The sequence below is a fragment of the Psittacula echo genome, assembly GCF_963264785.1.
Source record: "Psittacula echo genome assembly, chromosome: 4".
Classification (NCBI taxonomy): domain Eukaryota; kingdom Metazoa; phylum Chordata; class Aves; order Psittaciformes; family Psittacidae; genus Psittacula; species Psittacula echo.
The window spans coordinates 83,412,676-83,556,774 of NC_137738.1; the positions used below are offsets into that span (position 1 = coordinate 83,412,676).

Here is a 144,099-nt window from a genome sequence, read left to right on the forward strand (position 1 = left end):
GTGCTTCACAACCTAAAATCCCATGATATAAACAAAAGTTCTCTGCTGCAAAAATCCCAACAAATTACAGTCTGAAAAACATATCTAAAACAGAAGACCAACTTTAAATCTACTCACTTTCCTTGAGAATTGCTGTATTTGAGACTAATATGACATACCAGACACAATAAGGCACAATGGGTGGTCCACATGAATGAATACAGTTGTCCGTGAAACTTCTCTTCCACAAATACTAAAATATGTACCGCTCAAGATAAATTTTCTCTTAAAAATGAAATACATCATCTTGTTATGAAAGTCCTATACAAAAATTTAAAATTTACACCATCTGAGCTGCCAAAAAAAATAAAAAAGTGTATAAATTTTCCACAAAACTATATTTCTCACCAGCACATCCAGCCACTGGAAAAAAGATATCCCAGCACTCTGGAAAAGAAAAGCACTATTTCTCCTGTGTTTAAGACAAAAATATTGTATTCTGCATACAATAGTGTATTATACTTTAAAAAGCCTAGCACTATTAAAATTACAATATTGATTTGGAAATTATTGGTTCACTGCCTGGATGAAATAAGGCACTTTCTTCCAGAGGGCAGCACTTTTCACGTATATGGAGACGATGAATCAGATTCTGGTTAAAAACAAAAAGGGGCTCAGTGAGGTCCCAGAAGGCGACAGGAACATTTCAACAGCAGGGGAAGACACAGGAGGTAAAACCTGGAGATGAAACTCTACACAGAAGTGGTCACTCTGTCAATGGCATTATTGACCTCGTTTTTGTTTGAATCCAGTCCTTTAGCAGCATTCATATCATTCCGTAAATTTTCCACTGTCTTTTTCATGTTCTTTAATTCTCCAGGGTGTGGAGTGGCTCGCCTTAGAAGTGTTCTCTAAAAATAAACAGCGCAATAAGTGGTTTTGCCTTCGTCTCTTTGAAAAACAACATACACTTTCAAGGCTTTAGCATTCATGTAGCAAATACTAGGTATCGATTTTTTTTCTCTTTTTTCCCCCCTTTTCTTTTTCAAACTACCATGCTCTCTGCTGAACATTATTTTTGTAGCTGCTTGTTTACGAAGACAGCGAAAGAGGGTTTCAGAACTGTCTACAACAATTTTTTTCCTCTCTTGACCTACTAATCTGAAAGCCACTCGAGTGAACTACAATTACAAGTTATGAAGTGAAGATTCTTTCATAAATATAGTTGGGATTTTTATTTATCTTTTCCCCCAAAACCCATCCAAGTGATGTAAGATCACATTTCAATCAAAAACCATTCAGCTGGTTTTCAAAGAATCCCACAAGATCTCTTTACAGTGTCAAATACACGTTTGTGTGGAGCTCTGTATGCCTTCCAGCCCCACCACACAATTTGGTTCTCTTGTCAATTGAAAACAAATATCTTGAAAGGAAGAACATGGGGCATTTCTCTCCAATCTTAGACACAAGAACATCTAACATCATTGTGCTGAAGCCTTTACAAGGAAAACAAAATTTATGAAAACCCAAGTTAGCATCCAGATTAGAGACCAACAGAACACCAAGAATAATTGCACAAGTATGTATTAGTATAATACATATATACATGCAATTAACTTTTCAGTTAATTAATCTAAACTGTGCATATTACAGCAGAACTGGTGACCCATGAATGTATTGGTCAAGAATACTTTGGAAATCGGCCATTCCTCCTCCCCAGTAGGATCATAGACTTCTTTTTCCCCTAAAAAGGTTCTTGCCTGAAATCAGGCTGTAACACCATGACTTAAAGCAGTTATTATTAACACCTGAGCCCTCGTTACTCTGTGCACATTCTCAAATTGTCATAGTTGTTAAGAAGCCTCATTCTGAAGTCCCTTAACAGTCTACGAACAATGCTTGCCACAAACATTTAGTTTCTGCAACCACCTTACTTGAAAACTTAAATGTTTGTTTCCCTACAAACTAAGAATTTTTATAGTCACTTTTTAATGTAAGACCATGCTTCTAGTGTGCTACAACCCACATAGTAGCATGAAGTATCTCAAGCTGAGCTCTAGCAAGGATCACAAGCAAGTTTTTAGAGCATTAGAGAAGCTCACTGAAAATCTATCTGACAGAAGCAGTTTTAACCTTTATAAAGAGTTTTAATTGTTATTGAAAGTTAGTAAAGCATTTTGATCTTCAGGACATGCAGAGCCCAATATAACAGAGAGGTCTTATAAGTACAGTGACAGATGTTCCCACATCCTTTGTTTAAGTGGGATACTAATGAGCAGTGTTCTTGCTGTTTATGGACACTATGGTTGTTTCAATGCAAATGATGGAGGAGATAAAAAAAAGAAGAAGAAATAAAGAGAAAGTATGAGATTGTAAATAGAAATTATAGAGACAAACAATGGAAAAATTAATGGAGACACATGCCAGAGTGCTGGAATCCTAAATTAAACCCTATATACTTTCAGGCAGTAAAGCTTCACAGATGCAAAGAAAGATCCTATCTTGTTTCTGGAAAGAAAACATCCTGAGCACACACAGGAAAACAAAGCAAAACAAAGACTGTCCTGCATCAGAACACAAAAGTTATATTCAAAGCAGACAGGAAAAAAAATTTAAAAAGAACAAGAAAAAAAGCATTTTAAGTCAATACGAAAAGTTTGGTAGTCAACATCTGCTACAAACATCCGCAAAACCATGCAGTCACAGCTGAAATATGGCATGAGAGCTCAGATACTTTTACAACTTTGCATTACAGTCACAATGTCTGCAGGTATCCAAAGATGTGGAAAACATACCATTTCATTGTCCTCTTCGTCTTTTTCATCTTCTAAAAAGCGAATTGCACTGACTCTATTCACTGCCCGCTCATTCCATGTTTCATCTGACATTTCATTTACCAAACTCTCCAGTGCACCACATCGTGGTAGGTTATCTGTCAGAACAGTAAAATGTAACTAAAGATTCACAGCAAGTCCGAAACATCAACATGCTATATTTTTAATAACTGCAATATCCAACCAATCACTCATCTGAGATTTACAATTGCCTATTTGTATTTTTTTTTTCCACATAAAACAGAACTTGCATTGATTTTCTGTTATCAAATACACACAATAAATAGTTTTTGTATAAATGAGAAATTTCTGTACTTGGGCTGTTCCAGGTTTGTAGTAGTTTTAGAGTACTGATTATATAATTTAATATACTTGGCATTATATATGCCTTTTTCTGCATCACGGCTGCCATCTGACATTAGCCAACTCTTCAAGTGGATGATTGCTTTTACTGATCTAATCCTTTTAGAATTGCGAGGCATACACATTCTACAGTCTTAATTCCAAGCCTTTTACCCTTGAAGCCATGAGATTCATCTGGAGAGCAGGAAATCTAATTTCTAGTAGTGAGGCCTTTAGAGAAAGTCAGTCTACCGCAGTTACTCTTCTTGAACTAGATTAATCTCTAAATCTAAAGGGGTTAATTTGTTTTTTAATGCAATTTGTATTCTTAAAATCCAGAAGTGGACACAAACCAGCCATTTCTACAATTCTACTGCTTTACTGGTTTCTATTTGCTCCAGATGCATAGTACTGGAAGAGTAGAATTAATCTAGGTAAGCTTGGGCACCTATAATACAGATCTCTACAGCTGCGCTTTTCTCCTCAGGCTCCCTTTGTACTCAGTGCAGAAGAATCCACATGATTTCTTTTAAGGCTATTCTCGGATGGGATAAATTACTCTCCAGTGGTTACAGCCAAAGTTTAAATATTAGCACACATGAATCCCCTTGAATGTTCATACACAGCTATAAAAGCTTAAGGACAAAAAACATCTACAAGTTATTGAAGCAGCAACCCAGCCAACAGTGAAAAAGAGTCTATGGTTCCATCTGAGAGAGGCAAGTTTTAGCACAAAAGGTAAAAGCAACTTATACCGCTATTTTACACTTGTTGAAGACTATAACAAAGTTACTGTAAAAAATCTTTGCTTGAAAGAAAACTGGTTTTCTAAAAAGTAAAATGTCTCTTACTTAGTGTGTTCAAGGCCAGGCTAGATGCAGCTTTGAGCAACCTGATCTAATGGAAGGTGTCCCTGTCTATGTCAGGGGGGTTGGAACTAAATGATCTTTAAAGTCCCTTCCAACCCAAATCATTTTATGAAACTATGATTATTACTACAAAAATAATTGCATAGCTAGTAAAGAGACTGTAGTTGGAAAGCCATCAATTTTCACTACATATCTATGTATTTAAGATGTATAATCAATATACATAAACATGGACAACACTATTTGGCCCACTGGCAAGCCGCAGAATACTATGATTACGTGTTCTTCTTCCAGGTCTGTATTTTATTTATTGTAGCTGGTGTCACTGTATTTTCAATAATACTCACAGACATGTTTTTCAAGCCTTCTGAAAACTAGTATGATCATTTAAAAAGAACTTTGAATTTTCACTTTCAATCAAAACTTTGTTACTTTGCTCATGTGAGCTTACTCATGTTTTGCAAACCTTTATGGAACAGATAACTCAGTAAACAAAGAAGTTGTACTTCTATATGTAATGAAAAACTGACTGCAGGCACTCACCTTGGCAACCAGGCTCAGAAGGCATTTGAGGAAGTAATACACAAGTTAAAATCTTCTCTCCTGTTTCAGGGTCTGTGTCAGTCTGAAACGTCAGCAAAGGTTGGGACTGGTTATCAGACAACCACAAAGCCTTCAGCTTTAAGGTAGTCAGTGAGATGGGAAGATACGTTAGCCTAGTTCAAAAAAAGAAAAGTAAAAGAGTCAGAGAAATCTCTAGGAGATGTAATAAAAGTCAACTTTGTGACCATCTAAGTATATAACCCTGAGTTGGAATAAACAGGATTGAGATCAATGACTCTAATAGAAGACATTGCAGTAGCCAAACTGCAATTACTCTCTTCTTTCAAAAAGAATCTGCAACTTAATTTTATACCATACTTCTCTGTAGCTGTGAATAACAGATAAAACAATGCTGAGGTTTTACTACTGCGTAAAATACCCTGGAAGGCAGACAGCTGCTTCTTCTCTGAAGCCTTATATATAAACAATTGCCAGAATAGAAATATGTAAATGCCTATGAGACAATTACATTGCACAGATGAGATGCTATTTGCTTTTTCCCACCCTCCTGTTAACTTCCTACTAAGCAATGAACTAATTTGCTGGTTTATGCTTAAATCTACTCCTTTTTTGCATTTTGATGTGTGAAGCATATCATCTAAGATTTATGAGAAGCCACAAGGTCAAAGTGGCATTATTTGTTACTTGCACTGTAGTTGTAAGACAAGACACTCAGTATTAGTGTTCCTTAACATTAAGGCTGGTAGTTTCAGCTGAAACTCTACCAAATGGCCTAGATTCTCAGTTTTAATTCAAAACCACACAAATCCAAAGGTTGTTTTAATCCTACCTTTTTCCTCAGGGTCAAAGCAATCCAGAAAATGCCCTCATGACAACACACTATACTACTTTGGGCCAAGGAGGAAGACTACTTTGACATTTTCAACAGTAACACTAACACAAAAGTTATAACTGGTTTTTTATTGCAGCATTCTTAGATGTAATCTATTTTGTGGCCAGAAAGAATTAAGTAAATCCAGCAAAGGAGCATGACAATACAAAAATCTCTTACCTATTTCCTGCAACATCCAGGACATGAAGTTCAGTGGCTTGTGAAATTTCAGAGGGAATTCGAGATAATCTGTTGTCACGTACAGAAAAGACATTAAGACTGCAGCACCCCCCAATCTATATCAGAGAAGACAAGGGAAAAAAAAAAAAAAGAAAGAAATGTCTGGTTTTGTGGCAGCACGACAGTATAAACATAGGCATGCAGTACGGGTCACGTAATATGTCATAGCGCATTCAAGAGACAATGCCTGCCAGACACTTTACCCAGAGGTACAGACTGCAAACAAGCGTTAGCTTAAAATAAGTCTGACCTGAAGCAAGTCTATTGGTGAAGTTTCTTGAACATCTGTGACAAACCTTTACAAACAGTTCAGGTACTGCCTACCTTTTAGAGCCTTCCACACCAGGAAGAGATCAGTGACCACACAAGTGCCACTTTGTAGTCAACTCTCACAAACAATACTAGCTTTAACTTTCAACTTCTTCTAGCTTTATGCTTTACATACGAATTCTAGTTCCTTGTCATAACTTCAGATACAAGCAAGTGCTATGGGGCTTTAGGGCAAAATGCTTAATACACCAATCAACTCCCAACATTCATAAAGTCCATACAAAGTAATGAAGAGTTCACAAAAAGTAGACTTTATGAGTAATATCTTTGATGCCCTGTTTTATTAGAAGCATCTAATTTCAAGATGATTCCCATACGAACCAGCAAATTTAATCTAATATCCTCTGTCTCTACCAATTAATACAAAGATAAGCATCTGCTTCCCAAGCTAGTTTTTGGTGTAAAAGATGCGAGTATTCACTTTTAGCCTCGAAATACCTATATTTTACATCAGAAGTATATGTTTTCAGAAAAATAAACCATCTACATTTGACTAAAACCAACCAACATTCCACTTTTTGCTCCAGATAGCAATACTACTCCTATAAACACCAAGATTATTAGTTTTAGCAACTTGAAAGCTGCTTCAAGTAACTTTGCTCCTATTCATGAAGGAAACTTACCTTTGTTTGATTATCATATGCAACTTCAAAAAGCACTGCTGTTTGTTTGCCAGTTCCAAAACTCACCATGAGAAGGAAAACGAAAATATGTTTCTTCTCTTACTCCAAGTATTAGAGGCAAAACATCCCAATGCCTTTTGAAGCTTGCAAGTTAAGCAGACTTAAAACCTAACTATAGACAGCAAATCTACTGAAAGATCTTAGATCAAACATTAGATGACTTCTGTAGTCAAACACATGTAAGCAGGTTCTGTCACAATATAGCCAACTACATCTTGGTCAGGAGTTCTCAAATCTGAGCTGAAATTATTTATGTGTTCTGTCACTTCTGTCTACAGAATCCACAGTTCAGTCCAAACCCAAGTTTGAAATTACAGACAAATAACACAAAAGCTTTTCTACTAGTCAAAGTAAAAATCTAGTTGATTTAACCTGCACTATTTACCTAGGAAACAGCCATTTTTTAAAGGCTGCAACTATGACTTAGAAAATCAAACAAAAACTAATGGAGCATTTATATCCAACTCACCTTCCCTTGTATCATAAATACATTTTAATGGCAGAAAGCAGCAATCAGCCCCCAATCAAGGCTTCTGATTCACAAGCTATTTACAGCACAAAGTTACAGCACAACATGCTCTTGACAAAACAAAATCTGGGATGGTTTCCCTTAAATCACGGCACCCTTAAGACGCAGCTTTTCCACAAGAGCATCAGCTTTCCCAGGCCTGTGGATATGATAGGAGCTACAACCTTGTCAGACATTTTAGCTCATGAATCAAAGCCCCTAAAAAACAGCACTCAAATTGTGAGCAAACGATTCTACTCTTCACTTTAAAGCATGTATCAATTCTTAGATTATGTGCTTTGACACATTCACAGAACATAGTGCCATATAGAAAATAATAATACACACACACACACACACACACACTGTCTCATTGGTGTATCTAACATGAGGAGCTGTGAAAAGCAAGAGATAAATTAGTGAATGTTGATGAGCTAGCAAGTGATGCCCTAACTGCACACAAAGTGTTCAATTTTCCATGAATGAAGTTTGCGCTATTCAGTCTTGGAGCATGGAGATCCAAACAGTTTAGCAGAACAAAGTAAAGCCATGCAGCCCTGATGAGACTCAAACTTCTGTACTTTTGACAATGGAAAAATGCAGCAGTGGAACCAGCCGGCCTGAGTCGTCATGCATTTAAAGCAGTTTAATGAAAGGTAACAGTAGAACCATGGACTGAATAATACTTACAGGGTTATCAATTTACCTGACCCATAATTTTCCAAGCGGCTAACAATTAAGAAAATATAAGAGATGTTCAATTTATTTTTTTTTCCATACTGGACAACAGCATGCCAACAAATGGAGACAAAACATACATTCTTCTACTGCCAAAGAGGGTTAGAACTCCAAAGTTAGGGTTAGAACTCCAAAGTTATTTTCACTTCAGTTATTTTAACTTTGCTTTATCAGTCAATAGGCAATTGTTCAAAGGTTTTGTATCATTCGGGGGTAGTGAAGACCTTTTTTTAAAAAAACAAGGTGGCAGGGGGAGATAACAGATGCATACTGAAATATTTTTAGTGAAACTTTTTAGAAATGCAGGCAGCATCTAAAAAGCAGCATTGGGTGAGATATCACAGAGAAAAAAGACAAGCTGACAGTTAAAATAAAAAATACAATCTTTGTCACTTTGAAAAGACATGGTACCCATTCAGCAGTACAGAAAGACATCAGGTCCAACATCTGAAAACCTAAACACGAAGCAGTACCACTGAGGCAAAGTGCACACATTGAACGGCATGCTGCAAGGAAAACATCATTGTGACCACCATGAAGTAATACAGTATCAGAGCATCACTGGTTTGGCTGAGGGTCATTAACTGACACAGAGTCATGCTTTCCAAGGGTCTGATCACATGCTTACAGCAGACTTTGCCAAACCACTGCATAGGCATCAAGTACACAGTCAAGACCAGAGGCCCATTTAACAGTTAAGCACAGAGTTCATCTTGAGCACAGACTTCAGTTAACAGGGACAAGCATGTGCTTAGTTCCAGGCACATGAGTAACCACTCCAAAGACTGGAGGCTTAAAGAAGTCCTCCTGTTCTTCTGTAGTAAGCTAGACATCAGGAAAAGTTCTCAAATGAGTTGCGCACATCTAAGTCATACTCCTGAGATTTATTTCATTCTAGCAACGTCAATGTAAGGGTTATTCACTTGCCCCATCACATCACTTCCAAAGATCAGTCAGGCTAGATAAACGACAAAAACAAAACCCACTCATCAGTCAGGCACAAAACAATCGTTACTATGTAGTGCTGGTGTTGAGATCACTGATTTTACAGCACTGTTAAGTCTGAACAAAACTGTTTATTTGGATTCAGATGGACTTGCTTCAGAGCATGAGTGACATTAGGCCCCCTCTCAGTTCTACACAAAACTCCACCCCTGTGGAGGATTTTTTGACTCTCTTCTTCTATCTCTGTCTGAGGCACATCTTTCTAACAGCTTCCTGTTCTGAAGAAGCAGTAAGAACTTGGGAATACATAGTGAGGATGTCAGCTTGGCTGACAAAACTCCTCTCTACATTCTGATCACGAACATTTACCACTTCAGCCTCTTGCTTTTTTGACATCCACATACCCACTGCCAGTCCATCTTTCATAGTCATCCAGAACTGCAATTTTTATCACATCACTGCTGATGTGTCTGATGACTCCCTTACTGCAGACAGATAATTGTTTTGACACCTGCATCAGCTGTCTATTTTTGATCTCCTGACTTCTATTCCACTTCTCTGTTACAATAACCTTGTGGTTGCCATTTGATTTTTCCTGCTAATGACACCTTTGCAGCTTTTTGGACGTAAACCCAAGTGTGCAGATTCACCCTCTCTTCCTGTTTAGATCCTTCCCAAAAACTCCGATTTGCTTCCTCTCAAGCCCAGCTGTCAGTTACAGTCATTCATCACCACAGACAAAATATTACTGATTACGCATCCTCACACTCTTACTGCTCTAAAGCCAATGTTAGTTGAATAACATCTTTTGATTTCTGCATCTGTTAACTGCTCAAGAGCTATGAATCAGTTCTGCTGTCCTTTACCAGTTGGCATCTTTCACAATGCAAAAAAGTAATAAAAAAAAAGACATTATGACAACTACTATAATGATTATTCTTTACCATGTGACTACTTAAAGTGCAGTGATATCTCTTTGATTCAGCTCTCAATACAACTGTCAGCATAGCAAACTCTCGCTGGGTTTACACAACTGATAAATATACTGGGAATTTAAACATAGTTCCTATTGTGTTGTAAAATCTTTTCCAGACTGTCAGAACCTAAATTTTGTTTGGATTCGAAGTAAATAAAGTCAGAATTTTCCTTGGTCCCACTAACACTTTAATTAGAAGTATAGAATACATTTAGAGGTGGAAGAAAATGCCCAGTTTACTATTAGTAACTATTATCATTAACTTTAAATTGCCTAGGAAAATCTTTGGCAAACTCACTTCAACACCCCCTGTGACACTGGTGAATAGTACGGGAGGAGCAGAGCAAGAAAATTTCTATGCCATCTGATTCAAGACAAGTTTTCCTGCATTCCTCCTTAGTGCTTTTTTTTTCCCTTTAAGACACACACACACTTTTACACAAATGAGGGAAGGGACAAGACATCGGAAGTTAAAACTAGGAACAACAAATTAGCCCAAACTTGTTAAAAAAAAAAAAAAGAGAGGCAGATAGATAGATAGATGATAGATAGATGATAGATAGATAGATAGATAGATAGATAGATAGATAGATAGATAGATTGTAAAAACCACAATTATTACCAAAAAAATCCCTGCCATTTTACCTATTATAGTATAATTCTCACAATATACCTCAGAGCCAGGAAGGACTCATTACCAGACCTCTGCAGGTTGTAGAGACTCATTAACAAAAGCACATGAACTGGAAAACATTCCAAGGAGGTTATTTATGCAAGAGCCAAAATCAACACACCAGTTTCACCAGCATTCCAGTGCCAGGGTGGGATTTCAATACCAAAGAGTCACCAGGCAGGTCTTTCAAGTTTAGAGGGAAAAACATTTGTGACTATGAACAGGTTTAGACATTCTCCATTCTTGCTGAAGTCTGTTTCACCACTCAGTTCAGTGAGAGGGATTGAGATGTGAGATTCTGAAGATGAAATTTGTAAGTGATGCAGGTCTTGGTCATACATTCTGCTGTTCCATGTTCTACCTTATATATCACACCAGATACAGAAGAACCTTTGAACCAAGAAACTTTGAAGGTGTATTTGCACACAAACTGCTCAATAATCCCAAGTCAAGAAATTACACTGAGAAGGTAGATACTGTTTTTGCAAGTATGCCCTGAAACACCCCAGCAATGCAATGGTTTGACAGGTTGACCAAAAGTCCAATACTAGTAAACTGCTAACAAAAGAAAACAATCGAAACAAAAAAACCAAACAAAACCAAAAAAAGAAAAAAACCCACACCCACCACCACCACAACACAACAACAACAAAAAAAATCAAGTAAAAAGAAAAACCCAAGCCACCAAAACCACCCCACACCACCACAAAAAAGCTAGACCTCATAGATTATCCATCAGGTTATATTAAAGCAGGCACATCATTTCAGCTATCCTATCTATAAATCTCTCTTTGCTACAGGAATAATTCTGGAGGGAAGGAGAGACACCAGCAGGTAGATATGCTGGATACAGCTACTCTTCTTCCTAGTGAGAGTTCCAGTTTTTCTATACGCGTTACCAGACTTTGTTCTTCTCTAACAGAAACCAGCAAAGGCCTGTCCCACACCCATCTCATGTAAAGATGAAGAGCACAAATGCACAGCTATTCTAGTACTCTGTAAGGCAAAGAAACAAAGAGGAAAGAAAAAGCAGAAAAAAAAGAGTGAAGACACCAAGCAAGAATATCTGCATTGCATACTCCTGCATCTGCCTCTGTCTGTGAAGAGGGAACCAGTGTGCAAGTCCTAATTGATTTGTGTAGGTTTGAGACCCCTATCTCTGCCATACTATCTCAGGAGACATCTTAAGCAACACACAGCAGACAGGGGTGTTGAAAATGACTGCTGTCAGAAGCTTGTGCCTGGCTTTAAATACTAATTAGTCAGTTTGAGATGAAAACAAATGGAAAAGATGGATGCTTTCTCACTGTCAAGCAGAATCCTCCAGACAGAAAAACAGTGACACATTTTTCAGTTTTCCTTCAGTGCTCTACCAATGCATTTTGTATTATTATTTTCTCCAGGTCAGTAATGATGAGAAGGAAAATGACAATTTGCCGAGACACCAAATTGTGCCTCCCAGCCATCCAAAGGGAAACTCAGAATTGGGATCTTCGCCATTATCAGCATCCCCAAAGCTGCTGCTGCGGATGCTTTGCGTAACAGCAAACAGTACTCATTATAGCTGTGCTCTCTGTTTACGCAGAATATTTGTCTTCTAGAACTATGAAATGTGACTCTTCACTGAATTCCTCTGAATTTCAACCAGAAAACTTGTACTACAGAAATGTTTATGTTCACTTCAAAAAGCTAATGGTTAAGAAAATACTACACAAAGGAACAGATGAAAGATGAGCAGAGAGCAATAGTTTTCTTTCTGTTTTTGAAACTAGCATTTCAGCACTGTTAGAAGGCAATCTAAAGACTTCAAGAGAAAAGTGGTTTATAGCACAGCCTAACCACACGGAATTAAAACTGAAACTTGAAAAAATGAAACTGAAAAGTCTCTTTAGCTAGATGGTAGCTTTTGCAATACGTGCATATTAACAGTATTTTTGAGACAAACCATTCCATCAGTTGTTTATGCTTTCTATTTGTTACCATTACCATCTTGGAATTCAAATCCATTGATCTAGAGGGTGGAAATGACCCTTCAGTTAGAGGGGGGCTGACTTCCTTGAAAACTAAAAACCAAAAGAATTTTAAAAATCCACAGAGCAAAACATAATTTAATGAATCATTCTGGAAATCTTACGTTAAAAATCATCCAAATGCTTGCTCTAATGAGAAAGATACACAGGTGTGGAGACATTTACAGGAAAAAAAAAACCAACCTATTCCAAAGAAGTGGATGCCAAGATCTGCTTCCTCTGTTTCTCTGCCAAACTCCCCAGGCACCGCCCTCTCCCATCTTTATTTCCTGGACTCTCTGCAACTCTCAGCTCACCTCATTCCAGATCCCACCCTTCCATTTCCTCATCATCTTCCTTCTCCAGCTACAGACTCATCCCTGACTTTATCTCACCCCTTGTGCAGGTGTTCCCTCCTCTTTCTCTCTCTCTCATGTGCACAAATATTGTCCACACCCGTTCTTGTTCTTCACTTCCCCCTTGGATATCCCCAGCGCCTTCACCAACTGTGGAATGCTTTCCATCTCTGAAACCCATTTCCAGTTCCAAGTCTCCAGGTTTTTGTTAGCATGAACTGCTTTACTGTTCTGCACCAAGCCCTTGACTCTGTTAACCCCCCAAAACATATATACTCCATATTCGCCCTGCTTTACCTGCTTCTGAAGCCAAGCCTTCTCCTCTCACCTGCTCCTAACCCTGCTCCTTCTAAGCCACACTGCTCACCTTCACACACTGCCTCCAATACCATGAACATCATTAACTTAGAAGAAGTGCTTATACACTACATAAGCTATTAATGGCCAATCTGGAAACAAAGAGTATCAGTAAAACCTTACATGCTATAATAAGCTCAGAGTGATTCTGCTTAGAAGTGGACTAGATGCAAAATTGTATGAGTCTCAAGTACAGATAGTTTAGGACACCTATGTAATGTATTAAATTAAGCTCTTTGTAAAGACATGGAAAATTTTCTGCTGAATGAGCACAAGATCAAAATTATCATCACATCCCAACCCAGAAACACGGTTTCCCCAAGGTCCTGCCTCTTGTTAGCATTTATGCAACCCATCTGGGAACGCCCTCTGCAATTTTCTGCTCAGAACCAGCAGCAACTCTGCAGAGGAGACGCTGTTCTACTAGAGGAGCTGCAGTACTTACATCTTCTCTTCGCTCCCCCAATCTTATCAAATGTATATTTACAAGCCGATCTGTAAAAGGAGCAAGATGGGCTATCATGGAGCCCTGATTAGGTGACCAACCAGATACAGCTCAGAGCTGGGTCATTGGAATTGTTGCTGCCCATGACACAGCAGCACCCTCTGCCCCTGCTCAAACCCTCCTGTTTAGACTAGCATCTCTCCCTTAACACCTGGTTCCCAGACACTTTGCTTCCCCCTCACACCTCCTCCTCAAGCTGTCTGAGCTCAGTAAGTGGGCCTGAGCAGAAGTGTTGTAATCACTAGTCAGAGCTGATGCTCTTCTCAGTTCCCATCCATTGGCTGCCATCTGAGTATGTACATTCCTGCTCTTGAAGTGACTGAGAAAGGTGGACCTCAAAGCCACATGTTAGAAACAGACAGGAAAATTAAGAGGCAGAACTACTGGGACAAAAATTACAGAGAAATAGTAGTGCAATCAGAACCATCTCGCAGTCCAATCACAGGATGCAGCTTCCCCTATGATCTTTAACATTCCTTCCAACCCAAACCATTCTGTGATTTACTGCTGAATTAAACTTGTAAGGTTTTCATTATATTTAGTTTCACAACAGAAATTATAGCCTCCTTTCATTCCATATATTGTTAAGATAGACAAGAAGTCCTAGCGATCACAGCTGTAAGATTTGAGGCATCAGTGGTCATGTCAGGTCCTCGTATTTAAAAGCAAAAGTAGTCCAGACATCTCCAAACCCAAAGAGACTGTCAAAACAGTCTGTGAATAATTTTTCAGAACATGAAACCTTTCATTTCCTCACAAGAGTGAAGTGAGGAAGACTCCAGCAATATTTTTATACTACATGCAGAAGACGCAGATTGGTGTTTAAATGCATTCACTCTACCACAACTCCCAGAGTCTTCAAATAGTGCTGGACCTGACACCCACACTGGGAATTCGTAGTTACAAACTAATTAGATCCAAGCCTTCTTGTTCAACAGCAAGGACATCTTGCACCTCCAAGCCACCAAATCACCACAGCTGCTGTTGAGATTTATGCTGTTCAGATCTAATGGACAAGTTTGTGGTCGTGATCGGTCTGGAAGGATTATACAGTGGATCTAAGCTGCCTGTTACGTCCAGTAGGCATTTGAAATCATGAGTTTTCTGTTTGTATAATCACACCTATGAGAGTTAACAGAACAAAAAATTTACCTCTTTGGGTAAAGATGTTAATTTGTTTCTATCGGCATTCAAATTGTTCAGCTTCTTTAGTTTTCCAATGCTCTTCGGCAATGACTGTGCAAAGAAAACAAAAAAAATATGCAAACAGAATTTACAAATTCAGGGTCAGAAGCAAACTTTTCTCATTTAAAATGAACAGACCAATCCATTTTCAAAACTGGAATGTAGTTAACCCTTGTTACTACCAGGCCTTCCAAAGGAAGGGTTTATCTTGCAGAAGAAATGTCCAAGGAACATCAGTTTCTAATACAAATTCACTGATGAGTTAGTTATCTCTGCACTGAGATGACAGACGTGTAATAGCTGTGAACAGAAGTACGTATGCAGAATGCCCACACTATCTAACTTTAGGCTCCCTAAATAGCTAACTGATAGGCAAGCTTCTAACTTGGGTGCTACGAATTGACCTCCAGAGAGGCATCTTTCCAACAGGCTTAAGCTCCTAACTCAACTAAGCATCAACCTAACCTAAGAAATGCTCTAACCTAGACCTTTATAAACAGTTCTACTCTCCAAGTGTAAATGTCATGTGAAAGCAGTTTCAAAATAATGGAAGGAAACACCTAAAGGAAGGAAGTCTGAGATTTTACTTTAGTTGACCACTTATCACATTGAATACCTGGTTGGAGATCAGCAGAGCAAAGAACAGTATAACAGCAGCTGTGCAGTGCTTGGGGCTTCTACACAGTTCCAGCAAGTCTGATCCATGTAACGCACAGCAAAAACTGGCACCACCACCATACAGCACGAACTCAGCATTAAAAACACAACAAAGTAAGTGATACTTGCATTCCACATGCTTCAATTCCCTTACTGGCCATGAAAGATTCAAGAGTGAATATGTAATTGCTTAAGCCTTTGGAAGGACGGATTGTTACTACGTACAACTTGATCTTCAGCATTCATTTAACAGGTAAGAAATAAGAGGCGTTTATAGGAAACTTGCTACTTAGCAGTAGCAAGGGTAACTAATCTTACAAGCTAAGTGATTCAGCACTAAGCAGCAAGTCTTATTACTGCCAGCAATTTGAGCAGCCATGATCGCGCATACCTGCAGCTGGTTTTCTGTTAGAACCAGTTCAGTAAGGCTTTCGCATTCTCCAATTGAATCTGTTAGTTGAATAAGCTTGTTCTGATCAACCTTCAGAATGGAGAGCCTCCTCAATTTTCCTGGAGAGAAAGAATACATTTGTTTAGTCTAGTAACCTCTGATACCTGCTTGAATTGCAGAGAATTTTACTGCTGCAAAGCTTTGTGAAATCCTCTAACACAATTATCTTTTTTTTTTTTCAGGTAAAAAAAAAAAATATTCAAGCTCTGCTTCACTTGGTGCTTGAACTATTTCTGCACGTTTCTAGCATCACTGAATTAATATTTAATATTAATATTCCTATCCAATTTTTAAGCATATTGAATTGTATTAACGTTGCAATCTGAATGATAGCCCATGCAAATTTCAGGGAGGTATCTACCCAAAGACCTATAAAGAGGAGAAAGTTATCATTATCAATTACACAATGTTTATTAATAAAGAAGTATTCAGAGAGCACCTACATCTACTTATCCAAAGTAGCCAAATGGAACCAAAGTGACAGCCCAAATCCAAACAGGACCAAAGTCTCCCTGTCCTAATACAGAACCCAGTTAGTCAGACATGAAACCCAAGTTTATTTTTTGGACTAGAAATCAAACTTCTTTGAAGGCCTTCTCCTCAGGAAGGACAAAATACTGTTTCAGAGCAGAAAGCTTGCATTGTTCTGCTCCTTTGTACCAGAATGGTCTTTAGTGCACAGCAGAGCTGCCCCAAGCAGAGCCCGAACAGAGAATTCAAGTGACATCACCAGCTGCTGACACCTCCCTGCCCATCCCTACATGGTACAAAATAGCCTAATAGGCTGGCACATCAAATTTGCTGATGCCAAATCACGAAGAGACAGCTGATACACAGAAAGACAGCAACCTAAACAGAAACCTGAGGTTCAGCAAGAAGCACAGAGCTCTGCACCTGGACAGAAGAGATCTGTGCACTGGGTACAGGCTGGGGAGGGACAAGCTGCACAAGAGCCCTGCTGGAAAGGGTCTGGGGACTATGCTGGGCACCAGGTTGAACATGAACTAGTAGTGAGCTCTCACCAAAAATAAGTAAACGCTGGCTGGACCACGTTAGGAGAACTATGGGCAGCAAATCAATGGAAGTTACTATATCCCATCTATCCAGCACCCATTAGGCCACATCTGTAAAATCATACTGCAGCCTTTCAGGAGGTAGACACAACTCAATTTCTGACGTACAACTGTACTGGCCAGCTCAGATCATCAGAGAGGGCTGCTACAACTCTCTACCAAACACACGCTAGCCAACTATAGGACCCATAGTAGTCACCCCACTCCCCCAGGTTTAACTTCTAGAAAAATATTTTGCTTTCCTTAGGCTTATATAGCATATGGAAGGAAGGGAAATGTTTGTTTATTCTTTTCCACAATCCCAGTTAAACCACATTCACAAGTCCTCCTTGAAGAAGACAGACTCCTGCAAAATAAAACTCTCCAGAAAAAGTTGATGAGAAACCATCTCTTGCTGACTGCTTGTCACAGCTACTGCAGGGTTAACATTTACCTTAAAAAAGGCTCTGGTAATGCTTCAGAAAACACTCTTCAGTTATTAAACCTGTTTTAAGTGGTCACACAGTGCAAGGTTGTAGTTTGGATCCCCTCTCAAGGGTGAGGTGTAATGGGTTGAAGCTGGAACAGCCTTCCACTGGGTTCAGTATAGGATTAATCATGTGCAACTGAAGATAATTACACATCCCCACTAAAAAGGACATATTTTTTTTGTAGTGATACCGTCAGTCAGTCTTATCAAGACCTACAGCAAGTTACAAGCTAGAATTTTACAATGTTATGATGGTGACACGGACATGGTGGGAACAGAGAGGACATAGTAACTTTCATTTTGTTCAGGTAGGTATCAAGTAAAGACCAAAAAAGGATTACAAGGTAGTCATTATGCAGACAATTAAAATGTGAAATTAATAGAGCTACGTATTTCATACTAAGCAAAAAAAAAAAAAAAAAAAGGAAAAAGAAAGAAAGACAAAATGCTGAGGCAAGCTCATCTTTTGCACAAAAGGACTTCAAAAGACTTGGAAACAAATTACTTCCAATTTAGAGTGGATTAAATGGTTCTGTGTGATAGCATGCACCTTGTACTTACCAATGCCATCAGGTAAGACCTGAAGTAAATTTTGAGAAACAAGCAAGTCTGTTAAAGAAGTCAGACCACTAATTTCTTCAGGAAGGCATTCCAATTTATTTTCAGAAACATCCAGACAAAGCAGGTTTTTCAGGTTTCCTACTTCCTGTCATACAAGGAAAAAAATTTAAGTCATGCCCAAACATGTAACAAAGCAATTTGAAAAATGTACCATGGCAATGAAATTCCAGAAAGAAAAACAATTCTCTGAATGACCTCTAAATTGGCCATTCTTTGTATGACCTTAAAATGCAGAATAAAGTAAATAACTACATTTTACATATGACAAAACAAGTGATCCAGACACAGTTTCTTATTCTAACTATTAAGACTGGCTTCAGTAGCCAGGCAAGGTATGCTAAGCACACCCAGGCAAGCACCAGCCAAAACTGGAGTTTTCCTCAAGTAAAGACTGCAAAGTTGTTTTTTCAGAACTAGAGATTATCAACCTCCATGTAATTAAGTCTGCCCCTCCCAATTAACCCTAGGCAAATCAGGATTAGTTTCTCCTGGCTGATACAGCAACATGCCATGACATCTAGGGATTTCATATCTTCAGATCTCCCAACTGCAACAAATGTAGAAATAGGAATAGGGAGTGTTGCTCTAGCAAGCATATTTGAACTGTCAAATTACACTGCCATCATCTGCAATTATTAATGATTACTTAATTTTTCTTTACAATGGTAATCTAACAATTAGCTTAAAATTCTGACAGAGAAATGCTTTTGTCCCCATTAGCCATCAGAGCACACTCCCATTCCTCATATATACAGATACCCCTATATACGCTCCAGGATAGTTCTCATTTTAGTCATCCAAATCATATTCCAGAGAACAGAATGGCTGGGGCAAAAGTGTCCTTTACTTTTACATATATAAAGTTTTCATACAGTGACAGCCTTGATACTGACAAGATCAGTCCCTTTATTTTGGAAATGTTTGCTTCTCAAGAGAATCTTCCACTAAACATACACGCACACCCCCCTTTATTCTACAAGTTCATCTTTTGGACATTAAACAAAATACACAATAATGGCCGGTTTCAAGAAAAACAGCTGCTGAAGTCACACTCAACCTTTTATGAGTGAGTATCAGTGTTTAACTACATCTACTTAAAAAATTATTAGGCCAAGCCAACAACAACAAAGCCAACAAAACGCACTAAACAGTAGCTCATTTCCAGGTAACACTGTTGACAATGAGATCAACACAGCAAATAAAAGCAAACTGCACAAGGAATGGAGGAAAACAGGTTTTGGCTCTAAAGAAAAACTTTATCACAGTTCTTAAGAAAGAGAATTTAGAGCACTGTAAGCTTTAAATGCTAAGGCCCCTCATCCCATGACTTATGTCAGATGGGGGATTTGCTTGCAGAGATCAAAATTTCTATTTATGGCAACAGTTCTGTTATTGTACTTCTCCAAAACACTGTATTTGAATGGATGAAGGTGACTGAAAAGAGAAACAACAAACAAACAAACAAACAACAAAAAACAAACAACCCCAATGATTCATCCACAAAACTGTCAAAACTACAATTCAGATAGATACAAAAGCGAGGGTTAGCTCAGCCAACGAGTGGCTCCCTGATAATTGAGAGTATTAATGGCAGATGTGTCATCCTTTAAATTGAACAGCTCCTTTGTCAAAATGTTTAAAAGAAAATGTCTGACAACATACAATACCATGTACAATCCCTTGCAGAAGAACTTAGAAAAAGAAAACTCTTACACATCCAAAACCAAACCCAGGCAAAGTGAACTGAGAAAACTATTTGATTTTAAATCACCTCCCTGTAGGAGTGAACAAAAAGGTTTTGTTTTAAAAGCATCTTCAAAACAGCATCAGTAGAACTCATCTTTACCTGAGGTATTTCAGCTAATTGGTTTCCATCCAACCAGAGATCTTTAAGATTGAAAAGTGCACCAATTGTTTCTGGCTATAACATAGAAAGTAATAATGTTAAGTAGTATAAGAGCTTCCAGTAAAAACCAAATGACCACCCCGTAATTACAGTTTGAGCAAACCAATCCTTACTCCAAGCACTACTTAGAGGTACCATGGTTAAATGCAGCAAGGGTGACTGTAAGCATTTGGGAACTCCATCATACAAATTAATTGCTATAGCTTAACAAGGTATCACACTTTTCCTGACATGCACTAACAAATTACATGCACCCTCTTAATCTACTGCAAATCCAACATTTAATTGAGTCCCCTTAAGGGAGATGATGGGTACCTTTCGGTAGAGCTATCTGCCACAACATTGAGACACTGCGATCCTCAATAGTTTGCCTCAGCCCCTTCTCAGAGATTCCTACTCCCACTGTGAAAATAGCTGAGCTTTCATCCGTGCTAAGCCTGTCCAGCTCCCTACAGAAGCCCACGCTATCATTGTAACTGCAAATACAGACATGAGTTTGTGCCATTCCGCTCCTTTTTCTTTCTGCAGGAAAAGTCTGTGCAGTGCTCTTATTTTCTAGAGATCAGCTGCAGCTGTATAGGGTAAAGAAATATTATACTGAACAAGACTAAGCAGATATGGGAAGTACCATCTCACTGCCAAAATTCATCTGTACGTATAAAGCTGCTCCCTCCATAAATTTTTCCTTCTTCAATTTTGAAAATTTTTCGCCTATTTAATCTAAATGATGCATAAAACAAGAGCAGTGTGCACTTTCAATGGCATGCTCTCTTACCAAGTGATAAAGTTCATTGTTTCCTAAATCAAGTTCTTCTAGTCGCTGCAGCTGGGCAAGTGATCTGAAAGATAAGATTAAGTCAATACAAAACCACATCAGTCTAAACCAACAGAAACCCCATATATTTGAATGAGCTCATTTTACTGAGACTTGTATTTCAAATTACAATGTATTATAGACAGACAGTTATTTTACTGGGCATAGACTATTTTCAGTAATATTTTACTGAAAAAAAATAATTTGGTTTGTCAGTGTAACTGCATGCCCTTTAAACATAAAACTTAGTATAGGCAATCAAATAATAATCCTCTATTTTAACCATCAGTCCCTCAGGGTGGACAATGCCACAGAGTTTAGTATTGTTGGTTAGATTTATTTTTAAGGGAAATCTACAGTTGCGCAACCAGATAAAAATTCCCTATAGTGATCGTATGTAACAGCGTGATTCAAGAGTCAATAAATCCACCATTTACTTCTTCAACATGATCTATCCGTTTCTGAAGTATTTCAGGTTGGATTTGAGGATGCAAACAGAGGAAAGCCCATAAGGATGCAAAACAAGTTCTTTGAACATGAGCATACATAGAGGGCCACTGTTCTACTTTAAAAGCAGTCTGCTGTACAGCTCTTGCTTACCTTCCCCAAAGCCACAGCAGCACAAAAGCCAGCAAGACTCGCCAGCTACATTACTGACAGCGAGAATTTTCCAGAAGCAATAAAATGGTCAAGATTTATGATAGCTTCATTTTGACACTGCATCGCAAAACCTAGCTAGCAATTCATATCTTCTGACCACTGACATTTAAAGTGCTGTGTTAAAATAATAACAGCTGCAACCGAGGTACTGGGTAGACTGACAGAAAAAAAGGACCCCTAAGAAACTGGGGAAGAGATTCTGATTAAAATAGGTTAAATCCATTACAGTATTTACTAGATTATGCAAACAAGCACAACAGGAGTCACCAAATCTATTGCAAGAAGCAGCCAGGTCATACAGGAAGAAAAATACTGCAATAGATAAAGAAGAGGCTTCTTCCAGGCAGCCAAAAAGGATCTCCAAAATATAAGATATCTGATTAACCTTACAGAAGACCACCAATTCCTCCGTCGTAATACAGACTTCACAGAAATATCTAGGTATCTTTCTTCCCCAAAAATCACGGTGGGAGGTGTCAGACTTCAGACATCAGTAGGCCTAGCTTGTCACCAAGGCTTTGATCTCTTGGTTTTGGAAGCTTCTGGTTACTTAGCCCCTAACACAAACGCTTATTTAAATGCTGTGAAGGCCTAGAGTGGAAATCTCTCAGATCCTATTACCCTACTTTCATAGTTACGAAATTTCAGCATGAAAACAACCCAAACCACCATTCCCACTGCTGACGCGTTCATTCAAGGTGTGCAGGAAGAAACATTTAGCGCTGCTGTGTTTTATACAGAGTATTTTTATACAGCAAAACCAACTGACACAGACTGCAGGGTCCTGCTACTAACCAAATACAACTCCATGTATGAAAACAGCTTTGTTTTAGTGGCATGTAGTTACATCCATTACATGCTAATTCCCACAATTTTTTTCGCTGCCATTCACTTTCATCTGTTACCAGATTTTAAGACTAAGAACATTTTATGTTAATATAATTAAACACATGAAATGTCACTTACTCAGGTAAATATGTCAGCAAATTTTCTCTAAGTTCCAGTGAGGCCAGGTTATAAAGACTAAAAAAGAGAAAAAGAACAAATCACATTTTGATGCAATCCTACTTTTTACATTCCACACTTTCAGAAGAAAAGTGTGTGTTTACACAGTTTAAAACAAAATTGCTGTGAACCGATTTTCTTGTTTTAGTTCAACCAGACCATCATGTGAAAGGCAGTATACAAAGACTGGAAGATTTTGTTTGTTTCTTTGTGTTACTTCAACACATTAAAGCTAGAAAGTAAACAGAAAAAAACACAAGTTTCCATTTGTTAGAAGGTCCATAGCTGCAAGTTACTGAATAGAGCATATTCAATATGAATTGCATTTACTTACTCGCTTTCAGAATCTGGCATGGGCTACCAAAGTTAGAAAGCCTCAGGTAAAGCCATCACTGCTCTAATGACGGTGTGCTCGTTACTCTAAGTGACATTACACTTCTAAGCGGCTCACTTACTCCATATCCCAGGCTTTTACTCACATCACCATAGCAACATTCAGATTTTTCAAGGGCTTATTTATGGCTAAATGGGACACAAGGAGTCAGACATTATCCCAACACTATAATCTGCTCTAATCCTCCAGCAACCCAGGGAAAAATAAAAATCAGATATGGTGACTGCAAATACATAGTTTCCTACAATAGAACATTGCAGGGAAGGGGGAACAGTGTGCTGGGGCTTAAATAAAATCTAGATTAAAAAAGAAATTCCACTAAATTTGAAACACATGTTAAGGCTAAACCCAAAAAGTTTTTGTTTGTACACCTTAGGAAAAAAAAACCAAAACAAAAAACCACCACATACTCAGACCACATAAAATTGAACTATTTGTTTTCACTTCAGACAATACAAACATACAGAATTACAGGATCATTAGCTAGCCTCAGTAAAACAACCAGCTCATAACCTGACTAAAACCGAAGAATTAGTTTTTAAAGTGGAAAGACGATTTTTCACAGATTGACTTTGGACAGTGTCTGAAAAATACATCCTTATTTCAAGCACCTATTTCATACTGCATTCAGAAAACCGTGAACAAAATCTCACAGAAGCTTTTATTACAGCACTTCCCTCCCACTTTTAAAATAAGCGCATTCTACCCAGCGCATTCTGTATTCCTCCAGAAGAAATACAATTAAAACATACCATATAAGTGAAGATATTTTAGTAGAAGTCTATTACAAATTCAATTAAAAATAAGAGAGAATAATGCTGCTTCTGCCACTAAAAATCATTTGACAGAAACAAGGGAATAATGAAGCCAACCACACAAGAGAAAATTCTCTCACAAAAATTTTAACACTATAAAACACAAGCCAAGGTGAGACATGGTATCTAATAGCCTCACAGAAACCAAACCAGTGGAGTGGGAGTGGGAAAGGTTGACGGAAAACAATTTCTCTCCAAGAGGAACACGGGTCTGCTTTTACATTGGCGCCCACAGACTCACAGACTGCCATTACATTTTTGTTTACAGGTATTCTAGAACCCTATTCCAATCTTACTTTGCCTTTTGCACTTTCTCTTCAAGCTCATATTAGATGATTCACTTTTATCAAGAGAACACAAAGAGGACGCACAAACTGCCAAGCTGACTTGTAATCTTGTGTTTTACAGATCACCCTGCATCTACTTATCTCCCTCCCCATCATGTTGAAGTGCCAATGAGTAAAATGGTGCAATCTTCTAATTTCTCTTCTTACATCAGACACCACTTTGGCTGTGGTTAAACAGAAATCTTTGTCAGCAAAACCACATTCAACAGCAAGAACTTGGGAACCACCATCTTAACCAGCTCCATCGTATCATTAAACTGGGGCAAGCCAGTGAATCAGCTCATGAAATTGATCCAGCTTAAAAATAACCCAGCAAGAGTAACACAGATCCCTAATCCAACATGGAATAAATCTTCTTAAACACCTGGGCCAGTACAACAGAAGGCGCAAGGCAGGCATCCATACTGCCCAAGCCAACAATGCGATAAGGATCCCCTGGGTAGCTGTGCCCATGTGGATACCCACCAACAGCTCTCTTTGCATCCAACCATGTACCATGCATTTTGGTGGCCAACTGCAGTCCCAGGCTAGGTTCTCTTCTTATGGGAGTCAGCTGCCTACAAGATTATGCTTTCATGTCTAATGACACAGCTTTCTGGAAGAGAAATGTTTTAGTCTATGCTATTCTCACCCACTGCAGGCTTGCTATTGTAACTCTACCCTGAACAAAACAAAGACACTGCCCTTAGTCTATCCTTTCTACTTCTTCCAAGGTCTTGAGTCCAAACCCAATGTAAGCAGACCCCAAGAGGCAAAATGGAGCTTCCCACCAAGTAATGTAAAATAGCGACCAAGTCTATGAAGCCTATACCAGCAAAGTTGCCTCATCAGACTGAAGGATTATGTTCAAGGGCGGATCCATCTGAAACAGAGGCTACAAAATAAGAATAAATTTTTGACTCATTATTAGTCTTAAATTTCAACTAGTTCCAGGAGCAGCTTCCAGCAAGCCAATGTGTGGTATTAAAACACTAATCTTCAATACATTACAGACCAGAGGTATAGGTCTTCCCTAAATCTACCAAAAGGTTCTTAACACATTTTATGTTCACTAACATTTTTCTGGTTTCAAGGTATTTCAAGAAACAGGATTTCTACTCATTTGCAGGAAAAATCCTATGTTACGTGCTATTTTTCAAATGTTTTTTGATTTAATAACACTTTTTCCCCAGAAAGTGTAATTCTTCCTCTTCTCAACTACAAACAGAGATTTTTCATAATATACTAAATGAAATAGTTTATTCTTTTCCCTAATCCTGATCTTCACCTAGGACAGAAAAATAGCCATGGGGGGTTACTTGCTTCGATCCATAAACATCAAGGCAACAGTAATCTAGTCTACTCAGACAGGAGACACAGTTCCATCAGTGACTGTTCACCTAGTGCATTCAGAAACACAAATGCACCATAGAGCATTGCAGGCTACTCTCCAACACAAACAGTCCTCGTTCCCCTCCCATAATCAACAGAAAATGTACAAGCAAAATGTCATTTATACTCTAAAGAAGAAAAAAAAATAAAGCCCTAAGTACTTTTCCATGACTACTGTTGTAAGGACCTACTTCACCAAAGCTTGTAAAAAGCCTTAATATTGCAACAAGTCTCACTGCAAAACCTACCACACACACCTCAAACACTGAGCATTGTGTGAGATGAACACAAGGCAGCAATCAAATTAGGTGAAGGATGCAGCAGCTGAAACAATTACAAAGTTTTCCAACTCAGCATTCCAGATAATTTCTGATGCAAGGGTGTAACCAAGTCAAATGTAAATGTACAATACAGCTGAAAATGTCACTTTCAGTACAAAACAGATACACTTCTTCAGTGCTGTACCTCAAGTCATGGTAGGCACTGGTATTCATCTTAAATGAAAAGAATGCAAAATCAGTAACTGAGAACAAAACTAATAGAGACAAAGTAGTCCCTAAATGCTGAAAGTGCGTTTTCTGATAATTCCTGCCAGGCTTTGAGACAGAAACTCGCAATCCAACATGGTCTACAGATAGGAAACATTGCAAATAATACTTTGTGTCAACTGCAGTGGTCTCCTCCAAAATAAAGGTAAGACTAGAACCAGCCATTAGGATCAGAACCAAAGCACCATCATCGTCATCTTCTTCAAAGCAAGTCGGTTTTCCTTTGGATGAATTACAAAGAGATTATGAGTGTCAACATGCTCTACTAACCACCCATTTCAAAAGCAGCTGGCTCTGGACAAAAGCAATGCACTGCAATAGGTAAAACAACATCTACTGCAGTTAGAAAAAAAATTTAAAAGAAACATAAAAAGAGAAGAGACAGAGACACATGTTCCCTCGTTACCTTGGATGAAATTACATTTTCAGTGTGCCACATACACATTAAATACACTCTGTCTTGTAAAGTTATAAAATACAAAACTGAGATGAGTTACCTTAGTACTTTAACTTTACCAGGAACAGCTCCATCAATCCTCTATTCAAGGGGACAAAACACCAGTCTTGGAGTAACAATAGACAACACTATATATCCCAGTCCCGCAAACACAACTGGGAGCACCCAAGCCCTTGAGGTACACCAGCAAAGGATTCTGAGGAAAGTACCAGAAATAAAGTAAGACCCATGCTATCTTCTTGTAAAAACAAAGTTAAAAATACAAAGGTGAAAATAGAAATGTGGAAAAAACTAGGAGAAAATGAAAACACATAATAAAAGGACTAATGTAAAAGCTAAAGGTGCTTAGTCAAAAAAAGCTGGACAACAGCCTTCTCTTATTTGAGCAATAAAAGCCACACACTTCAACTTCATGTCAAGAGCACCACACAGCTGAGCATGCAAGACAAGAAGTCAGGCTTTGGGAAACAAGGAAGCAAATTTGGAAGAGATGAAGATCTAAAGCACCCACAGAAATTCGTGGCCCCATCTGAACCCTTTCCAGCAAGTTTCAGCTGGTTAGGGGAATGTCAAATCCCAAATGTAGTTTTCCCTGACATTTGTAGGACTGCAAAAAGAAGGGAAATACAGGAGAACAGGCATGGTCCGCACATTTATACAGAACAAGGAAAGATGCTATACAATAAAGATGGCTAAGGTGAAAACACAGTACAGATTCTGAACTTGGTCTGCTACTAGCTTTTTTTTATGTAGCAGTCGCAATGGCTACAGAACAAGTCCAAGGATGAAGCATATAAAATCCACATTCCGGCTATATCCACCAGTTCCAAAGGAGTTTAGTTCACTACGCCAGCATCTGAAGATTATTGTTACTTTGATAATGCCTTCCCTGCATCTGTCTACACACAGCACATACACATTCATTGTGACACTGGGAAGAAAGGGAGTTTAAACTAGGCAATTCATTTTCTTTTTAGTGCAGAAAAGGAACATTCAGGTTTTTCTATCTATTAAAGGTCTTCCAAGAGATAAGTTAATTGTGGTACTCTGACAAGAGCATACAAAATGCATGAAACTAGCCGTATTTAAATATATTACAGCCTGTCCCCACTGCCCAACTAATACCAATAACACGTATGACCCTGCCCCAGGGCACATGCATTAGTGGATGACAGGATGCAGTTAAGCTACTCCCATCCCCCAGTGCTTCCAGCTGCAGACCAACAATTCCTTGAGAACCTGATATTTAGCAACTCTTTTTCCGCCCCAGTAAAGTGACAGGATCATGGAATGCAACACTCCCCTTCTACTCCACGCTGGTGAGATCCCACCTGGAGTACTTCATCCAGCTCTGGGGCTCCGTAAGAAGGATGTGGACCTGTTAGAGCAAGTCCAGAAGAGGGCCACAAAGATGATCAGAGGACTGGAGCTCCTCTCCTATGAAGACAGGCTGAGAGAGTTGGACTTGTTCAGCCAGAAGAAGAGAAGGCTCCAGGGAGACCTCATTGCAGCCTTTCAGTAATTAAAAGGAACTTATAAGAAAGATGGTGACAAACTTTTTAGCAGGGCTAGAACAAGGGACAATGGTTTTAAACTGAAAGAGGGTAGGTTTAGATTGGATATAAGGAAGAAATGTTCTTTTCTCCGGAAGACTACTTCTCAAAAAAGCCTAACTTCAGCTTAAAGCTTCCCCGCCTCACGCCTCCTGCTTTTTTGTTTGGGTACCCTTTGGTTATGGAAGCCTGTTTTACAGTGTGAATGATAAAGAAGAGCACTAATGAATTTTTTACAAGACTAATCTGACAGAATTTAAAGAGAGAGACCTTATCCCCACACTGTGCAATAGGGGAGAGCAATTTTCACAAATTCTTCGCTACAGAATCCCAGAAATTCTTTCATGAGCCAGAAATTACAGGAAGCATAAATTTCTTACATAAAGGCACTCATTCATTTCAAAACAAACTATCTTCATACATGTGAAGCCCTACGGTTCTACCTCAGAATATAAAGAATGCTGTAAAAAAATACAGCAAATCAATGTTAGCTAGGCTTAATTTTGATGAAATTGTCACTGTGTCTTACCACTATTGTTAAAGACAGAAGTAATCTTTGAGAGCATTCCCCTTCCTTTTTAGAGGCAAAATAACTTAAAGTAATTTGTTATTAATTAAACACTATTCTTTCAAGTTTAGGTGTATAATGGGCAAGGAAAAGGCACATGAGTCCTTCCTTAGCAGTCTGCTTCTGGAGTTTAACAAGCAGGACAAGTATTCTAGTGAGAACAATTCTAGGAATAAAATTTGAAAGTAAGAATTATGTTCCTAAAACTTGCCATTTTCTATAGAGCTGAGAAAAGCGGACACAAATTATGGGAGGAAAAAAGCCCAGAGAAGTTGTAGATTCCCCTTCTCTGGAAGTGTTCAAGGCCAGGTTTGTTGGGGCCTCAGCAACCTGGTCTAGTGGAAGGTGTCCTGCCCATGGCAGGGAAGTTGAAACTAGATGATCTTTAAAGTCTTTTCCAACCCAAACCATTCTATGATTCTATGAAAATGCTCTTTCCCTGGAAGACTGATTTTAAATAGGCACAAAAGAAAGTAAAGTCAGTTAATTTTGTCATCGCACCCTTAAACAGCAAAGACACTGAATGCCAGAGGAAGAGTACATGCACAGCAAGTTACTTGAATTGAACTGTCACTACCATTAATTGGCTTGTAAAAAGCTACAGATCTTTCACAAGTGAAAACAGAAGGATAAAAAACTTCAGTATCTTATCAGCCACTAACTGGAGGAAAGACTAAACACACAGCCAGTAGCACAAGTCACGTCCAAATTTTAAAAACCAGAGGAAAGTTCTACAGGTTATGGCCAAAGAATTTCTTAAATATGTAACAGAGGCAGTCTAAGCTTCTAATTAAGACTAGTTTTTTACATAAACCTGGGTTTCAAGTCGCTGAGATCAGTTCTACTATTTCTGTCCCACTCACATGCAGCAACAAGCATGATCCAAAGAAGAGACAGGAACACTGAACTCCCTATGACCTTCAAAAGGCATCATTAAAAAGAAGACAGCAATTCATAATTATGGCTCAGCCTGTTCCCTTTTGAATGTTTTAACTTAACGTTCTCCAATTTGCTTATCAAGATTACTGGAACAGGTTGGGGATGTTAAGCCAATTCATTATTACTGCAAGATTTCATTTTTAAAATATCTTCCGTTCCATTCATGCAACATCAATCTTCAACAACTTAGTTTAAAAAAAAATTGCTAAATATACGCCAAATAGTTCTTCCTTGTGCAACACACAAGATGCAACATCTCTTATTTAAAGGCCGGATGGCACTGCATTCAGTATTATATTGTTAAACAGTGTTCCTGAAATAAACTTTGGAGTTCCTTAACATTCAGGTTTCATAGAATCATAGAATAGTTAGGGTTGGAAAGGACCTTAAGATCATCTGGTTCCAATCCCCCTGCCATGGGCAGGAATACCTCACACTAAACTGTGTCACCCAAGGCTCTATCCATTTAACAAACAGCTGTGATTAACACTGAATGCTCTACCTACTCAAACTCCATAAATACTACTTGTCATGTTAAATTCAGATAAGCCAGAGTGAGAGCTTCTCATACTACTTATACCAGCCTAGCCAGACCACCTATAAACAGTCTTTCTTCTACGTATTTGCAAGAAAAGCCTCTCCATCACTCTTTTTGTACCATATAAGACCATATTTTAATCAGCCATTATTATGCTAAACTTTAGAACAGAATTACATTGTCTTTTTCCACACAATTTTAAAAGTATTTTCCATTATGTGTGATGCTACCAAATGCGTAATCTAGACTTGAGGTATCCTAGCATGCACTAAGAAAAACACACAGTCAAGGACTGGACCAGGAATTCACCATCAGAATAAGCATGCCATTCTGATCTGCTTCTGGATCACCTGCATCACGCACATCACCCTTGCCTATGAAGGCCTCTTTTCTCCAGCTACTCCTATTCAGATCAACATCAAAGATTCTGAGTTCAGAAGTGGCTGCAAACTTCCAAACCTCTAGAATTAAACACATATATATACCAAAAAGCAACCACACTCCATGACTTTGTTTCTCCAGCACAAGAACTCTGGATATTTGTCATTCCACTGCTTCTGAAAAGCATGCCTATAACAAATCTTTCTGCAAAACAATGCTCTTACGTGCAGTAACATATGTTCTATTCTTTTCAGTATGTTCACTGTCATAATGAAATGCCTATTTCAGCATTCTACCTGCTAGCTGCAGATGTTAAGAGGAAAATTTCTCTGCTTACCTGGTACTTCCCTTTCAGTAGTAAGGTCCACAGATCCATTCAGCCTGCTTGCAGCTTGGGGGTAAACCAGACTCATCAGTCATCAGCATCAGAAGAATATCCTTCCCATCTAAATAAATTCACCCCTCCCCACATCAAAAGTTTCTAAAGCTAAAACAAAGCTAGTCTACTGCATCACAGACTATGCAGTTCTCTGAAAAACAAGAACGGAGGCTGTGAATGATGAGGATACTATGGATCATGATATTAATTACTATGATCTTCAGCTGAATCCTCAGGATTTGGAGATCATGTCCAAGCAGGTGACCATCTGTATATTTTAGAATGGGGGGAGATGAAGATTGTATATGGCAGAGGAAAGCTTTTTCTAGTTGCCATGCTAGAGATCAGGCAGGGAATTTCCAACACACTCCTACTTTAGCCCTTAGCATTCAAAGAAAAAGAGTTGATCCTTATCTTTTCCAGGCACAGAAGAGACTGCTGAAAAAAAGGTGAAAGCTAAAAATTGGATATGAATTAGATGTTTGGTATGCTGACAGACAGCAGGCCTTAAATCATAATTTAAAGCACCATAGTGAAGTTCTGCACCTCACTTCAGCCATTAACAAAACTTGATGATTTTGTTGTCCCCACAGAGCCTAACAGGTAACTGTCTTTTTCAAATACACATTTCATGCTGGAAGGACTGGTTTTTTTGGCCTTGTGAATCACCCATTTGAGAGTCCAACGCTAGATTAAACATCAGAGACACACAATAAAACGCTCTCCAAAGAAGGTACCTGGGCTTCGTTCAAGCCTATGAACCACAAATAAATAAGCAAACATACAAAACTGACACAATCTCTCTTCCCTTTCTGGACGTCAAGCCGTGAGAGCACTGTATAGATTTCTTAAGTTCCCAAATCTTTGCTGATAAAAAGCCAACACCACAGAGGGCTGGTGGTGGTAGGGAACTAACCCTTAAGCCAACACTAAAGAATGAACACATATGGACAAAGAAAGTGCTGGGGACAGACAGACATTAGACTATTCATACTACTGTACAGTATGTGCTAGGAAAATTTACAAACACCCTGATTTACCCAAATATCCTTACATAAAAATACTCTGGTTTTTTAATTGCAGGTAAAAGTCATGCCCTGTGTTTTGGATGTAACACGAATAAGGAAGTATTGAAGAAAAATCCGGGAAGCAAGTGGAAACTCCTAAACGCTACCCATGCTGGGAAGAACAGGTTATGCTTGCTTGTTGGGCAGCTGTATAGACATACATGGTTCTGCAGAATAGGCAAGGAAATCAGACTTGCTCTCATTAGACTGGGAAACATTGTAAAAGGCACTCCCACTCTCAGCTTAAATTGTGTAACTTTTTTCTCTGAATGGTTCACCCAGCCAACAGGACAATTCCTGCTCCAAGCTGCACCCACCTAATTATTAGCTAAAATATCTTGCACGCATTAGCATTCACTGTTCTACTCCAGATAGCAACCACACCAGGAATTAAGAGAACACAAATCACAGGGAAACACAAAAATTAGCCCTCTTAATATTAAGACACCCAGCCTGTTATCAAGTCCTAAAGCAGTATGTCACACATCATTCTAGTATGCCCTAAAACAGTATATAAGCTTAAAAGAGGAATGCTTTATCTGACCAGGGAAAACTGTCAGCACATATACCAGCACTGGATAAGCAGACTGAAGTGGTCACACAGAAGAAAGAGAAGTTGGCATACACTGAGCATGGCTATGCATAAGCAAGAGAAAGGACAAAAAGTTCAAAGCAGGCCTTGCTTATGTTCTTAAAATGTCAAGTTGGGACCCTTAAAAATACTCCTTTTGGCAATGAAAAGGAAAAGTATAAAAAGTCTATACAGAAGAATTCTTAACAGCACAGTAAAAGTATTCACAGCAACTCTACGTATCAACGGCTTGATCAAGCTCAGACACTGGCCTGAGACAGTGAAGCTGAACACTGGAATTCATCTTGTACATTAGACCATGAAAATAAGAGATTAGATATCTGAACTCATGAGGAAGACACACTTCCACTAATGGTTCACTGCAAGGCAATTCAAGTCTATTATGTGCCATTATGAAAAACTTCCTACCTAACCTTCCAAGCATTCCCATTCGGAAAAATACTTGCCATTATTTTTCTTACTTTGCCCATTTAGACAGTAAGGCAAATTTGCAATGCCACAAGATTTTAAATAGGTAGCTTAAAAAAAACAAAAGTACATACTGTATTACATGAAGATGAATTAGAGACTTCACTGTCTGTATTAGACAGTTTCTAGACAAGAGTATAAGACTGTAAGAATTTAGGATGCATTTGCCTAAGTATCAGATACTGTAGTGGCCAGAAGACTGGCAGCAAGCACAGGGACTTCAAGTTCTTCCCCGAAACAAGCCCAGCTGCAGGAGAATAAATCACGAACAGCATCTGCTCACTATCTGACAGATCTCACACAAAGCACATAGGTCCAGCCTATTCCATCAAGTAATACCATTATTATCCAATGCACACTGAAACTTCAGTAATACATTTGCAAACATAACCAAACAGCTTTAAGAGCCTTACTTGGTCTCTCCAGCCAGAAGGACACAGTTAGCATTATTTTCTTTCTATTTTCTAGCATTTCTTGCGTCCCAGCAAGTGCAGAGGGAAAAGAACAGAGAAAGGAACAGAAGAGCAAAAGCAGGCAATCTCTGGAGAAGCCGTAGGGCATTTCACTGCTTTTACCAAACACAAGATGGTCAGCTGCACTATGAAATTCACTTGCAATAAATGATGAAAACTTTGTAAACTGAAAACGGAAAGCTGCACTAGTTGGTAGCCAGACTGGAAAACATAAATCTATTATTTATAGATCTAATGCTAAAAATTTGACAAAATTCACTCATGCAGGTAAATGACCCATAATGACTTCAGGTTACAGTTCTCATTGGATACAAACAAGACCTTCCAGGCACTTTCAGCTGGATCCCTTTCTCTCTGTCGACAAGACATTCTCCAACAGACTTCAGGAACAGTTACATTGTGGGTGGACACCTTATAAACTCTTTTGTGTAATGTTAATGTTGGAAAGCATGCATCTTTAGCCCAAGGCTTACCACTGAATTCTCAATTGCTTTATTCCCACTTAGAGTGAACACCTGATAAGCCAATGACGACAATCCCACACATTTCTTTGCTTCTTTAAGAACAAATCTGATAGCAGAAATTTCTGCTAATGAGATTGAAGTGTTTTTATAAAAGTACCAAATTCATATTCTAGATAGCTAACGTGGGAGCACCTCCCAGATTAAAGCAGGCCTGTCAGACTAGCCCTCCATGAGAACTCAACAACACTACCACAACAAGCATACAACTCTTCCTGAAGCAAATGAGAATCCCGTCTCATGTTAGCTTCAATATCAGGAATCACATACAGACTTCAAGAGAGGACAGGTTACATTGCTGTGCCCTGCAACAGCTCTGTAGGGTTGAAATGATACCACAGCATTTCCCTGGACTGCTTAGGATCAATAGGCAAATTTTTACCTGTGTTCTTGCACAGCTCCACATACTGACATACCCGCAAATGTCTGGTATTCTTATTTTAACTGAAGTGCTTTCTAGTCATTTGCTCCAAACCAGAGGCTATCGCCATTCACACTGCCCAATGACAGGCAGGACAAGAAAGAAGCCAGAGCCGCCGCAGTCAGTGACCTCTCAGGGAAGCCAGCAACCTTTCTCTAACTACTGTCTACAGGAGCAGCCCAGCTCATGCTCTGGGAGTCGTTTCAGCTTGTCATGTTTCTTGTATTCATTTTCATCATCAGGCAGAATTCCAAATGTTTGGCCCTGGTTTTCAGCAGCCACAAAGCCTGAACAAGCTTGTTCTTAGCTGCCAGTGCTGAGAAAAGCTGCATGAAAAGTTTCGTGAACTTTTACAGAATAGGAAGAATGTCACAAAAGCCGTGGCCCATGCAATTTTTAGGTTAAGACTTGGCCATAGTCACTGGGCACACATTAGCAGAACCTGTTAGTGCTTGCGGGAGGTTTCAAAAGACATTTTCCACTTCTGTTGCTGCTGGACTGATGCCAGCTGACAGCTTTCATACCCATGGGATGTGGCTCAAGCAATGCCGGCCTGAACTTGACTACATTGCAGGAGCTCCTAATAATAAGATCTTTTCTGGACTCCTCTGTTTAGAAACAGTTGGGGTTTACTATGTTGTCTCATGAAAGAACCCATGTTAGAAATATTCCACTTTATGAAAGGCTGTCTGAAGTTAACAAGCCTCTACTGATACTCATGACTCAATGTCTGAGTTACAGCACCCTTCCAAAGAAAGGTGGAAATGGTTCAGTACACAGTAACTTAAAACAACAACATAGGTAAGGTAACCAAACATAAAGGCAGGTGCAGATACAAAAGGGGAAGATAAAGAACAATCTCGGGTGCTGCAAGAAATTTCAAATTCTCTAAAATGCTATGTTTCCCAGCAAAAGTAACAAATTGCTTTTCTGAGTTAAAGCACAGGTATCTTAAGTTCCATGAAGCTGGAATAGCAAGCTAGACTCTTCAGCCAGGAAAAATCTCCTAGGGTACTGTACAAAACTACAAAGGCATCAATGGCAAATCAAGCGCACATCAATGGCAAATCAAGTGATCAAGATCAGCTGCTCACTGCCTCTTCAAACACTAGGGATCAAAGGAAATGTAGGTAAACCCAGGCTCAAAAAAACCTAACAACAAACCAATGCAATGGCTAACAGACCTGTGCAGCTATTCGCCAGGGGAGAATATGGAAGATATCCTCCTAAGCTCAAGGAGAAACTAAACAACTATAGAATCATAGAATAGTTAGGGTTGGAAAGGACCTTAAGATCATCTAGTTCCAACCCCCCTGCTATGGGCAGGGACAAAAAGGATTCATTATGGGCTATCAATTAGACAAACCAAAACCCAAAACACATGAAAACCTTCAAACCAGAAACGGTCAGGGGATGGCAAGAGGAGCACTGAAACACACTCTTTTCTTCTTAATCCTCACTAGGCATCTACTTACTCCAACTGCGGAAGGAAGCTGGGCTAGAAGAGCCTTTGATCTGAAGCCGCACAGCCACTCTTACATATTCAAGTGAGGAGACATGGAATTACCTTTTCTTCAAATTGTAAGATACACCCTTCTCCCCACTAAGAGGAGAGAGATTTCCCTCCTGCAAGTATGAATGTTCATTTCAGTCAGAGACAGATAAACAATGTTCACTTTATTTTCCCTGTGTCTCTACTTCAGAAGTCTGCCCTTGCAACCTTGCTCTACTTCCCAGAGTTAACAAACACATCTTAAAAGCCTATGAGATTTCATCTTAGGAGCTGTTCCAAGAGTTATCCTCTCCACAGCTCCCACCGGAGCTTTTTTTTGGAACTAGACTGCTCCTATACTTAGGAACCTTTTAATTTCCATCCTGATCACTGCCAGCTTTTACCCATCTGTTCTTGTGCCAAAAATGGTCTGGTTTTGAGCTAAGCTGCAAGCCATCTGACACGTTCGCAATAACAGATCAATGTCCTACTACAACGAAGGGAAGTAAAAGGTCAGATCTTCATCACAAAACACCATCTTAAATTTTGCACCTAAAATTCCAAGTTAATCCAAATCCTGGAGAACAGAAACAAAACATACATACACATGCTTCAGATTCTACATTAGCCTGCAAATGTCAACTGAAAATGCAAAGGGATTTTTCCTAAACAGATCCATCGGACTAGAAAGAACATAAAAAATAAGCGCATAAACTTTAAACTTTATAAACTGCAAGAAATTACATACAATTATGCAAGTCATTTATACAATAGTTGTAACAATAAAGAGAAAAATAAAATAAAATAGAAATAAAGTATAGAAACTTACTTCCCAATGTTTTCAGGTAGTGCTTGCAGAGAGATGTCATTTACTGAAAGACATGTTAGATTCTGTAATTCAGGAAAGCTTTCGGGCAACCTGTGGAGATATTGACTCAAATCAAGGACTTCCATCAGAAGTATTGACATTCATGTAATACATACTGGAAAAGAGAACATGTAGCGGAAAACAAGAATCTATTTAGCAAATAAACACAGAGGGAAGCATGCCCAAACTCCAGCACAACTCTCAGAAAATTCTAAGGATCATAGTACAGAAAAACCCTATAACTAAAGAGATTTTAAAGCCTTTCCTGTGTCAAAGAATAGGTAATACCCATGTCTCCTAACCCCTTTCTTCCCTGCCCACAATCTGTAACTTTAAGAAGCTATAGGCCTTGAGAACATTCGGGGCATTTTAACAAATTTTTAAAAAAATCAAACATATTAAAAAAAAAACCCAAACATTTTAACTATTATTTTCCTGCATCACTTAGACAGTGAAATAGCTAAACAAATAATTTTCACTCAGGCTTCCATTACATACATGCTTGCAGCATGGCCATTTTGTATTAGCTACTAGGCTGCTTTTTGAAGGAACAGTCTGTTCCCTATGAAGACAAAGTTGCAGTGTTACAGCATTTCACATTTACTGGTTCACAACCCAACAGCATGTAATCACTCCCTTCTTACACTATAAAATGCCAGCCATACACAAAACACTTCCGAAGTTCCCAAAGCCTTTCGGTCCATCACCTAACATCTTCTGCATGACCTGTCTTCCCCTCTCCTCATACAGGCAGATTCCTGTACCACTCACTGCTCGCTGGCAACTCGGCTGCAGCAAGTGGCTCAGTTTGCAGTTGCACAGGAGACAGGGTGGGTTAAAAGGGGTAATGAGGTAGAGAAGAAGCCCCCGACCCAGCCATCCAATTTCTGCTCAACCTCCAGGGCACACAACCTAAACTTAAGCTGTAGCATTTGGTTTGGTTCCTGCTCTCCGCACCACATGAAGGCACATGAAGTGACCTTCAGGCAACTAGCTAAAAGGAGACACACACCTACAGGCAAATACAACTGTGTATGATGAAAAAGGGAAAAAAACCAAATTAGAATGGAGGATAGAGGGTGCTTTTAATGTGCTCAACTCCATACTGCACTATATGTAATTTTCTGAACCTTATTAACAAAACATGCTTGATGTCTCCAAAATGTGAGCTCTCCTGTAACTACTCATCACCGGTTAGGCTATAAAAGATTTAAGACTGGAGTTAAATGGTCTGAGTATCTTTTGGTCAGCCCTGAAGTGGGCAGGCAGTTAGACTAGATGATGGTTGTAGGTCCTTTCTAGTTAGAACTATTCTATCTATATCATATAGTGGAATTCCAGTCTAATCTACAATAAATGTGCCTGCTTTTTATTAATACAAATCTGAAATCATCTGAAAACAACAGGGAAAATGGTCTGCCAGCCACTTTTAATGCTGTAGGCTCATCAATTACTAAGGTTGACAATGAGACAACATATTGTATTAGTGGTAGAACACTGATTGGGAAGATCTCTGACAGCTTTTAAGCTTAGAGGAAATAAGGACAAGAATCAATGGCTATAAAAAAGTTCCACGATATCACACAGAAAAGGAAATCACTACTAGACTTTCCCACTCTGTGCAAATTAATGCCAAAATCTACATGCTGTTATACAGGTAAAACTGACGTTCTGGATCTTATCACAGAAAATAACTGGCAACCATGTGTAAACAGCTTTTGGTATCTGTGTTTTCTAACTTAGTAAACTGCTCCAAGTGATGTTTTCCAGGACATATATAGACTTTGGAGCCACTTTATCAAGAATTGTCTAAATTCCCGTTGACGGCTTGGCTTCGTGAGCGAAGATTTGGGAAGGGGTTTACCCACGCTTACTACAAGCACGATGACTAAGGGCAACGTGGGATAGGCAAATCTGGTTTGAAAAACGGCTGCTTAGGCATTCAGGGTGTTTCCAAACAGGACTGTCATCTCCTGGGACAATCTCGAGTGACCAGTGTCCTGAACGGCCCGCAGGCAAGGTTGGACCTGCAGCTCCCAGCGCACCTTGTCACCTGCCGTTACGTCCCTCGCCTGTCGCCGCAGGGCTTTGCAGGTGTGAGTAAACCCTTCCAGCCTGCGCAAGGGATTTTTCAGGTGAGGTGCAGCGTGCGCAGACCTGGCCCCACCCTTTACACCTGAGGTTTATCTGCCACCGCCTAGACAGCAGTGACAGCAAAGTCCTCAGGTCGTAGATTTTGTAAGAGTGTCCTTCTCTTAGATGGAAGACCTCACAAGGCTAGACGAGCCCCGGTTTGAAGATAGGAGTTTTCCTTCTCCTATGAGGATGACTTGTCTTCGCTAACAAAGATTTGGGAAGGGCTTTACCCACGCATTCTGAGCAAGACTGTCATCTCAATCTCAATGTCTCAATCTCGAGCGACCAATGTCGCAACAGCACAACATCAAACGTCTAGGCGGGATTCTGACTTAGAGGCGTTCAGTCATAAGCCCGCAGATGGTAGCCTCGTGCCAGTGGCTCCTCAGCCAAGTGCAAAATTCCCTTTAACTGTCAACTAAGAGCTATGAGATCTACTTCAACCCCATTAAAAAGCCTTTCAACTGTTTTGTAAATTTTACTCAGTTGTAGCTGTGCATTACAACTGCTGTTTAAGGAAACACATTACTTGGGCCCCAGGCCTTATTCAGCACACAAAATGGAGAAGGGTAACTAGCACACTAATACAGACAATTCTGGTTTCACTACCAAGAGATGCAGTTCTGAGCTTTATGTACTGCACACTCATGCCTGGGAAAAAGCTGATCGGTAATCCTCACCCCTTGCCGATCTAAATATCAGTTCAACCGCAGTTTGCTTTACCAGATTTTTGTGGTATTATTATCCTCACTATATAAATGGGCTACAGAGGCACAGGGATTAAGATCACAAGTGTCCCTTTAACGCTAAAGATCTGACTTTCCAGAGAACTTAGACCACACTATGGGTGATATTCAAAGCACACTTCTAAAGAAACTCAGCTGCACACGTGGGAGAAGCAGTCTTGCAAAACCACTGGAGAGGCTTAAGATATTACAGACACTCTCCTGTTTGTTAGCACTCTGGCACCTCAGCAAGCAGCTAATCATGCAAGTATTCCTAGCCCGTCACAGGGCAAAGCAAAGCAGGTCGGCAAGTGCCCACAGTGAATATTCTGGCTTATGGGACTTTACCAGCATCACAAAGGAGCACTGTGCCATGGGCTGGTTTAAGAAACAGTTCTCCAAATACTAGTCAAAGGCCTTAACTAGCAGATGATCTTTTCATTGCTATCTCCAGCCTTATTTTACTAGATAAATTTCAAATTCTTCAGCAAATGGAACAGTGTAAATAAAGCCCCTCTTCCGTACTAGAAGTGTGAATAATCCCCAAACCCCAGCCCATCAGAATACAGACCACCAGGAACCGTAGCAGTCACTGACATATGCAGTGCATTTCTGCCACATGTTACTGGATGTCACCGTGTCCCAATTGATAGGAGAGTGATGAAACGCTAGTCCAAGCTTTAATCATTAGTAAAAGCCATTATCTGCAGCAGCTGATATAAAGCCTATTCCAAATCATCAGGCACCTGGGTGTGTGCCAATGTATTCATGCTAACCATTGCCTTACCTTTACCAAGTACGAGCATAGTTTTCCTATGCATTTAAGAAGAGGAATGAAAATTACTTAAGAGACAATCAGATTTACATTTTTCCTGGCTGGCTAACAAATTTCATCCCCTCCCAAGAAAGATGCTCATCACTTCTTAAATCTGAACTTTTGCTGCATTCCCTGCCAGAGACAGACACTGTTGGCAAGATTTCATAGAGATCCTAGATCACAATTTTTAAGGCTTATTTAAAATTGTAATCATTACAGCAAGACTGTAATTCTGGTATAGCAGGTACTAAGAAGAAGGTGGAAGTTACCTAGTCAGTGGATTCCCACTGAAATCTGCTACCTGTAGTGCTCTGCAGAATGAGATGCTTTCTGGTATTTCAGGAATATCTGCAGAAGAAAAAATAAAGGAAAAAAAATTGTCAACAACTGTACTGCAGCTACACTGAAATTATTGCCTCATTACATTCAGTAACTTGCTACTGCAAGAAGTTAATCTTGGTATCTTTCAAGACATTTCAACATGCAAGCCTGCTTCATGTCCATGTACACAGCTATTGCAGCACAGCCATTTTGTGCTTTTTCACATCCCATTTCCCCCTTCTGCTCCATGCTTGTCTTCCTGATCCTGGTCTACTCACCTGTCCTTGGACTGATCTTTATCAGCCTCTGCTCATCAAAAAACCCGAACTCCCTATGTGCCATAACTGTCCTAAAGAACCAATTAAAATCTGAGCCTCTTGTAATTCGATCAATACCTGCCCACAAATCTGTGCAGGAAGAAAGTACGTGGGGAGGGAAAACAAGGGGAGGAAGAAGAGAACGTGCAAGTCTCTCTACCTGTAACACATTCATGGGAGAAGAACCAGCCTCCCTCACACTAAAAACAGGTAATTTTAAAATATTATTGAAATTGATGGGTCCCAAGTAAGTTCTAGGACACTTTTTCAGACTGCTGGAAAGTAATCAGAGATATCTGTATGTGAAAACAGATTTCTTTTTATTTCAATTAACATTAACATTACATGTTTACCTACTACAGATTGGCATATGCTATCTTAGACATAAAATTGTTTTCTGGTCCTCTTGCATCAAGCTGTATTTTCATGAATAGCTGTGGGTCCTCTGTGTAGGTCCTTGTTTACTGTTACTAATATCCAGGAAAACTGAAACAAACATGTTTGGTTTCTTCGTTTAACAACTTAGATTGTTATGACTCATTTTGAAAAGAATTCAAAAGGAAAAAAGGTAAATCTTAAAGTAAAAATCAGACTTTATTTCCAAGTACTTTCCTATTCCCGTTTTTTCTACAGAGCATGACTACATCTTCTCCATCTCCTCTTCCTACTGCTGTCATCACAAAGAATACTGTGGGAAACGCCTTCATAGATTTTCCTCATGCAAGTGGCACCACTGACTTCAGCAGCTATCGGTGATCTAAATACACTGAAAAAATACTTGGCAATTGGGTCTCTTCCTACCTAGCTGGGTAACTCAGAATTGACTGCTTATGTATTTCATTCGGCTCTTCTCCTCAAAAGCTGTGCGACGGAGGGAGGAAAAGTACCTGCTCATCATGTTCACCTCCTGCCAGGTAATCTGAGCAAATGCATCTATTCTGAATGATTCCCAGATCGGAACTGAACCCAGGGCCAGCAAGAACACCAGGTCACTAGTTGTGAACAACCAATGAAAGCGCAGTAGAGGAGCCTCTCCTGGAAACCTTCTCTTCCCCACACGAGTGGGAAGGGCTGGAGGAAAGGAGGGAGATGGGCACCACCCAGATGGGTTTCACCCCATCCAAGAGATGCTTCCTCTTGGAATGGAAGCAAATCACTCTTGCCTAAAGAGCCACAGTGCTCCCAGTACACTAGGCACAGCTTTGAAAACAGGTAGGGCAGGTGGCGAAACAGTTCCTAATGATTACGAATAGCTCTGGCGTGCTCTAATCACTAACCCCAGAAACACACTGCATATTCAGAAAATACATTCACTGTTACTAAATATCAAAATAATGAGTAAGAAGCAAATACCCACACTGCAACACATCAAACAACCAAGCTGCGCTCCCACAACACCAAAGCCACCTAGGGTGAGGTTTGCCTGGAGCGGTACGAATAGCTCCCTCAGTACGCTTGGTGAAGGAGAAACTTTTAAATCTACACATACCCTAAGGCCCACTAACAACAGCAGTTTTCCCATAAAATGGAATAGGTGACTTTAAAGATTAAGTCCCATCAATGATGTTTGTATGTTCTTACCCACCCACTCCTCCATAACAGCTTTGGTATTCGATGGGAAGCAGGTTTTTTTGAGGGGAAACATCTTTCCTAGAAACCCAACAGCAATGAGATAAATTCAAAATGGATCATCAGGTGGGACCTTTGAGGTCAGAAGGTACAGGTCACACCAAGCCCCCAAATCAGGCTTAAGAGAGCTCACCCCCCTGCGGCAGCCTGCCTCACAGAGGGACCACACCACCCAGTGGGACTGCAGCCTGGAGCAAGGGCCAGAGAGGTGCGGGTACCACAATTCCAGACCCTGTGCAGGTGGAATCAGGCCAGAGAGCAGCCAAGCCTCTTCAGACTCTTCGTGGTTCGCACCTCAAGCCTGAGTCCAGCACAACACGCACCACTGTGCAGTCACCCAGCGGATCCTCCACAAAGAACCTCAGATGTAGTCATGAAACCACCACAGGGCTCCCAAATTTAAATGGGAGGTATTTGAACAACCAGCCTGTTTCAAAGCGCCACATTCACAAGCATCTCTCCTGACCCCCACTTCAGGAGTCAAAACCTCACATTTTATTCCTTTCACATGGTAGGGACAAACAGGTTTGAATAGCACATTTAAGTAACTGAAATGGAAAACAGAAGTTTGATTAAGATTGAGTGATTAAATGATGACCTTGAAGTGATAAATTCTTGTAACACTCGAAGTACTTGAAAGCATTTGCCTTTCACTAACACTCCAGAAAGTAAAAGCACTGATACCATTGCAGAGACATTGCTCCTTCTTGCAAAACAGATGGCATTTTCTTTTTTTTTAAAGCATTCACTTTTGAAAGCATGTTCCAAGAAATTCAAACAGTAAACAGAAATGGGAACCTTCCCTTTCCCTACGAAGAAATACACATAAAATCAAAACAGTATCAAAATTGCATTTACAGACAGTAGAACCGATGCTTTTACCCATTCCACAATTAAGCACCACCTGTAGAAGACTGAATTTGTAATACAGGATTATTGATAACAGAGGTCATAAATGCACTCAAATAGATGTTGTTACTTCTACCTTGCATTACAGCAACAATGCTGATACTGAGCTCAGCTAGTAAAGAATGTGTCATCCACCATTTAGTCTTCATACTATCCTTCCATGGATAACTAGCTGGAAAAGTCCTGAAAGGGACATGACTACTTCAAAGCTCCTGAGGACCCCAAATCACTTGTTTCTTTTAAACCAAGACAGTGTCCACAACTTTTATATACACACATACATGTAGATATGCAACCCTCTCATATACAAATACATACTTTCCTGTGTGAATCATTTTTATCCTGGATAAAAACAAACTTACAGGAATCAAAGCTCAAGTAGAACTAACTGTTCTACGCAGTTTATACACATAAAAATGCACCATATAAAGCAGAAGATAAACTTAAATCCTCTATGACATTTCTGAAACTATCACGTTACTGATTTCCTCTAACAATGTGTAGTTTCACTGCCATATTGCAAATAATTTCTACTTCTGTGTGACGGACTATGAAAACAAGAAAATAGAAATAGATCTTCTCAGCGGAAGTATTTTGATAAGCTTTTTCTTTTACAAGTCCTGGGTATTATCTGTAAAATCAGCAAGTATCTGAGCTAAGTAAAAATTACTCCAATATTACGTAAAATAAGGCAGTATAAGCACTGCTCATAGATATTCCAGACTATGAAGTCACTATATGAGCAAAAATCTTCAAGAAGAAATGGTAACAGATACAGGGAAAAGAAGGAAAACTCCATTTCTAGGGGTGTTCTACACGTAAAGTGCATTACCCCCCCCCCCCGATACTTTCACTATTGGTTTTTCCTCTTGCACCTAACTAGACAAAGAACAGACAAAAATTCAGCGTCACTGTCTGAACTGGGGATCACTACATGTTTAGCGAGTTCAACAACGCTGAAATGTAACTCGTTCTAATTGCAAGGCATCTTAAAAAGATTTCTGAAGCAAAACACAAACAAGTTAAAAGCAGATACTTTATCACTACATGTGAAGACTACTGTAACATTGTGCTGTATAAATGAACTCGGAAGAGAAAAAGCAAAGAGCATTTTAGCATATGACAACAAAAATGAAGTGATAATTGCAGCAGAGGTGATGATTCATAATAGAAGCATTGACATAATCAACTGAAATGCAACACAAGATATTAAAATATATAAATAAATCCTTCTGTCTCGTGATGAATTAAACAGCTTTCACCATTACTGTTGACTACTCAGTTTCATTACATTAACACATACATCCCTGCCAATATCAGCAGCAGTAAGGTTAAATGCTTTTCTTGCCACTGCTGGATACCCAGCTCAAATTCTCAAATTCTACTTAAATATCTAGGACTCTTCTAAAGCTACACACTGAAAAATGCTCTACATTTACACAATGCCCCAGATGTTCTGGCATACAGATTGTGCAGCATTGCTAATAATAAAGCCACAAACCAAGCATAAGCCCTGTGACGTGTGACAATACAAATACGCTGGCAGCAAAAAAGAAGTCATGCCAGCAGAAGTGGATTAAAATAAAGCTTGGCAGTCATGTATATAAGAGGGAATATTTCCCTCCTCCCTCCATTCAGAATACCTCTCAGATGTTTATTGTTCTAGTTTGCACAAGAATCTGCTAATGATGTAACAAGCCCTGTGCAAGTGACTTAAAAGGTAAGTTCGACACCAGGGAATTTTGTGCTATCTGAATAAGAAAATTACTTCTAATAATTTTTTTTTGGTGCCTTTAATAATAAAAAAAAAAGAAAAGAAAAACAACAACAACAAAACAAAAAAGATTTTTACGCCAGCTACATCTGTCAATCCCCATTCCTCTACTTTCCTCCTTCTGATAACTGGGAGGGCAAGGGGAAAAGAAAAATCTTATTTTTAAGCTGATAAAACCTTTCATATGGCACATTTTTGCAGCATTTTATACAGAATTTCAAGAACTGGCAGTATTTTTTTGTCTATCCAGAGGCTACAAGGCCAGCATATTTTATGAATTCTGCAATAGTGAATGCAATTTCCAATCAATATCAAGACAAAAGCAATGGCCCAGAAAGTCCTAGGCTATGTGACAGGGTGACCAGTCCAGAGCTACTCAGATAGTGGACTCTAGCTCAAAGTGAAAAGTATTTTTACAAGAACTTCGCTGAGGGAGAGTTTACATTGTTGAAGAGTCTTTCAGGTTGCAACTACTGGATGCTGTCATATTTTCCAGCTGTGAAGGCAACATGGAGCAGTGTTCTTTAGGAAGGCTGGAGCTGGCACACTGCATACACCCAGTGAAAGTCAAGTGAATAGCCCTGATCTAGATGGTGGAAAGCCCACCACCAGGTACACACAACATAAGCAAAACACCTTAACTACTCAGTGATTCATAATTCATAAATGTATTAAGCAGTTGATTAGTTTACACTAAAAGTATACTCAAGAAGCCCATTCCAGACCCAAAGACTGTGAATCCATGCAGCATTATCCCTCAGGAGAGAGATAACAAGCAGCGAACCAGATCTCATCCAATTCAATACACAGATTTTTTCCCCCTGCCTATTCTCACTTGTATAATATACAATATCTGCATCAGTGTATCACACACATATTGAAGCATGAAGCCCTGCAGTGCTTGAGTAATTTAGGAGCCTAAAGTTCTCTTCTTCCACAGAGATTCCTCTGTGCCCCCCACCTTCTCAGAGGGGTCCTGCCCTTCAGAAAGCTCTCCAGCCATCCTCTTCACCTTCCAAACCTGAGAGGAAGGAGACTGCCCACTCAGTCAAATACCTTGCAAGAAAGAATTTGTGCTGCAAATACTTGTTTGTCTTTGCAAAGGGCTCGCCAGCTGGAAAGCCCAAATGAGCAGGCTGTTGTCTTTCAGAGACAGCCCTGCATCTCTCTACCTTCCACAAAGCAGCCAAGTGCAGCTCCCGGAGGTCCTGTCTATGCAGAGGGGAGAGATGGAGGAAGGTTACTCATCCTCTCCCTCTATTTCCACATTAAGATCATGACATACACAATGACCTGACAAGCTTCTTTCATCCTAAAATCCAGAAGGTTTTGCTACCAGCCCTGAAGGCTGAAGTTATCAACCTCTTTAGGTAGAGAAAGCACTACAATTTCTGGGGCACAATGTGACAGGAGTCACAAGGTTCTTGCAAGTCTATTGAGGTTAAGTAGCTCTTGTAACATTTTCCCCTTCATGCTCCAATGCTGAGGATATGCAAAATACAAGAGATACAGTTCCTTTAAGACTTCTCTTTAAAGCTTTAAGGAAAATTCTCAAACAGGTTCAGGTAGGGTTTTCTCAATTAAATCCCTTGTTGTATAATTAACAAGAAACTCAGGCGAGGAAAGCATCTCATTCTTCCTCCTCACTGCTTCCCTTTTCCAAGGAAGAAGAGCAGTGGGGGAAAAAAGCCCTCACAAAACTGCATTTCATGGATACACAGATACAAGGCATGTTACTTGAAAGAAAACTGTGTGGGGACATAAAAACAAGCTGTTTTTTGAACAGACAGCATGTAGTAAATCAATAGCCTGTCCTCAGATGCACGAAGAAGCAGTAACAGAGGGCCAGGAGCTGTAAATTGGAAACGAGGAAATAAGAAGGGCAGGGGTAAGATCAAAGATCAGATCACAGGGAAACAATAGCTCCAGGTGAATTAAGTGAAAGAGCCCAGGTTCAGCAAGGCATTTAGGTCTTCTACCTTTTTACTGATACATGCTAATTGAGAGTTAAATGAGGCCAGGAGACATTTTTATGAGGATTTCCATCTTGGACCTCAAGGCTAGCAGCAATTTAATACTTTTAGTCTGAGAAGCACGGGAAAAAAAGGTTAAAACTAATATCCTACCTATAAAGCTGTGGATGACAAAGTGCTTTAACAGCAAAGTTACAGATTCATTGGATTAATTCTTTAGCAACTTCATAGGCATAGCATTTAACCTTCTCAACACAAAAAAGACTCCAAAACCGAAGCAACTCTGTGGATACAAGAACTAACAACGCCTGTTTGCAGATTGCCATTTTATGATCGCTAATCTACATTATCCAGAACATGAAATATTTATTTTATGTCACTCCCATATGGGCTGTCTGATGTTTAACACTTTAGCTGATACTTCAACAGGCCAAAGGTTTCTGTCTCCAACTTGTCCTGCTGATTCAAAAACAGGAAAAAAATACCAGAAAAACCCACAAAAATCACCCCCAAAAACCAAACAACCAAACAAAAAAGACCCCAAACAACCAAGCAAACAAAAAAAATCCCTTCAAAATCCATAATCTTCCGCTGAATTTGGATGAACCCAGACATTCTTACTACATGTGCACGCAAGTGCATTAGCAAATTCCTCAGAAAAAAACAGTCAATTCTCTGGCAGAATATACCGTGATGGAAAAAATCCACTTTTCTGTAATCCATTTAAAAATAGCATCTTCTCAACTTCCCTGATTAGATTATTCCATCATGAGATTCCACTTCTCTTTCCGAATCATGGTCAGCACTTGCTGCTTCTTCCTTCCCCTCCCTGCTGAGCAAGGGCTCAGTGACTAGGTCCAGTCTTTTCTATCTCACCTTATTTCTCCTATTGCACCTCCTCTTCCAATTTACCAACATCAAACTCATTTCAGTGACACACATTCACAAATTCCAAATTTTATATTACTTTTTCAAAGCAAGCAAGAATTCCTACACATCTGTGGGATTCTGCAGTGCTCCAGAATCTAAAAGCAATTTACAGTGCATGTTTCTTTCTTCCCCAGTACTCTGCTTTGCACATCAATCCCTAAACTTTATGTGTAAGACATGAAGATGATAATGTATTTTAAGCACAGGTTTTAAGCTAACCTTAAAGGATGGATGGGAGATAATACAAAGAAAATATACCCCAACACAGCTGCCAGCAAGCAACCATCTAAAAGAGTGAAAAATTCTGTTATCTCCATGTCTCCAACAAGGGAACTCTCATTAGCCAAAAAAAAACCCACCAAAAAAACCCCAAACAGTCATCAGCCAAAGCTGAGGATCATCTGCAGTAGGTGCTCTTTGGTGGGATGTCCCATGGCCTTGACGTGTACACAATCAAGGTTGCAGTGAGTACATTCACAGGTTGCTTTCTTATACCAGGTAAAATGTGCTCGTGCAGAAGTAGGAAGGCAATTCTTGTTTGTCCGTAAGTGCTCACCTGGACACAAATCAGTTCAGAAGGCAAACAAGCAGCATCCAGAAGTTCCATACGTTACTAAAAAAATGCATTTGCCAACTAAACTGCCTCACAGCACAGCTTGCTGGCTGCTTTTCATTTGCATTTTTCTTACCCACCAAGCAAGAAAGCATCACTTCACATTTATTTCTCAGCATTCTGGGGTTTGTCATTTACCACCAGGCCTGTACGGGCACATTTGTGTCAGGGTAGCTGGTGGCAGGCAGAGAAGAACTGGATTTCATGGATAAGGTCTCTGCCCGGATGCTGTGAAAGTGCAGTAGAGGTGGACAGCCAGATACAAGGTGAGAGCTCAGGGCGAAAGGCAGCAGAGCCTCTGTGGGACTGCAGGACAGGATCAGAAGAGTTAAGAGTGCTTCTGCCTGATTAGCTTATGTCCTCACTGTAAAATAGCTGGGTCACCAGCCCAGGCTGAACTGAAACAAGTGATCAAGCCTTTCCTCTGCCAGGATTTCTAGTTTGAAAACACTGATTATCCTGCTTTGGGTGAGGGAGAGAAAACGGGAACTCATATCCACTTTATGGGCAAAAGGGAGGTAATCCTCCTACAGTATGGATGGCAGGTATGTCTTTGAGATCAGACAGCTGAACAAAAAAGGGAAAGCACTGGTGTGCATGCACTGATACCCACAAATATGCTGAAGCCCCAGAGAGCAAAGCAAAGTTTACACACCACTCTTCAGTGGCACAGACTGATGCTCTGCAGGTCAGCTGCCCTGTGCTCAAGCAGTCTTCTAAAGAAGTTTTAAATGACTTGTTGAATAAAACATGACTATCACACAACACACAATGAATGTGGTGTCCTGAAAATGACTAAGATCTCTAAAAGAGGCTTTAAATCAGGTTGCAAAGCAGCTAAAAAGAATTAATACTTCAAATAAAAAGCATTAATATCAAGCCACCTGCAACTGAAAGTAGAACAGTTAAATACTTTTGCTGTTGATATCTGTAAGTACCCTGATAATTGAAGACAAAACAAAATAAAGGTTTCTAAATCTGCAACAATAATCAGTTTTGGAAGCAATGGAAAAGTAAAACTAACTTCATAGAGCTTTTGGGACAACAGCCTCCAGCTGCCAAAGTTTGACCTCCAAAATCTTGGACATTGCTGAGACCTTCAGCCTTGCATAGCAGCAGCCCTCTCCTTACACTACAATGTTGTGACTATTGAGATGCTCCTGAGGAAACATCTCTACTGCCAGGGTAATCCTGAAGTGGCATATTTTATCTTTTGTAAAATCTGTAATTATTTTCACATAAATAACAACATATAGCAATAGCATTTGCCATAACATGGCAACTATGTTGAGAGAGGATTTTGGGATAAGAATATCCTGATGATATAAATTCAGTTTAACCAGAACCTACAGAAATGAATAGCAACTACTATATCATATAGCCAGAATCCATCTCTACAGTTGGTGTGAAACCATACACATTAAACAGGGTAATTCTTATTTGATATCAAAATAAAGAACCGTGTTGAGATTTTGGTATCAAGCATCATGCAGAGTCAAATATGGCCTAAGATCTGCCCACATACAGATTTCCTCAGTACCTAAGATCTGCCCACATACAGATTTCCTCAGTAGATGCCCCAGAAAACCTATCACTCCTTAGCCCACAAAGTGATAGATCTCAGCTCTGCTGAGAGCAGAGTCAGCAACAGAGCCGCGTAATCCATCTATGAAGATTATCAAAATCCCTTTAATTCTCTCATTACACACACACATACATCTTCTCCACTGCTTTGAGACTCAGGACTTTGATACAAGAGCAAACCGCAAGGATGCAGAGCACTTCCATGGAGGAAGAGCTGATTTGAAATCCCCTTACCTGCTGCCAGCTAGAGAGCCCCTACAGACAGTGTAAATTAGCCGGCACACAGCCACTATGCCTACAATGCTGGAGAGGGACTTTTTACAAGGGCATGTAGTGACAGGACAAGGGGAATGGCTTTAAGCTGAAAGAAGACAGATTCAGATTAGACAGTAGGAAGAAATTCTTCTATGAGGGTAGTGAGACACTGGCACAGGTTGCTCAGAGAAGCTGTGGCTGCCCCATCCCTGGCAGTGTCCAAAGCCAGGTTGGACGGGGCTTTGAGTAACCTGGTCTAGTGGAAGGTGTCCCTGCCCACGGCAGGCGGGATGGAGCCAGATGATCTTTAAGGTCCCTTCCAACCCAACCCATTCTGTGATTTTATGATGCCATGTGCTTGCATGACCAAGTCCTCAGTAGGCATGTTCAATGGAAGCAAGAAGAGTAGCAGCAAGGGTAGCAGCAGAGAAGCCTGCCAGCCTTTTATCACAGAGAGACAGCAACACACAGGCAGACCAGGAGCGCAAGAGGCTCATCTCCTACATAACCAAGGGGGTTAGTCTTCATATGAGAAGGGGCTGGACAGTTGGACAAATGGCACTCCTTCAGCTGGGAAAGGTAGGAAAGCCATTCTAGTGCCTAACACCCAGCAGCCACTCTCCAGTGTGAAAGCTCACAGTCATTTTCTTCTTCTCCTTAGAAAGCTGAATGAAAACAAGCTGCTGACAATCTCTCAAAGGCTGGAAAACTGTAGGACACTTAAAAACAAAATATAGAATCATAGAATCCAGACTTCCACACAACACCAGTTAAGGGAAAGCATGTGTAGGGTAGCAACTTCTTTCTAATAAAAATACTACAATTGACGCCTTCGGGGCATGTTAAGAAGCATGCAATGTTGTGACAAAAACGTATCAGTGGAACATGGAGGATTTAATACTTGTCAAAGGCAAACAAAAACCCCTCTTGCAGAAGAGGGTTACTAAAAAGGAATGCATCACATCTGCAAGAACACAGCATACATACACAGCATACATAATCCCAAATATCAGCATGCATTAAATTAACTACAGAAACTTTATGCATTACCCCTCCTGTCTGGAAGAAGCTACAGAACAAGAAAAGCCATTAACATTTTAATGAATTTGGGATGGCAGGGCCCTAAACTCTAAGAATTCAGCCTCCAGGGGTTGCGCAGAAGAAAAGGGGTGAGGGAGTCAGTGGAGGAAACCTCTGCAGGATGAGCAGCATGGATAGCAGCCTGCTGCAATTCCCAGGGATCTCAAACAAGCTGCACACAATCTGGGAGAGAGGGAAGCTGGTGCAAGCGGAAATCTGCAAACGTTTGAGCATATCTTACTTCCTTTGGAGGTTGCACTTCTTTCCTGAATCACAGGGTCTTTTGAGACTTGCTCCAGAGAGTGCTCAAGTGCTGTGTGAAAACAAGTAGAGCACACAGGCTCTTCTGACTGTGCCTGGAGCAGAATCTCTCCTCTACCATATACAGCAAAGACTTGTGCTGAAACTCAATGCAAAGCACAGGAGCCCTACCCAAACTTCAAGGACACCAAGCAAGGATGTTCCAGCAGCCCAGTGTCTTTGCAGAATTCATCAGTGATGTGAGAATCCAGGAAAAGATTTACCCAAGCCTGGGGAGTCTGAGGGAACAGTAATTTCAGACATACAGCCGTTGAGCATCTATCTCAGAAGATATTACAGGGAATACTTGGAGTCTCAGATAGGCTTTTCAGCAGCCCAAAAGCTCAGCCATTCACTGTTGAAATCCTACGAGTCTGTTTTCTTCAGCCTCAGAACTAGCAGCACATCAACTTTTTTAACACCCTAAGACCAAGGGGCAGAGATAAATTGCATTGCCAAATAACTGTCAAACTGCTCACCATCACTATACTGTTTTCATAGCAGAGCTTCTCTGCCCTCTGATATTCCCATCCTTGGTTTATCCATTCAACCTCTGTTCAAGTAACAGCCTCAGCCAGACCAGAAAAGCACAGTGGGGATGTGCTTTACATGAAATTTACATGAACACATGGCCTTGCAGAAGAGTAAGCAATAGCATCAATATGCAAATAATCCAGGAAAAAATTAAGATTATATGGCTCCTAGCCTTCCCCAAGTCTTTCTCCCTCTGCACCACTAAGCCTCGCACCTTACTCACCCCAGACTTCCCTCACGTACACTTGAGATCATAGAAGCATCCATTTTACATCTGCTGACAATTTCTGAGCTTTACTGAGAAGGATTTTTTTAGTTCTAGATTCATTCACGAACCAAGAACTGCTTACAGGATTAATCATGGAGCACATTTTTAACATATACCAGCATGTCTCAGGCATTTTAAAACAGTTGGGAATTTAAGAAAGCCACACATAAGTTTCCCTGTTCACCTCTTCTGAGTGCCTATGAACCAGAGCTACTTATGCAGCATGGAAAACCACATTTCAAGGCATTCTGGACCACCTCCAAAAAGTCAGAAGGGAACACTGCACAGAAAACAGCTGGCCACCGCAGCCTCAAAGTGCACCCATGTTCTGCCATACGACACACTCACCACCTCATGGAGTATCAAAGATCAGACACTGACCAAAGGATTACAAAGCATGAGGAAAGAAGACATGGTACCATTTTATTGTAAGTGAAATGGAAGTACGTTGTTTCCCTTTCCTTCTCCCCCTGTGATGGAAGGTTAAAACGTAAAAGGCTACTCCTGTACACAGAACATTAAATGAATTTATGTCTGCGTTTTTAAGCTCTTGAGGAAACAGAACGGCCAGAACTGAGAGCAATTAGCGAACTGAAGCAGACAGCTAAAACAACAAAAACCACAGAACAATGATCTCTTATTTCCCAAGTTCAGATGTCACCATCACACTTTCCTATTCATGCAGCATACTGCATTTTGAAAAGCTGAGCTGTTTTTCTCTGCCTGAAAGGAATACAAAGAGTTCTTTTTTTTTTTTTTTTTGCTAAGTACTGTGGTAGTTAAGAACAACAAAAACTGTTGGAGTGCAAACCACTAAAAAGAAGAAACCTTTGGCAGGTTGAGAATCTGACATATTAGAGAAGGTGGGCTCAAAATACAAAGCTAAGAAATGAAAATACTGCAAATCTCCAAAACCTTATGTGAGAATTCCCCCTGCAGCATCCCAAATGGTGTGTGTTTTGCTTTTTAATTTGAAGAGCTGTGAGACAACCACAACATGACCAAACAGCAGAAAGCAACATCAGTCATCCTCCATCGTGGCCCTCCTACATCACCTCGCATGGTGCGTTTTTCACTTGAGAGTCAAGCCATGCAATAACTGTGACATGACTGAGCAGAGGGAAGCACTATCAGTCACCTTCTGCAATGAACCACAGAAGAGAAAAAGTAATGCAATAAAATGGGTGATTAACACTGAACCTTGGATACAGGAAAGCAACTGCTCCTGGCCACCTGCATTAGTCTAACCCATCACTTGAGAAAATACTTCCCTGTGCAGTAACTTCTAATGACACACACGCATCTACCCAGCCATAAGTGTTCAACACCATCTGTTCTCGTTACAGTTGAGCTCTCAAGCCAACTTCCAAGTCAGACTGACGAGAGAGTTCACATGGCTCTGATCCACCAGCTCTTTTACAGCTAGTTATTCATTTGCAAAGAGAATTACTAAGCAAACAGTGTTTCCTTTTGTATAAGGTCTGTTACAGACAGCACCCAACTCAGCCAAACTCAGCAGCCAAATTACATGAGCATTAACTGACGCAGTATTTATAAACGTTTTGACTAACGTGTTTCTTCTGTCTCTCAGATAATTTTTTACCAGTTTTCTTATCTTACAAGAGAATTTTGAAAATGTGCATGGAATTATACGGATCACAAATTTTCAGCAACTGCCTGGAGACTAATTATGCTTCAACAATTATATTATCAGATTGAGATGGCATTAAAAGCACCAAACAAATAAAAGAAAGATACAAATTTTCAGGCAGTTACAGGAAGGTGTAGTGACCACTGGATATTCTTCAGTGCTAAAGGGTCAATGTGAAATTAAACCATAAAGAAAAAAAGACTCCCCGCTACACTATTTCTTCTTCTCTTGAATATTCAGTTACAACCCTCGTTTATTTACAAGGTTACACAAAATGCTCTCTCCCACCCCATCCATCACACCTCAGAGAGCATTTTGTGCATATCCACTGCATATAAGGAGGCCAATATAGCTGACAGTTGCTCTAATTTGATAACATGGATTCACTGTTTCTAGATCACTGGGTCATAAGGTGGCTTAAAGGTGACCCACCAGCCCCTGAACTTCTGGTAGGGCTGGTAAGTTCACCAGGACAGGAAAAATAAAAAGAAAATAAATAAATAAATGAAATTTCACCCCATCACAGCTAAGGACAATATAAGCAGCAAGCATTACACCCGAACAATAAACCCATGAGGTTTCCAGCATTGCATTTTAAAGACAGTTTCTCAGTTCTTCCGAGTTTCTCTATAGGTGACAGAGTGATTCTTTTTTCAGAAGTATAATAGGAATACCAGCATTCTGCTCCTGCTAATCACAGGTAAAGAGGAGAGCAGAGAAGAACTGGACTTCTAACCCATAGGCAGCATTTCAGAGAGCTTGGAGAAAGAAATCAACAGCGTGACAGGTACACATACAAACAGGATGTAAAGCATTCTTTTAATTGGAAAATGAAGCAGTCTCTCAGAAAGGCAGAACTACAGTCAAGCATTATTTTAATACTGCATTTCCACCAGCAGCACTCCTCTGCTCTTTCTCTCCTTCCCATCTAGAAATGCAGGCAAATCCATGTATTACACGAAAAAGCATCTGCAGCACATAGATAGCAACCTCAGAAAACCCTACTAACCTAGTTTTATAGACTATGCCATAGAACAGAATAGAATTAAACAAATTAACACTGGAGCTTACCATTTCGAGACAAATCAAGTTCCACCAGCTGCATGAAATTCGCTATTTCTGGAGGGAGCCGCTGGATTTCGTTATCACTAAGTCCAAGTTTCCGTAACTTCACAAGTTGGAAGAAAGGCTGAAAGAAAGAAACAAAAAATATTCATGTCAGAAAATACTCACCTAACTCACCTATAAGTGTGATACATGATAAGCAATAATTGGAAGCTGGTTTCAAAATCTGAGATAAAGTTATGGCTTAAAACCAGCTATGCAGATCTCTTTCAGACCTGCATCAGAACAAACATGTTAACTTTTACACGCAGACAGACTAGAATCTGTGTTTTACCTAAAACAAAAATCTATTGAAAATAAATAAATAAACTGTAAAGCTCACTATCAACAATCACAGCAGACACACACTACTGAAATCCAGGATGCCTGCTTCAAAATCATTAATGGGGTGAGGTTACCCAGGAGGGTAATTAAAAGCATCCTAATTACACACTGGGGCTCATTAGGAAGTTAATACAGAGGGGCACTTCTAAAGGACGATCCAGAAAGGGGCTGCCAAGGTCTTCTTCATCGGCAAGTGCCATAAACAACTAGGTTACAGAGCCAGCCTCCCTCGAGAAGACTTTCTTTCTAGCTTCATACACCCTGCACTTCACGGCCCAGTTTCAGAAGGACTAATGAAAGTTGGATGGGATATGCACAATTCCAGGTCTTCCCAGCTTGAGGAGGAACCCAACCCAGCCCTATCTCTATGGTGAAGACATGGAAAGGCAATGCAGACAGAGGTTCAGAGCATCTGGCAACCCCCAAGACAAAACACTGTTCAAAGGAAACAGGCCAAGTCAGGCCAACCCCAGATGCTGGCAGCAGCTGGTGATCAAAAGTCAAAATGGTCATTAAAAAATGACTGAGATGTAGACATCCATAGGAAAGGTGGAGAGCTCTTACCCTAGCTTTCCTCTCTTCCAGGCAGGCCTTTGAATGAGAGTGAGTGCAAGTGCTGAGGATCTGTGTGATATTAAATAACTTTATATACATATCATCTTGGCCGTAACTGACGGAACTCTTAACATTTCAAGTAAGTTTTGTGCCCCCAGAGTGCATTTTTGCCCAGCAAAACCTCAGAACCTCTGCATCTTACCCACCCACAGCACGCGTGCGTGCCTGCATTCTCATGGGTTTTGCTCTTAATGGTAAATGGTAGATGCTAGCAAGTTTGGGATATCTGCTTACATGTAATCACCTGCAGTCCTTTACTGGAAATTAGCACCTTTTTTAATTATTATTACTTTATTTAGGTGCTGGAGCGTGTGCTCTGAATGTCACTCAATTCTATCTTAGATTGCCGCAAAAAGGGGCAGTATGACAGGCACCTTACTAGAACACAGGGTAAAAGTACAGTCTTATGAATCTATATTATGACACAACTTTTCAGTCTTGGTTTGACGTCTTATATCAAGATCATAAATCAGGTTTTAAGTGCAGGTTTTGCAACCTCAGCATCAATCTTTCAATATATATTGTGGTTCCTTGTCACAGAAAAATTAAACACAACTGAAATTAATGTGTCTTCCCTCAAAAACACAGGTTCCTTTTAGGAAATAAAAAAGGATAAAGCTTTAAAAAAATTTATATGCACTCAGCAGTCAGAAGATGCACCAGATCTGAATGTGAACATTTCAAGGCATTTTTTGAGTCAGAATGGGGCTCTCTCCCGAGTATTAAAGACCTTAGATAACACAGTTTAAATTGTAGGAGGAAATTAAAAAACCTTTACAATTCCACATTTCTAACTCCCTAAAAACACATTATTACAATTAAAATGGCCGTAAATGGAGGTGGCTTTTACCCTTCTTTGTCCTCACAAGATCTATAACTGCATTTTCCTATCATTAACATTTTTTATCTTCTAAAACAAATGCATTCCTTTTAATAAATATTTATTAATATGACTAAACCAAGAATCCATCAGAAGCTTAGAAACGCACTTAAAGACACTTTTGTGAAAACACAGAGATCCCAATCTTTCCTAACACTATTCAGAATAAATACTCGCCAAAAAGTGTTCCTCAGCCAGCGTGTAGCTGCTAAACTATGACAGTTATAAACATTGATGTTCTACTACAAATCTTCTCGTAAGCAACAGTTGCCCTTGCCTGAGATGCTCTACAACAAGTGAGAAAAGACAGAAGTAACATAGTTAAAAGGCAGAAGGAACATCAAAAAGCTATCAAGAGCTGGACATCCCTAGGAAGGTTTGAGTGCCCTCACCCCACCACGTGTCAGTACTATATATATATATTTATTAAATGCGCAGAGCACATGTGTGCAGCAAACAAAATCAGACAATGTTTAAAAAAAAAAATCCTGTTTCTTTAACTGACTACTTACAAGAAAATTAACTGAGAGCTCTATTTCTAGTTCGCATAACGATTTCTAATGAATGACACCATTTCCTAGATAAAATCAGAAACTGCAGTTACATGAATGGCATTTCTTTGAACTTCTTGCTTTTTTCCCTTTAAACTACATAACTCAATCACTCTTGCAAATTTAATATATCCTACTCCCATTTCAGTAACTATTCTTCCATTATCCAACACACATTGTTAGTGCTCTAAAGCACTACTGGAGAGGCCAGCATCTCCTTTTTGTGCCATATTTGTTTTACCTGTCAAAAAGACCACAGAGAAGAAAGGGAACTAAGAGCTTAATGAACAGAGTTCAACAAATTTTAATATATATATATATGTATATATATAAATATCTGTAATTTATTAAATATACCCCAACCAGAAGCATGTTCCTAATTCGATGTATCAGACACAGTTTAGCCTGTATCTGAAAAGCTCTAAGAGGAATCAAAGTGCAATGGAGCTCTTGGCCAGAGCACCACATCCACCCAGCATGCTGTAATAGCAGGTTTTGATTGCAGACCCGACATCTCTACAAGTATCTTGGCAACACTTTTAATGCTGCTTACTTTAGCCAGCCTAATTAATACTGCTTCAATGAGACAAATAATTCCATGAGCATCAGCACTAAAGCAGCCTACAACTTTCTATTTAGCAGCAATTCCCAACCTTCAATTGAAGCTTTTCCTCCTATCAAAGAATTTACAGAGGTTTCTCTTCTATGGATTTTCTAGAGAACTGGCATATTGAATAGAGGCCTTGTCGCACTGGAAAGCTAACCAAGCCTCTCTTCTCCACCCAGCCACATATTTTAACAAAAAACTTCATTCTGACAAAATTGGGTCGATGTCACACAATGGAAGAAAAAAACAGAGATAAGTGCGTGACTCACTGGAGAGTATAAACAGACAGTGCGATCCCACCGGCCTCATTCTCGTCATTTAAAGAATACCACTACAACTGGCACTCAGTTCTAAAAATAAAAGTTAACAGAATGAAGCCAAACTTGTAGGATAAATAAAACTCAGTATTTTCTCCTGCAAAAGTGGCCAAAACAACTCTTCTCTGGCTTGCTTTCAATGGGTCACTCCTGCAACAAAAAACATTCACGCCTGAGAATCTTGCCTGAATGTTTCAACATCTTCCCTGACGGAGGGGAAAAAAAAAAAAAAGAAAAAAAGGAAACAGATTAAAACAATAGGCAAATGACATAAAAAACACAGGAGGGCACCAATACCTACTTGTGGCTAACGCTGTTTAAGGGGAGGAGACACCTCTCACTGCTAGAGCCTTTCCAGTGCTAGAGACATGTCACACTCCAAGCCCATTTGGCACAGGTAGTATACCCAAATGCTTGCTGTGTTAAGCAAAATGTTTCCATAAAAGGGCTACTACTAGCAGCACAGAGAATTAAAATTAGAACCTTTAAGAAATCCACTGCCTAGTTTTCAAGATGGGCCAGCGTGAGCAGCAGAAATCAGAACAAGAGGGAGAGGAGGAAGAAAATTGCAAATTAACTCCAGTTTCAGGGTTATATTCACACAAGACAGAGATATTTTTATATATCTGTATATGTATTTGGGGGGTTTTTGGTGCAGGCACTGGAGCTGTTGCTGACAAGCTTAAAAATCTGAGTACTTGCTCTTATGTCAAATTTCCCTTAGACACCAATACAGATTTTCAAACATATGCATGCTGCCTCAGCTTTTGAGATTTCTTCTGGAAATTACAGTATTATATTCCAACAGGAATTAAGTAAGCTACCAAGACACAGTATATTAGGTCCTGTTTTTCAAGCACCTTCTATATTCACTTCAACCATTTTCCAAACCTGTAACTTGCCAACTAAAGGATATCAGTGCTTTAGAATTAAAAAGTGACACATGGCAATTTAAACAGTTTAACTCCTAATTGCATCCCTGCTTCAAATCTTACTTCAGGCTCCGTTTTCTTCTCCTATGTTATGAACAAAAATCAGTGGGGAAGCCTTTAATTTACTTGTTCCCTTCCATTCACCAGCTACGGGCCCTCCTTCAGTCACCAGATAAGGGAAATTGCCATCAACCCTTCCCCCACCCTTTTTATACTGCCTCAGAAAGACCTCAAAAATAAAGGCTTTTCTTCAGGCAAACAAAGCAGAAGCTGCAAGTTGATTGTGGTAAGCAAAGCAGTGAACAAGATAATGCATCAGTCTGTGGAATAACCTTGCAGCATGGCTGACACAAATGCTCTCCAGCTCCCCAACAAGGTCCCCAATCACTTGCTTTTGGCCCTCAGAAGTTATTTTTTGTGCCTGCACCATTGCATGGCTTCAGCAAGAGAGCAGGGAAAGACCAACCTTTCTTTAGGCAAACATGCTGCTTGGTGGCCTGGAGACTACAAGGACAACAAGGATTAAATCGCGTAAGGCAGAAGCAGCTCTGAATTTGTAGAAGTCAGCAATAGTCAGCTCTTTGAAAGATCACCCACAGGGCACACTCAGTGCTAAGTTTTACAAGAGGATAGGAGACTTGATGACCTACACTAACCAACTGGTGGGATTTCAGACATTGCTTCTACTCCAAAGTCAGCCAGTGGACATACCAACCTCAAGCTGACAAGAAACACGGCCATGCTTACAGTCAATGCATCCTCCGTTCAACCCTCAAGGCACCCCAGTCAAAAGGCACAACTTGTAAGCAAAAAACTCTTTCTAGGGTGCAGTCCTGTATATTGCTTTTCTTAAAATCCACTCCTGCTACTAGCACTAGTGGGAGCACTGAGGAAAACCAGCACGAGCCCATAAAGCACACACATTCCCCTAGAAGCCCATCCTAAGTAGTTGCACAATGTGACGCTGAGGAAGGTGGATCCTACTGCAGGCTAATGAAGTGTGTAATGAGCTCCCGGCAGACTCCAGCGAAGTCTAGTATGGGCGTTATCAGCCTGGCATCTCCCACAAAGCCTGCTATTGACAGCCATCCAGTCACTTCACTTGGATTCAACTGTGAGCAGGGACATCTAGTGAGGGCTTCACAAATACACATCCCACTTCATTCTTCGGGCCAAACATTCTTTAATTTTGAAATAAGGTACTGAGATACTGAAATGATTGCTGAGGGCAGGGACTAACTCACAGTGCGGCAGAGTCCTGCAGTTGATGACTCTGTATCAATGTGTTACTGGAAGCAGCTGATGGATTTCTCTCAAGCCACAAGAAGATGGAGCAGCAGCCGATGATGGACCACAGTATGCAGACCCTTGCCCGCTTGCTAGGTCACAAGCCAGCAAACAGCTCCACACAGCTGACGTACCCAGTTCTGTCATGTTTCATCCTAACATGTCTCATGGCAAAACCAGAACAGCTACATATTTTTGGCATGGTGAAAGATTGTTTCACATGCCCAAAACAATGTTTGTAGAATATGCTGAAGATGTACTTTGGTTTTGCAGCATCCTAGCTCCAACTTTGTCATCATGAATATTAATGGCTGACAGCATAGGGGCAGACATTCAAGAGGAATTCATACATAACATTAATAAAATCATAGAATGGTTTGGGTTGGAAGGGACCTTAAAGCTCATTCAATTTAAAACCCCTGCCATGGTCAGGGACAGCTTCCACTAGACCATGGTGCTCAAAGCCCCATCCAGCCTGGCCTTGAACACTGCCAGGGATGGGGCAGCCACAGCTTCTCTGGGCAACCTGTGCCCGTGCCTCACCACCCTCACAGCGAGAACTTCTTCCTAACATCTAACCTAAAACCCTCCTGTTTAAGTTTGAACCCAACTAATTACTAGATTTCACATGAGAAAGATCACAGGGGCAAGTACCCTAAACAGACCCAGATGTTGCAACTGCTATCTGCTTTAAAGCCCAATAGGAAGGATCAGCCAGGCAGGAGAACTAGGGAAGGGTCTACAGGAGACAAAGCAAAAATGACAACCAATGCTTCACCAAAGCTGGCATTCAATATCTACCTGCTACATTTATGGCCTCTGTTTTCAAAGTGCCTGCCATTTTCTGATCTATAGTCAATGATGGGCCAGTTGCAGGTCCTAGTCTTGGTTATTATCATCCATTTTAAAAAACAAAGAAGCAACTATCCACACTCAAAAACCAATACACTGCGGCACTGAATCAAAACAATGCTCTACCGAGTGATGCACTGAATAGGTTTCCTGGCAGGCCAGGATTTACTTTCTCTTTTATGTCGATTAAGCAGAGGTAACCAAGGTTAAAGAGCACTTGATGCCATAACCACTAAGAGTGCTGGGAGAGACTAGCTCTGCCTTGGCGAAAGAACAGAAAACATCTGCTACAACAAAATATGGATTCATTGCAGCTAAATGCATTTGCCATTTGGAGAAACAAACAAAAAAAATCCACAAAAAAAAAACAAAACCACATTTAATCTCACTAATGAATTGTTAGCATGCATTTTTCCAGTATACAAGATTGTTGGCAGGAGGTAACATCTTTTTTTAGATCAACTGATATAATTAGAAAAATAACTATGTAGAATCATAAAATTTATTTTAGAGCTACAGATGTATAACCTCTGCACTCAAACCTTGTCTCATCTGTGTACATCACACAGAGAGATGGGGATGCTACCAATTCACTACAACAATACACCTCTTTGATAACTTAAAAGTATTGAAACATAACCACCTAATTACTTTCTTCCAGCTGAGGTCAAAATCAGTAAAACTCAGCCGTTACTACAGAAAAATCTGCCATTAGAAAATACTTGAAACCGAGCAGGCTGCACAACCTTTTGAACAATCTCAGGGGCATTTACAGGGAAGTCAGACTTTGCAGGGGACACCACACTAAGTTCTCCCTGCGCTCCCATCAGATTGTGGTCTTTCAAATTTGATGTCAAAAGGTGTGCTATTTTCTTCAAGTCTTAAGCAATACAACACAGAATCTGGAAGCTAGCAGAAAAACTAATAAATAACAAACTTATTTGGAGCCTTCAACACAGCGTTCTGTGTTTAAAGGAACGTTAATATAAGGTTGCTTCTCTACAAACCATTATTTATTTTAATAATTCGAGCTTGTGTTGCACACTAGTACTAATTGCTATGCTCACAAAAGCTTTTTACAAAAGGTAAGTAGTCTTAAGACACTGACGTTGTAAAGCTGCAGGCATCAGAAACTATTGCACATAGCATTTGTCATACTGAAAAAAAAATCTTAAACTTTCAGTAAAACTACTTTCACTGAGTGCTTACAGTTTACTTCAGTTCCACACAGTGGCATAGTTCTCTCTGATATTAACTGAAAGTACATGCTTGTTCAAATCATACAGCGGTATTTCTTCAAGGATTTACAGCAAGATGTGCAAAAACATCATGACACTATCAATGTTAAAAATAAAATGTAATTGAACATTTGAGGGTGAGTAAACAGTGAAAAACATGACAATTCTATTTGCACCATTAAAAACATCAAAACTAAAGACAAGTAAAATCCTTGATATTCCCCCTACAGAATCACAGAACAATTGAGGTTGGAAGGGACCTCTGGAGATCATCTAGTCCATCCAAACTCCCTGCTCATAGCATAAGTCACTTAGAACAGGTCACCTGGCACCATATCCAATCAGGTTTTGAGCATCAACTTGCCTCCTTGATTACCTGTGTTAGGAAGTCACCAATGCACTACAGAAAACTCCTGGATTGCTTATGCCTTGTTGTGCTGTCCTTCCAGCAAGTGTCAGGGTGGTTCAGTACCCACATGAGAACCTGGGCCTGGGAACATGAAGCTTCTTCCAGTTATCTAAAGAAGGCATCATCTACTACTTCTTCCTGACCAGGCAGTTTACAGCAGACACCCAAAACAATGTCAACCACTAATCCCAACCTGCTCTCAACTGGCCCATCATCCATTCCAAGGCAAAGCTTCACACATCCCTGCTGCACTCTCACATGAGGGGAAACCCCCCATCTTCACCTTCCTGGCCTGTTCGTAAAGAGCCATGTATTCATCCATGGCAGCACTCCAGTCACATGAGATATCCCACCATGTCTCTATGACCCCAATGAGATCTATACACTTTAAAAATCAAAATAAAGCTTCTAGATATTCACATCCGAAGAAGGGATGGTTACAACCTGTAAGCACAAATTTAAAGAGCGGTACAGCATGATAAAATCTCTTTCCACAGCAGATTACTGGCCACTGACCAAGCAAGAATCCTTCAGGTTTATGATTGCATAATGGCAGAAACTATGGTAGAACAGTGAAATTTAGTCTAGAATGTTTGGTTTGGTTTTTTTCCTGAGAAAGAGGTGTGGCATGGGAAGAACAAAAGGACTGTTTCTTAAGGAGCTTTCACCAGATTTTGTTATGATAACAGCACCCTGGATTTCAACATCACACATAATAAAGAGATAGACACTGCTTAAGCCAAATGCCAAGCAGCATCACCACACCATCCACTTCCCCAGCACAGTAAGTGGGGCACAGGAGGAGGCCAGGGTTCACCAAGCCTGTCGGGAAAGGGGTCTCACATCAATCAACCCTACAGAGAAGCTTTAGCATGTAACACCAAGAAGAAAAATTTCAGATGACAGGTACAATCTGTAAACTCAAACACAGAAGTGAAATGATTCAGAATTGCATCAGATCAGGTTTACAAACACTGCATAAAAATCATTCCCAAAAGAAGGAAGAGTTGAGCAGTCTCTTAAACTAAACTAAGTGCAGACACAAAATTTGATATGGGTTTTTCTTTTTGTCACTGGAGTTTGCACATAAACAACATCTGCAATAAGTCTCATGGGAAAGTGGTCTTTATCCTTTGAGTAAAACAACTGAGCAGCAGCAAGAAAAACAGCAGCAAAACAAGAGTTAGAACTACTTCCACCATCCACCAATGCAATGAATGCTAGGGACTTAATATAAAAGCCAAAATAGAACATTGTACTCAAAGGTTCGTAAGATATTTCTATTTTTTTACCAGTGGAAAAAAAAAAAAATAAATGCCAAGATCCAGTTTTGTACTGCAAATTCCATGTACAGGGAAATTAAGTTAACAGGGTGTATTGGCCCTTAAATTCTAATGTGCATGAGTAGGAAACAACATTTCAGCAACTACAGACCGACCTATAGAATTGAAAGCATTTTATTTTTATCTGATGCTTTTCATTAGAGAAGCTATTGAAATGCATCGTGCAGAATGTGTTATTTTCTTCTATCAAAGCAATTTGCCAGAAAGCCTACTCTTTGGTTGAGTAGAGTTTTTGACATGTAGCAAATGACATACTACACATTACAGCTTGAATTGAAAAAGCGCTCAAGTTTTCACTCCTGAGGAAAATAAAAATGGTCCAGGTTTAGAAAAAAAACCCCACAAGCTACATTTTTAAGCCACTCTGTGCACACTGGTGACCACATACTGTGTTTTTTTCCAATCAAATCAGATACACTAAATATTTAACAGAAGGCACTCAGGATCCAACACAGGAGAATCAATTATTTACGCAAGTTAAGAGCCACACTCCACCACTGGCCCTATACAAAGCCCTTCCTTTTGAGACTGAAGGGTGCAGCTCTTTAATTTGTCTTGTAAAGCAGAAGTGGTGAGAAGCATGCTGACAGCTAGAAACTGCTGTTCTGTGGGAAAACAGCCTCATCTGCCAAGAACGGCTAAGAGAGACCTCAATATTGTGGAAAACCACTAGCAGCTTAGTAGTACAGAGCCTGCTCCTCCAGCACATCCCACCAGGCCGGCTTATCAGACAGGAAGGGCAAGAGCAGAAAAGGAAACCTGGGAGGCAGCAGAAAGGAATGGGAAAGAGCAGAGCACAAAGAACAGAAAAGGAAAAAGTGTTTGCAAGGGCAGTCAAGAATCCAGCACAGAGAACAAGAGAGGAAGCAAAGAATCAGAAGCACAGACAGAGCACTTTAAGCCAGAGGAAGTAAGCAAGATCCTGGGATGTCAGGACGGGGGAGGATGGGAAAGTATGAACACACAGGGCAAAGAGTCCAAGACAACAGCGGTGACAACAGCGAAAAGTCACTGTCAGCATAAGCTCTCCATCACATAACTGGAGAAAGGAGAGAAGAAGGGATCAAGGAATCCAGCTGAGCAGTTAAGGAGACATGGCAAAAGAACTGGTGTATCGACATGGGAAAACAAAAGGATCCCTGTGCAGTAGCAAAATGATACAACAAAGATTCTAAGATACTGTACAGATATAAATTATTAACCTGACAGGTTGACAGGTATAGCTTGGGGGGGAGGGAAAGGTATTTGTAGGGAAAGGGGGGTCAGAGAAACAGAACTGTTTTCCAGGTGCACATAGGCATTAATACATAAGACAGCAAACAAGGGGAGGAGTGGAAATAATCAGGGCAAAGATATCTCCCTCTGCTTCTTGGACATTTCAGATGTTTTCCAGATAAATCCTTCCTATCCCTCTTCCCTTGGAAAAAAAAGGTGAAGAATTCTGCCATACTTTGCATCAGCCAACACAAAAATAAAACCAACAAAGTAATTATTTCAAAATAATTCAGGTGCATTTCTTGTTCCTCAGGGTCCTTCAGATGACTCTCAGAACATTCAACACAGCAATGCTGCTGGGTCTTTCTTGCCAGTCCTTCCCCATTGAGGTGCTACAGCAATTCTTTAAGTTGTCTTCCATCTTTTGAGAGGACTTCTGTGTATGTTTGTTCAGTAACACCTTAACATACGCCATGCTCTGCTGTCCTCCAGAACAACAGAGGTTTTAAGTACGCTAGCAAAGACTGCAGATTAAACAATGCCTAAGACTACTTCTGTACCTCAAACTGGAGGTTTTAGGGTGTATTAACATGCATTCTTCTACTGGTGTATTGGAGCAAAACTACCAAAGAACACCTTACATTGCTACTTAAGAGAAATGGGGGCAGGGAGAAACAGGGAATTGGGGGTAAGCATGTGTATCCGACACAAACTTCCCCAAGTTTCAACTTGAGAGAAAGACAGCGAGTCTGTGTACTCCATCATGACACCTGCTGATACGCATCTGCCTCAGAAGGCTTTCAGATTTGAAAGGAAGAAAAAAAATTGTGCAAGTGGAAGGAAAGCAGACGTCTGGAGATAAAGGCATGCCACAGAGTCGCCACATGGCAAAGCTGGAAAAAGAACTAACCTGTATCTGCTTGGTCTCAGAAAAGTACTACAAGACCTTCAGCCTGCTGTAACAGCCCTTTCAGACCGCACCTGCCCACACTGGGAAGATAAGGTCTCATCTATCAGCACGTAGAACAAAGCAGGGCAGTAGAGTTGGGGTTTTCCTTGTCCATCCAACTACAGCAACTTCTGCTGCATCTCATGCAGTCTTTGGGGTGATTCTTCACTTTTACAATAGAAATTTTCTAAGAAGGATCACAGTCATCCCAGTGACATGAACACCTTATCATTGTTATGGGATATATCATGGCATCAGCGCAGCCCACAGATGATTCACCAGGAATCGGCATGGAGGACTTCATCAAGTATGGGAAAACATCTAACTAACCAGACACCAAGAGTTAAACAAGTCTCCCAACTTGCTTAGGCCTGAACCAAGCCAATAAATAGTTTGACTTTGTGTTACTGCCTTTATGCACATAGAGAATAAACTTCATGGAGGTAAGACTAACATAATACACTACATTAGATTAAGGGCGTAACGACCACTAAGATCTATGCTGACCTAAACAGTTTGTTAATTATATGCCCTAATGATCTCCCTTGTGTTTTCTCTGCAAGAGGTATGCTGTACCCCAGCTTTCTGTACTTTGCATCAGCATTACCTTTTTAATATAAAGGGGAATGAACAGCACACTCTGTAACTACCTTCCACAGAGAGATCTTCTGCTATGCTCCTGAGCCTGATTCCTATAGTTGAACTTTTAAAACTATTTGCTGGTAGAAACATCAAACAGGGCTCTTCCTATTCATTTCCACCTTCAGTAGATTAGTTTCACATCCAGGACTGCAGCTATATGTACCAGAAAACCCTACAGTCAACACTTATCTGAGACAATGGCACTATATTCCATTTATCAGAAACCATTAATAAGGAACTGACAAGGAAAGTTCACAGGTCTCTGCAGGAAGCCCCAACAAAAATGCCTTCCTGCATTGCTGACAAGGCACAAAGTACTCAGAACAGATACTACAAGTATGTTTCTGCGGTTGTCTTTCATTGGATTCCTCCTAGTCCAGCTAAAATCCCACAAACATCTTCCTACAGTATATTTAGGCACTCCTGTAATTTGATCCATGCACATAAGGGAACAAATCTTCTAAGTTCAACTTTTGCTTGATTCCACTGCAGTGCCAAGGAGCCTGGTCTGCCCTTTCTTTTATTACCCCCTCAGATATTTTTTACATGTACATGACTTAATTATGCAAGCAATGGGAAGAAGCGGTCTTTTTAGCCATCACAGGACAACACAAGGTGATTTCATGTATTACAGTTCAAGGAAGAGGAGAAACGATGAATAGTTGCACTCTGTTTACAGAAATAGACGCCATATAATACCATGAACAAGGGACAACATCTTTACTTTTGCAAACAGCAGACAGTTTATGGTATTAAGCAGATTTATTATTAAAAAACAAACCCAAACAGAAAGCCATAGGTCTCAACAGGATTTCAAGCATGAGCACATTCAATACCCCTGCAATAAGAACTGTATGAGCCTGAAAGCCAACACTAAGAAGAAAAGTCTAGTACAAAGAAACTCCTGAGTCTGATCTGTGCACAAAGCCAGCAGAAACTGCTGGAAGTAAAAACAGCACCCACACGGAGGCTGTGTAAACCAGTTTTGCTCTACTTCAGAAGGATAAAGAGCTCAGTCACAAGATGCAAACCTGCACTCAAGGTTTTCCAGACGAAAAAGCCAAATTTAATACATCAGTTCAACTGAACATCTTCACTACTGTCTATAGGAAAACTCCTCCACCATGATTAGTCTCACCATGCAGAGTGAAAGCACAGTTTATGTGAGTGAACTTAGTAAGACTGTTTAAGTTTTGGTATGAACAGACCAACTTTGATTCAGGTGGAAACAAAGGTGCTTTTGAAAAATCTTTCTGGCTACTGAGTTCAGACTCCTGGATTCCAAGTTAGTGAGAAGAATTCACACTCTTTAAAGGTGCAACTTCCAGGTAACACTTTCCCTCCAGTGTCAAACTCTACCAACCACAACTCACAAAGGCTTTTGAGGTGACCAAAGTTTAAAGAGGAAACACTGGAAAATGCCCGTGCTTCATCAAGTCAGGAGTCAAGCACGCCTCCCACTCCCGCCGTATCCATGGAGGCGAGCAGTGCCTCGGTGGAATCGCTGGGATGGAGTTCCTCTAGCAAAGCCAGCAAGTGCCAGCCAGTAAGACATGCTGGCGAGTACCACCTCCATGTCTCAAAACCACGCTGAACTGAAAGTGAATTCTCCTTTGACAGTACAAGCAAAAGAGTACTACGCACAAAAACCCGGCTACATGTTTCATGCAAGAAGCGAAACACTGACAACTGCGCAGGACGTACACAGAGCGAAAGAAAAACTTTATTCGTCTCTCGTGTTCTGCATGACAAAGTCTCCAGGAACGGAAGGCAGGAACGGGAATGCTGTTACCTGCTAGAGGCTTTTGTTTTTCCCATACAGGGCAGATAGCATCTATCGAAAAGGGAAAAAAGGGGAGGGTTTAATACCCTCCAAGGTCTTGCAATTCCAATGACGTGAATGTTAATCACAACATACATGCACATCCTATGACTCCGGTCCTATGCCCTCCGCCCTCCGAACAGCACTTTTCCTCCGGCCAGAGGCGGAGCTCCTGGTTTTGCCCGTGAAAGCCCATTCACCACCAGTCAACGGTGAAATGCCAAACGCTAACCCGAGACTCCGGCCCTTGCTTTAACTCCCGCGGTTACTACCGCAGGCGGACGCACTCAGCCGCCCCGCGCCGCGCGTCCCGGAGCCCCTCACCCCGCAGCTGCGGGGCGGGCGCGGGGCCACCTCGTCCCACCGGCGCCGGGCCGGGGAGCTCGGCGGGCACCTGCCGGGGCGGCTCACCTGCGCCCCCCGCCCCGTGCGGCAGCGACGCCGGGCTGGGGCCGGAGCCCGCTGCCCGCTCACCTTGGGCAGCTCGCGGAGCTGGTTGGCGTCCAGCAGGAGCTCCTCCAGGCTGCGGCTGTAGCGGTAGATCTCCTCGGGCACGGCGGCCAGCGAGCAGTGCCGCTTGTCGATGGACTCCACATGGCGGTTGCACCGCCACAGCGGGATGCAGTGGAACATCGCCCCGCCAGGGAGGGGGGGCAGGCCGGGCCGCCGGGGGCCGCGGGGCGGGCGGCACTGCCGCTCTCCGCCGCCCGCTCCTCCCCGCCGGCCGCAGGAGCCGCTGCCCGCTCCGCCGCCGCGCAGCGCGGGTCCCGGGGAGCCGCCGGCGCCAACCCGCATCCAGCGCGCCGCGGGCGGCGGCGGGAAGCGGCCCCGGGCGAGCGCGGCGGCCCCGGGAGAACAATAGGCAGGAGCCGGAGCGCGGCGGGGCGGGGGGCGCCCCCCTACTGCTCCTCGGCGGGCCGCTGCCCTCCCCGCAGCCGCATCGCGGGCCGTCGGGCGCAGCGCTGCTGGTGGCCGCCGCGCCTTCCCGCGCCTGACCCGGAACACGGCAGCCGCTCCCCCGTCGTGCCTCTCTCCCCTCCCCTCCTCCCCCGTCCCGGCTGACATCAGCGGGGCCGGGCCCTGCCGCCCCGCCCCGGGCTCGGACCCAGCCCCAGCCCCGGCCCCGGGGCGCGTGGGGAGGCGGCCGGTCACCCGCGCCCACAGCGGCGCCTCCTCGGGCCGGGCCGGGCGCCGCTGCAACTTCGTGCCACGGAGAAAGGCGCTCCGGCACGGGGTTTGCCTAGGCTGGAGGGGCACAGGCACGCCCGAGGGCAGCGCGCTCCGCTCCGCCACACCGCGCCAGGGGGCTCCCTGCTGCTCTCCCTTGGCCGGGTTTGCCGTCGGTGCGGGCGGTGGTGCGGGGTCTGCTCTGGGCCAGGCGATGTGAGAGGGTGTGAAATGACTGGGGATGCCGTGAAGCGTTACCAACTTCTAGAACTGCTGCTCCTTACCTGAGATGTTCGCAAACATCTCACCGAGCCGGAGTGTGTGCAGGCTACACTAACGCCTTCCCTTCAGTTGCTGGAACGCAACTCCAGCTGGAAAGTAAAGTAATAAAATGTACGGAATGCTGTCTAGGTACCATGGCCGTGGATGGTGTTTTCATCTCAAGCTACATTGCTGTGGCATACGAAAAAATCAATACACTCTCCTCAAGGCTTTCTGAATAAGTTGTTGATTGTTTTTTCTAAATCCACTTCCAAAAGGGCTGATTGTAAGGTCAGAAGGGTGAGGGAAGGTAAACACACCGGCAGGCTGCCTCCTCTCCGCCTGTGCCGGCCGGCTCCAGGCGCCAGGAGCCCTACTCCTCGTACCAATGTGAGCGGAGCAGCGTGCGGAGCCTCGGCGACAAAACACGGTCTCGGAGGCGCTCGTCCTTCTGGTTGCATAACAGCAATTTTGTAATCCGCGCAGTGACATAAAATACTTCTGAAAGCAGGCACTGAGCATCAGAGCTGCTCTCCGAATACTGCTAATTTCTTGCATAATTATGACTGGTTGCATATACAGGAATAGGGAGAGATTATTGTAGTCATCTGTGTTCTTTAATCCTTGCAAGGTACTGACAACACCTAATCTTATACATTTTCAATTCATTTATTGTTGTTGTTTCTTAAATCAGCTGATAAATCTTGCAAGCTACACGTGTTTAATTTGTGTGAGAATTGCAGTGATCTGACTGGTTTTTGGTTTTAAAAAGGACATTTTAGGAGCTGTTACTCTTTGCTGACCTTCAAAACAAGAAACTTTAAAAATGTTGCCATCTTCTTGTAGGTACCAATAGCTTCTTCCTTCAATCAATATATCCAGTAATTTCAAAAAACCAACGTGTCTAAATAAAGTATGCAAATAAATCTGCTAACCCATGGGGAAGGAACTGTAAATATTGCTGACCTGATAACCAGCAAACTGGTTTTCTATAAAAGCCACAGAAAATGATCTGACTTCTGACCACATCATGACTAAAATGTGTGTTGGACTGAAGTGTCAGCATTTTACCTCAGAGGACTGGGTTTTCAATCTCATTTTCGTCCACTACAAGTATAGGATGTGTTTCTAGCACATTCGAAATTAAAGCTGTGATTGACTATTTTCATCCTGCACTGGAAGGGAAGATCATCACCCAAGGCAGGGCTTGGAGGTTAGGGTTTTTTAGATATCTACAATGTTTTGAGGGAAAGACTCCCTCAGCTCCTGCAGCACCCATGGAGCATTCATAAATGTATTCACATGTGCTTGAAAGGAACCAGCCTTCCCTGCCCCAGGGCAGGACATTAGGTAACTCCAAGACAGGAGAAAACCAAACAAATGTGTTGAGCACTGGCACAGAGCCTGGCAAAGGCAGGGATCCAGGAGGCTGTGTCTTGCAGACCCTAGAGGTGGAGATGAGGACCATCTCCATCACTCTTAGAGGGTCCTAGCCAGTGGCCAACACTTCTTCCAGCTGCTGGTTCTCTCTGAAGGCAAGCAGAAGGGATAGGTTCAGAAAATCAAGCTTCTCATGGCAGCTCTGACACAAGAAGTCTTGAACCAGACACAGGGAACACAGTGGTCTCAGCAGAGACCTACAGAGATCTGCTACCAAGATTGCCTTCCCTAAATTCAGTGACCATTGCAGCTCCTCGGTGCCTTTATTCCTAGGGAACCTTCTGGAGAAGTGGGACTTCAGGGGAGCCACGCAGCAGGGCACATGCACAAAGGAGAGCTGTGGTTGACTGCCCCCAGTGTACATAGGACATGCAGTCCTATATGGAACTATGTCTTCGGGATGCGGTGGCACCAAAGCATTTGAAATTGAAGAACAATGTGACTTGCTTAGTTGCATTTAGAGGATGAATGGGTTGACTCCTGAACTCCAGCTCTTAAGAACAGGCTTTTGAGTGGAACTTCAGGACTTCCTATGCACCTTCTGCTCAGCTGGAAGCATCCACATTGTCCCACAGCTGAGTCTGACACTAGGCAGGAGCGCTGGCAGTGGCCTCTTTGGAGGGACTTCATGCCAGCTTGTAGTGCTCTCTGTCCCACCATCCTCTGTGCTGTTTGGGCGAAATGCCCAGCGTACCCTCCCCACAGAGAGGGTTTCACATCCCAGTATCCCAATCTGACTCAGAGGCTTGTAAACAGTTTGAGCCCTTCTTGCATCTCACAGACACGAAGTTTGGCATGAGGTGTCACTTCTGCAGATGCTGTCACGTGTGTCATGACTATGTCTCACTGTGACAAGTCTAGACAGTAACAGGAAGGTGACAGTGACTATTGGATGAGTCTGTGAACTTTAATATTGGATGAGGCAAACTATTTGCATATTTCTCATGAGTGTCAGGGAATCCAGGGGACAGAGTGACAGCAAGAGAGCTTAATACTTATTAATAAGATCTGCCTTCACAAACTGACACTGGATATAAGGATGAAGAGCCTTTTCCTTTCCTGTGAGATGAACAGCTACTGTCACAGAGTCTCTGATAAAATCCTTAGGAAGATATAGCCTGAGGCTATGGTACGGAAATAGGCAGCAAGGAGGCCAAAAGGCAACAGCCTTTGTTGAGGAACTAGTATTCTCACAGTAAAAAGCATCATCCTGAGCAAGTAAACCTGTTCAGCTATGGTCTGTGTAATGAGTTACTAGTCTATATTGTTCTGCTGCACTAAGAAATGGCAACAATAAAAATCCCTTCCCTAATCCTAGAAGAGACCAACTCTGTATTCTGTGTGGCCAGAAGACTGATCTCAAGTCGGGGCAAATTTTGGTAGAAGTCTTTGAAAAGGGTCAGGAAAAAAGAACTGAGATACAATAGAGTAACTGGAAGCTATAACCAGGCATGCAGCAGTAGGTGTGAGCAAGCAGAGGAAGACAGCAAATTGCCAGGGCTTAGACTAACACGTACAAGACACTCCTCTTACTTGGGGCAACTCTCCCCCATGAGTAGAAGTATTGTCCTCTCTGACAGCAGCAGTCCCGCTGCCTTACACATTTCCTTGGTGAGCCAAAGTGTGGCTAATGTGCAGAAGGAAATAAGGTCTGATGCTCTCCCAGTTCTGCAGGGGATTACCTGTCTCCAAACTGCCATTTGATAGGTCTGGTTTGCCTTTATTTTCTTATTGAGCTTTGTTTACATCTTTCAATTTCTATTCCCCCTCCTCCCCTTTTAGTACTTCTAAAAATATTTCAGTACTTTAGTACTTTTATATATTGATTGGCTGAATTTTAGTTCCTTGGGACAAATCAATATTATGTTTAAGCCTCTGCCAGCAATGCCAGAAGCCTTTGAGCTGTATGAAATCTGTAAAAAGAGTAATGCCACTACCTCTTTTGTGAGAGCAGTGAAGGAGTGTAGAGAGTAGCCTTGTGCTTCTTTCCTGATAGGCCACTTTCTTTGGGACAAGGTCAGACTTCTACCAACTCTGCTTTGGCAGGGAAGAAATGAAGTCTGCTCTCACTGTGATACCACAGTTCCCATTTCTTTCAGCCATTCACACTGCAATCAGGCAACCCACATCAGGTTTTGTGGCAGTCACTGTTGTCCCTGTTAAACAGTGTTAAGGTGTATATAAGCAAAGGTTGCACCTCCAGTAATTCACAGCACATATAGAGCTAGAGAAGCTCTCCTGCACAGGATTGCCAGCAGGGATGTGCTGCATGCAAGGGATTGCCCTGATGGACCGGACAGTCCTTCCAGGGCTCTCTGTTGGGAACAACACTGACGGTACCAGTTCCACATACAGTCACATCATAGTTGAAATTCAGGAGGCAGGTGGTGACCTAAAAAATATTGTCTTATAGTCTATCGAACAAACAGCCATCCTTCAGTCACTACCACTCTTGCATTTCTCTTTCTAGATACCATCATCTGTGTGATCCTGAACAACAAATTAGGTTTATGTGACTTTTAAGGAACCCAGACAATGAAATGTAAATTACAGATAAGGCAGGGGGGATCTCAGGAGTATTCATGGAAGTTATTGTTTGAAAAAAGCACAAGCAAGGTCAGTCTGCAGCTCTCCCTCCTCGGCGCAGCTCAGACATAATTGCTTTCTGGCTTGTCAAAATGCAATTCAAGCAAACACCACCAAGTTCTAAGTTGAGATTCTTATTAAAAGCCCTAAAGCAAGAATATACATGGGTTTGGGTGAGTGAGGAGGAGGTTAGTGCTGCTACAGAGGAAGAAGTAACATTCAGAAGAATCAGAACTTAACAGTAAAGTACAATGTGGGGGAGAGAAAAAAAGAGAATGGATGGAAAAAATTTTGCATCAGCACAGTTTAAATAGTTCATAAAGCTCATAGTGCAAAACCCACTTACATTTACTCTAGGAAAAATACAGTAAATAATAATAAAAGCAAAGCAGGCCAAGTTCCTGAAGCCTCTTCTGCGTTCGGGACTTCTTCCCTCCCCCATTCAGACTTCCTGAGCCTCATTAGAGACAAAGAGATGCAGTTACAGAGCACAGAGAAGCCGAGGCAAAACAAGCAGGGTACGAAGAGTACTAGAGGCAATAGGACCGGCTTTGGGGATAATAATCTAACCAGCACTTGATTGCTGCTGTAAGAGTAGTTACTCAACCCCTCTGAACAAATTAAATGGGAATAGTACTGAACCCGCAGCAACCATAGTGCAGCCTGCAGAGGTGCTGAGAGCCAGGCTAGGCAGGGTGCTGGATTAATTAGCACTGACATACTTCTCTTTTCTCAGTTCTGCTGGCTGAGGACTCCGGTCACACTTACTCTTCAGTTACTATTCAAATTGTTCAGAAGGGGGCTGTAAAAGCAGCAGGTAGATATGACTATAAAATGTTCCCATATTGATTGCAGAGCTGCAAATACTGTTACAAATTATGGTTACATTATCACAAGCACCACATCTACAAAGTTGGGCTTTTTGTCTGAAATAAGTGATACAAAATAATACTAACATATGATTAATATAAAGGCACATCTAAGAGTTACAATGAATTATTATAGCCATAATACAAAACTTGAGTGGCATGTGCATTTAACACATTCACTGTGGTTTTACAGCACTATAAATAGCAATCACTGGGAGCAAAAGCTGTAGCATCAATTCTCCCCTCCACCCCCATTCCCAAACAAATCACTGACAATAACGTCAGCTTTTATTCGAACACAATGAGCTGTAATCACATGAAGTATTACTCTGATTTAATCCTATTTGCTTCAGTTTGGCTTGCAAGGAGTGGCCAGTAATATCTGGTTGCATTGTGTCTAATGGTTTCTTATTTCACGCCAACTTTCAAGGGCTGACACCCCTCATCTTCTTTGGCCAGAAGAACAAAGTGATGGGTTCTGGCAGATAAGAAGAAGAGATATTCTGGTGGCTGGAATGGGGTTTTTCCCTTCTTTCCCTCCCAACTGCTGGGCTGGCCATCACAGCTGGTGGAGAGATTCTGAACACCAACAATTTGTCCAGGTTTTTGCTGTTTTCAGCTGGTCCAGTACAACCAGATGCAACCTCTCATAGCAAATTTTGCTTCTCCAGCCACTGTGAAGAGAACAAGCAGAAACATGAATTCAGGTCTGTGTTTATTTTTTCAAATCAACATCACGATGTAGCTAAACACGACTTGACTGTGTGCTCTATTTCCCATTGCCAACAGACAGCCACGCTGCTGGATTTGGCATGAAATGAAAAGGCAGATACCGGCATGAGGCCGGTCACCCTGCCTATCAGCCCAGCCTGGGGATTTTGGTAGGTATTAAGCCACACCTTCATTTCATGCCATTTCATGATCTTTATACTCCAGCTGATGAGAGACCCCAAGCTTCCAGCAGATTCTGAGCCAGGTTGCATTCAGCATCACGAGGGGCAGGAGACACTACCTTTGTTCAGGAAGCTGGGCGGGTGCAGGGTTGCACCACTGCAAGCGCAGCAGTGAGGAGAATCACTCTGCATGTCAAGAACTTGCATCAAGAGCATCCTTAAGGCCCATCATTTCATGTACTGATTGATGGACCTGGAGAATGTTTTAGCATTGGGAGGTTAAAGCAGCTAGCACTGGTGCTAGCATGAATCTGGCAACAATGAAAAATATTTTGACTAGCTTATAATTTTTTCCATTTTTTTTTTTTCATGAGACTCCTAATTTCCTTCTTCCTTTCACCTTAGCTGAAAGGGAACTTTAATGCCCTTAGAGTAGTCAAATGAGGTCTTATCTACAATTACACATACAATCCCACACTTGTCATTCCATGCAAGCTGAATGTTGAGTCTATTCTCCACTGATTTATTTATTTAGTTCATATAATGCATGTTAATTGTACTTCGGTGATATTTTTCCTCAAGTTATAAAACACCATGTTGGAAAATCAATACTGATCTTCAGGAAAAAGAATGAGAAAATTTCAGATATTTCTCCTTTAAGCAAGAGGAGCTGACAAACTGTGAAAGTTACTTATTAAAGGAAATAGAACTGGAATTTATTTGGAATGCCAAACATAATAACAGCAGCCAACAGCTGCATCAGGTAAAATTTTTTTTCTGCCTTTGTGTCACAGTAACAATTGGTGTTAAAAGCAGACACCTGAATCCAGTGAGTTACCAAGTGTGATGTAACTATTCAGTGAGAAGCACCACTGCCTTTAGAAATAAATACCTTTCTGAAGAGATGCTATGCTGAGGACCAAAACGTAAACTACCAATCCAGGACATTTATGCAATAGCTCAGTTTTCTAGTTAGAAAAAAATATAGTCTAAGAGAGCAGCTAACACTATGAAATAAATGAAATTGAAAAATAACTGTCTATCCTGTTGATAACAAAATGGCAGAGCCTCCGTGTCCAGGTCACAGCATTTATGAACCAGCTACCTAGTTCTGTAAAGGCTGCACTACATGTCACAAATGATGGTTTTCAAAAGAATTTAGGTCAAGTAAACACTTGGCAAACAGACATACTGTGGTGAACTGGGACATTCATGCAGGCACCTCTGAAGCTCTGCAGGCCCACAAAAGGAGTGAATGGAAAGCAAAATGGGCTGGAGCATGACCCTGGCATGCCTTTATAGTGAACTCCCAACTGCAAGGAACTTCTACCAGTCCAGCACTCAGACTAATGACCACTCTAGGTCTCTTCCTACTGAACTAGTCTACATTATCCTATCTTTGGTCTTTTTATGAGAAGAGGTATCACCAGGTACCAATGTGCTCAGTGTTTGGTATTTGAAGAGACTATCGAAAGTAATTTGATTATGCAAAGATCTGAGATGTCTGCAAACACTGGAAAATGTGTGGACCAGAAAGCAATGTGGTTTGGTGATACAAACCCCCAAAACAGGCTTCTTCCAGCTGACACCAGTTGTGCAACATATATCTGGTCTTGCCCATCTGTGGGAATCCTCACATTGAAGTACCATCACCCCCTGTGGATACTGCTTGGCTTTCATTATGAATGCCCTCTAATTCTTCAGGCAGCATACAAACACAGATCTTGAGCCTAGATGTTTTATTCAAATTTTTCATTATTTCCAGTTTTTAGCACTTCATCCAGACACCCTGCAGCAGTCCAACCTAACAGGGGGCCAGACAAGGGCAAAAGGGAATCCCAGTTTGCTTCAGCATGCTTATTGCAGCCACACAGTTGGCAAGAAGCAGCTTGTAATTCTGCAGCCTCCTGCCTCCATACCTCCTGCTGCACACAGGCTCGTGACACAGGTTTGACTTCTCATCCACCTGAAATCCCACTCCTTGTTGTGAACTCACTTGGTTTAGGCCATTGAGATACATCAGTGCTTTCAGGTTTAGGATCCATACAGATGGAGTTGCTCTCAGGCGGAAATGCTGCTGGGACATGGGCTCCCCCAGAGAAACAGAGCCCATCCAGGATCCCCTTTCCTACATATTGCTTTTCCCCCAACTTTCCCAACACAGCCATGCTCATCCTGTGGCAAAGTCTCTTCCAGCAGGACGGACAAGCTGCCCTCAAGCAAAATCTCATCAGAAATCTGATCCCAGCATAAAGATGTTAGGCCTAATGCAGATCTGGCTGGATGGTGCAGTTTTCCTCTATCCTTTTTTCTCCCTCTTCTTCCCTGTCTCCTCACAAGACTCACATGAGATCATGAGAGATTTATTTTCTAGAAGGCAGAAAGCTCTACATTATATTCTGGATTAATCTTGTGGCTACAAGCTGAAAAGAAGGGAAACTGAGAGATCACAACAGCTACAAATTAAGCCAAAATTAAAAGCATTTTGCCCTTTCTAGCTCCTGGAAACACACTGTAAGTAGCAAATGGGCAGCTTTTCTCACACACAACACCCAGCTGCTGCAGGCTTCCTATGTTTGTTTCCCTGCTAACTTTCCTCAGCTGAAATCCCCCCCAGACCACAAACAAAGCCCTTTTCTTTACATTTGGAAACCTCCCTAGGAAGCAGAAGGGCACCTATTCTCCTTCTGTCATCAGGAGTGATGGGAAGAGCTGATAATCTCCATCGTTTGCTGCCTGGGTACTTCCTTTTGTGAGATCTAGTTTCTACTTGTTTGCAACTTCCCCAGACTCCAACTGTCAGGATAATTTTCTACTTAACACATCTGACTTAAGCTCAGGGATTTTTAAGAAAGTTTCAGCTAAAACAACCAGCTGGTTTTAAGAACACACCAGAAAATATGCTCTGCTGTACCTTGGAAAGACACACAGTAATTTTGTTACTCTGATCATTTTCTTTAGGAGAAACAAGAAGAGTCCTTTTAGCAGAAAGGGCCACTAAGCAGAGAACTCAGCCTCTTGTCACCAGTATGCCTTTTGGTGCCACAGCCATGAAACTTGTCCAAGATTCCTCTGAAAAAATAAACTCTGTTCACATGGGCTCAGCAGCACGTGCACCTAACAACCCTAAGGTTTAGCAGCTAAAAATCCCCCAAATCCTCCATGGACTCAGTCAGATCTGCATCATGCTGCCCACGTGTCCCCCAAGAGTGGCTGGAGGACCTGGCTGTTCGTGCTGGCACAGAGGAAGAAGTGGGCTGCTTCTACTGAGGGCTGGGCATGATGTGGGGTGAAGCAAGGGACACACACCAGAGGAGGCAGCAGCAGAGGAGTGAAAGGTAGGAGGGCAAAGATGGGAGCAGTCCCCAGTGGCACAGACCCCAAAGCGCCTTCCAAAGCTGCACCCCAAGGTGGACATCAGCAATTCCTCCCTGAGGGAGGGGATGACCTGGGTCTGCTGATGGCAGTGGGGGCTGCCACCCTGAGAACCAGATTTCCAGCAGCAAGTGACATCCTGGGGCATGTCCCAGGGCCCAAGCATGATCCTGCAGCTGGGACATGCCTCAGGTCATGGGATACCCTCTGCTGCAGGGACCTCTCACCAGCAGAGTGCTGGAGCAAAAAAACCCTTCCACTGGGCTGCCTGCAAGCACTGGCCAGAGCAAGACTCCAGCTCATTAACCAGCTGAGGCAAAATCAGAATTCCTCACAGGTCCGTTGCTAACATAGCAGGAATTTTCTGTATATAGGAAATAAAGGCATATCACTCATAGCCCAGAGAGGCTGCAGTCAGTGATCTGGGACATAGAGCATCAAATAGGAGGAATCACAATATGTTTGCTCAGCTTGTCCCATATTATAAGCCAAAAAAACCAGTTTATTTTCAGTTCAGCCTTACAGGCTGCATCCAACTCTGCCTATTTTGTGTCAGATTTGTTGCCCATACATGCTATTTACTTTGGGGACTGCTGCCATTTCTCAGGAGGTAAATCCTGGCTGCACACTGAGCTTTAAAGGGCTCTATACTTCTCTAACAAGCTGTGTAACAATTCAGCAGCTTCCATCTGTCTTGTCAGTCCTCCGCTTGGCATCCAGCAACAAAAAAATGGCCCCAGCTCACTCCTAGAAGGGGCTGAGCATTGCCCAGTGGATGAGCAGATGTATTTCCAGTGAGCCTGAGGACAAGCTGCTTCAAAGGAAAATGTGCTCACAGGGATATGGTTTCCCAGCCTACATGAATGCAGATGTATCTGTAAATGGATGCAGATCAATTATTGATTTTAATTTGAGCTGCATCTGGGCTTTTGTACCAGGAACGCAAAATCCTCTGTTTGCTGTAAATCTAGGGTTTGCTGCTTGCAAAACCTTTAAACTCTTTTGAGCACTCCAAGTCAAATCTCCAGTTTTGCAATAACTAAAAGCAGCACCCCACATTTTCTAAAGGGTTCTTCAAAAGCCATGAGAAGAAAGAGTAGGCAAAACCCCCAAAATCTCAGTGAATTTCAGCTCTCCAGGGATGACCATGAGCACCAGGGGGAAGCTGCAGCATTCAAATTCAGAACATAGATGTTGGACTCCAGCCCCATTTCTTCCTCATTTCTATTTGCCACCACTGTTAGTGTGGATCACAATACCCTTCAGAATGACAGAAAAGGTAAGTCTTCTCCTCCAAGACAGCAAAGGCCGAGCAGACTACAGGCTGTCACCAGTTCCTAAACAGTTTAGAAGCTGAATTTTCTGAGAGATAATAATTTAGATCCACCATCAGCATCATCACCCTAAGGCAAGCAACTTTTACAGCAGTATCACAGTTTCTAGGGCAGGAACACTGCATTTAATGTGCTCCCGCAGCCTGGTTAGTCTTGCACAAGGAGCAGAGAGAGCTCATTACTAGTCAACCATGGCTGGCTTCTGAGCTGACAGCACCTCCAGGATGGGAGGATTCCTGCAACAGACGTCCTCTTCTGAAGCCTCTCTTAACTTCTCACCATGTCTGCAAAGCAGTCTGCCCCTATCACACCCTGCTACTTTCCCCTGTTACAGAAATATCAGTACATACTTGAGGTTAAGGTAACAACATTGTGACAAGCATCCATCGTACCATTCAGATCAACCCATGGTGATTCTCGCTGTCCTCCCATCTTCCAAATCTTTGCCCAACTCACCTGAATGTTAGGTTCGGTTCAGAGTTTGGAAAACAGCATGGCTACTGAGCTAGGAGCAAATCCCAGGATTCAGAGTCCTAACAGGAGTATCTCAGGTTTCTGCCCACCTGGGCATGCGTTCCATTCCACAGCAGGCACAATGGGATGCACAGGGGGTGAGTTTCCATGAGTATCTACCAATCCTGCAGATCTGTGTGTGGAAAGATAACACGTCTATCTCTTCCTGAAGCACTTAGCCAATGCTGAGCCACTGAAAAGAGATGTTAGCAAGCAGATAAATAAACACATACCTATCCCCAGTCACCTTAGGAGACTTCATCAGCTACAGAGGCTGATTCCTGCTGGAAATACACGTCATGCATCAGTGTGGTAGGAACGAAAGTACCATGCTGGTACATGAAGTACGCATATCTAGTGTAAGTATGCCTATTTACACCAGAAGATGAGTTTCCTTTATGAGAGAAAGAAGTCTAGCCTTAATTTTTCTACTGAATTTGTCCTCTGGCAAAACCTGCTTTCACGATTTCCAACAAGTGCTTACAAAGCACGAACTGCCCCTTGTTGGAAAGACAAAGTGGCTTAGCAGCAGCTTAAATTAGATAAATAAAAAGGCAGAAAGCTAGAAGAAGAGAATTTGTTTTTCTTGAAAGTTCAGACTGAAAAAAAAAAAAAAAAAAAAAAACCAAAAAAAAACCACAACACATTTTCATGAACATGTTTTCCACATTCTGTGAACAAACATGAAATCCACATGCAGCTGCAGACAGCCCTTTGCCATTCTCTCTGCCAGCTCAGATTTTTATAAGTTGTTGGAGAGTGTCTGACAAGCAATGTCAAATCATAATCAGAAGACAGGAATGTTTTGCAATGAGGACGATGCCATTAGAGCTGCAACAGCGAGGAGGCTGGATGAGAGCTTTAGCTGCAGGGGAAAATCAGGCTGAGAAACACTCTCCATGATGGTGCAGTCAGGGCAGCCTGCAGCAAAGGAAAGGTGGGTGGCAATGGCTCATGAGCAGCAGGAAAAAGCAGGCCTTCTGAGGAAAATCAAAGTGAAGCTCTCTGGAAAGGTGTAGCTATGCATACGATGTGATTACTTATCACTGACAAAGTCTTTGTGGGATCAGATCAGGACTCCTGCAAGCAGAAGGATGCGTCCTTGGGAATTCGTAGGAACTTTGAAAAACCAAGCTACAGGCAGAATCAATAGTAAAAACTGCCATAAACTCCAGCAAAGAAAGCACTGGAAAAAAGAAAGAAATGTAGTGAACTTCTCTGTGTTTAGGAATGCGGGAGGCCTGCAAAGCAAGCTCTTCCATAAATTAAAGCTAAGTCATCAAAAAAACAGAGAGAGATTAAGAAAGGAGCAGATTAAATACATGTTCTGCATCCAGGAGGAGTTTAATTACCCTGAGAAGTGAAACTGATTCCACTGCTTTATGGGTGGTAAGCTTGGAGTTTGGCAATATACAATACACACAGACTATTTTTATGCAATGCTCTGCAAACTGTCAACAACATGTGGCTTTCCAGCTGATCAACCTTTGCAGACCTTTGAAACTGAGGACATCCAGTGGCTGAAAGTTATAACTGGGATTTTCACCAAGGATTTGTGTCTGAGGCAGAACCTCACCAGTTATGCCAAATTTCTGCCCTTCACAGAAACCTGAAGTAGGTCGCATGTGGAGTAAAGGCTTTTACAGAAGCCCTCAGCACTGGGATAAATTCCACTTAATTAAAGGGCTCATGGTTGTAACAAACTGTTTAAGGCAGGCTCAGTAAGGATCACCCAGTAATACCTAGAATATTGCTTCACCTTTCTTTGCTTCCCTATGATCATAGGCTCATGCTTTTACTTATATATCTATATAAAAAAAGCTTTCAAATCCCATCACATCTCAAGTTTGGTCTCTAAGTCTCTTATTTAGTTAAAGAGAGTAAACACAGTTGCGTGCTTCAAAAACCCTTAGCACCTAACCAGTCCCTCTGGAACCAATCAGTACAGCAAGCACTGCATACCATGCTTTTAGTAATTTAGCCTTAGATGCACCAGTTTGAATATTTACACCTATCTCCTGTACTACTATAATATTTTAAGACCAACTGCGGCAATTAATCACATTTCCAGACACACACTGTAGGAGAGGAACTAAAATCTTAAGAGATCAAACTCATGCTTTCCTGCCACGAAATTGCAGCACGCGATAACTCAACAATATAACATGCCAGGACAAGAATATTGTGCTGTGAACCACAGCAGAAACAGAATGGAAAATATGTAAAAATCAGAGTCACATCTAAAGGAAATGGGCCACTGCAGCTTTTGCACATTTACAGGCCATGATTTCCCCTGGGGAATGGCCATACAAGTATCACTGTCTGCAATAAATTACATCTCACACAATGTTAGGCACTGAAATTGGCAGCTGAGAATTGGAGAACTGTGCCACATACACCATCAAGTAGAAAAGCCCTTACCTTCCTCAAAAGTTGTTTTGAACTAGTGTCACTTAGGACTGCATCTACCCACCCTAATGGTTTTAGACTCTGAGGCTACACTTTCAGTTTAAGCTTAGACCGCTAGACAGTCAAATTAGACTTATACCACTGTGTCAGAAACTGAACTCAATGCCATTGCAATCAGCAAAGGAGACTGTGTAGCCCTGAAACTCCCCTGCAAGGCAATTCTCTCTTGCTTTGCCAGTGTTTTTGCAGCTGAGCACAAGCTGGACCACCTTTCAGAAAGCTTCATGTCACTTTTGGCTACTCTAAGCCACTCTTCAGGCCTAAACCTCTCAAGTTGCAGGCTTCTACTGAAAAAAACCCTCTAAGTACTGCTGGTTTTTTGCCTCTTCTTCTGCAAGCTCTCCTGTGCATTGGCTGCAGCAGTGGAGTAAGACCAAGCTTGATCCTGTGGGAAACCAAACCAGTATGAAAAACACAAAGAGACACAAGGTTTTTATTTCAGAGGCTTTGAATGCTGAATCAACACAGCATATACTACAAGAAAGGATGCATGGTCAGCAGTTCAGGAGTCTATTTTTGCCAATTTGGCTCACTGCTAAGTCAGAAAAACATTCAGCTTGGTGCAAAGAACAGGCTGGGAACATACAGCAAGAGGAGAGAGAGAGAGAGACTGTGGCAAGGGCAGTTTTGATCAGCTCACATTGAGGTATCTTATACTTGAAGAATTTTCAACTTTATCATTTGGGAACTATATTTAAAGCTAAAAACAAACAAACAAACAAACAAACCCATTAAAAAAAAAACCCAAACAAACAAAATAAACCAACCAAAACCAAACCAAAACCATGGGGAGCAAAGAGCATGCTGAGCAGTTCCAGGAACCTACCCTCTTTGAAGAGCTGTAGTTTTCAAGGACTGACTCTTCCAGGATTAAAACATGTTTTTCTGCTCTGGCTTGGGGCTTATGAAGAGCAGAATGAGAATCCCATCATGGATCTCTGCACCCTTATATTAAAAGCTCTTGTATGATAGGCAGCATTTGGGGTGCCTATGCCTGTTGGCTAACAGCATATAAACTCCTGCCATGTGTTGCATGTTGCAATGTAGAAGCACAGTGTGTGAGAAATTCAGATTGGTTCCCCTCTTCCCCATTACTCCTGGTGTCTCTGCTTCTCTAGTATCGTATGTCTCATGCTTAGCTACTTATTTGATTTTATTATTTGGTAAAAGTTACAATGTTTTAGGAACAGATGTTTAAACCAGTGTGCTAAGCAAAGTCCAGTCAAGGTTGCCAGTCAAACTGAATTACCAGACTTTCCTCTTTGTTCTTCCGCAAATGTAATTTTAATTACATAAACTTCATGGGGAGCAGCTAAATTACAGACAGCAGGCAGGGACAGGTGAGGAAAAGTGGCTTGGAGCTCCAAGGGGTGTTGCAACCTGTGCTGTAACACAAGAGAATTGGCAAAGCAACTGAGTATCATCAATACCAGGGGCTTCAGGGCTTTCTACAACAGAACTGCGATATTTTTTGACATAGAGCCCCTACCAGCTCGTGAGAACTTCATCCTGAAATTAGAGATCTTTTCAATCAGCTTAGTCTTACGGCTAAATTGTCCTGCCTTTATACAAGGTATGTGCATTTCATTGAATTCATTACGAATGCAACCACAAAACATGTACTTATTTCACCAGAGGCTGCCTCAGATTATATGTTGACAAATTATATATTGACAGATTATATGGTGACAAGCAATTCATCCTTCTGTTCCTTTCACCAGCCCATCAAAGACAGAAACCCCACTGTACGCAGGCTGAAATGACAGAACAACCGCATTAGTTCGTTCTCATGTCTCATTTGCTTTCCAATGCCTGTTTTCAGCTGAGAGGCATAAAGGCAAAAATATTCTCTTCCTTTCTACTTCACTTTTAAGGGGGAAAAATTGTGTGCGTAAGTACTGCAAGTAAAAAAACAACAGCAAATACGTATTTTGATTTTCCAAGAGGAAAAAATTTACATAGGCATTATTGGCAGTTGAATCAGCCTCAGATGTCTATGGAGGTGACTAAATACTCCCCCTCCCTTCACTTTGTATGGCATCAAAACTGTTCTTTTCAGTTAAAAACACTCAAAAAGTTATGTAGTACCTATGCTGCATCCTCCACAGATTAAAAAAAAAAATGAAAATCCATATTCTCCCTTTTCAAAAACCTAGATGCTACAACATCATCATTTTCTCTGCTTCAGCCTGAGCCAGTGATCTGGATCAAACCCAGCTGTCTGTAACAAGACAGAAAATATAAGGCAGAGAATTGCTAGCTGTTTCTTGCTGAGATTTGAAAACAGTGAGGCGACATATACTGCATTTGTAAGAGATTCATCTAACCAGAGCACCTTGCAATTTTTACGTCCTGAATACAGCTATGTTTACCATATTGAAAAGTAACAGCTGTATATTGCAGGGCTTTGTTTTTCCACTCTGGTGATAGTGAATTTTTACTGGTGGACTTAATGGACTGTGAATACTGCAATTTGTCTGATAGTCTGAGTGAATATTGCCACTGTATTTCTGTATTTCTAAAGCTCCATCATAAATCTTCTAGAATAAATCCCAAGTGCTGAATATTAGCACAGATTTAAATGGTTCCACTTCACAGCTATCGATCAGTGATTGGCTATAGAAACAACCTTTGCATTTGCCATGGCTACTCATCCGCTGATACCCATCCTGCTCAAACACAGGCACTACAAAGGCATTAATAAAGATAGAATCTCACCCTGATGCTCAGAAAACAGACTTTGAAGGGATTATCCAACCAATGGAAAATTAGTTTTTCCGACTTCAATCCAGCATGCCCTTCCCCACCCATCCACTGCAATAGAGTCAACATCTCCACTCAAATTCCATGAAGTAAGCATTTGTTATGGCAGTACTAGGTTTCTCTAACTTTCTGAATCACCTGTTTTGTCATAATAATTGTTTCATGCAAGCAAGAGATTTTTAAATGATGTTTGCAGGTAAACAGAGGATGAGTATAGAGAGCTGATGGGGCTTCCCACAAAGAGCAGCAGCAAGCCTCATAGCCTGTACACAAATGCACTGAGGCATATCTTGAAAGAAATGTCACTCTCCCTCATCCTTTTGCACTTAATTTTCCATAGCAAGAAGTGGCAGGCCATTAGCAGCACATTCATGAGAATTGCTAACTCACCCCAAATGAAACCTGGAGGTCTGCTGCCTGCTGCAGCTGCGCTGCTAGCCACCAGGCTGTACAACAGGGGCAGATGTGACAAGGAGATCTATTTTACCTAGCCCAGATGTAAAGCAATGGAGCTTTTGGAAGGCACTTGAAGTCTTCCCTCTAGCAAGTCCCCCTCTTATTTAATGATGACAAGAAGTGACATTTGATTAACGATGAAAGCTCAGACACTGATCTCTGGTCTTCATAGCCTGAGATGCCAAGGCCACCAGGACTCCAAACAACTGAGCCATGTGTAGTCTTGCATAGAGATCAGCATAGATATGGCTGCTCCAACCTATCTTGTCTCCCCTAGATAAAATAGCACAGAGCTTTTCCTGTGAAAAGACACAAAAAACAAGAAAACCAACAAAACAAAGACCCCCACACCCCACACCCCTCACACACAAACAGACAGAAACCCCACCTCCAACAATCTTTTTAAAAAGCTGCCAAAAGACACTAGAGCCAGAGTCAGGTGAGCAGAGGGCAGGGTGTTTCTCTACTCACCTTAAAACAGGTACAGGCCCCTTGTATGTGAGGCTGTAAGCAGAGCTGCAGATGAGCAATTCCAAGAGCAAGGCAGTTTTCTGGTACAGAGAAAGTTTTGTTTTTCAAAAGTCACATTTTCAAACACATGGCATAAAAATTGGACTTTCTAAACCTGAATCTGAAGCATCTGTTTTCAGGAACACAAGCACCTATTTCACACTTAGTGACAAATTGGCAACTCAAAGTGTGAAGAAAACAACTTTAGCAGCCTGAAAAAGTATGAACAAACAGTTAAAGACAGCAAATACATCCTCATTTTTGAGCACATCAACATTCTGAATTATTACACCCTTGAAAATGAGAGAAAAGAAAAGCACACTTGTGCAACATTAAGAAGGCAGAATATACACCAGGACATCTCGCAGAGGTGTTCCTTTGTGTCATATTGCTTTGTATTGCATCAGGAGCTGAAGGAAGAAGGGTTGAGAGATAAAAAGGAGAGGCAGACAGACTGCAAGAGCTGGGCTGACAGAGGAAGTGCTGGGGTGGAGATAAGGACATAGCATTTCATTTCTGAGAGGCTGGAAATGCCAGCAGGCTTTGGGCAGAAGAGAGATAGAACTAAGAATCACCCTACTCAACATTACTGGGAGAGCTGGCAAGGCAAACATTAGCAAAAAGCAATTAGCAAATTGGATGACAGACTGAAGATGAAAAAAAGAAAAAAAAAAAAAAAGGTCTATCATTCTTGATCTTGCAGCTGGGGATTAGCCTGACCTTTCCCTGATTTTTTAAGGCTGCCCATGCTTTTGGTTTGGCATCTACCTTGAGAAAGAAAAAAAACCTCTAAGCTGCAAGCCAGCGTGCTTGGAAAGGGGTTGTTAAGAGGAAATGACCCAGACCATAATTTTCGTAATTGCCTGGAGGAGTTAGGAGTAACTTTCCAGGAGGAAACAGGGACCTAGTTCTCACAGCCACTTATTGGAGCACTTGAACCCCTCTGTTACAATCCCTCCTGGGCCACAGAGCAGCTGCCAGGAAGGACGGATGAGCAGAGAGAAGAGCTATGCTTCAAGAAGGGCAGGAGGCAGGATGCCCAGCACCTGCCTGACTCCCTATTACTCACAGGACTGCGCTCTTATGGTGACACTTACCTTTCTGCTGTCAAAATTCTTGCCAAATTCCCTTACCTGGAAATCGCATTATAACCATTTTAAGGACAAAATAACCTTGAAACTTCGGTAAGCAGGAGGTATCTGTCCACTGCTGTCTCCTCAGTGAGACAGGAGCCAGACACTGCTGGGAGGAGGCAGGGAATAATGGACAGGCATCAGGAGGAGGATCAGCACCCAAGCAAATGTGTCTTCTTTTCTATGGAAACAGTACTGCCATTGGAAACTGTCACTCTTTGAGAATTACAGCAATTCATCCTCAGAAGGCATTATTTTCAATATAATTCAAATTATTACAAATGATGGACAAGAGATGAAGCTTCCTGTTTCAGAGCAAAGAGAATAATACCGGTAGGAAGAATGGTTGTCTTGTCCCCTACAAGCTCAGGATCTCAGTGAGTTTTAACTACTTGAGAACCAAGAAGAATGTAAATCACTGTGCTAGTCAGAGAAGCACCAAAAACTCAGTCTGTCACATCCTTGGTTTTTCCCCTTAAATCCTCAGAAAAACTCCTTCTGCCCTGTAAGTGCCATAATTGAGGAAATTATACTGTGTTTTCAATGTTTAACACTGACTTATGTGCAAAATATAGCTCAGTCTTACTCAAACAACTGAGACAAATGCTTCATACATTATGCATGAGTTCTTCCACAAAGCTCTTTTCACAGATTATAGAGAATCAAGATACGCTGTCATCTTAGTGTTGAAAGTTTTGATAACACTGAATGATTAAATTACTTCATAGTAGACTCCCAGCAAGGTTTTCTTGAGGAAACTCTTTCCTAAGCCTCTCTTGCTAGGCAGGCCAAAGAAATCTGAGCCATCAGTAATGAAAAACATGCTGTACCAAACAGCAGAGGAAACACAGATATAGCTTATGCAGCTCTCCAGATCAGGAAACTTCCGGGAAAGGCATTCAGTAGAGACTGGGGACATTTCCATTTTTAGAGACTCATACCTTTCTGAGAACATTAACAACTTCTAAAGGCCATTAAGAACCTATTGTGACTTCTAGAATAAAGCAATGTCTTATTATTTCCATTTTCTGCCTATTCTAAAAGGTTCTAAAATTGCTGTCCACGTAGTCACTGGGAAAACAGACTTCAGAAAAACATATACTTCCCTGGTTTACTAGGGCCAAACAGAAGAGTAGATGAAGTCCAAGAGGCAACATAAGCCGTATTTCCTCATGTGTTTCTCCCCTTCTTAACACATTGAATAATTTTTGCTATGATAACAGAGGTCAGGGAGGCTGTCAGGCTCGTCATGATGCAATGCCCCCTTACCAAAGGAATTTGAAACAATACCAGTCAATTAATCATCCAGTGATCAACATCCAGATCACAACAAAACCCTGTGGCTCAGGGCAAAGAGCTCCTTGTTATAGTAAGGACCCCAATACCTTGATTTTGCATTCAGATCCACATAGAGAACTTGTCTCCTTTCCTGTAGAGATATCAGCACCTCTGCTCAGGGACCGTAGTGTTCATCCCTCAGTTGCAGAAAAAAACTCAGATCTCAGGTTTTCTGGAAACCGGGAGAAGCCATTTTGTGCATCAGCTTTTGGGACTTCTCTACAACATGTCATTCTCTCCATGCTTTTCTAAATGCCTAAGCCCAGAACTCAGCTGTCTGCACTGCTCTGAGAGTACTACTAATGCTCTGAAAAGTCACACTTTAATGTGCCACTTTAGTGTTTATCTAAATTTCAGACATACTAATTATCTAACTTTCAGGCTGAAAGGTCTGAAAGCATTGAAAAGCACATCAACACAGGTAACTGGGAAAATGCATTCTGCAGAGAGCTGGCTACAGCACATCCACGGGAGAGAAAAGCTCAGCATTGTGAGGTGCTGTAAGTAGAGAAAGTGCCTTGCCTGGTGAATGAAACTTATGAAATACATGGAACAAGGTGGCAGGAGGGCAGTTCTTTGACTTTTTCTCCTCAGAGATGTCAGCATCTTGAAAAGAGGAAATTTTTTTTCTCCAGTCATGTCTCAGCAACTTTCTTCCCTCTTGCAGAGTAGACTTCCCTTCTTCTAGAGGCAAGCAGCAGCTCACTCATTCTCATTTCTGCCTGAACAGCTTGTTTTCCTGCTTCCACAAGCTTCAGCAAGCCGCATCCCTTCTGCAGCCTCAACAATTCCATAAACATTAAGGGATGGGGGCTGGAGAAGAGGTAAAGAGCTTTGTCTACTGCTTGGTACGCACTTGCAGTTGTGTAGGAGGACAGCTACTTAAGATTTTCTGAGCTGTCCAGCCCTCTCCCTGAACAAGTACCATTTTTAGGTCTGTCACCAGAGATAAGAAGAGGCAACTTCTCCGTAAACAGAGTTCACAAACCATACACTGCTGGAGGCTTCCAGCACCACTTCCCACAGTAAGCACACATTGGAGGGCTTAAGCTATAAAGATGACATTCATGACTTTGTAGTTTCCCATTTAAAGACAGGATTTTAAAGTCTTGCAATTGGAGCGGAAAACCACAAAAGACACAAACCAAAAACAAAACCCCACACAAACACAAAAACCCCCCAACCTTCTGCACTATCTTGACCTGAATATCTCTTAGGTTCTTCTGAATCTGATGGAAACACTTGGACTCTGAAACCAGATTTTTATGCCTTCAAATACTTATTCATTTCCCAAATACTTGATACTTCACTTCTGAAAAACTGTGACCGCTTCATCATGTATTTAATTCTACAATCCTGGCAATCCCAAGCTCCATTTTTAGTTATCATTTTTCTCTAGGGCCACACTGGCAAGGAAGCTGAGGAGGGTTAAATGCATAGGACCATTAGATCTCAGATTCCAGGATGCTCCATCTTTGAGAACACAGATTCTCCTTACCTTTATGGTTCTAGGCCATGAGAGACTTTGACTTTGTATGCCCATCTCCAGAAATAGTCCTAAGTCTCCTGAGATTAGTACATTCCCCTGCATATTTGGAATGCTTGGGTTTCATCTGGGATTTTTTTCATGTTTTTGATCCCACCTCTCCACAAGTTATATTTATTTTCTAAAAGGCCTGCAATTCTGCCTCTGTGTGTAGTCACAGAGGCCCCTTTTTGCTAATGTTTTAAAAACAACCGAAGACGTGTAACCATAGGAAATGACTATACCACAGAATAAAACATTGTTCATGTCTATGAAGAAGTTGAGAGAGGGAGAAAACCCAATAGTTGTGCAAGAACGCAACTCCAGTGAGCAAAACAGAGTTAAAAGAACACATTAAAAAATGTTTACTAGAAATTCTGAGAGGAGGAGGAGAATAAACCTCTATTATCTCATGCACATCACTTCCATTAAGCAGGATTTCCATCCCCATGCCAAGCAGCACAACTAACACAGAGTGATTTTACCACTTTCCTGGAGAGTTTCAGTGCTAAACAACAGTACCCAAAACAGAAACACATTGAAACCAGAGGCAAATGATCCTACCACGAAATGCTGAACCCAGCCCCTACAGTGGATCAAATCTGACTGATCATGAGGTCATGAGGACACCCTTCTTCCCTCCACCCCATCCCACACCAATTCAGCAGATTAGAAGGGAAATGCTTTGGCAACTGGAGGGAAGCATTGCTCATATGTAAATTGCTAAAAAAGGAAAAAAAAAAATTCACAGTATGTTCAGTCTGTAAAGAAACATGAAAAGCCATTTCTCCCAAGATGGTGAACCAGGAGAGCAAACTACTCCTTCAAGATACTCCTTCCTCCCTTTCCTGGTAGGATTAAGCTCGCCACAAGCAGACACTACAAATCTGGAGAGAACTAGACTTGTTTGTCTGGTGGCAATAACTAGTTACAACTGCAGGAGGAGGATCTTGATAAATTCTGCTGTGGACACTGCTTTTGGCAGGTCTGTGGGAGGAGGAAAACCTCTGCTCTGTGGCTGGATGGCTGCAAGGGCAGACAGTAGGCTGGCCAAAGCCTTCAATCACCCACTCAAAGACCTCTCCTATCTTTACAGGAAGGGCAGAGAAGGAAAATAATACAAGTAAAAGGATGAGGCAACCCTCATCAGTTGCTCTGGTTTTTGTTGGATGGCATTTTGTATGGAGTTTTTTTCCCCTCCAAAAAGCAGTATCTCCAGGAACGTCTTCTTACTCATCAACCCGTTAACACTTTTTAAATCCTGGCACAGAGAGGACAGGATTTGCCATCCACAGATGGAAAGTCTGGGAGTCACACTGTGTGAAGGGATTTCTTTTCCCTCTTCTGGGATTATCCTATGACTACCAGAAATCCTCAGAAATTCCCAGGTACTAGGCAGCCAACAGCACCAGGCTCAGAGCTGTAGCATCCTTCCTGCTGACAGGGACCCCAGTTGTGCCTTGCTTTGGCAGCAGCTTAAATACTGATGCTTGGAACAGCAATAACTGGCAACAGCATGCATAGGGCAGTTCACCGAGGTCTCCAAATACTTCCAGAAGGATCACGCCAAACCCAAAACCCCTTCCTGGCTTTAGCCCAGGACTTAATCTAGCATTTGAACGCCTACATGGTCCCCAGGAAGGGCTTAGCTCCTGGAACTTCACATGCCTTCTGAGCAGAGTATCCTAAGGACAAACACTTCACCTCAAAACTCTGTTTTCTTCTCCTGCCACAGGGACTGTTTAAATGGCAAGATCATACATCTTTAAGTGGAACAGCAGTCAGGCTGAGCTTTCTTGGGCTCAATCACTAACAGAATGGAAAATGTTCCTGAATGCTATGAAACAAACACTGGCAGGAAGTGGAAAGTGGTTTCTATGCATGAAATGGACAGTTCAAGAAAAGAAATATTCTCCATTTGTGGTCTTTTCCACAACAGCAAGGTTTTCCTTTTGTGAGCATATTTTTCTCCCATTACTTATTCAATTTGCTGGAAATGAACATCAAACTTGCTCATCACCTAGAAGGAAAAGCATTGTGCTGCTGGAATGAAAGGCTCCAGAGACACAGCACGAGTAGGGGCTGCAATGTGTTTCTAAGGAAGAGAAGGCTTTTTGTGTGAAAATACCCATTTACTTGAGAAGTATCACAGGTTTTCTCCAAGCTGCCCCAAGTCAGACTCAGCAATCCTCCAGGGAGCTCAGAGACAGTCAGCTAGAACACAGAACTGGTCAAACACAAGAGGAAGATACAGGATATATCAAGAGGGATGTGGCAACCAGCCTGGGGAGTACGTAACAAAACCAACCAAAAGCCTTTCCATATATCCACCAGAAGGAAAGGAATCTGACTCAGGTCAATATGTTGTGTTGACCTCAGTGCTGCTGAGGTCATACCTCAAATCCTGTGTTCAGTTCTGGGCTCCTCACTACAACAGGGGCATTGAATTTCTGGAGAAGGTTCAGAAAAGGGCAACAAAGCTGGTGAAGGGTCTGGAGCACAAGTCTGATGAGGAACAGCTGAGGGAAATGGAGTTTAGTCTGGAGAAGAGAAGACTCGAGAGGATGTTATTGCTCTCTGCAACTACCTGAGAAAGGGTGATCAAGTATTGGAACAGGCTTCCCAGAGAAGTGGTGGAATCACCATCCCTGGAAGTGTTCGAAAAACACAGATGAGGCCCTTCATGACATGGTTTACTGTTGGACTTGGCAATCCGTGGGTAAAGGTTGGACTTTACCTTAAAGGTCTTTTCCAACCTAGTTGATTCTATGATAATATAATCCAATACCACGTATTGTTAGGTATGTCAGATGCCAAGAACATACAGGCCTAGCAAGAACCCCTCTTTACCAGAGTAACTGCACACAGGGATGGAAGGCAGGAGACTGCAGAAACATCTATATTAGTGTTCTCATTCAGATTAAAAGGGTAAATGGTGTCCTTTTAAAGCAAGCTTCAAATTTACTTCCACATATGCTTTGAATTGTGTCATGAAGCAGTGTCAAACCACAAAACCAGGATTCCTTATAACTGAGCTGGGAGATGCATTTCCAGAACATCCCTTATCCAATGCAGCCTCAGGTGGGCATTCAGTCCACAGGAACAAACCATAGCACATCTGAAGTGAAAGAAGAACCCTAGCCAAAAATGTGTGTAGCACCAACTACTTTCTAGTACATAAGATTTGCTAGTCTACAGTATTTTCCAATGTAGACATTGTCGGGTAAACAATCTGATCCCATGGGTACTCTCTACATACCTCCTATCAGAGACATCCACAGCCTTTGAAGTGAGGAAAAGCAAGAAGAGGAAACAAAAGTCACAATCTTGAAGTCAAATTTACTCTTCACACAGCTCTGCCATTAGTGTCAAGGACAGGAAAAGAGTTTTCCTACTTCAATTAACAATAAAAGTCTACTAGTTAAAACAACTATTTATTCTTTAATCTCCCAAGGGGACACTCCTGTCATGTATAGCAGTTCTGAATGGTTACAGCTGTGTTCTGTTAATGCCAGAGTCCATCAAAAGGTTTAGTTATGGCCTTGTCTTTTCTTACATAAAAGGATACCATTAACATCTAGCACAAATAAAAGTAATCTATCAAAAAAACCCAAATAGAATTCTTGAAGCATTCATACTACACTTCATACAAACCTCCAGCTGAATTAAACTGATGAGCAATTAGATGATGACCAGAGCTGATTAATGGATAAAGGGTGGTGTGGTACTCTGGCCATTCAGCCAGGTTTAAGTCTTGAATAGCTCCTCACAGAAGCATTTGTCACATGTGTACAACAGACACTGCACTAACCTCTCCTACTAGTTAATGCTTGTTTTGATCCCAGAGATGGAGAAAGCTCCCTGCAGAATTTCCAGGTCAACACCCTTGTTTAGTTCTTTCATTCTTTTTAGCGCAACTATAATGCATGTAGAAAAAAATAAACACAACACAGTAGCACACCTGCTGACTTAAAATCCCTCTATAAATAGAGCATTTGCACAAGCTGTTATGTATACGCGACTATGTTAACTGACTGTAAAAGCCATTCTTAGTAGCAGTATTTTTGTAGTCTACCTGAATATTTATAGGATGGTGAGGAAATTCACACATAAGGTGTCTGGAGTAAGAGACAGCAATCATTTTCATGCTGATCTTACCCTGTGCTTCAGGAGGAACTCTAGGATGCCAAATCCTATAGAAGTACAACATAAGACCTACTTGCAGGAATTGAGTGCGGTCTACAGAAAGAGTTCCCCCATTTGTAAGCTATGCCTTCAAGGCAAAGTCAGACTCACAATTTGTGAAAGTGAACTGGTTTAGATGAAGCAACTACAACGAAGTATTTCATTTCTAAAAGCAAACCCATTCACAGACCAACCCCAAACTGCAGCAGTACAACTCTTGAAAGGATAGCTATTCAACACCAAATAGCATTTTCATACAAGGCTCATTCAAGGTTGTGAGCTAGGCCTCTTTGTGACAGGCTGAGAGCAGCAGATCAGAGTATAATGCAAGTGTTCCCTCATCTCCAAACTTAAATGAAGTGCTCAAGTTCTGAATGATGACCATAGCATAAAACTGATTACATTCTTGGTTTCTCTTTGTTCTGCTTGTTCCTAAAATATTATCTCCCATACAAGAGCTTAATGCCTTTAGGTGGTGTCACACAGTGACAGGTCTGGTTTTAATTATTATACCAAAAAATGTCCCAACTAAACAGAGCTCATAAGTAACACTTTTTCATTAACTCACTGTCATGGCCTGCCCTATTTACCCTAGCAGTATATAAATCCTGCTTTAAAAAAAAAGGCAATTTAAATTTAAACATTGTCTTCTCCTACCTCTTCTTTAAAAGGTCATTGCTTAAGTAAAGTAAAAAGGGCTGAAAAACATGTGGTGCCCTGAGGATGTCTCACAGCCCCATTCCAGCAGGTCAGAAGGTCAGCTCCAGGACTGTCGTATAATCAGTCTTCTGTTTCTGGAAGAGGAAAAACTAAAATCCAGCCAAATAATGTTGTTTTCATAAGAAAAATATGAAAGTCTCTTTAGTAAAGCTTTAGTGAGACAAACACAAAATTTCTAATACCCTTTTGTGCAAGAGATGACAAGACATCTTTGCAATTGTAATTAAGTACACTACAAGCTAGCTTTGGACCTGGCAAAACATACCACAGCTTAACTGCTTCATGAAAAGCTTACGCAATGTGTACATAAACTGATAAAAACAGCATCTGTAAAAGTCCACAAACTTATTTGTCATTAGCATGTACTGGCCTTATTTCAGTTCAGTTTTCCTTGTTCATGAATAAGAAAGCAGCAGATGAAAGAACTCAGATATTTCCATTTTTATTGCAAATCATTTGCCCCTGCAGTGTTTCATACCTATTTTAACTAAGGCAAAGTGAAGAAAGTTTGCACTAACATTACTTGCATTAGCTGTAGCATGATATACAAATAGTCACTCAGACTTCAAGTATGTAGCCTCATTTTATAGTCGTCCAGCTCTACTCCTCAATGCTCTCAAAGTTTTCTTCATGATTGGTGCGATTTCTTCAATAACAGCAAAACAAAGAGACCAGTTAGGATTACAGCTGTAAGGGACTTAAAATTAGCATAATATTAAGCATATATTAATAGTCAGCTTTATGATCTTAGTAAATTCCATTTACTTTTGATAGGCTTCTTTCCATCTTGAGTCATTACACTTGAGCTACAGCTTCCATTGTTGCTAGCAGGGATTGGATTTGATGATGTGTTATTTTTATTTCTGCTTTCTGGAATCTTTGTCCTTTTAGAGAAAAAAAGAAAAGAAAAAAGTGTTTGATATCAAACTACTATTTGCTTGGGCTCATTTGGGGAAAAAAAAAATGAAAACAAGAAGCAAACAACTGATCAGAAATGTTTAAGACATGTAAAAATCAGGATAATTTAAATTAAAAGGGATCTCACTGGTCACCTAGTCCATTCCATTCTTGCACAAATCTTCCATTTATTAGATTTTATGCATCATACTAATCTTTAAAATTACTGGATTTTGTGACAGATTATAACATTTAGCAATACCACTGTGATTCATAATATCCTGTGTCACAGCTTGCTCTTTGTGTTTATTTTTTTCGGAACACAGGTGAACTGCTAACTACCTCTCTGACAGAAAATGAAGGCAAATTTATACCTTTCCTTTTTTTTTTTCCCCCACAAGTAGGAACATCTAGCAAAAGGCACAGTAACTAACCCTAAGTATTATGTTAGGATCCTCAACAGGACAAGAACTGAGGCAGACACAGATACAGAGCTGATGTCTACTCTTAAGGCAAACCAACGCAGTATTAAAGTGAGTGTCAGCATGATGTCACCAATCTGGGCAGCCTCATGCGCCTCAGAGCCAGTCACTGACATCCGCTGCCAGTTATATATATCTATATATATATATATATACACACTACTGCATGGTAAAGTGCAAACAGCAGCTTGCTAGGGATCTGGATGTCTGCCACAGGACCCTTTTATCTCCTGCAAGATCAGCTTCTTAAGTGAAGATTTCATCTGTAAAAATTCTACAACTTGCAAAACCAACAGATGTTCAGAGGACATGGTCAAAGCAATGAAGTCAAATCTACTGTGCCTAAACAAGCTCTTGTTTTCTCAAGAAGGCAAAGCAATGACACTCTTACAGTTTCTTTCGCACAACAGCAGGTCTTCCTGATTTATCCTGCCCAAAAAAAAAAAGCACGCAGAACTTTGAGTACATCATTCAGCTGCTGCTCCAGAGATTACTGGAGCAAAAAGGACATTTACACTACTACACTTGAAGCACCTAAACTGGAAGGCTGATCTGTCACAACAGAGAGACAACCTCACACAGTGCAGCTGAAGCAAAAGCCTAAGTTGAAGTGCCTTAACCTACTGCCTTGGTGGAGGGCTATCTTTCCCTTGAAAACAGCAACATTATGGAAAAAAGCTTTCCAAGTTCATCAGCTAAAGGTGCAGCTATAAAAACATTGTATCTGGTGAAAAAGCTGATTTTAAGAAGTTCCTATATCCAGGCTATCAATCCCACTCCATACAACCACTGTCTTGAGCAGTAAGTCAAGGCTGCTCCACTAAGCCAAGTTACTGAAATTCACAAAAAGCACAATTTCCCATGGTTTTTAGGTGATTCCCCGCCCCTGCTCCTTAAGCTCAGCACAGTTCAGTTATCTTGTTCATGTGCCCAAGAGCAATCAATTACTCAGCACAACTGCAGGCACTGCAGTATCATAACACCAACAACTTAAAATCACTCTCCTGACATGTTCAGCTACAAGTCAGTCATGCATCACATCTGCAGCAGCTTGAGTTCTATCCTCCCGTGTTCCCAGATATCTATTACTAACTCATTTATCAACCTGCATAACTGTTCCCATATTCAGACTAATGAGAAGTGTTCCACCTGCCAGTTCCAAAGAGACAACATTGAAAGAGCTAGCTGAAGAGCAGTTATGCTGACATGAGAAAAACCACAGGCAGTGGGGACAAGGGAGTGCGCCATGCTCACCAGCAGCCACAGCAGTGAGGGACCACAGCTTAAGATACCCACGTTCAGGCAGTATGAATACTCTTCATAGCTTTTATGGTCCAGCTGCTGGTACATGGACTCATCGACTCATGAGGTGCTTCAGAATCAAACTCTTGCTTTTTCTTTCATACAAGAATATTTAAGCAGTAAAAGCCAGTAGTCTGTCTCTGCATAGTTAAGAGGTAGATGCTGGTGCTACAGGTTTTATCTCCCTGTTGCAGCCATACTCTCAGATACGAGAGAGTTCATTAAGCTGGCAGGAACAGTAGGACAAACACCACATCTCTGCTTTAGCTTCTGTGGCTGTTGAACTACTCTGAAGTACAGTGTCACAAAGAAAAGTTGGCTTTGTGCTGTGCAAAGGAAACATTTGTGGAATCCCAGTTCTTTGTTCCACCAGTGACTAGTGTTTACTACTAGTACAGCTTGACTGTTCCAAACACTCCTTTAAGCTGCCAAAGCAGAAACCCACCATCAGGACTATTAAAAGTTACAGAGATTCACTGAGTCAGCTATATCACTCCAGGCAGCTGACTGGGATTTTATGAAAGCATGAGAACATGTGAGGCTACTGACCAGGTTTATAAACACAGAACATCAACACTGAAATCTCCCCAGGATGTCAGACAGCATTAGTGTAATGTAGAGAAAAACAGGAGCATCCACTCACTCTCCAGTTGGAAGGGTGAATTCATCATTGGCACTTTGCAGAAACGTGATAGCAACACATATGCAGCAGAGGAGCATAAAAGGCTCAAAAAGCCTAGTTTCTAGCCACTAGTTGCTTAATAAAGCAAGTAGAAAGCCATTTATAACTTCAATAATATTTTGCCAGCAAGCTTTTGTACTGACAAAAGACATCTAAAATTAAAAGCATAGTACAGAACGCTTACTTGCACTTCTCTATGGGATGAAGTTGGGTGACAGGTCTTGCTGTCCCATGGATTTCTTGCTGCTTGCGAATGTTCCTTGGTGGTTTTGCTGCACTGGTCATATAAGCCATTTTTACTTGCCTGCCTAATACAGAAGAAAAGACAGAGGATATGTGACTTCTTTTGCCTTTTATGGTCAAAGTTCAGTTGATAATATAGTTGTGTGGCAATTCCTAGGTTTAAATTTAGGAAAAACTAATTCAGGAAAGCAAAATCTGGTACCAAAGTAGTAACTGAACCATGGCAAGTCATATATAGTATTTCTTCATTTTAACATTGCTATTTGTAATTACATTTGCAATCTTCGCATTGCTGCTTAGAATCCACATTCTAATCAATAAGGTAGGATTGTCTACTGCATGCTGCAAGTATTATGCATTAATGTATTGTATTACTGCATGCATATTTTCTGAGCAACTTGTAAGCTAAAAGGAACAGTGTTCTTTCTTGATGTCTTCTCTTAGAGGTACAGCACTAGTGCTCAGTGCAAACAAATCACTAAAACTTACATATAAAGCATCAAGAATAGCAGAAGAAACTGAGTTTTGTAAGTGTAAAAGCTAGCCACGGATTTTACCTTTTGGTTTCTCAGACTGAGCTGAAATAATATTTTTTGTAAGTGTCTTCAGTTTTTCTTCTCTCTGATTAAACAGTCTCAAGTACATTTCACGCCAAGACTCATATTCCAGGAGGCTCTTGCTTTTAAAATCTCTCTGGCAGTGCTTCTTCCACAAGTGGTCACATTCTTCTGTGAACGTCTAATTTGAACACAAGATATCATAAGTCAAAGACTTAAAAATAGTATTTTTCAAGAATACATGTTAGCTCAGCCTGTAGACAAATCCCAAACCCCTGGTGGAGAAAGATGCAGAACAAATCCCACCCACATGCTGCCACAGGTACCCCAAAGACGGACAGTGGTTGGATTATGGCAGAGCAGTGGATGTGGTCTACTTTGACTTCAGTAAAGCGTTTGACACAGTCTCCTACAGCATCCTCATAGCTAAACTGAGGAAGTGTGGACTGGATGGTCGGGTGGTGAGGTGGAGTGCGAACTGGCTGAAGGACAGAAGCCAGAGAGTTGTGGTCAATGGGGCGGAGTCTATTTGGAGGCCTGTATCTAGTGGAGTGCCTCAAGGGTCAGTGCTGGGGCCAGTATTATTCAATATCTTCATCAGTGACCTGGATGAGGGAATTGAGTGTACTATCAGCAAGTTTGCTGATGACACTAAGCTGGGAGGAGTGGTTGACATGCCAGGAGGCTGTGCTGCCATCCAGCAAGACCTGGACTGGCTGGAGATTTGGGCTGTGAAAAATGTGATGAAATATAACAAGGGGAAGTGTAGAGTGTTACATCTGGGTAGGAACAACCCCAGGTTCCAGTACAGGTTGGGGAATAACCTATTAGAGAGCAGTGTAGGGGAAAGGGACCTGGGGGTCCTGGTGGAAAGCAGGATGACCATGAGCCAACACTGTGCCCTTGTGGCCAGGAAGGCCAATGGCATCCTGGGGTGTATTAGAAGGGGGGTGGTCAGTAGGTCAAGAGAGGTTCTCCTTCCTCTCTACTCTGCCCTGGTGAGACCACATCTGGAATATTATGTCCAGTTCTTGGCCCCTCAGTTCAAGAAGGACAGGGAACTGCTGGAGAAAGTCCAACACAGGGCGACAAAGATGATTAAGGGAGTGGAGCACCTCCCTAATGAGGAAAGGCTGAGGGAGCTGGGTCTCTTTAGTTTGGAGGAGACTGAGGGGTGACCTTATTAGTGTATATAAATATATAAAGGGGGAGAGTCACGAGGATGGAGCCAGGCTCTTCTCGGTGACAACCAATGGTAAGACAAGGGGTAATGGGCTCAAACTGGAACACAAGAGGTTCCACTTAAATTTGAGAAGAAACTTCTTCTCAGTGAGGGTAACAGAACACTGGAACAGGCTGCCCAGGGGGGTTGTGGAGTCTCCTTCTCTGGAGACATTCAAAACCCGCCTGGACACATTCCTGTGTAACCTCATCTAGGTGTTCCTGCTCCGGCAGGGGGATTGGACTAGATGATCTTTTGAGGTCCCTTCCAATTCCTAATATTCTGTGATTCTGTGAACACCATGCTGAGATACTAACTTCAGTCTAGAAATCACATAGCTTCATATAGCAGAGCTCTATACTTGAGCTAGTGAGTTATGCTCACAAGCCACAGTTGTGTTTCCAGCACAGGCTCAGGCCACACCAGATGGCTTCAGCCATGCAGAAAAATGGCCAACTTGCACTGTGAAGTGCTGAACACTCCATGTCCAAATGCACCACAGAGCCAAAGTCCTAACAGTGTAGATAAATCTACCACACATGAAGTCTCACCCCAGATACTTCCCAATTGGCATGTTTTGCAGCCTTAACAATTTAACTTGGAAACAGCCGGTTCTGTAACAACCTTCCCAGCTACATCAGCGGTAAATACAGAATACTCTTTTTCCTTATTTTCAGAAACAAAAACACTTCTCTACCCACGCTGGCTTTCACTTAGTCAAGAGTAATAATTCTACAAAATGCTTTAAATCCTAACACTTGAGAAAGGAAGGCTTGATAATGACAGCTAAATTCAAAGAAATAAGTATTCAAAATAGAAAACCAGTATAACCCATGGAGAAACTTTATCACAAAGGGTACAAGGCAGGCAGAAGGAGATGCCTCATGTCCTCCATGGTCCCCTGAATTTAACAAGGCAGAAATTACCGGATTACATTCCTCTATTCGAAGCAACTGCTCTGGTGTGCAACGTGTTAGCACAGGCTCAAGAATTTCAAAGGGCACACCTCCTACTTCATGCAGTGCTACAAAAGAGGACAGTACTTTTAGTATCTCATTTATTTTACTCAGTGGGTAACACCACTCAAACACTTTAAAAGTAAGAATACAAGTTAATTTTAGCATGCACTGACAGAACACATGTTTTGAAGTCAGGCTATGAAAATATTTATAAATCAGCAGTTCCATACCAACTGGCAGTTGTATCTGAGGATGGAGAAAGCATCTTTGAATAGCTATTGCCCTGTCTTTACCAATGTGCATCACTGCTCTCTGCCTGCACAAGGGAATAAATAATTTCTTGACCACCCATTCTTATTTATGTAAACAACCATCTCTGAGGGGAAAAAAAAAAAAAAAAAAAAGGTATCAGCAGGCTTTCTGGCTTATAATCCACAGGACATTATATTTTAACTAAAAACTGGAGCTTTAAGAGAAGGTAAGCTTTCGAAACAAAGGTACATTTCAGCATGGCTGTAAATCCACTTTATTTATGTGCCTTTCAACCTGCTCCAAGTCACCATTTATAGTGAGAGGCAGTATCTTTTAGCAGGCCAGTTGCTGGAGAAATAAGCAATGGAGAAATAAGAAATCCAATACGCTTTCAGGCACAGTCTGCTACAAATCCCTAAAAGTACTCACAATCAATATTATTTTGAAGCACACGGATACACTGTTCATACAGCGTAAGCATCTTTGAAAGACAGGCTGGTTTAGAGCCAGAGTAAACTTGCATTTTAGAGTTCAGTCTCCGTCCTGTGAATTGAACTGTTTCACTGACTTGCTGGGGTGCTTCTACAACAGGTGCTATGGAAGCTGCAAACAAAACATCAGGCAGGGATTCCTTTATCTCCTGACATTTTAAAATACTGTAAACATTCAGCTCTGAGAGAAACATAGCTGGTAGGATACACACATTCATTTTTCTTGAAATATAACATTACCACACTAGTTTTTGGGCCCTTGCATTTATTATTACATGTCACAGAAGTCTGACACCAAAACAGCATGTACATTGCAAGTGAGCTGCACCAACTCAAATCAGCCTTATATAATTTAGCCCAGGTTTACATGAGCTGTATTCACATCTAGATTACTCTTATCAGTCAACAGCACATTACTGATCTTCCTGAGCTATCCTACAGAACCCAGAAGCTGCAGTAGCAGTGATGTTTCAAGACCAGACAGATATGAAACCACTGAAATCTCACAAGAGATGCTAGGGGAACCACCGGCACTTTGTGTCACTGACCTATGAAGGTCTTAGAAAGTCCCTATGCTGAAGGAAGACCTAGTGCTTCTTACATTTGTTTTATCTAAGGTAGTACCTACTAAGGCAGTACCTACTAAGGCTTTGCCTATTGTAAGGTACAGACAGAAGTAAAGACAAATGGAGCCTGCAGAACTACCACCTGATCAATGCCTTCTCTACATCTGTGATAACCTTCCACAGTATTTCTTTATTCAGCAAGCCATAAGAACCTTTATAACTCAACTCCCTTTAGCTTCAACATGATTTCTACAGATGAGAAAGTGAAGGCAAGGCATTTCTTTGCCATGGACAGATGATCTAATACAGTTTAATTCAGAAAAGGGATAAAAACATCTCCACGTAGAGCTGTAAAAACCTGCACTATTTCACATTTATCAGCCTTGCATATCACTTACCTTTAAAGTCTGCTGCATATGGGGGAGATGAGATTGAGATGCCTGTCAGAAATTTAGGCAGTGGAGTATTAAGAAGATCTTGGAGGGATGCCACCTTGGCCTGTGCACAGACAAGGGAACATTGCTTCAATATTACAAATTTGAGTTTACTGAGGCTTAAAATAAGCTACAAAAACAGCCCTTAAGCAAATCACAAAGTTAACTAGGATAACCAGAACAACTGCTTTTCTGCACTAAAATCTAGTCACTGGATTACTTTTCAGCACACCCTTTCATATTCTTACTTACCAAGACTACCCCACAAAAGGATCTTAGGGGGATATTTGCAATTAGTGCATAAAAAAGGATTAAAGAACAGAGAAGATAAGTTCAGCTAACAGGGTTTCAGATAAATCACTACTGAGGTTAGAGGCATGCAGTGAATGAGACAAAACCACAAGATGACAAAACCACGATTAAATGTTCAAAGGCAAACTAAGTCTCCTATATTGCACTGGATAAACTGATTAGCCTATTTGTTTTCCACAGATAACCCCTTAAAAAGGAATTTAAAGATACTGCAATCTGGCAAGTACAGGTCCCTACAAATGCTTGGCATCATACGAACATGCAAATTGGGTTTTAGGTGTACTCCAATTGTAAGCTAGGCACAGCCCAAAACTTGCATCACCCCGAACTTCATCTCAGTATCTTTAATAACTTTTTACAACTGCTTGAACATACAAGGTTTTTCCTCAGTTTATGCTACAGTAGCATACACAAGCCAACATTAATATTTCTCTATTTGGACAGAAGATATCACATTCAGATTGCAGCTCTACCACAACAGGTAAAGCCTGGAGCTTCCACATCATGGTAAAGATTGAAGAGATCTCTAATTCACAGTGCACAAAAGGGCTTCATTTAAAAGGTCTAATTAATACACATTTAGATCTACTTTGGCTCAGAGGAGCTATTTAAGCCTCATCTCCCCCAAGGACTAGGATATTTCAGTTTACAAACATATAAGCTATTTTTATATGCTGTACTGTGGTTTACTTCAATGCCTTAAAAGAAAGTTCAATTCTACCACATATCTTAACATTCACTATTATAAACTACAGCATCTGACAAAATGACTGTGCTATACGGAAACAACTGCTGTAGTCACAAACCAGGCTGGTCAAGAAGGGAAGAAGGGGATATCTTTCCAGAACTAAGCACATTCACTTTGCAGGTAAACAGCAGATTAACTTATGGAGATCAAAGACTATTGCCACATTTGAAATCATCTTAAAAATACAAGACAAATCAATTGTAAATGGCCAGTATGCAATAAAGGGGTGTGAGGGGGTGCACCCCAATTATTGCAATTATTAGCAACTGCAATGCAATCATCATGTCAGAGCCAGGCAAGCTGTTGCTGCAAATAAATACAGCTGAATTTCACTGAAAATGAGTCCAAAGCACTTATTCATCTGCAGTTTATTTGCTATTATCTCAACCATGCAGTGGTTTACCTTTTTATTGGGAGTTTCCAATTGAGCATCCTCACATTTTTCTACATCTTCCTCTCCCTCTTTCACATAGGAGAAGTTTGAAGTCTTTTGTAGTAACAAGCTGCCTTTCTGTTCAGAGCATTTTTTTGACTGTGCACCTGTAGAATAAGCCTTCCTCTTTCTTTTCTTTGTAAGCTGATCATAAGTAAGGTAAGATTCAAAAGACATAGTAGGGGGCTCAAATTCTTCATCACTAGATAATTTGGCTTTGCTTTTTAGGACAAGTTTTTGTTTTGGTTTCTTCACATGCTTAGGATTCCTCTTTTTGGAAGCATCCCTTCTAGGCTTTTCCTTCAGCTGTGGTAAGTCTTTATTGGCTACAGAGGAATGCTGCTCTTCTGAAAAATTCTTGCTCTCTGTAGAGATTCTCTCTTTGAAGTCACTTTCTTTAGCTTGAGGACTAGTACCCTGAGAAGCATGCTCATAACCACCGTTGCTACATTCTTTATTATCACATTGGTTTTGAGACTCAGAATCTCTACCTTGGTGAATCTTTTCACTACAAATATGCTGCTTATTCAACTTTTTAGAATCAGGAGCACTATCAGAACTTCTGGAGGTCAGTCCAGATGCTTTGGACTTCTCTGAAGGCGTAACCTCCTTGGAAATGGAAGATTTTGTCTCATCTTTTCCAGTATTTTGTTTTCTTTCTCTGTGAGTGCTGAAACATTAAAAAAAAAAAAAAAATAATTAAATCACATTCCATGCTACATCTGATGCTAAACTCCTGATCAATCTTTTTACCTATATTAATAAAACTAGGAGCATTAAAATCACATCATGCATTATAATTTTAGAAGCCCCAGACCTGTGCTCTGCTGTGCTCTTATTCTTCCATTATCAGTACAGAACCCCAAAGCAGCAGCTCTTGGGTCCAGCACTACTAATACTGTAACAAGAATTGACAGCAAGACAAGTTGGGGGTACAGGCATAACTGGCAGTAGGAAAACATGCCCAAAATGCTTATAGGGTGTTGGATACCACTTTTGATGCAAGCTTTCCTGCGTGCCTTATAACACAGACACGGTACTTGAAATAACGAAGAGACAGAATTTATGACATACGCTGTAGGTGATACAGATTACAACAGGTTAGCCTGCTTATCACAGTTTCTGGTATTCCACTTTCCCATTGTTTGAACAACTTCAGACTTAAAATCCACTATTTAATCTAAACCTCTGGCTTTCTCAGCTCAACTGCCTCAAAGTGTCAGAGGTCTGCAAAACATCCGAAGCACAGCCAGTCTGGACATGGTGGTGGCGGCTGCTTCATTCTGAAGAAGTTACACCTCTTCAATGTGACTCCTCCAGTATTGGAAGCCTCTCTCAGTCCACTTTAATATGAGCATTATAGGAAAGCCCTCTATAACACCAAATCACTGGAGAGCTGCTTCATTTAACCACCACCTTTGGGAAGAAAGAGCAAGCTTCCTACTTCCCTGAAGAGCAGTGCCCACCACTGGCTTAGTCCCACTTGCATCAGCTGGGACTTAACTTGTGCCAATCAAAAGAGGAAGTTGAAGTGTGAGTGCTGGACGGCTAATTGACCAATACTGGTTACTCTGAATTGTCTGCTGATATTTTATAAAAGCAAAATTCATTTCTTCCACTCAATTTATGCATTTGTCCTAATGCTTACTTGTCATTCCAAACACTTTCCTAAGCTTTTCAAGCTGTATTTTATAAAGTTACACTACAGTATAATTAACTTTCAAAAAAAAGTTAGCTCACCTACCTTTTCTTTTCAGAAGGAATAAGTTTCTTCCATTGTTTTACCAGGGTTTTAGCTACATTCCCAGCAGTGGCATGTTTCCTAAAACTGTTAACTGTTTTGCCTATGCCCGTTTCCTGTTGAAGATAGTGCAAGAAAGATGGGCAGAATAAATCAAGCAACATCTCAAATAAAATCTTCTCTAAAACAACTACAAACAGTATCAACATAGTAGTCAGAGTAGTCTTATGGCAGCTAAAAAATAAACACACTTTTTATTCCACAAACAGAACTGAAGGTAGATATTTATAACCAAATACGGGGAATAAAATGCAGTCTTAATACATAAAACTAAGAAGTAATTTTCTTCCATTAGATGTATTTATTTCAGTAATTACACTTGGCTCAAATGCTTATGCCCACAAAATCCATACAGCCCCAGTGAATTAGGTTTATCAATTCAAATTCCCTTTAGGCTTACACAGGTACATTTTAGCATGCTAGAGAGGACGTATGACGGACATATTGTAACGCAAAATGCATCTCAATCACAACAGTAGTAGAGGAGTTAGAGAAGCAGAGTTCATACGACTAAACTCAGTTTCAGCCACAGGGGAAATAAAAAAGGATATTTAAAACCTGTCATTTTCTGTTTTCCCCAGTACAATTATTTTCATGTTAGCATTTAGCCTATTTATGTTCTTCAAATACATTAAAAATATGTGGAGTCCCCAGCTGTGAGACATCTCTTTCCTCTATTTGACTTGAAGGCTTTCAAATTACAAAATGCAACATATTCACTGCTTCTATGATTTCAGACCGCTGACATTCACACTGTAAGTCACTATGGAAGAGTAATGTATTATTGGTCACTTACCACTAGAATATCCAGTGATATATCCAAATTCTGTAGTACCTCAAGTGTTCCTATAATCTGGAAGAAAGCATCAGATTCATAAATTCTATTCTATTTTTCTCATTCTGACTCACACATTTAATCTAAAACCACTCAAGAGTGTTAAAAGGAATATCCAGTAATTCCAGGAACATGTAAGTACTCCTTTACTGCACAGCAGGGCTGTGTCTAAAGTCTGGACTGTGAACCAGGATAGTTCTGCCAGCTCCTCAATTTCAGTAACACCAGAATATCCAGTAGGTATGAATATGAATTTATTCATACATGAATTTACCATGGATTATATTAAAGATCAGTAATACAGTAGTACACCTGTAGAACAGGCTACCTACATAAGCCCACACTCCTTGTGTAGCAGTGACCCTTATTTGCCACAGAACCAATAGAAAAGCTGCATTATGCAGAACCACCATGCAAAAATCAGCAAGTCTCCCAGTCAGCAGCACCACTTTTCCATCTGCCCAGGCCAAGAAAGGCCTATAGAGCAGGTGGGAGCACATTTGGCAAAAAATAAAGTTTTGAAAGCTTAACTGCACTTTGTACATTAAAAAAAACAGGCTCAAGCAACAACAGCTGTTTTGTTTCACACTGATAAAATGCACACCTGCTACAAAGTTCAGTGTTTTCCATCAAAACAGAAAAGAATTTTTTAAATACAAAATGCTCCTATTCCTATGAGAAGTGTTTTAATAACACAAAGTCTCATTTATAAGCAGGGTATAAATTCCTTTGGCAATATAATCAATTCCTTGGGCAATGGGTATACAGGACCCCACGAGTCTTGCAGTGGACCACATACAAGCAACTTGCCTTATCTTTCACAATCTTCCATGAAGCTATGTTATGTAGATGACAGAATTAATGTGCAACTGAACTAACAGCATTTCTTAGAGCTTTCACAAAGCCTGAAGTTGTTCAGATCACTGCCTCTTAAATGCAATGGCAGGAACTTGCAGGAATGCAAAACAGACTACCCAGAAAACTACCAGAAACTTTTAATGACAGTAATAGCCATGCTAACTTAAATAACCAATGAACTGTCATTTATCGTATCAGATATTGCATCTGAAATGGTGCTGCAGAAGACAAAAGAGGTACTAGAACAAGCAAGTAGCAAACCTGAAACAGCAATTTACAAATTGCAATGGGGGATATTTTTCTCTACTGTTTTAAGTTCCATTGTTCCTATAATGCATTAGTAATGTAATCCCACATTTGACACTGAATTTCACTGTGTACAGCACGCTCTATCCACACGCCTGATATGCAGTTCTTACTACAAATCGTCCACCTTGTAACAGTGTTTGAGACCTGGAGAAGTACAGGAGAAATGCTTCACAGCCCAGGAAAACGTGACAGAAGCAGTAATGGTAAGACGTGCACCTAAGACCAGAGGCAGCAAATCAACTCTCTCCCACGTAAGTACAAAATGGCAGGATACCTACAAAAAAAAGCTTGCTGAGCAAAATTTCAGAACCAGTACAAAAGCCATGTGAAGTTTTGCTTATCTCCTATCTAAGATTAAGACAGTCCATGAGCCAGCAAGTTGTGTTTAAGACTACATATAGTGAAGTTAAAAACAATTTTGCATCACAAGAGAGCTATTCTTCCTTCTGAGAAGGATACAAGCTTAACATTTAACTTGTTTCCAGATGTGTCACAGGTGTAGGCTACACATTTAATGAGCTGAAGACTTCTTCTAAATAGTCCCACAAGAGAAAAAAGGTGTGGCAAAGATGCTTAAGTAGAAAAAAAAACACCACATAGTAATTGCTTGCAATGTGAATTACAAGCATTAGAAATTATGTTACCAGTGTCAAGTTAGGGGTTTTTTTGTTTGTTTTAATTTAATTTAAAAACATATCCCTGTTTATTTAATTTATTTTGCAGTAACCCATTGCTGACAGGTTATATTGTGTTATACAGGATGACTGAAGCAGTGTAAACCACTGGGAATAAATCCCACAGACAAGAGCCAAATCTGCACACAGAAGAACACTGGAAGATTTTTTTCCATCAAGTTACAAAAAAAGCACAGGGGTTTTGACCATTTCCTTTTGATGGGCTTTGGACTACGTTAATTCACAAAGCAGAATTAATTTCAGAGGAATAGATTCAGGAAGAAGGCAATTCCTATTCATATAACTTCAATCCAACAGGCTAAATTACAAAAGCACCTAGATGACAAGTATGCCCAAAAGCAGTCAACACATTTTAATGAAAGACAAAACCTTCTAAGTTTTCTAAACCAAAGACCACACTGTTCATTTTGCTTTCTTGAAATGTGTTTCACATTTGGCAAATTAAGACGCACAAAAGGGTTTCATTAAGAAGAAAATAGAAAGCATTGATCAAACATTCTGACAAGCCTTTTAGAAGTGATCCTGATCTCTTGAAAGCAGGGAACTGCTCAAGCTGCAGTGAGATCAGCAGCTATGTATGCACAGAACCAGCAAAGGAGAGAGAGTTCCATTTGCCTTCTACTGTAACTTGGCAATGTAAATGGCAGCATCCAGCCTGCCAGTAGGCATTACCCATCTCTAAGCTGTTGGCACATAAAACCAAACATATTTACAAACACAATCAGCAAATTTAACTTGTGGAGAACATCAGTACAGCAAAGAAACTTTGCATATATTCATCCTATTTGCTAAAGAGCTCTGATTTACTTATCGGACTACGCATGTATGTTTGCTTTTTAAAGCAAAAACACCAACCTCCAATATCTATCAGACTTTAGTGAAGGCCACAGAAACATATACTGTGATGCACAGGACAGAGTAAAGCCTGTCACTGAAAAAACTAAAGCTTGTTAGAAACAAACTTTGGTGTCATTATATTTATATGGTAGAACATTACAATTATTGTATGATGGTGCCTTGAGCAACATGGTCTAGTAGAAGGCATCCCTGCCCATGGCATGGGGATTGAACTAGATGATCTTTAAAGTAGCTTCCATGCAAACCATTCTATGAAAATAAGGCAAAAAGAGAAAGCTTTTACCTTAAGTTTGTTCTCAGAAGGCCTTCAAGAACAAGATGAAGATCGACCATTCAGGGGCCTTGCTCTAACCATACCTTTTACTGAAGCATTTGTAGCCCATCTGGCTCTTACCTCACTAGACTGTACCCAGTAACTTCTTTTCCCCCAAGTTCTTCCATATATACACAACACATACGTAACCCCCCCACTGGTTTTCAGACTATTTTACCTTTCATACCACTACCAGCTATACCCTTATGGAAAAACTTTATTGACTTTAAAAGAGATGGTTAAAGTTTATTAAAAAATCAAAATTTTATAAAGAACATACAAGCTACCTATACATACAATTCCTGATACGTAATTCCTAAATACTAATTTCTAAAGAATGATCCAAAGCTTCTAGGATTGTTGTTTTTACAATAAACAGCATTCTAAGCAAGCCCAAAACACAGATCTTCATGCAACAGACAGAAGCAGAGCCTCGTGGACAAACAGAGACACTCATACTGCTCTGAGACAAAAGCAAAGGTGACAACAGGAGCAAGAGGAAGCTAAAAATGAAGGGAAGGAGGGAAAGCAGGAAGGCATTGGAAAACAGAGGGCAATGGTAATGAGCAGTGGGTAAGAAGCATGTGAGCAAACAAAATTTTCCAGAGTCAAAACTGAAAGTGATGATAACAGCAGATCCCAACTGTGCCAAGTTTGACCTCTTCCCACTGCACCAGTGTTATGCTATTATCCCTTATACATGTGTTGTACAATCTCCTCATTTCTTTTGCTACCTGAGCTTGGACCCTCAGAAAGGATGGGACCCATTAACACACCCCCAGGCCTTCTGTGGTCAAGGGACTGGCTCAGCATTTCACTTCAGTAGCTTTTTCCTGCTTCCTCTCCTTCCCTCCTTGCACACTAGCTGCATCTCACTCTCTGAGGAATCCCCATGATTAGCTCTTGCTGATCTGTAACACAGCCCATAGAGTTTCACCAAGTCCATAACTTCTGGCTGAGCCAGACACCTTGTCTGAAAGGTCATCAAGACTCTGAAGACGACACGTTAGGAAACCCAACACATTCCCAAGTCATTTCTCTGCCCTCTATCAAATCTACACACACCCCACCAAAACACAGCACCACAACTGTTTGCCTAAAAAAAAAAAGTCTAGTTTTGTTTTCAGGTACGGAATCTAACAATCTCTTTCTGCTAATGAAATGTTTCTTTCAAGCATCTTATACAATACAAATGTAAACACTAATCACATATTTTACCTTGGTTTTTCAGTTTCAGCAAGTTATGCTAGCCAGACCTATAGCCATTCTCTGGCTGTCTATCTTTCTAGCTTGGCAGTGTTGTTTTTAAAAACAGTCCCCAGAACAGGACATAATATTCCTGTAATTGTCCTTCTAATACTGTATAGCAGTAATAACACAACCCTGCTAAGCTACCCAAAGATAGCATTTACTCTATAAGCCACTACATTGTGCTGCAATTTCATGCTCAACTGGTAATACATCAGAGCTCCAAATCATTTTATGAGTCAATGCTTTCCAAAATACAGTCTCCTATCCCAAATGACCTACATTCATAGCTCCTAGCTGTGACTTTCCACTGAGCCATGTTAAAATGCATGCTGCTCAAATGAATGTAGCCTACCTAGCACATGATCAAAGCTGGTTTCTAGAAGGGTCTCTCTTCATTCACCACAAATTACTTCAGTATTTGTAGCATTTCCCTACCACACTTGCTGTCTTCTAAATTTAGAAAGATTTGAGTAGCAGCATGTCCAGAAGAGAAGCATAATCAGCTCTCACCCCAAGAAGTCCCACCACAAGCCCACAACCAAATCCACAAATGAACATTGTTTTTTCATGAGGTCTAGCACTTTTTTGTGAGTGCAACTGAAATCCATTTTATGAACCTGATGCAATACATAACACTGCTACTGTAATCAGCATCATACAGAAGCAAGTCAAATGCCTTAAGAGATTTGCATATATTTATGACAGCTGGTGTCAGTTGAATATAATTTGAGACAAATTTGGCAGGGCATATCTACATAAAGTCTCATAAAGTGGCATGGATCATGGCACCATCCTTTAATTCTATATAAGGTACATCTTATATGCAACATCATGGAGCTGTTCTCATTCCTTCATGATCAATCTCAATGAAGACCATTGCATTTACCTGTACAAACAACAGCACAGTACTTTTTTCCTCTCCTGCTGAAATTCTGTAGTACCTTGAGCATCATTCAATACCTAAATCATTTGTTTTGTTCACTCTTTGGTCAATTCTCTGAAAACTCCCTGGGATAGCTCTAAAACCTCGCACATTAAGAAACCTTTGACATGAACAATTGATGTTCTGCATCTTCTCTGGTTACTATCAGATCAATAAGTATTCAGCAATTATTAAAGAGTGGCAAGAAATATTATTCTCCAGTACAGAAATACCTGACAACACCAACACTTGGACACACACATCTGTAATGCTGATACACATACCTAAAATTTTCCTCTTTGCCTTTAAACATGATAATCACATTTTCTATTACTAGATTTACCTTTTATTAGCAGTGCAATTCATAAGTGCCGATCTTTGGCTATCAGTTTCTCACTTCCCCAGCAACTCCTTAGTCCCTGCTATCTGTAAACATTCCTATTTCAGTAGACAGTTTCTCCAGGGACAGCAGAAGTGCTGCAGCACCACCATTAGTCTCATTTTATGCAGCACCTGCTTGAAGTCATGCTACAAAAACTGTGCATCTCCTTCCTTAATAGAACCCATCTGTGGGGCTATTCACATTTTTCACTTGAGTTGAATGTGTTTTGAAGCTTACTGGCTTGGGATCACTTAAAAATTAATTATCTCTAGAGCTGTTGGTCTTTTCCCTGTCAATCTCTTGTTCAAAACAATATATCAACATCAATCCCAGACATTAAAAAAAGTCAAAGACTGTAACATCTGATAACTTCTGTTGCACAAGGGATCTTAAGTCTACTGAACTGCAAATTAAAACATCAGAAGCAGCACCTGCACAAATATTTGCATTTTGCACAGATAAAACCAACAGCATTAACATTCAGGAAGATAAACCATTACTGGCTAGGATAATCAGTGTTTTCTATATATGTATACAACACACACACTTTGAAAAGACACAGTAGGTATGTTTAATAACTAAGCTTTTCAAGTTCATTAACTACCAAACGCATCGCAGATTACATTTTGCTGCCACCCTTCAGATCCAAATACTTCTACAAACTTGTATCAAATTTTAGTGTCTCCGAAATCTATCATAGCAAATGCATTCTGTACTTTCAAATGCAATTCAACCCTCAAAGAAAACCGACCCTTTTGAATACACCTTCTTCAGTCAAATGTGATGAATTACTTCGCAATATGTTGAGGCCAATCTGGCACATACCGCTTTGCTTCCATTCCCTTCAGGATCCAGGCAGCAGCTCAGAGAATGAGGGTGTTTTCTTCCCCCCTCAGCTGCCCTGTAGCCTGTGCTTATCTCCCCATCTGCTTCTGTACTTCAAGAGTGTCAAGCACAAGTTCCATAGGCTGCTCTGATCCATCTCCCCACTGATGTGTGCTTGCTTCAAGTATTCCTTATCTAGTCCTTGCAGCTACTACTACCCTACAGAGGTTATTTGATTTTTTTTTTTTTTTCCCCTAGAAATAAGAGTAGCTTTGGTCTTGAGCACCAGGAATACAAACGCAGGGTGTTACACCTCCCACTCCTCTTGCTGCACACCATTAAAACAAAGCAAAAATAACTATTTCACCAAGAAAAGCCCTTATGAACACAAAAATTAGCACCTTTGCTGTTGCATTTTCACCTTCTGGCCAAGCTGACAAGACTTCACACAGCCAGTGCTACCTGTTAGATGTAAGAACATCTAAGAGTTTAGATACAAGAACACAGCCTTGTTTTCCTTCTCTTCCTCACTTGAGTGTAGATACAAGAACACAGCCTTGTTTCCCTTCTCTTCCTCACTTGACTGCACGCATGGCCTCTTGACCACCCATAGAAAGCTTTACCCCTTACCCACAAAATAATCACGCATGACCTGATAACCACCAGCCCTCCTTTAACCCCTCCTGGTCACAAAGGACGGAAACAAAACGGCGATCGAGGGCCAGAGACTCACGCACGGGTTTCCCCGCAGTGGCCCGGCGTGCTGCACTCGGCACCCCCACCCTCTCCTTGCTCGGCTGGGCCAGCAGCTAATGCCGAAGGGGGGCAGCGGCAGGGCACAGCTCGGGCCTGGGTGTCTGAGCGCGGCGAGGGCCAGCGGCCTCAGCCGGCCCCACCAACGAGGCTTCGTCCGCCAGCAGCACCGCCACTCGCGTTGAGTGGACACACAGAAAGCGCGGCAGCCTCCTGGCGGCCCGTGCGCACACCCCGGCCACAGCCGCGGCGGCCGCGAGTACCTCGTCGTGCTCCTGCGCGCCCCCCAGCCGCTCCTTCAGCTCTAGCACCCGCCGCGTGGCGCTCCGCCCCTCGGCCATGGCAACGGGACCCTCCCTGCCGCGGCCGGGTCTCTCAGCCCTGGCTCCCCCCTCTTGTAGTAGCGGCCTCCGCGCCATTGGCTATTTGGAGGCTCGGCCGGGCCGTGCCCTCGCAGGGGTCAGCGATGCCCACCGTTTCCTCAGCTTCCCGCTGTGTCTTGTGCGCCCGGCCGGGCCCTCCGAGCCGTTCGATGCCTACACCTGGGATTTCCCTGGGGATTCATGGCGGGGGTCGGGCCCAGCCGAGAGGCGGTGCTGGCGGCTGCGTCCCCCGCCCGAGCCGGGGCTCTGATCACGTCTCACAGACAGGCTCAGGCAACAGGCAGGGATCCAAGGTGGCTCAGCGCTGCTGGGCTGTTCGCAGATAGCTGCGGCTGACCTGGTGTTTGCTACCAAACTTTCAGCAATAATAAAGGCTTCATGATTTTCTTCGTTCTGCCTCTGTTGACTTAATAATACGCAGTGTGGTACTGACCAAGCACAGCTATAGTTGAAGTAATACCATGGAGATGAGTCGGGGTGGAGAGGTGGGGAAGAGCAGGCTGCACCAAGGAATGGCATGGCACATACTCTTTTGCCTTGCAAGAGCAGCAAGGTGTGTCCATCAGTACAGACTTGCCAGCCTCAGGAGAAGCTGCCGTGAGAGGTCTCTGCACCCGGGATGCACCGAGTGATGCTGATGGTAGGTGGCACATCGTCAGCATCAGTCATACGCATTTGCTTGAGCAAACTTGTTCAGTTATCAGTAAGGTCTGTGGCATTTCTGTTGTCTGTGCATGGCTGCAAGGCTGCTTAGTGGCACGTGAGCACTATGGCTTGCGTAGCAATACCGAGGCCGAGCCTCTGAAGACATGGCTGGCAGGCACCCTACTGCAGTCTTAACATGCAGGTGAAAGCAGCACTCAGGCTGAAGAGGACATGATTTGTCTTGTGTTTGTTCTACCTTATTTAGAGTCTGACGGCGAAAGCAGTTTCAGGCCCTGCAGCTTCCAGCATGGCTTCTTTGGCATTTCTTAAGGTCACAAAAAATGTACAAAAAATGTAGGACAGGGAATCGGCCTTTGGTGCTGTGTGAACTGTGCAACTGAAACAGGATCTCTGCCATGGAGTTTGCTGAGGGTGAGCATGTCAAATCCATGGGTTTTTTAGTATTTGCTTGGAAGTTAATGTAGATACTATTAAAATAGGTATATAGACACCTTTCACTCTTTAAAGCAGTGTTTGGGGGAAGCATTAAAAAGAATGTGTCCAGTCTAAATTACAGGGGACTTTTGAGTAGGCAAAATTCTGGTGGTTGCATATTAGGGTTACTACCCTTGCAAAATAGATCTTATTACAGGTTGGCACAGTGTTTAGCAAATTTATCAGTAGGAAAACCAAAATAGCTGGTAGGGCAATACAGTAGGTAGAGTGCTCAGGTTGGATATAGAAAAAACAAATCCAGGTCCTTGTTGCAGACTGGTTCTCCGGTTTCCATGCTTGTCTTTTGATTTTACAGAAGTAATTAACTCATCTTCACAGTGTGTAAAGACTTCATCAACCGTATCCTAAAATCAGCCATCCACAACCAGTTATGTTTCCTTTATTTTTCTGTCCCTAATGGTACGAAATTACTTCCACAGAGTGGCATTTATGCAGAAGAAATCTTGGAAGATTTCACTGCTAGTGGGGAAGCCCACACCAGCATTATGGTTAAAGTAATCTTTGAGTAGGGAAGTTGAGGCTTAGACTGTCATATGGATTATGTGATTGAAGCTGGGTTTCCCATAAGCTGTTTGAAAGCCTTAATTATGAAGTTACTGGATTTTCTGGGATGAGAAAAATATCTTTGCTGCAATTCTGCCCAGTTATTCTGAAATACCATGATTTCTTGCTAGTGAAGAAAAAACCATTTAAAATCTAAAAAGATTTCCTACAAGAAAAGTGTTTCTAGCCCAGATCTAACTGCAGTATTTTTCTTATTGTCTGTCATAACTGGCAGAGGAAAGAATTCCAAGTTTACTTGTTCTTCAAAACTGCTGGCCAATGCTGATTGTTACAAGAATTCATTTGTTTGGCATCAGTGTGGGACTCCTGTCAGGACTATCCTAGCATCTTTGACATGCACTACTGCATAGTCTTTGGCTAAGTGTACACAAAGGGCTTAGAGCGAACAAAGCAGTCATGATCTAAAGCTAAGCCTGAGTTTTGTAAACATCTTCAGCTGACTAAGGTAAGGTCTCCATGTGGCCGTGCTGTGATGCTTGCATTCCACCAGCAATTCAAAGCATGATGACTTAAAAAAAAAAAAGGCTTTATATTTTCCAGAAAGAGTGCAGTAACTGTTGTGCATGGATTATAAAACATGGTCACAATTGCCTTAAGGCCTGTCTGTGCTGATACGAGAACTTTCCCTATTGCTCATTCTGACTTTTTCCCCCTAGAAATGTTAAAACATTATTGCATGACCTGCTGCTGCTGCATGGATTGATAGTATTGTGCTTAGTCACTCACATAGACCAGTTGATTATGGAGCAAATTACGTATTTTTTCCCCAAGATTCACTCATACCTAAAACAACACAGTCAGAGAGGCAAAAAAAGTACTACTCCCTCTTGTAACAGAGAGGATAATGCATAACATCATTCCAAGAACTTAAATCAATATCAAAATGTTTTATAGTAATTAATTTCAATTACATTGGAAAAGAAATAAGCAGAAATGAAGAAGTTTATTTTCAAAATATAAGGGAAACAATGTTAAGAAAATCTGAAAATTAAAAAACATATTAAATCAACATTTGATTTTTAAAAATGTATCACGATATGCAGCTAATCCTGGTACAGGTTATTTTCTGAAAGACTTCGTTGTGTACAAATTAATGGAAAATGGTATGACTAGTTCCAAGATCAGCTTGCATGCCGCATAATGCCAAGTGTGCTATCAGTTGTCCTCTGATCTTGAAGACCAAGTAACTAAAGGTTCAATGGTTTTTTTCCCTAGCATACAGACAAAGTTTGAGGATTACGGCAGATGTTTGAGAACTACGGCAGAGATTGCGTCAGCCTTAGTACACTGAGGTGTTGAGACATGCCCCACAAGATTGTCATCTCTATACTGCACAGCTCAAAGCATGTTCAGCTGTTTCTGGAAATTAGATACTAGTTTTGTATTTTCAGTGGGGATATATCCCCATTGTCATTTGTGTGGGTTTTTTCAACAGTGAATCATATACAGATGTTGAAACACATTTGTAGAAACTGCATACGACTTACATTTATTTTACAATGTGCTAGTAAATCTTAAAGGTATGGTATGAGACTGAGAATAATTTTTATTTTCTACAGATCATGGAAGTATATTAATTCTGTAGAACGAGTGTCCCCTTTATTAAGAAAAGAAAATAAGTCTTTCTCTGAAAAATGTTGACTTTTTAGGACATCTTAAAATTATAAAAATTCATAAAAGTAATTCTAAGAACTTCAATATCAAAATGTTTTATAGTAATTAATTTCAGGCATGAGCGGTTAGAAAAGGGAACAGTGAGTAACTTGGGTTCACTGGTACGTGTATGTTTGGGAGTCTTGTATTAGAAATATGCCTGTTCTATCTACAAAAAGTAGTTTTGCAAGTTCTTAAAACTCATGAAGCACAGCAGTGAATATTCTTTGTGTAAAAATCACTGCAGCTTCAAAACCAGTTAAGTGTCCATGTAAGGAATTTTACGATTAGGTTGAACTGGTAAATTGAAATATATTGAAATGTGTTAGGATGATGATAGATGCCATTCTACATATTAAATTGGTAGTATATTGAGTTATATATTTGAGGCAGTAGGAATCTACACAGGAGAAAAAAAATATACATAGTATATTAAGGAGAAGTTTCTAAGATATGTTTTAAAATAAGGCTTTATCCTTAATTTTTCGCAGCTGTGGCCTTATTTTTCATAAGGAAAGCTGGTTACCTTGTTGCTTTTGGGAAGGCTTGGCTTTACATTCCTCTCCTTCACTCATTTCCAATATGCTTCCCTTCCCATGCAGTCACTCAGCCCCCTTTTATCTCTCCCATAGGATGAAATTCTCCTGTGATGTGGAAGTTTGGCTTTATATTATTCCTGAGGTTAACTGGCAAGAGGTGGAGGTTATTCTGGTGTATGATATAACTCACAAGTTAGGGTATTCTTGCAAGACAGAAGATCGGAGTTCACATCTCTCTGCAAATACATCAGGGGATGTGAGTCAGTATCCTTGAAAGCCAGCACAAGTCTTCATGGAAGCAGTGACCTAAATCCAAGAAATAGGACATGGCTGTGAATCCCCATCAGCTGGTCTCCTTCCCTCTGCCCAGAGTTAAGCACTGAAATCCTAGAAAAGTGAAACTAAAGTGCCAGGATTTCCTGCTGGTTATTTTACATCGTAGAATAATATAATCACAGAATATTTTGGGTTGGAAGGGATCTTCAGAGATCATCCAGTCCATCCTTCCTGCCACAGGACTCCTTCTACTAGACCACATTGCTCAAAGCCCCATCCATTCTGACCTTGAACCCTTCCAGGGATGGGGCAGCCACAACGTCTCTGGGCAACTTGTGCCAGTGTCTCACCACCCTCATTGTAAAAAATATCTTCCTTATGTCCAGTCTAAACCTGTCCCTCTCCTTGAAAACACTGGCTTTCACCCAGGCATGCAGCTTTGAGGTCAGGAACCCAGTAGTCCACCCTACACTTACCTGGGACAGTTATTACCTGCTGTGGATCTACATTCTTCACCCTCCCCTCCCTTTTCTCCCTCATGCCTGTGCATTTAGAGGGTCCAAGCTTGTCCCTCTGGCTTCCAGAGGCCAGGCAGCCCAGGGAAGCTGAGCTCCTGTAGCTGGGCAGAGACAGGGAGCGAGGCACAGAGAGGAGGGGTCATTTTAAAGAGCACCCAAGTGCAGGCTCCGGTCTCTTTTGCTCACTGTGACAGCGAAGCCTGACACTGGAAACCACAAGCTGGGACTTAACCAAGTGGCCTCTGGTCTTTTTTTACCATATTTCCTGGTTTTTTTTGTGTTATCATTTTCCAAGGAGGAGGCATTTTCACTGACAGCTTCTTGAACAGCTCTGGGACAACATTTTTCTGAGGAGGGTAAGGGGTTTTTAACTCCCCACTTTGGTAGTGTTTAGAAAACATAACATTTTAAGGGAGGGGGGAGAGGTTAGTTGTTTCAATATACTGGTTTGGGACCTTGAGTGTCCTTTGTCTTGGGTTGTGCTTAAACTAAAATAAATTAGATGAAAACAAACTGCTGTAGAAAACCAAATCATCCAGAGTTTTCAAAGTTCAGTAACTTGAATTTATTATAGGATCATTTGATTTGTTTCACAGTTTTTGCATGTCCTGTCACTTATGTGCTTATACACTAAACTAGCTGGTGACATTTCTGCTGATGGAAAAATGTATTTCAGGAAAAAAATTTGGGGAGTGGACATTTTTGAACAGAGAGCTTAAAATGTCATGTATTTAAATGAGCTATGCAATGACACAGTGAGCCAATAAACATTAAGTGCTGCATGTATTAAACTTTTTAAGCTACAGGTCTCTAAAACTATTTAGAACCACAAATATGACTGCCAAAAGAATATGCCTTTGCCAGCTATAAAGTTGTGGCTATTAATATGCAAAGCTGTAATTACGTGGATAGCATGCAAAGACACCCCAAAAGCTGATGTTTTGCTTTATTCTGGGCCAACAAATCTACACCACACTTGCATAGCTTTTTTTCAACAAATGTTGTGTTAAACACCAAAGTATACTAAAACACCAGCTGTATCTTCAATTGAACCTGTCTTAAAATGGCAAGCTGCTAGGAGGTTGCTATTCTGGGAGGTGACTTTGATAGGTCTCAACAGATGCAGCTCCTGGAATGCAGCCGGAGCGGGGGGAGCCGCGCAGCAGCTGACCCCTGCTCTGGCATACAGACATTTCGGGGATCACAGCTCACGTCAGTGCGGGTTGACACTGACACTTGTGGCACACATGCCCTTCTCCCCAGCCAGCTCTGCACATGGTTATCACCCAGCAGCAGCAGCAAAAAAAGTCCTGGTGCTCATAGGCAGCAACCATTCCTTTCTATAATTAAATTATCATTTTGTTATGTGCTGTGTGCTTAAAGAAAAAAATGATGTGCTGAGGTTCTAGACTGACATATTATTGAAGTCTTCTTATTAAACTATCTAAAATCATCCAGACATTTGTTTCACTATCAAGTAGCATTTCTTCACATTCTAGTTTCTATGAGTGCAAGGATAGCGAAGAAAATTAGCATGTATAAATTGTTTCAAAATCAATGGATATACTGGAATAAATGCTATACTTTATTTGAATACTGATCTCAGCAATTTTGTTTTAACTGTGTTATTGAAGATCAGTGTATATTTGCATATACATTTATTTGTTTGAAATAGCACCTTTGAAAACTACTTAGGGGCCACCTCAGATTGCATTTGACAAAAATGTGGCTTTTCATTTCAGCAAGAGTTGGAACTTGCCTAGAGTTGATACATGTAATTCTGTTGTAAATCTGTTCTAACGTAACTGTAGAAGAGTAATTCTTATCTTCACACATAAGGAACTTGTTTAACATAGCGCATCCTGCTAGAGTTTGCATGGCATTTTTTAAATACAAGTTAGACATCTCCTTAGACCTCCACAAAATCCTAAAGTAAGACTAATAATTTCAAATTACTGATACTGAAAAGCAAACAAAGTGCACTATAAGCAGAAAGTATTTGTGAATCTGACATGGGAAATAGAATATCATCAGTCTACAAAATAAAAACTTACAAAAAGCTGAAAACAATTTGGAGCATATCCTAAATCTAAAATCAAGGTGACATAATACTGAAATTTGCTTTCTCTTCATGTCTTATCTTGCTGCTTTTTTTTTTCCTTTAAGCATGTCTCACACTCTTAATGTTTTCTGGTCAAATTCTGAACTCAGCTGTAAGTCAGTACTGGCCCTGGAGTAAGGACAAACAAAGTTGGGGGTCTCTATCTTTCCTATGTTTCAGACTAACGAATTCAGCCCTGTTAAATGAATGAACCTGGCTGATGTAGATATATATTTACGTAATTTTACACTTTGGCAATGTCATTTTCAGTATTTCACTCTTCGGATGCGATGATAACAGGTGAATGTTAATTTACGACCTTGTTTTTTTTAAAAAAAAAAATTCCTTGTGGGTGCATCCTTCACAATGTGAGTATTGATTGTTATTAAGAAGCAGCCACACTACAATCTAGGACAGTGTAATAGTTTTTAGTAAGAGATTATCCCGTGTGGTTTGGTTTTATATGTATTGACAAAGGTTAGATTTGTTGCATAATCACATAGCTATTAAATTTTACAACTGCAGTGAAGCCCTAAACATTTTAATTTTATTTTTAGCAAGCTCTTGGCTGTAATATTTCATTGCAGTCATGGCCCCTAAAAAGAAGAATGTGAAAAAGAACAAAGCAGATATCAATGAAATGACTATCATTGTGGAAGATGGCCCCCTCAGTAAACTAAATGGCTTGAATGGACTCTTAGATGGAGGAAATGGTTTCAGCTGCATTTCATCTGAAGTTTCTGACCCATTATATAGCCCAAATCTCTTGGAAGGTCTAAGCAGAATGAGACAAGAAAATTTTCTTTGTGACTTGACTATCAGTACCAAAACAAAATCCTTCAGCGTTCATAAGGTTGTGATGGCTTCAAGCAGTGACTACTTTCACAACATCTTAAAGAAAGATCCATCCACTCAAAGAGTGGACCTCAATGATGTATCCCCATTGGGTCTAGCTACTGTTATCACCTATGCTTACACAGGGAAGCTTACTCTCTCACTTTATACAATAGGTAGTATTATTTCCACAGCAATTTATCTGCAGATTCACACCCTTGTAAAGATGTGCTGTGATTTTCTAATTCAAGAAATCAGTGTTGAGAATTGTATGTACGTTGCCAATATTGCAGAAACATACGGACTAAAAGCAACCAAGGAAGCTGCACACAAATTCATTAGAGACAACTTCATTGAATTTTCAGAAACAGATCAGTTCTTGAAACTCACCTTTGATCAGATTAACGAACTTCTTGCAGATGATGACTTGCAGTTGCCTTCTGAAATTGTTGCATTCCAGATTGCAATAAAATGGCTGGAATTTGACCAAAAAAGAGTAAAGTATGCTGCCGATCTTTTAAGTAACATCCGTTTTGGTACCATCTCAGCCCAAGATCTTGTCAATTATGTTCAAACTGTGCCAAGAATGATGCAAGATGCAGACTGCCATAAGCTCCTAGTGGATGCCATGAACTATCATTTGCTTCCCTATCACCAGAATACACTTCAGTCCAGAAGAACAAGGATCCGTGGAGGTTTCAGAGTCTTAGTTACTGTTGGGGGGCGCCCTGCTCTAACAGAAAAGTCTCTTAGCAGAGACATCTTATACAGAGATCCTGAAAATGGATGGAAGAAGCTGAGTGAGATGCCAGCTAAAAGTTTTAATCAGTGTGTCACAGTGATGGACGGATTTCTTTATGTGGCTGGTGGGGAAGACCAGAATGATGCCAGGAACCAAGCCAAGCATGCAGTCAGCAATTTCTGCAGGTAACTGGTTATTTCTTTAAAAGGGATGGAGAGATCTATTCCACACAATGCAGGGAGACAGATCGAGCTGGGGTTGTCTGGGGGAGGTATGAATGCTATTTTATATTAAAGTTCGAATGGACAGAAATACTCAGCTGAAGTTATGTAAAAACTATGGTTGCACGTGCACAGTGAGAAGTGAAGAAAACCAAGAAAACTTACTCTGAGTGGAGGAAGTAAATGGGAACGTAAATAGGAAGTTCTGGGATGTTCTAAGGTACCTAATCAGACAAGGTGAGGCATTTTAAATTTCAAGTTCTTCTGATGCCTCACAGAAAATTCTGGAAAACACCTTTTAGGTGTTGTAATCCTGACTTCTTATGCACTATCCACTATACTTTGAACAGCTTTTATAATGCATTTTATATCTTTATCCTTTTTATTTATCAAGAGATTAGAAACAATGTCATTGTCTCTTGAAGGCTATATTTCTTTTCTAAAGTGTACTCCAAATAATAGCTCACTTCTGAAATATTGCAGTTCCTATCTATAGTCATACAAAGTTAATGAATTAAGAACCTTCTCTAGATGAAATTTACCATGTCATCTACTTTATCAGAAAAATATGTCCCATAAAGGAGATTATGCTGTTGCTCTTCCCATCCTCTGTCTTTAATCTGTCACAATCTCAGAAAGAGCTCTAGCTTGGTGTACACCTTGGTTGCAGAGAGGAGGTGGGGGAATCCTCATGGTCCATGACTGAGTGGTTTCTGCTCCCTGTTCTGCCATTAACCTCGAGCATGTCAAGACACATCAGTATGTCTGTGGGTTTGCTTTCAGAGCTGCAGACAACAATGCTGAACGGCAGCTAACAATTAGAATTTACTTTCCCGTAGTCTTTTTCTCGTGTGTTTCTCTGGTCCCCTCAGTATGCAACAGGAGAAATATACTGGCCTACTAATGTACATCACTCAACTTTTTCAGGAGTTATAATCTGCTATTTCTTATTAAATAAGCTAATTGCTTATGTAAATGTCAAGGTCAGAGAATGTTATTTCAGGTAGGAATGGTGTTAGAAAGCAAAGATATTCTTTCTACTTAAATCTTATTCCATATGAGTGGCAGGGAAAGAACACTTACCATGTAGAAAGTACTACAAAGATTCAAGTATAAATCATAGGCTCATAGAATAGTTTAGATTGAAAGAGACCCTCAAAGGTCATCTAGTCCAACCGGGCCGCAGTAAGCAGAGACATCTTCAACTAGGTCAGGTTGCCCTAATACCTAATGTTTATTAAAACTCTTTGACTTAATTTTGTCATATTTGCTGCAGGTTTAAACTGCAAAAAACCCCTCTAAAATCTCTATTGTATGTCTCGTCCCAGTATTCTGATGAGGTTATTGTACAAAATCATATTACAGAAGAGTCAGATTTACTTAATTGAAATAATAACAGGTTTGAATGATACAGATTATTTTTCCCCCAATTAAAAAATAAATGTATTTGGAAATTTAACTAGGAATACCTGTTTCATTCCACTGGCTTCTAATAGGTTGAATAACTAAATGCAATTTTAGCAACTTTGTGTTTGCAGCAGTACTGGGGCCGAGACAGAACTGGAGAATTTAGCAGAGCATGTGTAAGAGACAGTTACCCTCTTTTTTAATGCTTTCAGATATGACCCTCGTTTCAACACCTGGATTCACCTAGCAAACATGAATCAGCGGCGCACCCACTTTAGCCTGAATGTGTTCAATGGCCTCCTTTATGCCGTAGGTGGCCGCAACTCTGAGGGGTGCCTCTCCTCGATTGAGTGCTACGTGCCTGCAACTAACCAGTGGCAGATGAAGGCACCCCTGGAGGTGCCCAGGTGCTGCCATGCCAGTGCAGTGGTGGATGGTCAGATCCTGGTCACAGGAGGTTACATTAATAATGCTTACTCTCGCTCGGTGTGCATGTACGACCCCAGCAAAGATAGCTGGCAGGATAAGTCCAGCCTCAGCACCCCAAGGGGGTGGCACTGTGCAGTGTCCCTTCTGGAGAGGGTCTATGTCATGGGTGGGTCTCAGCTGGGGGGGCGAGCTGAAAGGGTCGATGTACTCCCTGTGGAGTGTTACAGTCCTTACACAGGGCAATGGACTTATGTGGCGCCACTTCAAACCGGAGTTAGTACGGCTGGCGCCTCCATCCTTAACGGGAAAATTTACTTAGTGGGTGGCTGGAATGAAATTGAGAAAAAATATAAGAAGTGCATTCAGTGCTATAACCCAGATCTCAATGAATGGACAGAGGAAGATGAGCTGCCTGAGGCCACTGTGGGTGTATCCTGTTGTACCATATCCATGCCCAGCACCAAGACGAGGGAGTCCAGGGCCAGCTCAGTCTCTTCTGTCCCAGTCAGTATTTAAATACGGGTCTAACCAGCAATATGTAAAAATGTTTACCAGCACAGCAGTATAGTTAACCCTTTAAGTAGCATTTTTGTGCTTACATGGAAAAAAAATAATTGGCTTTGCAAAAGTTTTAACAGTGCAAATTGACAAGTCTTCATGATCATGCAGGTGGTATGAAACAGCATATTAGCGTTAAGATTAATTTCTTAGCAGAAAGAGAGAGTTAACCTGTAAGCCCATAAGTGCAGATTTTCATTCCCTTCCTGACTTTACCACTGACTTACTGTACCATCTGTGGCAAATCATTTAATTTCTTTGTGCCTTGGTTTCCTCACCTGTAAAATAGAGAGAAACTTGCTTCAGAGAATTGCTGCGAGGCTTTTTTAATACTGAGTTTTAAATGCTTTCAGAACCCCAAATGGAAGTCAAATATTGCTAGTAATAAATCTCAACATACATCAGAAATGTGCCATGTCTTCATAAAATTGATCAGGTTTGTTCTTTTCTAAACATCTTCTATTTTGACAAATGGAAGAAAAAAAAATAGCATATGGCATGTGCATACTTTCCACCCGGGCCAGTAGTATTCACAAGAAATTTCTCAAAACATTTCCTCCTTCAGCAGTTAGATCCCATGAGATTCTGCCACGAGAGCCTTTAATTCTCATATCTAGTGCTGTGTCATGACTTTCAAGATCTGAATCCAACAAAATCCACCTTAGCTCATGAAAGCACTATGGGCCAGCCCCAAGGGCTGTCTTGGGTGCCAGTCTGCTCTCTTGACCTCCATGTGTACATCAAGGAACAGATCACCTTCTTCTCATGCCAGGCAGACTTTCCTGTCATTACAGGTGGAAGGCATTGTCAGTATGTCTTCAGTATGTCTTCTCCTGTTCCTACTCTTCTCATCTATGTAAGAATGTACCTATGGCTTTTCTCTCTTCTGGGAAGGCCCTCACCAATGCAAGGAGCTAGCAGCTGCCACAGCAGAGGCAAAACCTGGAAGCTGAGTTCATACCAATAGGCACGAAGGGCTAATGGTGCCTGAGCTTGGAGCAGATGCACAAAGCCTCTCTGTTACCCAGTATTATTCTGGCAAATAACAGTGGAATGAGGAACAAAGGTGGAATAAAGACTGCAGGATTTGCCTTTAAGAATAGGATATGTGTGGGAAACAGCAAATCTTGTGAAAACTGGATGAAGTTAAATAGAGACTTTCCTTAATAGGAACAAAGAGATACCTTAACACCTTTCTTACCAGGTGTAGGCACTACATCACCCAAAGTAATCTCCTCCTAAGCATACCAATATGTATCTCCTTTTGAAGCCTTCAGCCCCATTTATGGAGGTTTTATTCACATTTATCCAAAGGCTAGGCTAATACTGTGCCTGTTGAAGTCTGTGAAGTTCTCCCAGGGAGTATAGAGAAGTCTTTGCTCAACTTATATTACTTTCCAAGAACTTTTCTTCCTAAATTCAGCATGTAGTGGGGAATTAAGCATGAAACCTAGTCCTATTCCCTTAGCCAAAGAGATACACAGCCTGTAATGTCCCTTGAGAATCTGATACCGAAGGACTGCTGTCAGCACAAAATGTCTACATCCTTCTGTTTGGGAAGGAAAGAAGCAATACAAGGAACTATAATGATTTCATATAAGTAAAAGGGTAGAAGTTCACTGTACTTAACCTATTCATTGAGGCTTCACGTGCAGTTTTGTCATATTATCATTGATACCTCCAGGCCCTGGTGTCAATGAGGAGGCATGCTTTTAGCAATATTTATAAGGCAGCCAAATTTTTGTCTCATTTGCAAAAGGGGAATGCTATAAAATTGTCTGTAAACACAGACGTTGTTGAGGCAAGCATCTTCAGGACTCATGCTCTGCTCTTTGTAGCTTTGTCGCAGCTACATATTGAGCATCAGCATGAGCGTGACACAGTATTAGAGATGAAGCAATTCACTCTGTCAGTTGAGATTAAACTCCATGGTACACGGTCCTGTTTTCCAGTTTTAACTTAGTGTTCATATCTGCATCCTGACTACACAATTTTAAATCCTACATTCTGTTTCTGAGTGCTGCATGTTATTACAATATAATGCAATGCAATGACTTTTGGTCAGAGTAGCACTGTCATATACTTTTGTTTAATTAGCATAGTTATCCTTTAACCTATTGAATTCAAATGAATAATAATTCAAACCCACAATCACAGAACAAAACATGGAATTATGTAACAGAGTAAGATTACTTTGGGTTTAATATGAAAATGCTGTTCTTGCCCATTCCAGTCACCAAAAGCTTCCTGTGGATGAGAACAAAATTTCTCTTTTCCCAAAGCCATGCCCATGTGTTCCATATAAAAGTATTTAGGAAGCTCTTTGAAAAATCCATCTGCTCTTTTTTTTCTTTTGTGAAATTTTAATACTATTACATGAAATAGCTTATCCAGTCAGTCCAATGTAGACACCTATACACATGTCCAATGATAACTGTATACATACTCCAGCTATTTAGTGTTTCAAGGTACCCACGAGATGGTATTTAGGAACTGAAGAAACAATTATTTTGGCCTCAAACATCATTGAATGAATTTGTCATACACAAGTGTCTCTTTTTCCCTTTAGGAATTCAGTTCCAAAATTATATGAGTAGTCAAACATTGCTGTACACTCTCTTCTTTGTGAGTCAACACTTCCTATACGTCAACAACCATCTTCTGGTTTTGAGTAGAAAGTTATTTGTGAGTGATGGGCTAAGTGCAATGAAACTACTCTCTTACTACTTAAAGGGTTAAAAGCATTGGGGGCCAAATCCTTTTCATCTCACTCAGAAAAAAGTTCCATTGACTTCAGTGGGACTACTGAATAAGGTGTACAGGATTTCAAACTTCTGGCCAGATTATGGCAGAACAGTAGATATAGATGCCTGCCAAAACTATCATACCCAGAAGGAAGACTGCTCTACAGCCTCTACTGCCCTTGGCCGTGACAAATCCATAAACACTTGTCCTAGAACAGGAGCCAAGTAACACTGGCTATGTGTTCTTTCCATAGCACAAATTAGGCACACACTTCAGGCCAAAAATTGTAGGTAGGTTAATAAATGGTATTGTTATCAGTACAGCACTGCAGGATGACTTTATATTATTTTCTCTAAACATCTGTTTAGGCTTCAGCTGCACATTGAGCCAGGATTTGGCCCTCAATATGTGACAATATTAGCTGGACTTAGTATTATTTTGATCATACTATTTAGCTATTTGTGACAATTTTATGTACAATCTTGTTTTGTTAGAACTGTGAAAAATGGTTTGTGTGTTGTGTTTTATTGTCCGGTACGGTATTTGCAATCTCCAAGTGTTTTAATAACAACATCTCAGTTGAACTTGAAATATTGTATATCCCAAAAATAAATTTTGAAATGCAGTTTAGGAAGTTCTGGATATGGTAATATCAAGTATAGTAAAGGGCTGCCAACTGTACAAGATGCAGATTGTTAAAACACTCCAGGGATCTTCTTTAATTCTATACTAATAGTAAAAAAAAGATAGATAGATAGATAGATAGATAGATAGATAGATAGATAGGCTGTTGTCTTTGAAGTTCCTTATGTCCATGTATTTTATAGTCAGCAGGGAATTCAGATCTGAAAATAAGCTTTCTTCAGTCTTCTGTGAGTGATAACATTTGATAATGTTTTGTTTTCTAGTTTATTCATGCTTGTGTAGGTGTATGGGAAAGTGTGTTACAAGGTTGTGAGGTAGGAACTTCCTGTTGGAAAGTTATGCTGAAAGGAAGATGTTGTGCTTAGCTCTTAATCAAGATGAAATCACGATCATTTAATCTCTTCTTGCAGTTAACCCGCAAAATCATCTGTGGATCAGTGAAGAATCCAGTAAGCTTAAGTGCTAACTTCTAGCTGGTCAGAGAAGGAAGAGGACAAAATTAGCTTCAACCAAAGCTATGAGGTGTTGAAAAGTGCTCTGTGTTGAGATTTTAAAGTCTTGTGGGAAAAAGTACACAATGAATGACTGAAATGACTGAATAAGGCCATGCTTTATATTATCCTGAAACCTAGGTTAGTCAATCTTACAGTTTCAACTCTGCTGGGTTTAGGAATAGTTTTTCCCTAGTAGCAGCGGGGTTTGGTAATTCTGGTTGCAAACCTCACAGTCACACAAATAGTTGTATGAGCTTCCATACCTTCTTGAATTCAGTGGGACTTCTCCTATATGCTCTCATGGGTTTATGTTTGGAAAATTAAAATACAGGAACTAAATCCATGAATAGACAAACATCTAATGAAAGCCAACGTCAAGGTATTAAATTGATCCTCAATATCACCATTCAACTACCCACTTACCATGCAGGCATATGAATTTTTTTTGAGACCAGGTTTCTCTCTAAGTATTATTTCCTTGGTGATAGATGCTCAGTGAAATTCTATGTATGATCCAAGGGATTCTGTGCAACACACGTGATAGAGTGCTCCAGATAGCAGAAAGGGGAAGATGGAGCCCCTTAGAACAGTCAGTAGAGTAAGATTTTGTTCCTAGTTCTCAAGGATGTTTGAGAAGTATGTGCTGGAAAGAAGCACCTACTTCTACACTGCAACACATACCTTTCCATAAGCAGCTTTGCTTACGTTCCATAACTGAGGTGGGCCAGCCTTTCTTGTGAAAAGCAAGGAACAATTTTAAATGGCCTCTAAGTTAAATTTTCAGTTGAATTGAATTTTCAATCTGTTTTAACCTGGGCTTACCAAGCTGGGAGACCTTTTTTGAAGTCTGAATCCACCTGCTTGGAGAATGCAATTGAAACCAATAGTCCTACTATAGTCTCTTGACCCTTTTGCAATAAATCTTACCCTTTTGTTAAAGATCTACTTTGTATAAGTAATCAAAAACATTGCAATGCACAGATTTATACTTCGACTCCTCGATGCAAGAGGAAGATCTCTTGTGCCTTTAATTTTTTTTCTTACTCATAACTGATTGACTTACAGGGCACCAACGAAGATGCACAGATGTGAACAGTATATCAAGGCTCATCTGTGAATATAATTCAAAAAATCTCATCATTGGTGGCCACAGTAAAGAAAGGGGACATTCTGGAATGCTTGCTGGAAAAAAGAGTTGAAAAATGAGTTGCTGGTGCTCATTTGCAAGTGTGACACTGCTCAGAGCTCTGTTCCCAGAAGTTCCCTAAAGAGTAAAGGAAAATACATGCAATTCTGTATAGCTTGTGTGAGAGATTCAGTTAATACCAAATGAGTTTTGCCATGCAAAAGACTAGTATGAGTTCGTTGTTGTCTCAATGAAAAATACATTTTCAATAAAAAAATAGGCAGTTAGTAAACTTCTGAGGAATACGTAGCCTATTTCTGTCTGTAAGAATGGGAACACACATATTTAGACACACTGGATGTTACACTAGTTGCTGCCTTGGCAGTTTTTTTGTCAATGGGAAAAGTTAAAAACATAACTTATTTGTATAAAGCATTTCCCTGGCTTGTAAGCATTAGACGTATTGCTTATACAGATAGGTTTTCTAGTTATACACTTTAAGGATGGACTGTGATAACACAAGGGAACATATTTCAACAGAAAAAAAAGTCTGTAAGTGTAATGTGAGAATGTTACTTCTTAAAAGTTAAAATTTGCAGTGCAGCAGCTGTCATTGAGAGGAATAACAGCATGCTGGTATTTTTCATTGTATGCTTTAAATAAAACTGTTGACACACACTGCAAACAAATTATTCTTAATGTAAAATCAGTTGGAAACTGCGAGACTCTCTTCCTGACGAACGCCTGGTTGCAGTTGAAATATGCTTTGTTTTCTGAGCCCCGTGCTGATCTTTGTTTTCATATCAGCCAACTGGAATGTTTGTGGCAGCCAGGCTGTCAAACCACCTTCACAATAAGCTTCACTGTGTGACACTGGAGCCACTTTTATCTTTTTCATTTTAGTACGAGGACAACAACTTGCTTTTTAATGATGAATTTCACAGTCATTTGTTGTAATCAAAATGCCTAACAAGAAATTATGTCAAATCAGATGTCTGATGAGCAATTGAACATGTTTTATTTTGGATTGTATGAGTAACAGTATTGGAAATAAAAACATCTACATTTCAAGGAAAAAAATTAGTCTGAAGAGTAATGAAGTTGTGCCATAGATGAGAAGGTCTGAGGTGCCAAAAAGCATTCCCTGTGTTTTGACACTAACAGCTTGGTTCAGAGGGTGATTTGGCATTTGCAAATGTCACAACCTGCGCCTGTGCAGAAATCATGGATAATGACCATGGGTTCCTAGGATCCCGTAATACATAGGACACAGAGGCTTTATCCTCTAAACTTCCCTATTACAGATTACCACAGATGCCACAGAAATCACCCCTAGCAAGTATGCAACCACAGAAATCACCACTAGCAAATACACCCATGGGTAATAAAGCTAATCTAAAGATTAATAAAGTGACTCCATCCTTGGAGATGTTCAAAACCCATCTGGACGTGTTCTCGGCAGCCGGCTCTAGGTGGCAGTGTTTGAGCGCGGGGTTTGGACGAGATATCCTAGAGGGCCCTGCTGACCTCAACCATTCTGTGATTGCTAGTTGGTAATTTACCAGTACAAAGACAGTGGTGAAAACAGTTCTTGGGGAACAAATGTATCTCTAGAGACTGCAGCTTATATTTCACCTGGGTAGAGGCGTGACTCAGAAAGCAAAATATTTAGGGAACGTGGGTGCAGAACTTCTGCCCAGCAAGCATGAAGCATTGAGGTAATAAGTAAATCATTTCCCAACAATCCTCAGACTCTGGACTTGAATCTTTGATTGTCTCAGACGTGTCCTTTCATGTGACTGATGCTGTTGCCAATAAAAAAAGACAGTGTTGCTTTGCTTGGCACAAAGAAATTTGCATGGAGGCACAAACTGTAGACAGAGCTATGTCCAAGTACAATCTATGTTATTTTGGTGTTATTTAGGTATGGGATTATTCTGAGCCAAACAGTGAATCTGTTGAAGTTATTTATCCAAATGTCATGATTTAACCCCAGCCGGCAACTAAGTACCACACAGCCACTCATTCACTACATTAACCTCTGGTGGGATGGGGAGGAGAATCAAAACAAGGTAAAACCTGTGGGTTGATGTAAGAACAGTTTAATAATTGAAATTAAGTAAAATATAATAATGATAGAAATAAAAGTAACAATAATAATAATAGATTAAAAAAAAAAAAAAAAGAAAAAGAAAAAAAGAGAGAGAGAAGGAGGAATAAAATTCAGAAAACACAAGCAATGCACAATACAGTTGCTCACCACACACCAACCGATACCCAGCCCAGCCTGAGCAGCAATTTGCCCTTCCAGGTAACTGCCCCCAGTTTAGCTACTGGGCATGACATGCTGTGTTATAGAGTAGCCCTTTGGCTAGTTTGGGTCAGGTGTCCTGTCTCTGCTTCCTCCTGGCTTCTTGTGCCCCTCCTTAATGGCAGAGCATGAGAGACTGAAAAGTCCTTGACAGGATAAACTCTGCTGAGCAACAACTAAAACATCAGAGTGTTACCAGCATTGTTCTCATACTAACACCAAAACACAGCACTGCACCAGCTACTGGGAAGCAAATTAACTCTATCCCAGCTGAAACCAGGACACTAAACAAAGAGAAGAATTCAGAATAAAAGTATTGCAGTCTGTATCAAAGTGGCAACAGAATAAATCATGACTTTTCATTCTGTGCTCGGTAATCCCACCTTGTAACTATGGTGCAAATGGTTCTACATGGAACCTTCTTGATTAGGCAGCGCTCTGAATAGCTACTCGGATATGAACGCTGTGCTGCTTTCCTGATCGTAACAAAGCTTGTTTTTCTCAGCCGAGGTTGATTTCTTGCCTTTAGTCAAGGATAAGCTGTTCACTCAGTGAATTATATTCAAACTTAAACTCGGCGCCTGTCCCTGACGCGTTCCCAGTGCAGCACCACTAGCGCAGGGCTTTGCTCTGCTGAGTCGTTTCGGGAAGAAAACGCTGGAGGGCACCAGAGGGCCGGCTCTGGCAGACCCCGGACTCGGGGTAGCGGGCAGCCGGGGACGGTGCCCTGCGGAAGCAGCCGCGGTAGAAGCGTGTCCCACGGCGTGAGCAGGGTGCCACGCTGCGCCGTGGCCGTGGGGGGAAGCATGTGCCTATGGACAGCTAAGGGCAGTAACGGGGGAAGGCGGAGAGAAAGCCATAAACCACTTACGTCAGCCAGCAATGCTGGTGGTAGAGGGGAAGGGGTGAAAGAGAGGAAGAACATCAAAGGCAATAGTGACACCATGTAAAAAAGTGTATTTCAGCAGTGATCCGCCCACTTTCGTGTGTCTCGTGTCCACCTATTGACCACAAACATTTTGGGAGCAACCTAAGAGGCTGGTGCACTGATCTGAAAAAAAGCAGGGTGTAATTCAACGAGAAGCTGAAAAATTCCGGAAATCACTAAAAAAAGTGAACAGCAGCACATGAGGTTTGACACCATTTTCGTGAGGAAGAGGCTTCTCACGTCCAGGATGAATCTATGATCACCACAAGAGAGCATCATCCCTGTAGTCGCAGTAGAAAGGACACTCGGCCTTGACCGAGGAGAACAGATGTCTTTCATCTTTTCAGCTTGCACCAGGAACTTTGCTTGCATGTTCCAGACATGTGATCTCACCACCAGCCTGTTAGAAAGTTTCTGTCTTAGTCTGCTCAGTCAGAGCTGTCCCAGCTCGAATAAATGATTTAGTATTTACCACCCTTGCAGAAGGATGGTGAATAGATAACTTTTCAGCCTCGAAAACCGGTGTCCTAAATGCTGGTATCTCAGCTCAGTACAAGCTCTTGCCAGAACACTTTTTGCTTTAATCCCAGCACAGCATTTTACTGAACTTTAGCAGATGAGAAAACCAATTATTTCCTATGTTGCTGAGAGAATGGTGCAGCCAACAGATTCCTGGCCCAGCTGCTGCTCTGAAGCTGTTAACGCTGGTCGCTGCATACCTTGAGAGTTCAGCCAGTGAATTATAGCTTGCTATAATAAGAATATTCTCCTTTCCATTAGATCACAGTTGCTGGAACAATAGCAAATGCACCAAACCAGACAACATGGCTGTCAGTGACATTTCAGGGTCTTTTTGCTTCATTGCTGGTGTCTAAGGTTCTGGCAAAAGGACACTTTGGTCACACTGTCATAAGTAGCAGATCAGCTGTTCTGCAGGAGAAACAGATGTGCTGGGCCAGGTGAACAGCAAACCACTTACACTGCAAAGGAATCTTAGCAAAAGATGGGGGGAAAAGAAGAAAGTGGGTGTCATAAATCATGTGGAGCTCTCTTGTGGTGCTATGTGAGTAATAAATAACACCCCAAGCTGTTAGCAGCAGCTTGAATACTTCTTTATCAACCACCCTCTGAAACCAAAGCCATGCCTATCTCCTGGACTGAAACTTGCAGGGAATCACATAAAAGAGAATGATCCACCCAGCAGAAGCGGAGCAGGAAGGTGTGTCAGCTTGGGTCACACTACCAGAAATTGGATCCATTCATACAAGAAATAAGTGTTCAAGGAATTCCCTTATGATCATATGTCTTTGGAAGGGCAGATCAGTCATGCAAGTCATGAAACTGGGTAGCTGCAGGCATTAGCTGCTGGGTAACCCAAGTGTTTTCATATCTGCCCCTGCCTTTTGAAACACCAAGGGTGACTCAAGGTCAGGAAGCATACATTTAGGCATCTACATACATACTAGATGTTAAACCTCTAGTTATAGGCAATACAGCCAAAGGTACAATATCAGCCAGTACAGGCATACAAAGTGATTTATTCAATCACCCACCAGATCCTGCTTCAGGATGACTGGAGTTGCTCCTCAGGCTTTACTGACTGCACTGCCTAGAGACAAGAGTCACACATAAATGTCCAGTACCACCTGAACACTGGGAAGGTGCCCCGTCTGGCACCCAGCGATCTTAAAAGAACATGGGTTTCCCTTGTGCTGCGCTAGCCACATGTACCAAACTTCTGAAATCCTTCAGATGGCACCAACATTTAGGCAGCTGAATCAAGCCACTGGTCTCCACTGAGCCATTGACCTACACAGTCAACACATAAACAGGAAGTATACTTTCATACATACCTCCTGTAGACACATTCATTTAAAGGCTTTCACCTTAAACCGAATTCCACTCTAGATATTACCTTTCTCTGCTCTTGAAGATTTCATTGGCTTGAAGTTTTGTTTTGAGGCTGTTGTGTCTTTTAATTGTAGAAGTTGTCATACTTTGTTTCCCTCACCTGAAATACTGTTCAGTAATAAGTTCATGTTCTTAAGCCTTAGCAGGCTGATGCAGAACAAATACATGTGCATGCAGGTAGCAGCATTTAGAGACTGCTTTTGAACCTTCCTGACTCTGGCTTACTTGTGTTTTGCAAGAAAGTCCCTGGAAAAACCCTAGAAAAAACTACTGGGTAGCTATGAGAGAAGCAGGAATTAAAGTATGTGAGAGCATCAGAAAAAGCACCAGAAAAAGTGAGGACAAAGGAACAGTCAGTATTGATAACTGAGGACATGAATGGAAGCAGCCAGACTGGAAGATGCTGAGGAATTAGTTGTTCATTTACATTATGACCAGAAAGCCTGTGCTCCTTCAGCAGGAGATGGCAACAAGGATGTCACATGTGCCATGCTTCTTTCTGCTGTCTCACCAGGAAGATGAAGATACGCAAAGAGAGAAATCATGGACAACAGGCAGAAAACTTGCTAGGGACTTATGGAGAATGAAGGTTTTTCGAATTAAATCATTCAGTGTAGAACTGTGAACCAAATGCATTAGCTTGGGAGTGACTGTTCCAGTTGGTTTGTTTTGAAGCTTTTCTCCCGGCCTGCATTACTTGTTTTGTTTTTCCTGGAATGAAACACAAACAAAACCTGCTTGCCTTTCGCACTGCTCTGCTGATGAGTCACTGCCCCACTCCATGGCTTTGAGCAAGCAACTAGCTCACTGGTTATCTCAGTTGTGCCTTCTGAAAAACAGGGCAATGAGTTACGCTTTGCTGATAATGAAAAAGTGAATACGAATGGAATTGTTCCCAGAAAGTAAATTGCTAAATAAATATGCATTAACAAGTGATCCTAAGATGAGAACATGCTTGTGGGAGTAACTGCATTTTCACTAAGGCCAGCCTTGAATAATGCCCTACCTTATGAAACACTGAGAGTCACCATGACAAAGCACAAAGTGTTACCACAGTTATTAAGGTGATGATGACTTTTCATTCAATGATATCGCAGGAATCAGCAGAACACATGGCCCTTTTCGGGGTCTTTGTATCCTCCTGTTATTGTTGTATGTGGCTGCCCCTCCTGCAGGTTCAGCTATATCCTGCTTCTCAGTCTCCTTCCACAAATGTTAAGTGACTGAACTTAACCAGGCAACCTTCTAGTGGGGAGTATGTATTAGAGATATTGTCATAACAACTCCCAGACCCTTCATTTTAGAATGAATACCACCATTCACACATTCAGGATAGAACCAGTAACGTATTCTCTTTTATTTACTTGCATTACCATAAATTTTACAGACTCAGATTTACTGTGCACAACAAAGAAATGCTCTGAACCAAAGAATTTGGACTGGGAGCCATCAGGTGGAAAGCAACAGGACACAGAGGCAATCCATCCTAGGCAGAAGTCTCAGCAAAGCAACTGCTCACCCATCATCTGAGCTTTAGCAGGTCTGAGGGCTCTCAGGAAAAAGGAGGAGGTTGTTTAGAGATGTTTATAATGACTTCTTCAGAGAACAGAGAGTGGCTCTGGAGAAAAACACCACGAGTGCTTGTTTGAAAATTACCAAGCTGGAAATGGAAATCTGTATCATAAGCTGATCAGAGATAGGGCTTGACCTCCAAATGCCAAAAGGGTTATTTTAGAAGTTGTTTTATCTGAGCAGTCACAGCATGCAGAGTTGTCTTGAGTTCATGGGAATAAGCAATTAATTCTGTGAGCAGTAAATCCAGTGAAGGCTTGTTTATCTTGAGCTAGTGTCTCATTTCCTTACCCACCCAACACAATAATCCTGGGAGTTCTCCTGACCCAGAGCTCTGTATGACTTTCTCCTCATTCCAGCAGAACACTCATCTTCTTCTCACATCCTCTACATACCAGCTAGGTGAAAGGCAATGTGAACTCCCTCTGCTTCCCAACAAGGGGCATGTGCTGGCTGGCAGCCTGATATCCACATTGACTGGCCCACCACTGCTGTTGAGCACACACTTCAGCTTTTGACTCATTACATTTCTTTTCTGATACAGAGCCAGCCTTTGGAAGTCACATAAAAAATTCCACTATTCCACTGTTCTTCATTTCAGATGATCATCCTAACTAAGCAGTAAAGAAAGAAAGGCACTCTTAGTCCCTGAGTCATCCCATCCCAAAATAGTCATCTAAATCGGGTCACTTGAATTATGGTTAAAAGTGCCAACTGGTCTCCACTAACTGTAAGGACAACCTAAGGTGACTATCGCAGATGAAGACACTGATACTATAGAAGTCTAAACTTAGGTGAAATGAATCCTACCCTAATGCCTTTGAGCTGCATGTCACAGTATTGCATGATGTTAAAGTGTGGCAGTTGGTTTAAAAGTTGTAAGAGTGGGACAGACGGATGGATATGGTGATCACTGAAGCCTTCCTTTGTCTGGGTGCTGGGCAGAGAAATCAAAAAGTATTGGGGAAAAGTGAGAAAATAAAAATGTATCTATGCATATTTGCACAGAGGAAGGTGCTATATTCAGTGAATAAATTATTTGTTGTATGACTCAGTCTGGTCTAGATTTTATGGCTGACATCTAAGGTCTGATCTCCCACCTAATAAACTTCATAAAGAAGCACCCAATAGTTCCTACACGAAATTCACAGCTGTTCACTAAAGCAGAGAATATACATGAAAAGACAGCAAAACTCAAATTGAAACCATTTTTCTTTGAAAAAACAAATACAGTAAATTATATTTATCTCTCTAATAGCTTAAAACCAAACAAAAATAAGAGCTTCTATATAGCAGGGTTTTCAGTCTTCAAGCCATTCTCTTCCACTTTCCGAGCTCGCTCCATCTGCCCAACAGCCCCTGTATGCGAGTGGTTACAGCCAGGCAGCCCAGTGCTGATGTCACCACCATCTTCCCAGCAGCGAAAACCACCACGCAGTGTTCAACAGCAAGTACCAACAAGCTGACCTGTTCTGCAAAGGTGAAGTTAGTTACCTTTTTTGATTTGCAAGCTTTTTGAGGAATTAACATGTATTTTTTCCAGTCATAAAGAAGGAAGGTGATGAAGGAAAGATGATAGGAAATGCACACAAAAAATACATGGGTTCTGACAAGATGAGAATATTTAGCTGTTCTACGTTGAAAATCAGAAAAAACAGTTGTTGACTCATAAAGGACTTTGAAACATTCTCTTGCATGCCCCCTTTTGAGGACAGCCTGAGTTTCCACATGGCTCTGTTTCTCCAAGCCTGAAGCTAGGCTGCAAAATCCCCACCATGTGCTACTGTGTAGATTCAGAAGTGCTCCACATCTCTGAACTGCTCTCTCAACACACAAAAAAGCCTACTTTGTGCAATTTCCTTGTGAAAAAGTGCCCTGAAACACACCATGTACAGTAAATGCTCACCACTTACCTCGTGAGTGCAGTCCCAGGGCAGCTGGGGTGAGGGCACTTCCAGTGCCTCCTACACACCGTTTCTCATCCTCAGCCCAGGTTGCCTCGTGGCCATCTCCTCAGTTTTGGTGACTGCCTGGGAAATCCCCTCTGAGGGCTCTTGCTCAGGGGTGCCATGCTTGCTGCTCCAGTGCCGCATCCTGCTGCAGCGTGCTTTGCGGTGGGGCTCTGAGCTCATGTGTGTGCCATCCCTGCAAGAGACGATCATCAAGTTCTGGTGGAGCTGGGTGTCACTGAACCCAGGTGACAGCCACTTCACATAACCTCACCCTGTGAGGAAGCACAAGCCCCCAGAGCCAGCACAAGAAACCTCTTGTCTTTAGTCCTGGTCCCCCAGAGTAGCTCTCTCGCTTCCCTCCAGCTCTGCCTCCACAGGCACATGCGTCCACGTGGTGGGATCCAAAACTGCATCACAACCCCAAACCGGATCACAGCTTGTGGTTTTGTTCCTGTTGGCTGAGAGCTCAGCTGGATCATTTCCTTAGCCATTCAGACCAGGCTTGTACAAACTCAAGGCCTTGAGAGGGTAGGAATGAGCTGCTGGTGGGGGGAGTGCTACATCTTTTAGCACTGACTCTGGCTAATGTCAGCTTAAACATTTAATTCCTAGCTGTGAACCAACTTCTCAGCCCTATCAGAGCAGTCCTCTGCAGCCTTTTCTCTATGACTGTGGAAGGCACATGACTGCTTCTGTACTGGGCCTCACGGGTCACAGTTTGCCAACAGCAGTGGCTGTTTTGAACTGGAATGCAAACTGAAAACACCAGGAGAGGAGACGCTGAAAGGATCTGCTTCAGAAAAGCCACGCGTTTTTTGAAAGGCTGAACAAAGTAGTCAGCTGCCTGGCAGCTCCCAGCGCACATGGGCCATTCTGTGGTGGGACAGTCAGGCAGAGGCCGGGGTTTCTGCTCATGGAGGGATGAACGGAAGAGGGAAACGTTCAGTGACTCTACAGCATCAGGCAGCCACACTGCCAAAGGAGCAGCTTCTAAATCCCCAGGAACTGGCCCACAGAAATCCAGTTCAAGTTGCTGGGTCCACTCAGAGTTGCAGCAAACTGCCAATTTTGTGGCAGTTAAGGATTTCAAGAAGTTGAAACTGAAACAAAATGTAAAAAAATGAATGTGCATGCTTTATACTGTGTTAGAAAGACACGCAGCTAATAAAACGAAGACTTTCTCCAATCTCTTTGGTACTGTTTCCTATCAGCCTCGTGAGAGTGTCAGCTTTCTTCTGTTGACAGCACAGCAGAGTTACGCAATGACGGTCTGTCCCAGCACCACTTGGCTCCAGGTGTCTCATACTCAGTATATCATGTACACACAAAGTTATTGGTTTGCTAGCATGTTTGCTCAGGTGAAACAGTGCCAACAGAGGATGACTGGACAGAAACTATAGGGACCTTTCACATTATAGAAGAGATGAGACACAGCGTAGCCTGAGACCAGGGACTAGATTCAGCAAATCTAGAATCATATTACAAACAAATTATGTTTTCAAATTTAAATGAAATTATCCTATTTGTTTAGAAGATTATTATTACATGCGTAACAGTTTATAGAGTTTTTTTGCTCCAGTATTTTAATTATGCCTCAAATTGGTAGTGACTAAGCAACTTGACAAATTCTCATTTACCCCCTGCAAAATGAATTAGTAGATTTGGGTTGTGTCATACCATTATACATGTAAAGGCACCTCCATGTGTGCTTCTGAGTGACACGGGCAGGAGAGACCCAGACAAGGCTGCTCTCTCCCTGAGAAGGCTCCCAGGCCAGCCTGGCCCTGTGCTGGGGAACTCATGATGCTGCTACACTGTGATGTCTCTGCATGCACTTTGAAAGCTGATGCCACCCCTTCTTCCCACAAAGAGAAACAGACTACTAAAAGAAAGACACCTAAGTTCAATTTCCTCAACCATTTTTTCTCCTAAAATTATTGTGCAAGCTGTGCTCCTGAAAGTACCCAAATTCTGTTTAAATCTGCATTTTCCACTTGAAACTTTAGGAAATAATTCACAGTGTAGAGGATTAAACTAAACCAACACACCAGCCAGAACAGAAAATACCAGTTGTCACAATTACCCTTTTTTCTGTTTTAGATTGTTTCCTACTACTCTTGGTAGGAAAGTGGCAAAGACAGTGGCAAATTTGATCTATCAATCCAAATGAGCAGAGAGCTTAAAAATTATTAAGGCTAAAGGTATTAATTTATTTGTATTTCAGAAGGCTGCTCTTTGGACTCTCCTGAAGATAATACATCAACATTAGGATGAAATGTTGGGATGCTGTCCAAACTTTTCACCTAATATTGAATCACACACTACAGATGCTGAGTCACTGATCATTGTCATTAGCTCAGAGAAATAATACAAC

At 41.1% G+C, this 144,099-nt stretch overlaps 3 protein-coding genes across 3 annotated transcripts; 1 reads left to right on the forward strand and 2 right to left on the reverse strand.

Moving 5' to 3' along the window:
* Positions 1–731: 731 nt before the first annotated feature.
* Positions 732–70,369, reverse strand: LRRC1 (leucine rich repeat containing 1; the record flags this gene model as incomplete). The annotated part of the gene is made up of 14 exons (XM_080615255.1): positions 732–890; positions 2,775–2,911; positions 4,568–4,740; positions 5,640–5,755; positions 14,932–15,015; positions 16,013–16,131; positions 18,176–18,320; positions 20,082–20,156; positions 20,917–20,980; positions 22,582–22,638; positions 36,774–36,863; positions 40,760–40,838; positions 55,700–55,817; positions 70,211–70,369. The coding sequence occupies 14 exons, from the start codon at positions 70,367–70,369 to the stop codon at positions 732–734; spliced, it is 1,575 nt and encodes a 524-aa protein (XP_080471381.1).
* Positions 70,370–97,857: 27,488 nt separating this feature from the next.
* On the reverse strand, positions 97,858–116,996 carry LOC308220133 (elongin-A-like; the record flags this gene model as incomplete). The annotated part of the gene is made up of 11 exons (XM_080615921.1): positions 97,858–97,919; positions 98,039–98,157; positions 100,821–100,944; positions 101,437–101,617; positions 103,585–103,682; positions 104,299–104,463; positions 105,325–105,424; positions 106,824–107,523; positions 108,598–108,710; positions 109,451–109,507; positions 116,919–116,996. The coding sequence occupies 11 exons, from the start codon at positions 116,994–116,996 to the stop codon at positions 97,858–97,860; spliced, it is 1,797 nt and encodes a 598-aa protein (XP_080472047.1).
* A 5,040-nt stretch (positions 116,997–122,036) lies between these two features.
* Positions 122,037–128,677, forward strand: KLHL31 (kelch like family member 31). Its single transcript, XM_080616353.1, has 3 exons — positions 122,037–122,105; positions 124,408–125,611; positions 127,267–128,677. The coding sequence occupies exons 2-3, from the start codon at positions 124,440–124,442 to the stop codon at positions 127,997–127,999; spliced, it is 1,905 nt and encodes a 634-aa protein (XP_080472479.1). The 5' UTR covers positions 122,037–122,105; positions 124,408–124,439; the 3' UTR covers positions 128,000–128,677.
* The last annotated feature ends 15,422 nt before the right edge of the window (positions 128,678–144,099 follow it).

Coding starts and splice junctions, on each gene's coding strand:
- KLHL31 (XM_080616353.1), top strand. CDS start 124,440: ATGGCCCCTAAAAAGAAGAATGTGAAAAAGAACAAAGCAGATATCAAT. Junction 125,612..127,266: donor GCAGTCAGCAATTTCTGCAG/GTAACTGGTTAT, acceptor TAATGCTTTCAG/ATATGACCCTCGTTTCAACA.